This window comes from Columba livia, chromosome 5 (genome assembly GCF_036013475.1).
Source record: "Columba livia isolate bColLiv1 breed racing homer chromosome 5, bColLiv1.pat.W.v2, whole genome shotgun sequence".
Lineage (NCBI taxonomy): Eukaryota > Metazoa > Chordata > Aves > Columbiformes > Columbidae > Columba > Columba livia.
The window spans coordinates 19476886-19613458 of NC_088606.1; the positions used below are offsets into that span (position 1 = coordinate 19476886).

The window sequence follows — 136573 nt, forward strand, 5'->3', positions numbered from 1 at the left end:
AACAATGTTATATGTTTATTTAAAATATATATATATATATAAAAAATTATATGTCAGATTTTTGCATTAACTAAGTTTTTTTAAATTTGAATATAAACTTTGAGTACTTTATTTCAAAAAAAATTAAAAATACTTTCCTGGAGTGTTAAGTTTCAGAATTTAAGACTATATTTGTCAAATTTCAGTTTAAAATATGTAGCTAACTTTGTTTTCTGATAACGAATGTAAATATTTGTAAAAAGAAATTCTTTTGTATATTTTTGTGAAAATGTAGTTCCCCAAAAGATATGAAAGATTTAATAAAAAAGTGCATTTCTGTTACTGCTTAACACTTCTCATCATTGCGATGTGTCTTAACAGAGTTGAGGATTCTTCCCAAGGAAACGCAGGGAGGTACTTTCTGTCTCCCTGGTATAAATGGAAAAGAAATGGTTTCAGCTGTTTCAAGTGAAGTGGTATTTAATTTTGTAGGCTTTTAAAAAGCAGCACAGTATCATTAACTGTTTAATTTTTCTTGCTTATGAAGTGGTTTTGTTGCCTTGTCTTTGTTTTTCCCGTTTGAAAAAGTATCAGGGGTATGATGACGATTATGTGGAAGAAAATGCCCAAAAGACAAACCCTTTTCTCCCTTTTCTTTCCCCTGTGAGTAGATGAAGAGTTCCACGTCACACTTTGCAACCCCTCAGATCCGTTGTCTGCATTGTACCAACCATTCCCTGAACAAAAAATACTTCTGGTATGATCCAAAGACAGGAATAAGCTTTTTCTAAGACCTTTTCACAACACACCTCATCTTAAGCAAGAGGCTTTACCCAAACAGAACACAAAATATGCTTTGAAAGTTTTTAATGGAATTTAAAGTAAAACTCTTCTTACACAGACATTTTCTTCTTACAGTGTAAAAAAAATGTAAAATTGCTCAAACTTACAAACTTGGAAAATTAGAGACATTTCAAGTATGCAATCAACCTCATTTTATGAAAACAATGTATATTAAAAGTTCAAAATGCATTAATCTTTCCAACATCCTGTGTTCCCGGTGGTTAATCGTCCTTTCCGCTGCTGTCCAAAGGAGACAAAGTTCAGTCCCAAGTTGTCACATCATCATTCGCTGAGGAGAAAGAGAAAAACAATTCATGTATGATAACAATCCTACCAGTCTGCATAGATGATGTGAGAACTGATTTGTGTCCTGCCCCTCAACGACTAAGACCCTTGCAGATGAGATCATCTGGGATGAAAAGCTCACGTGATGTGACTACTTTTAAGAGAGGCCCATGGCCACAGCTTTCCAAAGTTTGCTGCTAGTTTATGAAATCACGGGTAGATGACAGGAAGGAGCTGTTCGGCCAGAAACTCTGTGGAAAAAACAGCTCAGACACAAAACAACAGTGGTAAAGAAGAGCTCATGTTGGATTTTCAGCTTTATTCAAGTAAAACTCAGTAAACACAACATGTCCCAGTCAGGATTCCGGTGACTCTGCCTGACCCCAGCTGCAGGACACCTGGTTTTCAGTGTGGCATCACAGCAGTTACTGTTTATACTACTGGAAACAAACAGCACAGAGTTCTCGATGCCCACCACAGGTATGTTTCTTCATATAATCTTTGTTGTTCATCACACGCGCATTACTCCTGTGAGTACAATTACACTGGTGATGTAAGTCACAATGTACCCCCAAACCTAACCAAGAAAAACAAGTGTCTCACCTGGTTTGCGTGCGAGTCCATTTCAAGGCGTGGCGTGGGGGTACAGCAATAGTCGGGTGGTAAAAAGCGCAGTCTGGCCTCGTACACTGGGTATTAAATCTGCAATGCTGAAAATGAAAGTGCGTCACAAGAGGCTACTGGAAGGCAGCTGAACTCCTGAATGAGTTCACCTAGAACGTGTTATGTGCAGATTCGCAGTGCTGTATGACAGACCTGACACGCGACTGAATCAACAGTCACTAGTGCAATCGGTTCAACCCAATGGCAGCAGGAAACCCTTTTTCAAAAGGATTAATTATGAGTTCAATGCACCAAAAGTGCCACTGAACTGGCAGCTGCAAGTCCCTCCTCCTCCTCTGCCCCAGCATCCCAGCTGGGCAGATTTTTGACAACTGCTGTGGCTCTTTGACTGTTCGAATCCCCCCAGAAGCATCTGGTAGAAAGACTATTTAAAAATACAATTTGCCAAATTCTTTAAGTCACTGCTTTTGTATATTCTTTTTCTGAGCCAAAGTTGAACTGTGAAAAGTAAAAAGTATGAAAGGCTAGTGCCATTTCCTGACCCAAAGTACCCTATTTCAAGTATCTAGAAAGGAAGGGAAGAGATAGGAGATAGCTCTTACTTTTGGGTGGTAAAATGGACATTCCATTTTCTTACAAGCAGGAAAAAACTTGCACAGCGGACTACTGGAGGGTACGGACAGTGTGGGAGCTGGTGCTAATAGTGGAAAAGAACAGAACAGCAAGTGAGCCTGGGTCAGAATACACGGCTTTTTAAATACAATTCCACACAAATATATCAATCCTTCTGCAATAAATTATGTTTTATGGCACACGAAAGTTCTGCAAGAAATGTGGGAACCGCATCACAATGCACCACGTGGATCTCACCCTGGGCGGAACAAGACTATCAGGTAATCATTAGTCTCGGTTCTTCACCATTTCGGGACAGAAGATACCACGGTCATGGCAATGCTTCCAACAAATTAAGCAGAGATTCTGATAGGTGGAGAAATTCGAATGTTAAATTTAGACAGCAGCAAGCCTCCTAAAGCTTAAGCTAACCAGACAGAAAAGCGCAGGCAGTGCACTTTCCAGGAATGCAGAGGAGCTGCTGGAAATGGCACAGGAGATAAGCACACTGTATTCTGCCTTCCGGCAAAGTATCAAAACTGCTTTGTACTCTAAGGGCTAAACCACTTCCAGAAGACCATGGCTTCAGTGGAGCAAAGGCCTCCGCCCTCTTCAAAGGCTCAGGAATGCCAACCCATAATGCAAACACAGCTACTGCGCTCACCCGGTAACCTCAGCCCCGACATTCATCTCGTCCTTACCTAAAGTTAACCCCTGCAGGGTTAGTAAAGAAAAAAATGTTCATACTGAAACCTCTGTTTTCTATTTATGTCACAAGCTCTTGGTACAACATGTATCCAATTTAAGAAACAAATCTGAGTCAAACTGCAGTGCTGGCCAATCCCTTCAGAAGAAGGGATACCTTGTCCAAGTCAATACTTTGGCCTTACATAGATTTCATATGGACTCTCACATAACAGCATCCAGGGACCTTTCTGGTGGCAGTTGTTGCAGTAACACTGGATTATTATTCTTCAGCTAGCATTAAGAGTTGAAAAAAAATTAAGTCAAATCAAGCAAAAAATTCTTTCTCCATCACTGTCAGTTTCTGCTTTCAAAAATACAGTTTTCTCCACAGCGCTTTCATTCAAAGCTCACAAAAACAAGAGAAGCTCACCTGGTTTAGGAGATGGATGGGGGCTTCGGCGACTGGCGTGAGTGTACGGACAGTCTGGCTTAGTGCACTTTGCATCGTATTTACAGTTTGGATGGATGAACAAGCATTTATCAGCAAACTTGCAGTTAGGAAAAACTCTGAGGGGAAAGAAATTGAGTCAGAAGCCCATACTCGGAGCAAAATCCCCACGGAGCTGTTGCTCACGAAAGCCAGAACTACAAGAGGCCTTGCCCAGGTGTGTTAGTTCCTCACAAAGCAGAGCGTGTGGGTGCAGGGCACCAGCTGTACTCCAACAGAGCTGCACTCATTGGCCCTGTGGACACTCCTTACGTGCAGTAACTGAACTATTAATACCTTACACTCAGTGGAGCTCAGTAGCAAGCTCCTCGATGCGAGCTAAGGCACATTGTTCTTAGCGTGCAGCACAGCGCAGCAAAGGCACTGCGAATTCACACCTCCACACGGAGGGGCATGGTTCTCTCGCTGATGAGAAAAGTGCTATTTTGAATTTAGTTATGCCAGATTCTAAAAGAAAATTCCAATGTCTGAGTAAATGAAGCTACACAATCTGGTAACACCTACCTCAAAGCAGAAACTGCCTTTCTGAACTGCTGCTGCTTGTGGATGAAAAGTGAAAGGTACAGTGCACATTCACGAGTCAGCCTTTGCTTTCAAATAAGAACAAAACCACTTCCTTACTATTTAATGGTATCCTAACATGTTCAAAAGCATTTTGACAGCTAGCAGAAGAGTGCCTGCTGTTTTAAGACGACATCAATTCCCCCATCTCTAAGCAACACAGACCCACCAGCCTGTACACTCAGCTAAGCTTCTTTCTGCATGAGCACACAGTTGTGACTCTGCTTACTCAACACATCCCTGTATTCTGACACGTGGTGGATGGGAGGGAAACAGAAGGGAAATTACAGTGTGATAATCTAGCTCTGATCCTACCCTCACAGACTTAACACCACCTTGGAATATTTACTAACACAGAAGGGAAATTTGTAGCACTGAAATAAAAATAAAGTCAAATGGACGAGCTTTGCACTACTCACTTGCAAGGCAGCGTGGGGTGATGGTATATGCACTCATCTCCATTTTTACAGGCAGGCCAGTATTTGCAGCGCTCGAGCACCTTCTCCTGTTTTTGCAGCACACTTAAATCTTCCATTTCCACTAGAAAGAAAAAAGAAAAAAATCAGGCTGGGGTCTCTATGATTCTATATACGATATGGCATACACAACACAGCATAATTGAAATCCAGGGTATTTCCCATTCTCTCTCTCCTTTTAACCCAATTCTTGATAAGCCCCTATCAATAAAAAAAAAGCTAAGACAGTAAACATTTATGAACAATCACATTATCTGAAGGAAATTTCCAAAACTACAAAGTGAAGGAAGTCAGAATATTGGACTGGCAGCTGCCTTTTGGTGAAAAAAGACCAAACTTGAACTGTTTACAAGGAAAATAAATGAATTTTCTTCACAAATCCAAACTGAGGTGTGAAAGTCAGACCAGATCTTGATCAGACAAGACAAAGATTCTTCTTTAGTTATGGCTGTTCTGCTAAGCCATGTGTTAATGATAGCTATGCTTCCTTTCTCTGAGCTACTTTTGGCTCTGGAAGATTATTTCAAGAGATAACGTAAAACAAACATTTTTACACTAATCAGGTACAATTTCTTACCATGGGAGCACACACCAGAAAATAACAACTTTACTGTGATTTGCTTGCACAGATGCCACAGCCACTTCAGTTACCTGAACCCCAACTCCAATCCAAAGAGTATTTTAAGGAATTCCAAGCTGAAACATTCAAGACCTGGGACTTTGACCTTCTCCACTTCAACATTATTTCTAAAACCTCATTCTGCAAATTCAAGCAATTCAGCTTCTAACTTCACCGCTGTTTAATTTTCCCAAATCTACATAAACCTTTGGCATGACAAAGCTTTCCAGGACTTCCAGATGTACCTCTCCAACCTAACCAGTGACACAGCTGCTCCAGCTTCACTCCATCCTCAGCTTCACTTGTGCCTTCTCCTCGCAACACACGGAAGCCAAGTAATGCTACCCTGGGGTAAAACCCCACGGCTTCTACAAACCACCTCCTCACTGATCTGACTCTGTGAACTTCAGTCACACCCCCGCTGCTCCTGGTTAAAGCAGCTGATCAGGTAAGAATCCCTCACAAAGATCCAACTGTATCAGCAACACTCTCCCAAATAGCTTTAGTCACGGGTATGAAAGAGACCATACCAGTAAAAGCAGAGATCTGCAAGGATAGTACTCGAATACATTTTACACTGGACTAGCAAAAATGTGTCAATGGATATGTAACATTCCTGTCTTCTTTAAAACTGCCTGATATTGCAAATCTAGAAAGAAACATGAATACCATCTGACATATTTTTTGAAGTTCAAGGCATGGCAAAACATTCATCGCAAAATCTCCTGTTCATCAGCAGCGGGACAAACGATAACAGGTCAACCAGAAGTGCGGATTCTCAAAATCAAGACAAACTACATTTTCGAAAGAACAAAACCCAAATCTTACCAATCCTGAGATGTATGGCGAATTACCTACGTGCCATATTGCTCTAGTTTCCCAAGACAAACACTTCTAAAGATATGGTCCCACTGAAGCACCACATTTCGTTTGCCTGAAGAATGTTCTAATTTGAAGAATAAACACCATCACTTTGATTTCTCAAACATGATAGATCCAAGAGTTCTATCCACAACCAAACCACCGCACTGATGTTAGATTTTGTTGGTAAGCACAATTACCATCGCAGCTCTCGAGGTGCCTGGCTACAACCTGCATCTGCTGTGCTCGAAGGCCTTTTAATCCTCTGCTGGCACACATATTTTGGGTAATTGGCTTGAATCCTTCCGTTATACACATATCTTCCTCTTCTTGATCAGAAAGGTATCCTGGGGGACTGGGCACACCATCCAGTGTCACGATGAACTTGGGACTAGCAGGTTTCTCTGGCTGTGCCAGCTGGTCTCTACCAAGAAAAGAAATGTAGTAAAATTAGTTTGACTTGAAAGGTTTGAGTAAAAGTGAGCTGCACTAATAACCAGAAGTAGTGCAAGCTAGCCTATGGAGAGTCATGCAGTAACAACCCTGCTGTTAACTACTAATTCTGTACTTGAGTTCTTAAGGAATGTGATTCTCAGGGTGAAATGGGTATAAAACTAAACGCAATTTAAGCAAAATTATTATTTAACTAAGATTTCAGAAAGCAGAACAGCTGTGACAAAAAAGAGAACTACTTTGCAGTTCCTTTTTCTTCTTCTTGCAAATCAAAGACATGTTCAAGCTACAGCTGAACCGGGGAATTATTTTGCATTTAGAACAATTTCTGGGAGTTTTCTTGCCCCTGCTTTTTTTCCTGTGCTATTCAATGTCAGTTCATTTTCCATGATTTCACAGCCCCTGACTGGACTGCCAAAGCACAAGTAGGACCGAACAATTCCATCTAAACCACAAACAAGCATTCTGACTAACAGTGCTAAAAGAAGAAACATTTTACCGTGTCTGTATTAGACGTCCTGAGAGCGCTCGTATTGCCTCTGTGGCCCTCTTTCCCAATTGCTGATTCTGCGGCACTATTTCCTCAGACAACCTGGGCTTCTTCAGAATAAATGACCTAGTATCTGAGTGGACCATAGATTCCGCATCATAGTAATCTGAATTGTCTGAAAAATGACAGAAAAAGAAAAATAAGTTTGTAGTACTTTTAAGTTTCAGCGTATTTTTTTATATCCATTTACTTGGCTGATAAGCTAATTTTATTTATTTTTTCTAATTTCTTGCTAGTAGCTTTGAGAAAACATTTTTACTTCCTTGCTAATTCCACGGAAGTGGATCAACAAGAGCCACAGGTCATATTAGGCCAGACCAGTAAACTTTGTTACTGCAACAGCTGTGCTGAAACAGCGTTGAAGAGGGTGCATACACCCCCAAAATCGCTCAGGCTTTGAACACCCACCGATGTAACACTTTTATTGCTTACCGATGTAGAAACTAGAAAACACTAGCAATCAGCACAATTAATTGAAAAGGAAATTATATGTTAACATTCACTGACCAAGTACTATTTGAAAATAAAACATCACAAGACTTAACCTTGAGTCGCTTGCAAGGTATCATCAATCATAGGATCAATCTGAAGCCGAGAAGAGATTTCCCTTTGGTCAGCTCCTAAAAAAACAGTAATTACAAAGATTTTACTACATGTCAAAACAAACCAGTAGATTTAAGAACTGAAGCACACTTTCTAATTACTTTAATTAAAAAAACAATACCACCACCACCACCACAACAAAACCCTCCACACTTCCAACAAGAACACCATTCTCATTGTTATGAACCCATTTCTCTTTGTTTCAGAAACAGCAGCAAGTTTTCTCCAGGCAGATGGCACAGCAAAGTGTAAGTATTGAAAGACTCCAGTCTTTCCCATCGCCATTGCTTGGTACAAACACGGTGTGCGGGTACAGCAATTTGTCAAGGCCAAGTTCTTCCTCCACATTTGTGTGGTGCCCGTTCAGAGAACACACACACAGGAAAGCAGCTACCTACAAGGGACCACTCGATGGTCTTCTTAAAAGATGTGACACAAATCAGAGTAGCGCTGTTCTACATTTGACATCTGGTTTGAAAAAAATTATTTTGCTTTCTATGGATTTCCTAAGCAAGCTGGCATTTCAATTTCAATGGCAAAAGAGCAAAAATATTCAGCAGAAATATGTTCTGCACATTAATTCAAAGACTGATAAAGTTTCTTCTTATGTACTTTACAGACATAATTTCAACTATTTTATGTTGGCAGAAAGATTCCAAATACATCTATATCACAAAAGAGGGATTGAAAATACAGAATTTTTTTAATAACTAATGTTTACCATTCCTTAGCAACGATGATGAGCTGATGTAACAAAGATCTTACACCAAATTTTAGTCAACAATCTAAATATCTAAATGCTTAGGAAGAGTAAACTAACTTCTTATAGAAGTGTTTTTCCACCCCCTTGCTCCTATTATTCTTGTTAACTAACACAGACATACATGCATATTTCTTTCTCTGTAACAAAACCATACTGAAAAGACACTTTGACTGCCTTTAAATGTTACGCCATTTTCCTTCAAGGGTTTCATAACAGAAGTAAAAGCAAAGGTTACTGTTCACACAGTTATCCTGGTATCAGTTGTTCTGTAACACCAAATATAGCACTCCAATATTTACACAAAAAACCCAACATTAGAATTATTTGTGTGGTTACAATATGTCAGAAAGAATCTTTTAATACTTCATATGCTGCAAAATTATTTCAAATGTAGACTATCTTAGCTCTCTCACATAAGCTGTGTGACAGAATTACTCCTAGAAGATAATAAGGAAAAAAAAAATGCAACAAATGGAGAAAAGAGAAGTTATTACAATATAAACGTGTGCATTTGCTTATGCAAAATTATTCTTCAGTGATATCCAGAATGTTATACCACCCTTCAGTTACTGATAAATTCCTCTGAGGTAATCTCTGTGTGTGTATATTAATAATACATGTATCTATCTTACAGGCATGCTTCAGAAAGCTGCTTGGTTTTCAGAGCACCTCCACGTGCAACTTTTGATGCTGACTTAAAAATGCAAAGCATTTATTTTCTCTGCTCAGCCTGTTGTAAAATGACATTCCCTGGAATAAATCTTTAAAGAATATTATCAGATGACCTTGAGTTCCTTCAACTGTCTGCTCCCTTGGCTCTTCTACTTGAAGCTGAGAAGTCAGAACAGGCAGTCTGTTTTGCACATGGATTACTTCTAACTGAGATCCTTCTGGGCTAACTCGAGTCCTCGGTGCAACCGGAACAGTCTGTTTCTGCGGAACTTTAAATCAAGAAACAATGGTAAGGTCAATCATTTACACACAACCCAATCACACAACAACATATATGGTGCTAAAATAACTTTCATAGATTCCTACACATACACAAAAAAAATCCCAAGCATCTGTATCCTCAAAAAGCATCTTTAGCTACCTGTAAAATTCTTAGTGTGAAAGCACATTTGTGCATGTGCATAGAGCACTCTATGAGCGGCATCTCAGAACATCTAGAGCATGAGAAGAATTAGAGTGACATTAGCAAAGTATTCATTCATCCACTTCTACGCTTAATTAATTAGGTCCTTTCTTACAGTATTGAAATAATTTTTCATTCCACCTTTCATATAAACAATCATGGATTATCAATGTACACATTTCATATAGCACCAGCTACCTTATGCTAAGGTGCCTGCAAATAGAATATAAAAGTCAACAGTAGAATCATAGAATCGTTTTGGTTGGAAAAGATCGTTAAGATCATTGAGTCCAACCACTAATTTAACACTGCCAAGTTCACCACTAAACCATGTCTCTAAGTGCCACATCTACACATCTTTTAAATGCCTCCAGGGATGGCAACTCCACCATTTCCCTGAGCACTCTGTTCCAGTGCTCAAGAACACTTCCAGTGCAGATGTTCCTAACATCCAACCTAAATCTCCCCTGGCTCAACTTGAGGCTGTTTCCTCTTGTCCTATCACTTGTTACTTCAGAAAAGAGACCGACATCCACTCCTCTACAACCTCCTTCCAGGCAGTTGTATCATGGAATCTGGGGGTAGCAGCATGACAGGGTGACTTCTTTACTTGGCTTCTGCTAAGAGCATCAGAACCAGTTGTGAAAAGCTAAGCTTATTCTTCACCTGGCGGAATATCACATCAGCACTCAACTTCTGACACATACAAATAAAAGGCAGCACTGAGTACTGGATTTGTCATTTAAGATATTACCGTTTTGTTTTACCTATGTATTTCAAATGAGCTTATTTCCTATTCCCCTCAAAATACTTTTAAAAATACAGGAAATATTACCTCTGAAGCAGAACTTGCATGATACTTCAGATGAAATTCACAAATCACTTTTGTATTAAACCACAAAATGGTGCTTTTTGGCCTCTCCACTGAAACATTCTCATGTTGGTAAGTCAAACTACAAGACCACTACTATTAAAAATCAACAGTTTAATTAATTTTAAAATTTTCTGGCTATGTCTTATTTCCTGCCATATTGCTGTGTACACAGGAAAGAGCTTCCTGTGTCACCTCAAAGTACTGTTCTCTGTGTTGCTGCTTTTTCCACCATAAACACTGCTTGCTGGATACTGGCATCAGAACTGAGGAGTTTCAGTGCTCCTACCTCTTCTCTTTACAAACTGCTCACTCTGCTTACAACCTGGAATGAAGACAAGCACTTAATGCTTGGGAGGCACTTAGGTTATTTGCTATTAACGAAGAAGTATGATTTTCTTTCAGAAGTTCATTTACTGTACAAAATATTCTTTGTAAGTAGTCAAACAATTCAATAGTTTACTAGAACTATTATTAGTTAATTTTTCTTCAATTCTAAGATTGGCAACAATCTTTATTAGTCATCTGTACAATTTATTTTGTTTTAAAGCCAGCTCACTCTACAACCCACTTCTAACATGCACAGACATCTCCTCCAATTCAAGAGCCTTTGAACACAGAAAACTCCATACACATCTCATGTCTTTAATCTACTTATCAGCACCTGTGCGACCCTGAAAATACAAGTAACAACAGAAAAACAGGGAAGAAGCTCACAATGACCATTTTGTACATGTGCTGATGTAGAAGGAAGGTATGTGTTTCTTAATAGTTAGTTTGCAGGTTTTGAGCGAGAGCAGGTGAGAGATTTTTAATAGGTTTCAATTTTGCTCCAGATGGCATAAAAGTCATGGTTTGGGTAGTCTAGTGAATGGCCCTTCCCTGGGACTTACTATCTTGATTAATGTATTTTAAATAACTCTTTCCTCATTTATGCTTTCATAATTCATCACTCAAGATTAACATAATGTTCACAGGACATAGAAAATCTCTTACATGTACCACTGACATGCCCTATTTAACATTCTGTTTTATCTCTAAGAACTATCTTTAGGTTGGATTTATAAAACAGGGCTTGGAAATACTATAGTTTGGCAGAAACAAAAATAACGCTAATTACCAGTGGAATAATTGGTTGTTTTTGTAACCGATTCCTGTGCTTCTGAGATTGCTTTCAGTATTAAATTCTTATTGGCCTGTTTTGAAGGCGGCAATGAAGGTCTAAGGGAGATAAAAAAAATTATGGTACATTAATTGCAACAGCACACATATCAATGTTAAACACAGGTATTTCAACAGGTAAACACAATTCATAATAAAATTCATAATACAGATAGAGATCATAATCTAAAATCACTTTATCCAGACTTGTTTTCAGCTTGTTAATCTATTCTCCGAGTGGCTGGGGATCCACAAAATGCTCTCAAAAATGGTTTCACCTCTCAGCTTAAGTTGCTGTAAAACCATGCAGCATCCGAAAGGTATTATACAAACCCTGCCATTCACCTCCTCCCACCTCTGCCCCTCACTTGCCTGTTGCTGCATTTGTGTTGGCACTAGGAATTATGCAGCTGCCCCAGGGAGAAAGATCCAGCTGAAAACTGACTCAATCAAAAAAATATTAGTTGAAAAAAAAGCTTTCTGTTTGTCTTTGAACATCAAAAATAAGGACGTTTAAATCAGATAAATATGCTGTGGCACTGAAGACAAATTCAATGAAGTGTATTAGCTTAACACTAATTTATACAAACCAGCACCGTAGGTCAATAGAACCATCTCTTGCAGCGGATGCACAGGTTACAAAATCAGAGTTAAAAAGACAGTATAAACAGACATCTCACCCACAGAGTTGTGAGATAGTACAAAAAAAAAAAAAATTAAAATGGTTTACTGAATTTTGTCTGTCAATTTTCAAAACTGCAAACAGGTTTCCCCAACTTACAATTGCAAAGTCCTTGTTCATTAAATTAATTCTGGAAACTACACAGAATCATTGAGATCTCAAGTACCTTCTTTCTGGCTTTGCAGGTACAGACACACTGCTGGAGATGCCTCCTGTTCGCAATCCATAGTCTTCCTCGTCCTCCTCATCTTCCCCATCATTACAGAACTTTTTCACTTTGACTACTGAGCTCACAACAGGCAACCGTCTCTTCCTGGAGCTTTCTTCCTACAACAAACAGAGCAGCCAAAACAATTCATTTAGCATAAAGCATGTATTAATAAGCCAGCAAAGAAAATATTGCAATTCAACCTAAAGCCAGAAGATGGAGAACTTCCATTCAAGCTGCCTGAGTCTAGGACTACTGTACTGTCTGCAGAAACAAGTGGCAGCAGTAGGGAATATGAAAATCAGACATATTTACACTCAAACATCTAATTAAAAATGTAACTGTAAATAACACCAAGAAACAGAGAAGAAAAATCTAAAGAACAGATCATTTATCCAATGTCTACAGATGAAGCAGAATTTGCCAAAGAAATTAATATTACCCTTCAAGATGTACCTGTTGAACGTCTCATAGAGAGAAGTCAAAGCAGTATGAATGACTTTCCCCTCTGTATCAACTCTAATTCCAGATTAGTGCAAGGGCAAATTTCTAGCAAGCTGACATATTCCAAAGGAAACAACTAGCTATACAGAGCCAGAATGGTCCAGTTCAGGCAGTGCAAGATCCCTGTTCTGACACAGCCACACACCACCACCACAGCACATGTGGTAGTGACCAATTTAAATGCCAGGCTACATGAAAGCACAGAAGCAAGCATGTGTCAATAATTCCTGTAGGAACCGTCACTGTGCACTGAACTACACACGAGCACAATGAGGCATCTGGATGCCAGGTTTGTACACAAGACCCTTGAAATGATCCTGTATCCTCCAAGGAGAAAGAAATATCCTAAGGGATGGACCTAGACTACACCGATACAGAGGCTTCATACAGCAAAAACAAAAACAAACCAATACCTAAGGAAATCAAAGAATCACTTAGGTTGGAATAGAACTTTAAGATCATCGAGACCACCTGTAAAACAAACACTGCCAAGTTCACCACTAAACCATGTCCCTAAGTGCCACATCTACATGTCATTTAAACACTTCCAGGGATGGTGACTCAACCACTTCCCCGGGCAGCCTGTTCCACTGCCTAACAACCCTTTTTGAATAAAATTCGTTGTCCTTTAGCAAAGACAGAGAACCATATGAGTGGTAACAAACAAAGATACAGTTGGAATACAAGGTATGTAAAATTTCCTCTTCATTACAAAATTAGCAGCCATAACAATCTTCATTTCTCTCACAAATGGCTCTTAAACTGATTCCTATGGATAGTCTTAAAACTATCAGCTAGGATTATCACCCTGCCTGGCTTAGTCTGGCCTCCAAAGTATGTAGGGCTGCAATCACCTTTTAGTTTGTCCTTGTACAACACCTATCCCAAAGGGTTCTTAAATGCCATGGTTCTAAAGAGTATAATAATCCTAACAAGCAACATATCTGGGCTTTAGGGACTAATGTATATCTACCATAGGTACGAATAAAGAGCATCCAAAAACCAGATTTACAGAACGGTGTAGAGCTGGAGATTTACATAGCACATACAAATCATGCTGTTGCAATGTTGCAAATTTAATATTTCTGATTCCTCACATGCATCATAACCATGTGCTAACCCATTCGTCCAACTCCATATAGCATGAAGAAGTACAAGCTAATTAAATCTGACATGCAGCAACCAGTCAAGTGATGACGTTACACTATGCAATCTCTTTTTAGCAGTGGATCTGAAGAATGAAATCCCAAATCTACTGGTATCAGTAACAGAAGGTCAAGATTTTACTGGAAGTGTACATAGCAATTTAGGTTCCTAGCAAGTCTAAAACACTGCAATAGTTTAGGTTGTACTAACCTCACTACCTGCTTTATCGGCACTAAGTTTGGAGGTGGGTCTGTAACTCTCTGCTAAGCTGCCAAATGCTTCTGGATTGCCCAGCTGGCCCGTTTCCAGAGACCTGCAGCTCTGTGTGTCTGACTGCCGGCTCCCCTGTAAGCTGCCCTGCTGTGACAGTCTGTGCACATGTGTATTGCCATCCCCACTCCGGCTCGCTGGCGGTCGGTAGATTTCAGCAGAAGGACGAGAAGAACCATAAGTTACAGTTACAATAGGTTTCTTCCGTGACAAAGGATTCTCCTGCACAAAGTTCAGGTCTTCATCAATTAGATCGTCTGGTTCAGGTTTAATGTCAATTACAGCTTCAGAAGGTGACAATTCCCTCAAAGGCTTGACTGTAGATGTTAAGCGGGATGCAGAACCATCTTCACAAGACTGCCTGATAAAATAAGAAATTGCCAACTGTTAAGTCATCTGCAAATAAAGCTCTGGAAAATGAGAACTGTCTTTTAAACAAAGCCAGCAGGAAAGAATCATTAAGGTACTGTTGTTCATACAAATCTAACACACTGATCGCTACTTTTAGTTTGCTTAATTCATCTAATCTCAACTGCTCCTTAAAGAAATTGAACTGAACTCATAATATGATGTTTTTATGCAACAAATTGTAGCAATACTTTATTCTTCAAAAGTACTTTGACCTTCCCAAGTACCTGTGCTCTTCAGAATGGCTACTACAGTCACACAACTACTAACGTCTGAATGTGTGTAAGTAACCAGAAGCTTTACCGTGAAGTAGCGTTCCTTTGCTCCTGTGAGCTGGTTGAAACTCTTGAGTCATTTCTTTCAGTCCGAGTGCTGGAAACTGCAAGGGGTGGCAGGATATCTTCACGCCTCTTCTCATCATTTGCACACGAACTGCTTTTGCTGGAAGGAAGGTTGCTCTCAAAGATATTAGATTCTGAAGATTTTACACTAGATGGTTCTGTGGAGACAAGTACCTTTCATTTTTACATCAAAGCACGGCAATACAGATTTTACAGTAAATGTAGCTAAGAAACTGCAAAAAAGACATCATGCAGATCTGAAAACACAACAAGCTGAAAGCTATTTCAGCTGAAAACATTAGCAAGAAACACCCAGAAATAAATTCTGGACTCAGAAATAAATTCTTTATCTGAAAATATAAAGCAATTTTTCTAAAGAGTCGGGACCCAAAAGACCATCTAAATTGAAAAATAATAAAACAGTCAGCTATTTTTTTAAACTCATTAGACATGCAACACTACACAGAAAAGATAACCTACTTTCATTCAAAACTAATTTTCTTACTTACCAGTAGTCACAGACCGCAGCTTATCCAAAACACCATGGAGCCTGAAACAGATGAGGGACAGGGAAGAAAGCAAAAGAGAAAAAGGAAAAAATAAAATAAATTTAACTTACATTCAGAATAATAATCTTCCAGAAACAAACTGCCTTTCCCCCCTATAACAAGCATCTCATTTATCCAAGACATTACTTCTCATCAACTGACATGTGTAACCTCAAAAGTGAGGCTTGATGTATCTTGCCTCCAGTGAGTCTTCACACACGCAGGCAGAGCATTCATCACACTGTTAACTTGAAAAAATACACAACTATGAAAGCAAGATAACTCCCTGGAATGAAATATCTGTTTGGATACTCTGAAACATGGACTCAACTGAAGATTTATACTGTAAGCCAAACTCAGTATTAGAAAATGCATGAGAAATATTATAATGGTTAAGGCTGTCATGCAGTCTAGCATAAATTAATTCACACTGTCCGGAGTTTAGAAAAGAGTTCATCCGTTGCTAGTTCATCCTGCTCACAATAATTCTGGGGCTCTACCTTTGTTTTGTAGAGCTGAGTGGTGGTAACAAATAAAAGCCTGAGAGGTGGGAATACATAAGCCTTTGGTATATGGAATTAGATCCAGTGCTCATCTGCCCTGATATAGTAATTCTCATGTACAACTGCAATCTGAAGCACTATTAGCACAAAAGCAAACAAGTTTGTCTTGTTTTTTTTTACATTTTTACATCTAGCTACAGTAAATAACACTCTTGTGCTCACAGTGGGTTTTGCAGGAATAATTTTTAGTCAACATATGGCCCTCACTTACCTGAGCATTCCGCACTTCATTCAAAAATCTGACTGGACCTTTGAGCAAACAAAGAATGTAAGCCCTCCAGTCCTTTGCTACTTAATTCTCACAGCAATAGCCTAATTGTTGACAGACCAAAAATAATTTACTTACTAGGGCTGCAAAGTAAAAGTTTTGATTAATGTAAATTGCACAATGGGAAGGTATGTAACTTCTTAAATTCTCAGGTTTCACTTACAGAAAACAGTCCTGACTGCCGCTAAGAAGCGTGACAAGTAGCTTACAAACATACCAGACAGTGAACCTGACAGTGTTGTTTCCAAGGAAAAGAGAAAGGTCTTCTGTCATCTGCTCCTGACTCTTCTTATTGGCCACCATAACCATAATATAATCAGGGAGCTCTTCATCTAATAGAAAAAGAAATATGTTGTTTTAAAGTGCAATAATCATAAAATGTATAGCAAACATCCTTAAACATGTCACCAGATTTTTTCTCCAGTTTTACTATAAAGACTCTGTCGGCAGAGGATTAGGTAAGTAAATTAACAAGATTTCCATTTCCTCTGAGGTCCAATACAAGTGTCAGTGAGGAATAAAAGACTGTCATCTTCACAAGAGCATAAGCTGAAGGTGAGTAAATAAAGCATTAAAAGGACAAGACAAACGACAGCAACTTGGCTGCCTATATCCTTTTACTTGAACAGTAACAATGACCTACAATTTTCATCGCTTCAAATGTGGCCAAATACAGCACATTATCCTTGTGAAATTTCCTCCAGTTACAAAGATCAAACAGATGAATATCCCTTTCTGATTTATGCATTAAATGAAAACTGTATTAACTTCCAGATTTTCCATATACAAAAACAATTAATACCAGGCCATTAAAAAAAAAATAAAAGGCAAACCACACAAACAGCAACCTCAAGAGTCTGATTCTCTAACTCCCTAACGCATGCAAGTTCATACACGGGGAGAAATCCATTCCTCCACTGACAGGGTACACCTGCTCATCAGAATGGACAGGAAGGTGCTCAGAATCTGACATTAATACATTAAGGGTTTGGGGAGTTTGGCATTTGGGTTTTCACTTTGGCCTAACTCTGACCTACTCTGAAGGACTGAATGGTGCATTTGTTGCTCGAGGGCATTGGGTATGCCTCCTGAGCACATACTTCAATTTAGTTTAATCAAACTCCTCGTGCTCTCCAATACCACTCCATGACACAAACATAACAATAGTATGTGAAGGTAGTTGGAAAATCCACTTCAAATTGCGAATATGAACCAAGGCATTAAGACAGCTTTACTAATTTCAATTAAGTTAAGCTCGTAGACAACATTAAAAAGAACTAAAAAAAAATGAAAACCCTTAAATAGGAATCAAAATACAAATACAATTAATTGCCTTTCTTCTGTGTCTCTGTATGTACCCTGTAAATAATTAATTGGTACCCTAGACTACAGAAATAACATTCACACACTGCACCTGCACTCCACTATCACTATTCAAGTGTTTCAACAAAACACATCTCTAGCCTAATCACTGTTTGTGTGTGTTTTGTTTATGGTTTTTGTTGATTTGTTTTTTTAAATTTATTCATTTGTTTTTTAATGTAAGCTGCACAAGATGGATGGATACCCAGATCCAGGAACTTAGAATGAACGTCATTCTTTGGCCATGCTACTTTCAAACCTGGTCACCTCCTCAGGTGGTTTACCATATGATAAAGAAGGTGGTACTTCAAATATAGATCAAAACATAAGTTAAAACCTGTAGCTGCACAATAAAAGAAGGAAAACAATTGTTTCTCTCAGTGACTGCGTTGGCTTATGCCAACTTAGATTGTATGCAAAACTACAGCCTTTTGAAAATATTGACAGTTGATGAACATTTAACTATTTTTGTTTTGCTTCATAGATACGAATTTTTCCTAAGTTCTAGACACCAAATAAGTTTCAACATGTCTTGTAGCAAAATACTTTTTGATAGAAAAGAACTAGTAATTACAGAATGAAACAAAAGCATGGTTCTTGCTCACAGAGGCTAGAATGAGGGAGAAACGACTTTTAACAGTCAACCAAAAGAAAAAAAAAAAAAAAGAGGCTTTGAAAAACATTACTTGAAAAGTTGTCCAAAATACTGTACTCGAGAAAATAAACCTGGAAAATGACATAATTTTTGAAATAATGGTTTAAAAACAAAAAAGAGGCCAAGGGAAGTCAGACTTGATGATAAAGAATACAAAGTTATTTAAAGAAGTTCAAAAGCTGACTGAGAAGAAAGTGCAGACGTTGTATACTGTTCTTGGGAACTGCCTTCTGAATACAGGAAACAGAAAGAAAACAGAGAAAGAAGAATCACCCATAGTTGGAATCAAAGATTACTACTATTCTATCAGCATCTTGGCATTACAGACAAGAAAGATATTTTTTTTTTAGAAACACAGGAAAAAGCAGACAAAGCATCAAGGAATGAGAAACTGAAACCTGGAATGATAGTAAAAAAGAAACAAAAAGTCACTGTAAAGGCAACTTTTGAAATGGTGAAAAAAGACAGCCTTACAATGAAAAAACTCTAAACACTGTTCCTTGGCACTTGCTGAGTTCAGAACATCAGCTCATAGGTTCACAGCTTCATGGAACATCAGCTCCCTTCTATGGAATCAATACATTCTGATTCGATAAATACAATGGCCTCCTTTAAATGGGAAATGAGTTCAAGGCTAAACTACAAACTTTGAACTTGGTCCTGCAACTCACGGGATCTCTGAGCTATGCTCTCCATTCCTTCCCTTCAACTGAAATCCAAGAAATACCACAGACAACAAGGTAGTTGCAGGACTGAGGTATCTGGCTTCCAACAGAACACTATATTGTTACCAACTTTTGCTGCTGTAAAAACAGCTGCTCTTAAGCGCGACATCCCTTTAATCCTGGATTTCGGGGGAAGAAAAAAAAAAGAAAAAGGAAAATAAAGAGGGGGGAAGAAAAAAAAAGAAAGAAAGCCATTTACACAGCTCATATCTCTTTCCTTGCAATCCAAAATAAAATCTCAGCCTGCCTCCAAGATTCTGTTACATATGTTTCACCAAGATTAACATAACTCTTAGTTTTCCTGTCAACTGTCAAACTCTTACATTTTGCAGATTTGTCCTACATAATGTTTCTGACATGGCCTTTTCACCTGCTAAAACAGCCTATCTCTGTGTTACAGTAATATCCTTTCTCCTAATTTTGACAAATGTCTCACCCCGAATTCAAAAGGCTATTGAAAACATGCCTAAGAAAGACTGACTCCATCTCAGAGTGGTCACAGGTAACCGCTGCTATATTTACATGTTTCTCCTTATGCTTCAAAGAAACTTCCTTAAATATTCACAGACACATCACTGTTTTTCTTTCAAATCCCTCGACATGTCCCCTTGAAAGGGGAGACTGTTAGCCTTCTTTGTTATTTCCTTTTAGTTCTTCAAACATCAATGTCCACATACTGCCTCCTCTTATGGTTTGACTATACATATTTTTGAGAAGTAAGTCTTCTTCTTTCATACTAGTCCAGCACTTCATATAATTCATCTCACGCTTAAGGCTTCTGTATGCAGTAACACAAGTAATAATAAGTAAATATGCTATTCCATTGACTATAACTTGTTTCCTAGCTAACAATGAACCTACAGAAGATTACTAAACATATGATAAAACTTACCAACATAAGCCCCCAGCTCCTGCAACTTTCCTTTTATAGCACCCTAAAAAATAATGAAATAGCATTTAAGGGATGGAGCAACAAAGTATTTCTAACTGCAAAACGGTGGGAAGCTTAGCAAAGTTTTTCTCATTAACTGTTTGAACATGTTGGTTTAACATGCTACTTTTCCTGTTCTCCACTGCTCATGATATAAACATTGTACTAGTGAGGGGCTGTAAGCAGAACAGCAAGTGTCAGGAATCTCACACTCTACCATATTTCCTATATACCGTACCACACTATACGTCCTGACGCTACCAGACAACCTCCAAGCCCCTGCTGAGACCACCTGGGCTCACAAAGTGCAAAGAAAACAAATCCTGGGTGCTTTGATAAAAGGTCATTCCCGGCTCAGCCAGAGAAAAAAAAAAAACTGCCAGGATTTTCAAACGGTGACTGCTGAGTAGGAGCAGCCCTGATAGTACGGGGGGCTCGGATCGGAGCCTCCGGCCAGAGCTGCTTCCCCTGCCGGGCAGCCCCCGGTCCCGGTCCCGGACCCGCGCCGCTCCTGGCCGCTGCGGGGCGCGGGCGGAGAGCCGGCCGGGCCGCTGCGGCACGGCAGGACCCTGGCTCCGCGTCCCACAGGAACGACTCTCCTGATCGTGTCCCTCCCGGGGAGCCCCGAGGCCGAAGGCCGCCCGCTGCCGGGAGCTCCTGCCAACCCCGGCCCGGCTGGGGGTTCGCCCGGCTCCCTCCCGCCGGGGGTAGCAGGCCGGGCGGTGCGGGGCCCGCCGCAACCCAGCACCCCGCGCCTGAGGGGAGGCCGGAGGGAGCCCGGCGCCTGGGCCATTGGCCAGGCCTGCCTCCCGCAAGCGGGCGGAGAGGGAGCGACCCGGCTGCTTCTCTCTCACCCGGATCTTGCGGCTGATCTCAGTGCCGATCTCCATGGCGGCGCCGAGCCGTGCCCGCTCCGCTCCACTCCCGCCGTAGGCCGCGCCGGCTCTGGAGCGCCGCCCCGGAGAGTGCGCGGCCTCCGCCTGCAGCGCCCCCTGCCGGGCCGCAGCGGTGCCTCCGCGCCAGCCCCGCCGCGGGGGTCCCAGAGCGGGGCGGCGGGAGTGAGGCGGAGCCGTGGGGAGCCGCGCCCCGGCAGAGCCCTGGGCAAGAGTGGAAAGGCACAAGGTGCCCCGTCTCACTCTGGCGCTCCTCGGCAGCCGCCGTCTTTTCCCCGCTTCTCTCCTTGCCCGGCAGCTGCCCCCGCCAGCTCCTCGGGGCGCGTCCCGCACTCCGGCTCCTTAACAAAATGCTCCGTGTGCCCAGTCGGCACCGGGCCGGAGGACGGCCTGGTGGGTCGCGGCGCCCCTGGAGCAATGGTCGGGACGAGAAGGGCCGCGCAGCCCCGGCCGGGAGGCCGGCGGGCAGGGCGGCCCGGCTGCCCGCGGCCGCTGTCACCGCCGGTCACCGCCAACCGCCGGGGCCCACGGCTGCGGCCCGGCCTGCGCTGCGAGCACCGGCACCCGCGGAACGTGCAAAAATAAATGTACCTTGTAGCACATCTCTAATAGTCGCGTGACAGTGGGTCTGCTCTTGATTAATCAAGTGTCACATTCAGCTCTTTTTTTTTTCTTAAGTTTCCTCTTTGTTCCTGTTTCTATAAAACTGGTTTATGAAGTCCTGCCACATGGTTTAGAAGTATGAATACCATAAGATTAACAAGGTTTAACATTAATGCTCTTCTTAAAAAGTACAAAAATGGAAGATTTAAATATCTGTTAAAACCAATACATTATGATACAGCAATACACAAGGTATCCAAGTAACTTTAAGTGTTGTACTATAGCTATACTATAAAAGTATTTTAGTATTGAATTTTAGTTCTGTGACCCCACGTTGAGACTGATAAGCCTTAAAACAAGATGCTCTTATTTTTTTCTAGGAGGTTGCAGCATCTACTAGTCATATCGCTACAAGGAGTCATTTGCAGAGGGAGGAACAACTATGTGGAGAAAACCCTACGGGGCAGATAACAGTAAGCAGAAAAGATGTCATGTATAAGGCATACCATTTGTCTTTTGCATCAATGTCCCAGCTTCACTGCTGAAGTGATTTAGTGAGTACTAACATTATAGGAAGCTCAGCCTACAGCTAAAGGGTCTTTTACAAGTAATGCTAGTGGGTAAAATAAACTCCAGGCGTTGTAGTTAACAGCTGTATTAATCTCTTTCTGCATCACTGCTCCTAATATAAACCAAACATCATACAGAGATAACCTAGACTCATTATTGCTAATGATCTGGGCTGTTTGCCTGACTATACTTGTAATATACTGGTGTTACAGTGAGATACAACTAGTAACAGATTAGTTTAATTACAGCATTGCATTTTAACCTTCAAGAGACATATTTTGCTCTCTTAAGATTTCAAATAAGTTGCATTACTTTATTATTGGAACAAGAAAAATAATTATCGAGGGGCAGAAATAGGATTTGAGTTTATTTCATAACTAACTAATGGATTTACTTTAGAAAGACATATGGTGTTTAAAAAGAAAATGTATCTTTTGTGAATAACAACAGGAGCTCATTGCTTCAAGTTCAGCACTGCATTACGTGTAGGAAAACTGCCTGTTTTCTTCTAATAGGAAAATTCTATAAACTTACTTAGTTATTTAGTAGAACATGGTTCAACATTTTACAGTGTCTTATAAGCAAAATTGAATCTTGAAACCATGAAATTTCAGGGTTCAAGCATGTAACAGACATACTGTATGCTTATTTTTCTAGCACCTTCCATTCTCTCCACTACCAAGAAGCAGGTAACGATGCATAAAGACCCAGCTCTCTCTTGCTTTTGCACTAATAAGAAATGGAATGGTGAAAAACCAGGGAGGCTTCAGACACAGAGGCAAAACACAGAAGTGATGAATAAAGTGAATTTGGCCAGAGAACAGCTTTAATAGTCACATGTAGAATCAGAGGTATTCTGACTTTTCTGTTCATGAAGTCACTATCTTGCATGGCTAGTGAGTAAATCAAGATATTTTTCCACATGACTTCTCCATTGTTTCAGCATCCTGGGAATGCCCCTTTAACTAGTAGTTTCTGGATTGTCCTGCCTGTGTTTTTATTAAAAATGGATAGCTCTCCAGTAGACTGAGCGGTACATCCATGCGTACCACTTGTGTGCCCGAAGGGTGATTGATTCTGCTTCCTATTTGGCTCACTTCCATCCTTCTGTCTTACCATTAGTCAGTGCAAAGACCTGGTGCTGGACATAGTTCCCAGAATCAGAACAAGGCGCACACTTGCATCAACCTTCACCCTGTTGGCTGAAATAGTCAACTGCAATCACGTATTTGGACCAGGATGGAAAAAAAAACACCAGCACCCTGTTCCAGAAGGGAAGATGTCGATAAGAACAAAGTAGCTTTATCCCTGTTCCACTATGGGCAGGCAGAATTCAACCTAATAGGCAAAACCTTTTTTTTTTTTTTGTATTTACAGAAAAATGGCTGTAACATTCAGCTGTAGGATATTAGTCTTTTCCTCCCATAATCTTCAATAAGAGAGTAAAGAGTACAGTAAAAGATGCAGGCATTTCTATCCATGCATGTCTTGAGTGTTGACCAGGGTTTAAAGAGGAAAAGCACAAGTACAGAATAGTGCCCTGGGGGGGGCAATCACTCTATGTCTTATTGATGTGATTTTATCAGAGTTCATCACATGTTCATGGACGCCGTTGTCTCTTTCTCCTTTTTATTAGAGTTGATAGTTGGAGCAAAGCAGGTAATGGAGAGCTGATGAGGCAAAAAATGAGACAGGGCAAAATGGAGAAAGTGCAGAAACCCACGAAGTTAGGATACAACAGAAAATAGAAAAAATAATTCAGGAATAAAAGTTTGATGAGCTTCAAAAGGAGAAAATGTGGGCTGCAGAGGAGCATATTGACAATGTCCAAGCTGTCTCTTTTAAGATGAGATGTTGTGTTTAAATGCAAAGAAAGAAAATGCAGCAAGGACTAACTATGGAAAATAAGAAAACTCTAATAAATGCAGTTACTTCTAGGCAGGGAATAAGGCAGGAAATGGGTGTGATCAAGATTTAGAATAGGAAATGTGACAGATAAGAGAATTGAGTCTTTGTTTCCAGTATGAATTGTCTAGGAATAGGAGGTGTTGCTGCTGTTACCCTGAATTTCCATGGCTTGAATTTGTCGTGTGTTGTATCAGTCCATTTTCTCTGGTAAGTAACTGTAGTTCTGGCCCTCAACAGATACCATTACAAAGAGTATTCATTTAGGTTAGTTCAAAGTTATTTTATTTTACTTTATATAAAATTCCCTTGGATTAGTTCTTTTTTTTTGCTTATGGACTGCTCATCGTAGCTATGGTGGATATACAGAGGGGAAAAAAAAGGGATATTCCACTGATCTGAGGAAAGACCATTGTGTCTAAGAAATAACTCGGAAGAGTTCAGCATAGTACGAAATTACCTACATATTTCACCTGAGATTAGTGATCTCCTGAGTAAAGTGCTATTTGCGTAGTAGATCTGCAGGTTAGACCTGCTCAGACAGTAGCATGTTTGTGTGCTTTACATTACTTAAACACTTTCTAAGTTTTGCCCTTATGAGTCAGTGTTCACACACTCACTTTACCTTGTTCCTCATCACTGACCCGTTTCAAGTTTGTATATACTTTAGCCTGGCTCACACAATGTGGAGAGCCATAAAATTCCAAATTGTGTATGATTTCTGATTTCACACACGTGCAAACACACACACACAGAGGTCTCCCTATGTTTGTGGGACTGGAGTGCAGCCCCTTATAGGATGTTTGCATTGGTTAAACACTAAATATTACTTAATTGATATGCATTTAATGCTGCTAAGACAATTGTTATTAAGGGCAAAATTTCTACTGACACCTTTAGGTAATTTAAGTCCCTACAAGGGCTGAAAGATGAGTCTTTAGTCTGTGTTTTCTTGTTTTGTGTATTACCAAGAGCTGAAAGTTTGCAAGGACTTTTGCTTTTAGCTGCAAACAAATGTATGTGCACAGGTCATTTAATATGACGCATACAGATTAAACCTTGAAAATGTTTCCAAGCTGCATGAAAATAAGACCGACAGAATTTTTGGTAAGAGGTTTGCCGTAATTGGAAGTGCTTAAAATATATGATCATATGATTCAAAAAAGCGAGGATTGCCTGCTATTTGTTGTAACCCCTATTTCTGTAACGCCCCTGTAGCCAGAGAAGCAGCTGTTCATTGCTGACATTCTCCCTGCCAGGCATTCCAACTCTCTGAGGTAATGGGCTACAAGCATACGGGCCTTCGCTTTAATTCTTTCAGCGTATCCTTCCGCATGGATAGAGCGAGGGGAACGCCTCCAGGAAAAGAAATTAAATGCACACACACAGAGGCACAGAGAGACGAGCGATTTGAAAATATTCCCAAGAACGCAATTTGCGCTCATGCAGCACAGCGTCACATGAAAGAGAAAGCTGCCTGAAGAGCTGGCTGGCACAGGTTTATTTGGTTGTAATATTTTCTTCCACCCCCAGCTCTTCACCCAGTGGAATGATATCCAGAGCAAGTTTTTTGAGACAGGAAGTGAGGAATGTTTTCACTATGAGTGATCTGAGAAGAAGGTGGGTTAGCCGAGATAGCAGCTGTTTCGGACAAGAGGAACACAGTAAGTCAGCTCCCGAGGAATACAGATGAGATGGCTCCGGGAGAAGAAGGCTTGGAGTGCTCTGGGGTGTTTTTGGCTACACATATGTGAAAGCAGACTCGGTGTCTTTGGATTGCTGCACAAGGTAAGGGGAAAACAGGAGGCACGGTGGAAAAATAGCGGGTGATCATCTCTGCTGTTTACCATAAGACTGGGGAGTTTCAAGCATTTACTTTTTGAAAAGTAAAGGCTGTAGAACTGTGCTTCTGGAGGTAGGGGAGGTTTGAGATGTGCACTTCTTGCTGCTCTTTCAGTCCAAGAGTCATGTCAAATATTAACTGGTGAAACAAGGGGAGAGTGGGGCTTTCTGTTTGGTTTTGTTTGGTGGTTGGTTTTTGTTTTGTTTTGTTTTGTTTTGTCTCCCCAAATATTTCTGAAATAAATATATATGTTTTAAGCATTTTAAATTACAGGAACCCTTTTTCAGCATCAGATATTGCAGTTTTATTTTGCATGCTGTCATTCATGCAGGCTATTTTAAAAAATCTTTCTAAAGAAAAATACTAATTGTTGATGGAGGAGTGGGAGGTGTAAGTAAAAAGATACTACAGTGCTCAATAATAATGTGTCAGTTATGACCAACTTGCTGGAATTCTAATATAACCTTTTTGAAACTACCTGTTTGGGTTGAAATATAAATGTACAAAGTTTGACCACTAAAGACATTTTTAGCTGTTGTGTGAAAATTCCAGGCTTGCTAAGTAAAGGCTTGTTATTGCAGAGGTCATCAATTGGATTTGTAACTCCTGGCTGTGTGTAGTTCCTTTTTGCTACAGTAGCTTTATAACAATACAGATGCATCCAAATTTGAAGTAATGCAGAAGGCAAACATGAGAGCACCTAACATTGCAGAATGCACAGCTGCTGGATAAAAACAGCACAGCTGTGTTTGCAGGGAGTACACATGGCTAGCAGTAGAAGTTACTGAATGATACCTCAGTGTGATTCATCAAACTTGCCTTTATTCTACAATATTTATTACATGTCAGGAGTATTTTTTTTAATTTGGTCTTTTGTGACATGGACTGGAAGTTAGTCACTTAAGTTTTCCTTGTTATAAATATGTTTCAGAAGTAATGGATATTAGCTCAGATATGTACTGAGTTAAAATTAAATCGTTGAGGTAAATGTTCAGTAAAACAATAAATGCAAGCAACAAATTATAACCTGAAGAGCATTCCTAGCACATTCTGAAAATTCCGCTCTAAACTTTCTCCTGCGCTTGCATTGCAACCTGTCTGCCCAGCAAAATAACTGAAAGTCTGAGATTGCCTAATGTCAGCATTAGATGGTTTGGAAATTTCATGTCAGGTCAGCCTCTGGTTAGTGACTTTTTCAATATTTTTTTTCCATGCCCATAGAATACTTTTCCAAGGGCCCGATGGTGGAATAAAAGTTTGAAGGTCTTTCATATTCAGTGGTACTACATGAAAATGGAGATTAAAATAGCACTGAACTTCTGGCTGCAGCTTTCAAAAAGATGAGGAAGTTGGTTTTTCTCATGGCCGCAGCACCAAAGAAAGCGCGTAACTGTGCACAGAGAATGTGTTGGAAAACAGGCCCCAGGGACATGAGCTGAGGTCAGTCAGTCAGAAGTTTCTCTGCCAGGAATAAACCCAGTGCGAGATTCTGCTGGCAGCAGGCAGGGAACTAAAAGCTTCTGTCTGTAGAGCATTCCTTGCGTGCTGCTCTGAGGAGGCAGGATTTGGAGGATCAAAGTGCAGAGTGAGTAATAAAGTGAGGAGTCCGCACGTATCCCTAAATTTTTCAGGGAAACCTGTTGCTATCAGTTGTCATTTATTCTGCAGCTGCACGCAGAAATAAATTATTTACTGTTTGGGACAGGTTTTTTTTTTTTAATGATTTTTAGGTGGTATCTGTTGAGGATGAGGATTGTGTAGGATGGTAGGACTGCCTCAGGATTGCTAGAAAGGTGCTCATGAAATATGCTTATGGTCATCCTTTGGAGAGGGGTTGCAGAGATGTCACTGAGGAGAAATGCCGAGCTGCCTCCTCTTTCCGGCTGTTTTAGGCCGGTACGTCGTTCTGCCTTTCGGTGCTGTGCTGCTTACAAGGGAATAGGGAGTCTGATACAAGATTTTCAACCTAAAGAGTTTGTGGTTGTGTTGAATAACATTAAATCTTTAGATATGTATCTAAATGTACAAGTAGTATGTGGCTATTTGTTTATAGCTCTGCCTTTGAGTATAAAAACAGGTGTGCTAGGAAGACTACTTCTTCTGATTCCCCCACCCCGAATAAATGAATATCCTCCTGTTATTCCTGTCTGATGATTTTAAGAGTCTTCAGAAATCAAATTATGCCTTTTAAAATGTGCTACTAATTCGTACCAGCCTAAAAAAAAAATAAAAAAGTATGTGGGTGTTTTCTTTTTCCTGTCAGGCGGTGCGGCGCTGCCACTAGAGGCCCCCAGGCCCAGCTCCCCACGCCGGCGGCCGCTGACAATGATGGGAAGAAGCCGAGCTGTCCCCTGGCGGCCCGGCCCTCAGGCCCGGCCCGGTGCGGCTGACTGCTCGGCGCGGGCAGGGCGGCTGCTGCGGCCCAGGGGCTGCTGTCCCGGCACAGCCCCACGCTAGTAGCGCTGCGGGGCGGGCCCGGAGGCGCTTGGCGGGGCCGGAGGACCCGTCGCCTCAGCCCCGCGGTAAGGGCGGTGGTTTTACCACCGTGTGCGAAGCGCTTTCCCTTCAGTGGCAGCCGCAGCGCCCGGCCTCGGTGGAGTGACTGCTCTCAACACGCGTACTTCTGCAGAAAAAAGAAACCCACTGTGTTTAAACACTGTTTCTATTTTGCATCTCCCGCTGAAAAGCAGCGCTAGTAAGAGAGACACTCGAAAGAGGAGAAAGGCAAAGCCTGTGTGTTGTGGAGTTGACAGGAGAGGAGGCGTCATGGTGTTTGCAGAAGGTGGGGAAATGGGTGGCTACCTTTAGGCTGGGATATATGTTAGTTTTTCATGAAAAAATTAGAAAATAAATGGTTTTCAGAGGTCACATACTCTCTTGGTGAGGCAAAGCGTAACCAGAAACATCATACAGCAGTTTAGCATAAAAATTAATGGTACAGCTAGCTGTAATTCAGGGAAAATAAAAGGAATTGGATTTTAATTGTCTGGTAGGAAATGGCTAAGGTGTGAGCTTTAGTGCCTCCCTTCCTGCCTTTCTTTTTTTTTTTTTTTCCCTTAATCATTTATGGGGCTTGATTTTGTGTTTAATCTAACAGATAGCAGCTGAGGCTGCATGCTGCTCTGAAAAACAAGGCAGATTGCTGGTTTTCCTCTAAGAAAATTGCTTTGTTCAGGATTAGAAATACCTAGGGCAACTCGGACTTTGTAGAGGTGTTTCATTTAAATACTGATTCAGTTCAAGATACTAATTTTAAGACATTGCAGCCATATTTGATTAAGACTCTTTACTCACTTGCGAGTATAAAAAAAAAAAAATTTGGTGTTGTCTGTGGAAAAACCAGAAACTCTGGTGCTTATTTCATTATTTGAATGCATAACAGTGCTGCATTTTGGAGAAGTAGACTGATTATTTAGATTTAGAAGAAATATACATGTTATTTTTCCCATGTTACCATTCCCCTTTCAGTAAAGAGTATTTCTGATTCTTGTATTTATTCTTTTTGCTGCTTACTAGGATTCCAGTGGATGCCCCTTCTGCCTGTCTCTTGGTGGAAAACCTGCTTGTCTTTAATGGATACTGCTGCTGCTGGTTGATCTCTGGAGACTTTACAGCTCCTTCCCTTTTGAGAAGAGACAACTTCTTGCTCCCTCTCAAGGTCCCGGTGGTGGTAGCTTCCTATCAGTAACCATCTGTGGGGGAAAAAGAAGATGCCTCTACCTTTTGGGTTAAAATTGAAACGAACTCGACGTTACACGGTATCCAGCAAGAGCTGCTTGGTGGCTCGTATCCAGCTGCTCAACAATGAGTTTGTGGAGTTCACGCTGTCGGTGGAAAGCACGGGCCAGGAGAGTCTGGAAGCTGTGGCTCAGAGGCTGGAATTGCGGGAGGTAAGTGAACTGCCGAGCAAAGGTGTGATTTTTGTTTCGTGCTACATGACCTGTGTGGTGAATCCTTACCATTTATTCAGTTTATTTATTGAAGGAGCTATCTTGTGTTCTTATTGTTTCTTCTTGATGGGGCCTTGGCTTGCTCCAAATTGCAAAACTGATGTTACAGAGCTAGGGAATGCCCAAGGGGGAGGACATGTGAGAAGCAGCAGTGAATAGAAGCTTACAGCTATGAACAAAGTGACTATTTTTTTAAACTTGACAATGCTGAAAATGCTGCTCAAAAAAACACATAAAGCAACAAAAAAAAATTTCTGCCTAGGCAACGTGGTTAAGAATTACTGCAAGACTTGTGACAACTTTTAGCTAAGGATACAAAAGAGGGTGTTATTTGTGTGCGTGTTTGTTTGTTTTTTGTTTATTTTTTTTTTTATGGATTAGTGCTGTGAAAAGAACCTAGAGCACAAAATATGATAAGTGTACCAGTGACCAACTATTTGTATTGCTTGTTCAAATACCACAAACATGTTTGCAGACACTGTCTTGGAGCAAGCATATAGTAATTTAGATCGAGTGCTGGCCTCATGAGGAAACATGATTTGCACTAGTTGAATCTGTATATATCTGTGTAACCTGTCTTTTTTTACCCAAAAAATTCCTACTTGCTATTCTGAAAGGTCCTTTTGCAACTGAAATTTACTCTTCTCCTGCACATTTAGCAATGATTCATACATCTCCTGTATTGAGTGAATTACTTCTGAAATGCTGAGCGGTGAAATGTTGTTCATAGAAATCTACATAGATTACCAATGTATGAACCAGTGTCAATTGTTTTATAATTTTGTTGAATGCAGGTGGATTTGATTGCAATAGTTGAATTGTCTTGGTCCTGTGTAACCTAACGTTTTCCACTAGAGTCTCAAAAGGTTCAGTTCATTTTGTAGTCATTAAACTGTGACAGCATTTTTGGGAGGCAGAAGAGAGAAAGCTTGTAATAAAAGTTCAGTGTTGCTAACATTTTTCTGAAAAAGATACTTTTGCTTTGTTATGTAGTCTGCCATATAATGGCGTTTTGAATATGGGATTCGAATGCAGGATAAAAACCCTAGATTAGGTAACCAAAATAAGAGTAATTGTGACAATAATTATCTAAGAATTTTGATTTTTTTTTTTTTTAAATGCTATGTTTTCATTGTCAAGCAATGGCAACTGCGTGTAACTTTGCTCAAATACTGAGCAAATAAATTTAGGACTCCGTCCTGCAAACATTTATTACCATACACAGCGTGCATTACTGCAGGATTTCTCAGTAGGAAATACTATATACAGTCAGGGTTTTTTCAGAAATATTTTTTGCTTGGAGAGTAATAAACAAATGAAATAGATGTGAATCCATTAATTTCTGAGTGTTTGTTTACTGTGGTTGTTTTCAATCCCAATATGCATTCTTTTAGATTGCCCAGATTTTCTTTTTTTGGGTGTGTTCAGTTCTTTTTTTTTTATCTTGCTCCTTCTAGCAAAGAGAGAATCTAACTACTTTTGTAGCCTTAGTATTTACTTAGAACACATCAGGTGTCATATATCTAGAATTCATTTATTATGTTATGAACAGAGTTTGTCAGTTTTATCTATCCACTTTCAGATGCCACTGCTAAGTCAACAGAAGGTAAAGTATTTAACTATATTTAGTTTGCAAAATGCAAAGGCTGTCTTCCTGAACAATGATTGTGAGCTTTTATTGAACTAGTCAAAGCACATTGGAGATTCAAGGGTTTTTTTTCTAGATATTCTTCATTATCTCTTTCTTTGTAGCTACTCCTAAAAATCTGGGTATTAAAAAAAAAAAAAAATAAGAAAGAAAGAGAAATATGGCAATTCCCTCAATTAAGAGTCATATATCAGACTGAGGGAGTTGACAGTACACTATTGAACTCTGAGCAGATTCCTTCAGTCATGCATTCTTGCATGGATTATTTTGGCAGGAAAATGTGTCGCAATAAAAAGGAATGGAAAGCAGGGATATAAATTACTTTCCAGAGCTTGCATTCAAAAAATGTTGTTCTGCCTTTAAATAGTCAGGTTTGCCAAGTGGATACTGGGTCATTCCTGAGTGCTGGCTTAGTACATAGATTTCAGAAAGAAAAATTGGCTCAGCACTTTGTTTAAATCTGCAAAAACAGTATTAGTAGTTGATACTATAAAATACTAAGTCCTTTCTATAAGATGTTGCATACTGTAAATGGACTAGGCATCCTTAAAGCATGACTGTGAATTTGAAGTGTCAAATGTGAAAGGGTGACTGTTTGCTTAATACTGAGGATTTAAGCAGTTAGGAAAATGGAGACATCCGTTTCGGATTAGTGTATATGGGCTACGCAGTTATGATGTGCGGTTCTCATGCACATTAGAAACAGTTAATTGCAGGAGGTATGAGGGGAATCTGTCTCTTCACACATTGAATAGTAAAATTCATAAATGTCTCTTTCTCTCTGGTGTAGTCTCCGGTTACTGAACTCGGGCAGTGAATTGAACAGCTTACTTTTAATGCTGTGCCGTCTTTTAAGATATTTGTTTTAACACATCCTTATGTGAACAAGTAGTCTTCAAATTATGCTTTGTGTGGCTGAACATTGGTCTTCTTTTGATTTTTTTCCAATTAGTACTTCTCAGTTTCCAAGTTGTATACTACTACAGACACAAAGTTAGGGTTTAGGAATTGTTCACAATTTTATTTTTTTACTCTATGGTAGACTTTACAGAAAAATGAAATTAATGCATTAAACTAAGATTAATATCTTCTGGTATTCCCAGAAAGTGACTCCTCAGCCATGGTTATGTTATCCAGCTCTCTCAAACTGAGAAATTGGGGAAAGAAGCCAAAGGGAACAAGGAACATAAGTCACTTACCCTTTGTAGTGCAGCCTGTCTTTTATCCTGAGAGAGAACTATAACCAAACTTGATTTATGCAAAAAGCTGTATTTGTTGCGGAAAACCGTTCTGGAATTACAAGTTTTGATGAACTGCTGAGAGCTCTGATTGTTAACTAGCTCCAGAAGTATCTGCAACACTGTTTATCTTGCATCTAGGGCATAAGTATACGAATTAAATACTTGGAAATATAGAAATGTCTTTTTGTAACAGTTGATACAGCTAGATATCGATAGGATGTTTGGCAGGAAATGTTACAACTGATTTACCTCTCTTGCTGAATCTTTTATTTCTGTTTTCTGATGTCACTTCTAAACCAGAATGAAGGGGCAAATTCTGCTGCTGTGTACAAGCGGAGTCTGACTTAGCTGCAGATAAAATATGTGGTAGAGATTTGGGCCCACGTACAAGAACTAATGGGAGGGAACCTCTGTGGAGAGTATGTGTTGTGCATATGCAAGTTCCTGTGTTTGTTTTGGACGTGACTAGGGAAAAAGGAACCAAGGTTATCCGGATCCTGAATAAGTTTGAAGTTCTGAAGCAGTGCCTGTGAAACTTTGCTCTGAATTCAAGTATCAGCTCTTGTTTGGAGAAAACACATAAAAATACTTTTATTTCAGTGTGGTGGTTTCTTAAATGTGTGGTTTGCATACATAAATAAAATAAGAGCAATTCCAACCATGTTCTTACATGTATATGTATCAGCAAACATATTGACTGGGAATTAAAAGTTGGGCCATGTCACTAACATAATTGTGTTTATGCCTTGTATCAAAGTCTGACAGCAATTTTAGCTGATGCTCGGAGAAATAAGAGGAGAAGCAGTGCTCATAGGTGAACTGCTATGGTTGCTTCTGTGAATGAAATCTTCCTTAAAATTAGGAAAAATTGTCATGGAGGAATGTATATAAAAATGATCAATTTAAAAGGTGCTACTTCATTGAAAAACAAACTTGACTCCATCTGAAACATATATAAACTATAAGTGTGCTGTAATTGTAAATTAGGAGCCAAGATAGATTGAAGGACAGAGCAGACAGCCAAAAATCAGTAATTGCCTCAGTGCATTTATTGTAGTTCTTCCTTTTTCCGAAGGAAAAAAGCTATACATTCAGGTATAGAATTAGCACCTAGTCTTATTGCATTGAGCACCACAAAATCAAGGTTTTTCCATTAAAGCAATAGTGGTAATTAGGAAGCCTTGCCCATGATTTCTTAAGCTTTTTTAATAACATTAGGTCAGAATTTGAATGTACCACCTGATTGTATTTTTTCACTGTCACAATGTCTTTGAATTGCTCTATAATTTTATACAAATTTTGACAGGTTTTCTTTACTTTTGAAGGAAATGCATTAGTTTATTGTTTAGCATTTTTAGACTACTTTGAAATTTTGCTTTTCCCCATTGTAAAGCAATCTGAATTTAAGTCTCATCACATTTCTTTTAGTGTCAACGCTCTGTAAGATGTGAGTCAAAAGCAGGTGAGTCCATCTTTCTCAGAGCCTTGGACAGTGGTGCAAAAAAGTAACATGATGTAAAAAACAAACAAACAAAAAGTATGATTCTGCATTTCTTGTGCACTTTAATTGATAACTGATGTGTTTCTGCGTGAGGTTAAAACATGTTTTGATGGGATATGTCTTCTGTGCACTGTAAAGGTATTGCTCTTTGGCTTGTAAATTAGCCAGTTTACCTTTATCTAATGTACCAATGAGTACAATTTGCCTTGCCTATTAGAGACTGTTTATTCAAAATATTTGAAGGGTGTAGAACATGGTGTATTCTGATTTGTGCAATGTTTTACGTTGAATACATTAGAATATGTCAGATTACTTTGCAAAATTTTGATTTTGTTTGTTTATTTCCTATCCCTGCTGTTTTGCTATAATCAATACTTGGCAATTGCTTTTTTAAATAGCATTTGTGAAACCCACATTGGAGTAGTTAGGAGAAAATAATTGTGTGTGGGGAATATTGGGAAAAAAGGTTTACATTAGGAAAGAACTAAGACTTCAGAGTGGCTTCTCTATATACATATCGCTACTCTGCTAAATACTCCTTTCTGCAGCTGCAGTTGAAGGTCTTGTCAGCACTAGAACAACAAAACTAGTCTAAGCAGAAGTAACCTGAAGTGAGTAGCTTCAAGGTGGGGAAAGGGAGGGATTTTTGTGAGGCAAGCCAGCGGTCCTCCTTTTTCTGCAAGAGACGGTGTGTAGAGGGGGCAGCTTCCCACTGGTACATGGCAAGACTCACAGGCTTCTGTTTCCACCACTTCCAGAAAGCTCTGGATCTTATACACCAGCCAGTCCAGGCTGCTCCAGATACTTTCTCCCCTAGAGAGCAGGAAGATTTGTGGAGGAGTTTGGCTGCTGTGATAAGAGTTCAGTTTCTGGAGAATTTTCAGGGCCTCTTGTCTCCTTCCGTAGTTCTTAACATTGGAGATAAAGCTTTCACTTGGTATCTGACAGCCGTGCGTAGTACAAGATTATTGACCCCATTCTCCTACATGCAGCTTGTTTAAGCTGTGATATCCTGATGGCAGAAGCTGTTTTGTATCCAAGCATACAATAAACCTAGACGCAGTGGAGCCCTTGGGCTAACTGGGATTTTGGAAGTCCATCTGCAGAGCTTATCCTTGTATAATGGGGAGGTGTTTTCAGCACTCTGTTCAGGAAAGCCTTATGGCTTGTTTTATTTGTATGTACCAGCGTAAAAAAGGAAAAGCCTGAAAATATATTTTGATTGCATTATTTTGTAAACCCTGTTTTTTTTTTCTTTTTTTTTTAAATTTCTTGCCTCACGTTTTCGGATGTTGGTCCCTCAGGTGACTGTGCCCTAGGGGCAGGTAGCAAACTGCTTTAATTAGAAGGCACGGTATTAACAACTAGAAAACAGTTCTCTTTTCAAGTCTATTTGTAACCTGTGAGATACTCTGTAAGATTTATAATATAGGATATGGAAATTAGCTGGGAAATACATAATTAAATACATAAGTTAAAAGTAAACTTTGAACACTGCTATGCCTCAAGAGAATGTGTGGTAAAGTCTATTTGTCCTCCCTTCCTCCATCTACTAAAAGTGGTTGGTTGGTTGACTTTGTTTTTCCTTTAGTCTGAGGTTTTCTGTAGAATATTAGGGGGTTTGTGTTGTGTTGGTTTTTTTTCTTTGTTTGATTGGTTCATGTGTGTTTGGTTTTTGTAAAGATGGCAGTACTAGTGCTTTCTCAAAATCCTGGGGAACATAACTTTTTCTTTATATTGGCAAAAAATGAAGGCACATTCGAGTTTGGGGATCATAATAGGTGCTGTTAAGCTCAAGTGAGAAGATAACACACATCTCGTATCTGGCATATGCATTTGCCATTTTTATTTCTTTTCTAGATAGTGTAAATTGTGACCTGAGATTCTATATTAAAATGTTTTTGTGTACTGCTAATCAGAACAACTGATATATGTGAGTTATATTCAGTTTAGAGCCAAGGTGGAATTACGTTAGAGATGAGGTTGATCCGTATTAAGGAAAACAAAATGAAGTGCAGCAATTAGTTGTAACTAACTAATATCAGGTGGTTGGTACAGGGAAGGAGGACTATCTCATAGATTCAATTTCAAATTATAAAACAGGTGAGCAAAGTATCCTCAATAGATGTAGAAACTGATCAGAATGTTAAGATTTTATGATCAGTTTTTAATGGGTTCGTAAAAGATAACACTTAAAAAAAAAAGTGTTATTTAATTTACCTCCAATAATTCCTCAGTAAGCTGTTTCTCTTTGTCAGCACCAATTCCGTAGCAATGTAGAATCAGATAGTAGTTTAAGTCAGAAGGGACCTCGGAGGGTTGCGTGATCCTGCCCTCTGCTCCAGAAGGCCGGTTTGGAGTGGGTGGCTCAGGGATCCCTGGGTGAGTTAAAGTGCCTCCAAGGATACGGATTTTACACCTTTTTTTGGCTACATGTTCCAGTGTCTGCCTAGTCGTCTTGTGAATTTTTTTCTGATCTAATTGGAATTTCCCACATTGCAGCTTGTGCCCAGTGCTTCTCATACTTGCAGTGAGCACTTCCAGGAAGAGTCTGGCTCAGTCTTCTCTAAACCCTGCTGTTAGGCAGCTGAAGCCCACAGTAAGATTTTACTTTAGTCTCTTCTTAGGACTGGTCAGCCCCACTTCTCTGACTCTCATCATATATCATGTCAAAAGACAGAATATAGTCACCCACGATAATGTAGTTTTGTGGCACTCATAGCTGAGGAAGCTCCTCAGCTTAGCTTAGGAAGCCTGGTTGACTTAATGGATGAAGTCACTCCCACCAACTTGTGAGCTGGAATGCTGTACTGGGCTTTTGGTACTTCTGTGTTCCTGATAACTTTTGAACATTCATGCAAAAATGCTTGCTATTCCTGCCCACAATGACAGGAAGCAGCTAGGTAGAAAGTAACTGTGCAGAAATCATATGTTCTTTTTATTTCTATTTGATTTTCTTCAAAAGGGTTTGGCCATTAATAAGTCACTAAAATAAATGAACCTTAAAGTAGCGTTAATCTTAACAGCTTAACATATTTTAAGAATTATATCACAACGTGCTTTTTAGAACTGGGTGTTGTCCTGAGCTACTAATAATAAAATGTTTTAGCAATGAATAAAATTGGATTCTATTTTAATCAGTGTGAATATTCTGGAGTGCATAGGCTTCTCTGAAAATTCACAGGATCAAATTCTGCCCTTGAAGTCAAGTGAAAGGTTTGCATACAAGTCAGAAGACAAGCTTTGGTTCACAGTGTTTTGCTTGGCTTTCCATTTTATTTTCAATAGTCCAGATTGGAGGAGCTTGAAAGGGAAAATACCGTGGCAGAAAAATCTTGTTTAAAGATATACTGGATTCCAGAGAGTATTTTAAAACATGGAAACATTTTTCTTAGTCTGTTGTGCCAGTAACTGCTCAGTTCTGTGCGTAGGCAAGGAAAAGTGGTCAGCCATTTAAAGAAACACACCAGTGCAAGTGATCATCATGTCTTAAAAATAGGCTATACAACTGGTTTGGACTTCAGGCTGTAGAACCAGATGTATATTACATCAGAGAGTTTGAAACAGTTGTGGTGTTAATACAAGTTTGTGCTCTTTCTCTCCATACATTTCTGTTGCACGTCTGTGCTGCTCTGAGGCTCAGATGAAAGTTATTCAGACAGTTGCTTAGAAATTTTTGCACACGTTTTTAGTTTGTTTCTAAAAGTTTTTCTGTGGTATCTTTTGTAGAAGGTTTTCAGCCTTTCTGGCGTGCTTCCATAGCTTTGGTTATTGTCTCTGCCCTGGCCGCTGCTCCCCCCAGCAGGTTGTGCTTCAGCATTTCAGATGGTGCCCAGCCTGGGGGCTGGGGGGCTAGCCCAGCACAGTGGGTTTGCTTTTCTGAGCTCTTCCTAGCAAGTGAGATCAAGTGGCTCATGGCATGTAGTTCAACTTTAACTGTTATTTTTGTTTTTTGGTCCTCTAGTTTACTTACCGTCCTGCATTATGTATACATTACATTTGTAACGCTTGGAAGTGACGGGGTGTCAGCATCACAGTCTGACTTTGGCTCCTGTCACTGTGCACGTGGTGGTAAAAAGTCTTGTCATGAAAGAGAAATACGCCTTTTTACAGGCATTCCCTTTATTCAGTTGGCTCAAAGGATTGAGGAGCAGTCATTTGATACATTTTGTCTTTTTCCATGTGTGTTGTTGCAGTGAACATGCAATTTCTTTCTTAATGGAGCTTGTGTGGTACTACTGTTGTAATTCTTAACATCTTATGGAATCTTAAGATAATGTCTTCTCAATATCCTCGTGGGCTAGTGGAGGTTACCACATGCTCTCTCTCATGGTTGGGGGATTGAAGCACAGAAATAAAAGCAAATGTTGCCTAAGGTAAAAGCAAACTGTGCCTGGACTTAGAAATTTAGAAAAAGGTGTTGTTTATAGTGTTTGTATTCAAAGCCATATTTTGTTTGGCCTTATGACTTCTTAAATTTGGTTCTTGGTTTTCAGAATTCAGAAGTGAAGAACACAGTGTCCACCTGTGAAAAATTTGGGCTTGAAGATTCAGTTTACAAGAGAACTGTGTGATGTGGGAACACAGTCTGTTTCTCTGTGGTGGTTTTTAAACTTTCCGAACTATGAAACTATTTTGCATATGTCAGCATTCTACCTTCCCTCCAGATATCTTCTGCTATACGAAAAACCTGCTTTTTTCTTCTATGAACAGTTTTAATGCAATTTAATTTTTGCATTACAGCCTACCTTTTGATCAAATAGGACCACCATTATCTTAGTTTGCAGAAAGGATCTCAGTTAAGGTTTAAATGGGCAGACTTTATCTTAACATTTTCTTTTATCTTCTGAATACTGATTTTGTGATTACATGGTAACAATAATTTTAGTTTGGAGGTTTATGATTATTTTTTTTTTTAACAATGGGAGAAAAGACCAACACCAAAAATCCACCAACAATCACTGAAAACCATGTTGATGCTAATTTAGAGAGGGGCAAAGAAATACATTTTGCCAGTATGCAACATCAAAGCAACATTATACCTTAGAATTGTCTCTAATTTCCCAGTTTTGCAAATTTCCTAGAGAAAATGCTTGTATGGCATAGAAGGTATTATTAATTTAATGTGCCCCAAGTTACTTGCTGTTCTGTGCTGATAGGGAGCATTGACTCCAGTGCTATCAGTGCAGTCTGAGGCGCAGCACACTGATGCGGGCTGTGGTCGTGACGTGTAGTCAGCCTGTCGGAGCCGTAAGGGAAGCCAGAATCCCATCAGGGTACACTCTTCATCCTCTTTAGAATACAAACTAAGAAGTATAGATGTGAATTTTCAGATGTATATACAGGTGAGTTTTCACAGAAAAGTACCAAAGTGGCCTTTCTCTACTACCAGATGTTGCTCGCCAGTGAATTTCAAATCTCTGCTCCAAAGCATTCAACTGCAGGAGCTTCTAAGAAAACAACTGTGAATACTTTGTTTGCTAGGCAGACAATTTTTCCAAATCTAATTCACAGAAATTAGTGAAAAAAATCATTATGATGAATAGTTCTTTCTTCTGTAAAACTTGATCCTTAGTGGTTTTATTTTGTGTAAGTTTAAAACATCTGAAAATATATAAAGAAAAGTGTTGGATTAAAGCTGTTGGTATTTCTACCATTTCTACATACAATAATATGTATGTAGCAAGGACTTGAAGAATTTCCATGTACATGTGTACAGAGGTAGTTTGTAACATTCCCTTATCTCCCTCCTCAATTAAAAACCATGCAATTATGATTTCTAGTTTGGGTATGATAATGACATGAATACTTTTTCACGCCACATCTGTTTGTTGGCCCAGAACTGAATAAGTCCTGCAGGAGTGGATTTTAATAAGTTTAAATGTAGTGGAGAAATTTAAGTTTGAACAATTGGCTCTGTGGTGTGGATTTAGAAATATACTGTCGAGTGACAGAAAAATATTCTGGTCCAAACTCTTTCGCAGAGGTGATCTAATCAACGTTATATTGTGTTGCTCAAGATGTATCCAGTGGCATTTTGACATTCTTGGGATGGACAACCCTCAGCCCCTTGGGGTGGTCTGTTCAGTGCACACTGGGGTTTGTATTTTGGCTTGGTCAGAAGTTGCCTGCTCAGGCAAGGTCGCTTGTGGCTGTACCGGCTCCTGTTCTTGCTGCTGGGATGAGCCATACGTGTACTTTAATGAGCTTGGCTTGGATTGCCCAGCTGTCCTGTGCTCTTTTGTCCCTCAGCATCCCCTGTGAACCTGCCTGCCCGTTGCCCAGAGAAGCCATACTTGGTGTTCCTGCTGCCCAGTGTCATTTTCTGTTTGCCTTCCCCACTTTCCTTAGTTTTCCTGTTGCACAGAAATGTGTGCGTGTTGCCACAACATGGACAGGGACTGTTTGCAAATCAAGAGTAGGTTTGGTAATGTTTTAGTTGAGGAACCTTATGTATGTGGATTGTTTTTCTGGAAGTAATGTCTGCTTTTGATATTAAAAGTTCTCTTCCATTCTCTAAGTTTTCAATAACCCATAACCTTAGTAAGTGTTTTAAAACCTTTATTTCTAAGTAGCAGGTCTTTCATACAATATGTTTTATCCAATATCGCAATATTAACTTTTTCTCATCATTTAAATGCCTCTTTTTCAGATTACATATTTCAGTCTGTGGTATTATAATAAGCAGAATCAGTGCAGATGGGTAGATTTGGACAAGCCTCTGAAAAAGCAGTTGGACAAATATGCCTTGGAGCCAACCGTGTACTTTGGAGTAGTGTTCTATGTGCCTACGGTTTCTCAGCTTCAGCAGGAAATTACCAGGTGAACTTCATACATATGCCTATGACTCTGCTTTCAGCATTCTGAAATGTATGGTTTATTTAGAATTGTCTGTTTTCCCCTCCTCCACTGCTACTTTAGGTAGAATTTATGTTCAAACTGTGTATTTCTTTTGCTTTTGAATATTTAAGATATGTGATAAACTAAGCAAACAACTAGCTTTTTGGTGATCTTGGGAATCTGTTCAAACCTGTTTTCAATAATAGGCATACTTGCATGGTCAAACTTTTGCTTGTTTTAGTACCTTCATGTTTGTCTCTTCTTTTGCTTTGAAGAACCATATATTGCTTTCAGGGACATCCATCCTTCACAAAGCACATGCAGATTTTGTTGAGCTATGCTTTCCTTTATTTTGCTTTCGTGACTTTCTGTACTTTCAGTACAATACATTGACAACTACAGGCTGTGCTTCAGCTTGTGATTTTCTGTGTATCACTGGGCAATGAAGATGGATGTGAATTGTGATGTGAATTAGGGGAACAACACACAAGGGGTGCTGACTGCAGGGGAAAAGTAAAATTGAGCACATATACTGGCTAGTTATTCCTATGGGCCTATACATTGGCTTCTAGTGTCTTAATCTGTATAGTTTTTCTGATTTAATTATTATTTTTAACAGGCAAATTAGTACAAAAACAGTAACTGGATTACAAACATGTATTTGTTACTTCAGAAATATGTGCTTGCATTAGTTAACACATTTAAGCTGGTAGTTTCAAGTTGGCTGTGCTTTGAGTATGGAGTTGAGCCACATAATTGCTCAGAGGTCCTTTGAGCTTCCTTTATTCTGTGGTTACATTAAATTGTCTTTATATACTTTGGTACTAAAATACGTTGCCAGACACCTTTCACATAAATTGTAGTGTGAAAGGTTGTCAGGGAAATGGGCCTCTTGGTGCAGTCACTGGTGCTGTAATGTGTTGCTCAATGCTTGGCAGCTTTAGTTTTTGGAATATGTATAATTTCTCTAAGATTATCTTCTTTCTGAAAACACTGAAGTTTGGGGCTTTTTAACAGCAATTTCACTGGCTTAAAAAGTCATTCTAGTGGTCCTTTTCCCATTTTCCCTTTTCTCTTTTCCCTTTTCCCGAACTTCTGTTCAGATTTTGTGCCAGTTGATGTAATAGGATGCATTAGAGTAAGATAAATGTCACGGTGTTGCACTGAATAGCTGAATTGCCTGAAAAACCTTTAATATTCTTCTCTGGTATTTATTTAAAGAATATGGTGTTTATGCTGGAGCTTTAACAGCAATGTTGCCGTGTGCTGCCACATAGAAGGCAGGAATTTATGTGACAACATTTACACTCAAGTTCTAGAAGATAGTACTTGCTTTGATGTATGATAGTGAGAGTCTGGATTAGTTTCAGAGATCTGTGGAATTTTTCATGCCTTTTCAATATAAATGAGATTGAGCATGTTTAAGCAAATTATATGTTTAATGTATACCACGAAATGGAAATGTCATAGACAAAGGAGATGGTACTTGCAGTATCATGAGGTAGTATGAAAATTCTTCATCTGTATGTTTACTTTTACTAGAAGTTCTATGGAAAGAGCTTATGTTCTACTGCTTGACTGGGGAGATTTATTTCCCCAAAGGCTTTAATATGTGGTGGCTCTTTCCTTTTTCTTTTTTTAAGGCCTGGGTTTAGTCCCAGCTGTCCAAATGGCATACTGCTTTTTTTGTAGTAGGATCCAGAAAGAGTCTAAAAAATATTTATAAAATGGCACTGTATTTAATTTCTTAGGACATTACATAGGAAGGGAAGAGAGCAGTCTTTTAGACTGATGAAAATTTGTGCAGAGTTCATCAGACCTTTCTAATCACTGAATGAGTTGCAGCACATTTCCATGTTCTGAGTAATAAAGCCTCACTTCACAAGAGTTAATGTGAAATATGAGGAAGTTAAGAAGCCTTTAAAACTAGGCTTATAGAAGACAAATATCCTTCTTTACAAAGTTTGTGTAATTATAATGGTATTTTTGAGTTTTGAGGTGGTTTGGGCTCAAGACAGGTTGTTCCATAGGTGACTGAAAGGGGCAGAAGAATGCAAGAAAATAGCGGTTCAGACTGCAGACAAATGGTACAGCCAGTAGTGGTTGCATATACAAGAGATGAACCAGGAAAAAGTCAGATTAAAGGAAAAGAAATGGTGTTTTGAAAGTGAGAACAAAATGTACTCAGAAGTCATAATGCAGAAATGAAGGTCACTATTGTGATTGAAGGGATGTGCAATGTTAGATCTGTTGCAAGAGAATGCAGCAATACAGCAGCAGTGTATTGAACACCGTAAAGAGGAGATAATAAAAATATTAAGGAAGAGATAAAAAAAATTAGAAGGGTATGGTAATAGGTAGAAATTGTGGATATTCTTTAAGAAGTAGTAGTAGTTGATTCTGAAGTGATACGTGAAAGCTGGGGGAGGAGTTAACAAAGACCATGAAATAATGGGTCTGAATGATGAGGAAGACTGCCCTGCTCACACACTGGGGAATGCAGGGAGGAATACGAAATGCCAGCATATTCATCTTCACTCTCTTTAAATTAAGAAGCCCCTGTTAGCTTTTTCTTTTTTTTTTCCCATGTAGGTATCAGTATTATTTGCAATTAAAGAAAGATATCTTGGAGGGCAACATTCCTTGCACACTGGAACAAGCAATACATCTGGCTGGTTTAGCTGTTCAGGGTAAGTAATGCAATTGTGCCAATTAGCTAATGTTTCATTAGAAACTTTGGTGACATATTTTTCTATCACATGTTTTCTTTTTATTGTTCAAAGATCCCATTCAGTAAGTTATGAAAGGCTTTCTCCTTAGAACTTCGTCACATATGCTGAGGAGGGGAACAGTCGGGTCAGTGGCCCTGAACTTGCTGGTATTTTGGTGCAGTCCTCAGAGATGTACCTGCGTATCTAAATGTATTTTCAGGAGTTGAGTTTGAGTTAGACATCGAAGTTCCTTTGCGGCAAAGGCTTTAGTCATCTGCTTACATTGACAGACCTTTCATCTGTTTCTGTTAATTAAGACTCTGTTTTCTGACACCATAAACAAGAGAGACATGTTTTAATGAATAAGCAAATTTGAATATACAGTGGTAGTTGTTTGTCCACTTTTTCTCCCAAATATCCGAACACCTAAAATTATTTCAAGTTATCATGCAAGTCTGTTAGCAATTCCTGTGTTCGGAAATCCCAGAGACCCATTTCTGTGATGCCCACATGAAAATGACTTCTTTGTTTTTTCTAGCTGGGATCAGATGGGGTAGAGTATACACCGGAGAACCACCAATCCTATGTCTGTCTGCACTGATCAGGCCTGGTGTTCCCTGCTAACATGCTTGTTTGAGCTTAAATCTCTAAAAGTTTTTAATGGCAACAGCTTTGTTTAGCATGTTTATAGATTGCTTCACAGGGAATGCCACTCTAGTATAGCTAACAGGAATTGTAAATCTGCCAAAAGCAAAGGGACTTAAAAATCATTAGCAGTAGATAAAACTTTTTTTTTAATTATATCTGTTGATAGCATCATGTTAAAGATGATGATTATGCTTTTCGAAAATGTGGTTACCAGTGAAGTAAGATGAATTATATTAGTGCCTTGTTTATATAACAGTGAATCTGTTTAATCCAAGCCAGGATTTAATGGTCTTCAACTGAAAAAATCGTGCTTTGTTATTTTTGTGTCTTTGGACAGTGTAAATTTCTCTCTGCTCTGTCAGTTGTTTATAGAAATCTTCCAATATAATCTTCTTTCCAGATGGAAAATATTTATCCTTTTAGCTTTCACATTCCGTTTTCAGTCTTGTGTAAGAGAGAAACTGTATGTGTTGATAACACAGTGAAAAAACAACTCAGAAAAAATGCAGGTTCTAAATTAATGTGCTCTGATGACTGAAGTAGCTTATACCAGGTAGGTTAGTTAATTTTAACTGGGAACAAACAGAAGCAGTTTTTTGCTGTTTTGAATGAACTGGTTTCAAGAATTATCTGCATTTGAAATAATTGCAATAGGCTAACTCCAAAAACTGCTTTCTCTCATGTGCTGTGGCGGTATAGTGTGTCACAAGCTCTCCCCTTTCATCATAAATAACTTGCATATTAATTGTCAATGCTTAATACAAATTTTGTTCCTAAATGTCTCTAAAATTATACTACTATGGACAAGAATATGTAAGTAATGTAAATAGGATCTGTACACTTGGGAATTGTGTTTATGTATTTGGGAGCAGCTGTTCTGTACAGACTGCTGTTCCACAGTTTCTCCTCTGAGACTGGTGCATAACTTGGCCAGTTCAGACCATTTCATTTCTCTTTGAAACTTTGGCCAGTTTTTACCTGGAAACAGAAAAAGAGGCAAATTCTTCGGGATGCTCTTTGTCATGATGCAAAATCAAAACTGTTATTAAAATCAAAACTTTCATTAAGTCCCTTTTGAGCATGCCCTTGAGTCCAGGGCGGTTTCTGGGTGCCCTTGCCGCGTGTGTGGGTGCAGGGAGCAGAAGGAGCTGATGCCCAGGCTGCTCCAGGTGCCCCAGGTGCTCTGAGCAGCACTTGAGCCCAGCTGCAGGTTCGAGCTGTCAGCCGGTGCTGGGCTGCACGTCATTCAGTGTCTGACAGGAGGGAGCAAAGAAGATGGAGCCAGACTTTTCACAAATTGCAACACAGGAAATTTCATCTGAACAAAATAGAACTTTTGTGCTGTACGAGTGGTGAGACACTGTTACAGGTTGACCAGAGAAACTGTAAAGTCTCCATCCTCTGTATTCCACACATGACTGGAGAAGGCTCTGAGACAATCGGCTGTAGCTGATTCTGCTTGGGGCTGGGGGGAGACACAGATGCCCCTTCCAACCTCCACCATTCTGTGATTAGCAAAACCAAACAAATAAAAACCCGAGGAACTTAGGAGCTGGGAGCCACACTCTGATTGTTTTATTATTTCTTCTCCTTCCCTGTCCACAAGGGGTGTTGCGATTTTTTCTGAGCAAGGTAAAAAGGTGGGATGTGTTTTTACTTTTCCTCTTCGTAAACACGGCTGGTTAGTTTGTTCCGTTGTTTTACTTTCATATAATAGTTAGACAGGATGGAGATTTGCTACTTGGAAATCTTGCTCCAGTTAACTGGGTATTGAATAATTTTGTTACAAGTGTGTTTGAATCCAAGGGTTTTTTTTTATTTTTTAGCTGATTTTGGAGACTATGATCAATATGAATCTCAGGAGTTTCTACAAAGATTTGCTTTGTTTCCAGTGGTAAGTACTTTCTTTAGACTGAGAAATTTAAATTCTTAAATAGATAAATTCATATTTAAATCTTTCTTTAGATTGGTAAATGCAAATAATTATTAAAGACTCCATGATCCAACTAGTTTACTCCTCCCTAGATTGTCAAAAGCAGTAAAGGTTTTATTTGAGACTGGAATGAGATGGGATACTTCATATTACACAGAAGCAAAGTTGTTGCAAGATTTTTTCGATTTTATTGTATATTGCACAGAAAAGAAGTTTGTGATTGGTATAGGAAAGTGAGTAAAATAACTTCAAAACAGTGTGCTTTTTGGTTTGTTTGTTTGTTTTGTTTTGTTTGTGCGTATTACAGCACCTGGGCTCCAAGACTAGAGTGGAGGGTTGATTTGTCTGTATAAAAAACTGTAACCATTGAATTTTGTAGAGTTTTTTGTATTTCATTCTATAAATGCTATCTTACATTAAGGGTTGGCTACAAGAAGAAAAAATATTGGAAGAAGCAACACAAAAAGTTGCCTTGCTACATCAGAAGTACAGGTAACATTTCTAAAACTCTTTATTGCTCAATTTTGATGTGGTTACTTCAGTAGCTCAGGAATTTGGGAATTTCAGGAAACAGTTGAACTAATTTCGCCTCCCATTTAAATGAGTTTTGCACTGATATATCTGCACTGAAGTTACAAGTTTTTGCTGAATGAAAGTGAGAAGAGAACAGAATGACAGTTACAATAAATGGCAGGATACTGCTTGAAAATTAAGAGTACAGGACACACCTAAATAGTGTGATTTCACCTATGTGATGTTTCTGAAACTTTTTTATATGAAGTTGTGGCCCCAGTAAGGATGTTTCTTGATAAACAACATTGGCAGATACTGAGGGCAGTAGAAATATGGAGACAGTCACTGTGCCAGAATGCTTATTGTCTTCAGTAAATGGCAGCCAAGGTGCAGTAGTCCAAGACAAAGGCAAGTTAAGTTCTCTCTCAGTTAATCAGTGAAAAATGTTTGTGAGTATGCCAGTAATACCCATTATTTTTATTGCTTGAAAACAACAGTTTGAAAGTTTCAAATCCGTTTATCTTTGAAATACTTTCATAACAGGATCGCATGGTGAAGGTTCAGCAAAGAAAGCTTAATCTTCGTGACATTAGGAAAAAGTAAAGAAACAGAGATTGATGATTGAAAAAAGTAATGAGAGACATAAGAATGAGCATGACAGGACTTTGCATATAGAGATAATGTCTTTTACGAGAGAAGTCATGTAGGTAGGGAAGCACAAGCTTTTAATCCCTGTGACACTGCTGCAAGTCTGAGAAAACTGTCTTTGCCAGTTGGTCTAACGAAAGAAACCCTTTTCCCTACAGATCTTGTCCCTCTCATGTTTTCAAGCTGTTACAGTTAAAACTTTGTCAGCATTTAGAAAATGAGCCTCACTTTCCTGAAATATGAAGCGTCAAAGTTCATATTGGTCCTAAACATGCACACTGCAATAGGAGAAATTCAGGTCTTGAACATGTGTGCCAGAATAATAATTCTGATAAACTGAGAAAATAGGGTGACAAAGGTGGATATGAAGAAGGATGTGATGACTGGCTGCCATTAGCAGAGATGATTATTTTAACTGGTCTTTGTTGCTGTTTATCCTGAGAGATGCCTGAGAGAAAGAAGTTACTAGAATCCAAGTATGAAGGCTGAGACAAATTTATCAGCCATTGATACTGATGAAAACAGCGTGATCTGATGGTTGTCTGGATGTCTTTGGTTGCTTTTCAAGCTTTGACAGTGTCAGTCAGAGTAAAACAAAGATGATTTTTTCTTATTGACAGTACTATGTGATCATTGTTTTCATTTGTAGAGGCCTTATTCCTCCTGATGCAGAAATGTTATATATGCAAGAAGTAGAGAGAATGGAGGGCTATGGTGAAGAGACCTATCCTGCAAAGGTAAACAGGGCTTTGATCTTTGTCTCAGTTCCTTTATTTCCCCTATGTAAAAAGGGTTCCTTCCTGCCAAAAATAAATAAAACCCCCAAACCACACCACCCTTTTTCTCCCCCAGAATTGTAAAAGTAATTGCTGCTTATATAACTTTGCTTTCAAAGACTTTTTTCTGTATGTGCATGATTTTTTGCAACTTTTTACAGGACAGCCAAGGAAGTGACATATTCATTGGAGCATGTCTTGATGGTATCTTTGTCAAACACAAAAATGGTCGTCCTCCCGTTGTATTTAGGTTAGTATTGTTCTTTCTTAAAATATCTTTGCGCACTTCACATTTTTTGTGTGTTCCTCACTAGCAGGAATGACTGTTAGGTATCTTGTATTTATTCTTTTGATAAGCCTGAACATACTTGTAGTAGTCATGCTACAGTGAATACCATGGGGATTTTTCAATGTATTGACTGCAAGATGAATCCTTTTTAAGCCAGATTAATTCTAAGTGGTGAGCATTTAATATACTGTTACAAAACATTTAGTGAGTCAAAAATGTAGCATTTCTCTGCACATAGAACATCTTCAGTCCTGAAATGGGCACATCAATTTACTTAGAAATATTCAATTGTAAAATTATCCATGAGTTCCTTTTGTATATTACATATAAAAGAAATAGAGGAGAGTCACATGCTAACATTTGTTTCGTTATTTTTGATTTATACATTGTTTTATTTAATGTTCTTATGGTTGAATTGTAGACATAGGTGTGTCTGCAACTCACCTAACAGTTAAAATTCAGTCTTCATGTGAAATGTCCAGGTTCCTACTGACTTCAAGAGGGGTTTCTCTGGCATCTTCAGACAGAATTGGGAATAAATTTCAAAAAATACAAATAAAGATTCTTTTTAAATTAATCTTAGTAATCTGTATTTATTGCTAGAGCAAGAAAGGCTTTATTCTTAGTGAACTTTAATCTTCTAGAATTGAATTTTGGCCTGAATATTAACAGAGTCTTGAAATTGTATGGTCCAACACCAACAGTTACTGAAACTTGTGGTGAATTTCTGGGCTTAGAGAAAGTAGCAACTGTGGTTCTTTCTGTTAGTGGTTTCGTTTAATAGGCTTTTTAAATTCAGTACCGTTAACTGTCCTTCACAAAAATCTCTATTTCTGCTGCTGACAGGAGAGCTGATGACAAATTCTTTTTAACTGTGTTGAGTGGTACAAGTGCCCCACTCTGCTTTCTTGCAGAATGAAGCAACAGCAGCTCTGCTGTCTGACTTTCTAAGCATGTAAGGGAGAGGAAAAAATCTTTGTGCATTTCACATAAGGCAAAATGTCCTTTTATCTGTTAGAGAGTTACTCCTTAAGATAGCGTGAGTGGCTTTATGCATGTTATTTTTTTGCTATATCATGCTTCCAGCTGTTTAAATACCAAAGTTCCTTTTTAAAATCAGAAATGTTTGGAAATATTTAATATTGAGGCCCAAAGAATTGTGGATGCAGTCTTGTAAACGTAAGGAAAAAGTTGCACATTGGAGGGCATCAGAAGGTATTCGTATTCCAAGTCCAGTATCCAGTTTCTGCTCTATTGCTTATTTGTTGCATGACTATGGGCAGTTCTACCAGGGATAGATACATCGTGGTCTTTGGGTGGCAAAAAGGATAGACAGATGAGCCATGCGTACAAATTACAAAGGCTGTGTAATGTTCATATTGGTTCAAGTAATTTCGTAACTGCATCCATAAATGCCAGTGAACCAAGACCTTAAATTTCAGGGATCTTTCTTCTACATCACACTGGTGACATTATTGCTTCTCTGCCTCATGCATATGATGGTGAAGTAGCTATAGGACATGCTATCAGCCACATCTATTTAATGAAAATGGAAGTAGCATAAATACTTTCAGAGAGAATCTTGTCTCTAGATCATGCTTTTTCCCTGTGTTTATGCACTGCAGAATAATCTTTTAATATATCAATGATATAGACTTTATTTATACTAACATAATACTAATGGATCAAGCTACATTTATATTTAACAGGAAACTGAATAAATATAAGGTATTATATTTCTTGCAATCTAACTTCTACTTTTTCTCATCTGTCAATATGCAGGAGAGTTCTAGAAAATATGTATAATCATGTCTTAATGGCTTTGTTTAGTGTAGATTCCCCCCACCCCAAAAGTGTGGTTTCCTTTCAAGCAGTCAGGACATTATAATTTACTGATAACTAAATTTGACTTTAAAAACTGAACAAATAAACAGAAAACAACAAAAAAATGCCCCACATATGACAGAATTTGAAGCGGAAGACAAGCAGGAAACTTATTACTGTACATATTGGGCATCCTGTAAAGAGTTAGTCATGTACATATTTCCTTTCAGCAGTTATTTAATGATGCTCTGCAACTTGTTCACATAGACTGATGAACTTCTTATTTATCCATATTCTTGGTGGTGGTTCTGTTCTTCAGTTGCATTTTCTGTGGTTTGAAGATCAGAGCTTGCCAGTCATGTTCTGTCCCTTCTGTCTGTAGGTGGCACGATATTGCCAACATGTCCCACAACAAATCCTTTTTCACATTAGAGCTGGCAAACAAAGAAGAGACGATCCAATTCCAAACTGTGAGTAGATCTTTTGTTTTTTCACTAATTAAATAAAAGCGCAAATTAAGACTATTAATTTAACACAAAGGATAAAATCTACTTTTTATATATTTAGCAACTTTGAACTGTATGAGTGAGTCAAAAGTAACAATACTGTCTCTGGCTGGCTTTCTACAGGAAGGCATTAAAAATCTGACTGGTTATGTGTAGTACATTGACAGGTTTGTTTGAGGTGGTCATAAAAACTTTCATCCATTCCAGTAAAATTTCTGGCATGTTTTTTTGACTTTTAAATCAGTGGTGTTTAAAGATAAATACTGTCTTAGAACTTTGCTGGAGTGGGCAATAGCATGCCATGAATAATTAATTTGATGTAGCATCTACCAGTTGCCTTTGACAAGAAGGCAGCTCTTGACAGTCTTGCAGTATTATATATATATGTATGTATATACATATATATATGTGTGTGTATCTATATATATATACACGTTGCAAATTGTGTTAGTATTATAGCTGATAAGAGTGTCTTCAACAAAAAGCTTCTACTTTCAACTTTCATCAATCTAATACAATTGTTAGGATAGAGTGCCTGTTCGGGCCCACAAAGTATAGTTTTAAGGCAAACAGGCAAACCTCGTGACAGTAACGAAATTAAATTAAGACAAAATCAGTCAATGCTAATTTAATATTAAAAATTTTAATGATTTGTCTGAAAACAAGTGATGGGTATATGTATTTGGCCTAATATGCAAATTTTGGTTTTATTTTTTGGCAGGAAGATATGGAAACAGCAAAATATGTGTGGAGGATGTGTGTGGCTAGACATAAATTTTACAGACTAAATAAATGCAGCCTGTAAGTAGAATACATCAGCGCAACTCTTGGTGCCCTTGAAGCTTCTGTGGGGAAGTGAAATCTTTTATAACCACTGTAATGTCTTCACTGTAATTTTTAGAAGGTAGTAATTAATGACTTGGGCCTTTTTTCTTAATCTTTCTTGAGAAAATATTTATGACTAGTTTCTCAAACACGTTCTGCCTTCTAACAGAGGAAAATATTAAGCATTGAAATCTTACCAAAAGTAATAGTGTTTAGCCCCTGCTGCTGGATCTCAGTGCTGTTGACAGACTTCGGTGGCTTTGGGGGCTCTATTGCCAGGATGTTTGTGAGCTGTTGGAATCACTGGGATTTTGGCCTGGGTTTGGGTGAACTGCTCTGAAAGGACACACTAGAGGCCTTTAAAAGAGAGGGAAGTGTATGTGAAGCACTCCTGAAATGTGCTGGATTGGCAGCTGAGAGGTATGTGGTCCTTTGGATATCCGTGGAATCCGTACAGCTCAAGTAGCACCAGTGCAAAGTAAATTTAATACAATTCATCAAATTAAATTTAAATGGGCTCTTCTCCAACTTGTAAATCAAAGGCTGGAATTTGAGTTATTCTACTGGTACAGCTTTCTTTTGATTAACTTACTTGAGCCAAAGAACAGAGAATTTGACCCACTGAATAGTCTGTCATAAAAAAGCATGTTTCCCAAGTATTCCATTCCTTTTCTCTGTACACAAGAAGATAGCTATGGAGGGGTTAGTCCAAAATTTGCTGAGGCCAGTGGAAAGACTGGAATATTTTGTAGCACCAATGACTTCTTAATGTGTTTAAAGAGTAAGATTAATTTCAGAGCAGACCTCATACCCCTAAGCTTGTAAACCAGGCTGTCTTTTGAGTGGGATAAGAAATATTGGTAGTAGCACTGCATTGGTGGGGCTTGTGCATTGCTGTCTGAATAATGTTCGATATGTAGTTCCATGTTGAATGCCAGTCTCTAGGATTACTTATTTTAACCCTTTCACCACAACATGGTTTTATTGATAGGAAAAGTCCTCAAAAAGCTTTTCTGATTATCTCTAAGATTCCCTGTCATCTGTTCCTGCCGCTGACAACTGTCTTATGCACACCTGTATTAAGTTCCAATTTTTTTTTTTTCTTTATCTGTACATACCTTGTCTTTAGAGACTCCCTGGACTCTCCACCTGAGGAGGGCTCTCAGAAATCTTCCCTCATTCTTTCCCTTCCACGCTTTCCAATCCTTTCTCGTCCTTCACTTCCCAAAGGGTGAGCTGAAAAATCATATTCTTTCTGAAATCTGGCAGTTTCTGCATTTGTGTTATTCAGCTGTCTTTTGACCTCTGTGGTGCTGCAAGATGCAGAATACAGGCACAGCGTGGGGTGGGGAAAAAGGAACTTAAGGTTTCTGAACCTTACATCCTGCAGGCAATCCAACAAATTATGAAAAATTGTTGCTGTTAGCTTGAATGTTAGAGCAAACAAATGGTCATGCAATAGAGTCACGCTTTCCAGTTCCTGTAACATGAGCAACATTACATTCTGTAAAATATCTGATGCCTGGTCTTGTAGAACAGGTAATTTAGAGTATGAGATTTTATATGGGGCTCAAATTTGGAACAAGTCCCCAGTTACTCCACTGCTTTTTCTACCCTGCTGCAGTGCTTCAGGGACATCTCCTTTTTATGCTGCATTGAAAGGAGGCAAAGAAATAACTGAGGTATTTTGATTCTGGTTTTGTTATTCTTCTCATACTGTCTGCGACGGTGGTTTATGCACAGAGCTCTTTCCTTTTGAGACTGTTGGGGGGGACTATGTAATGCAAGGCCTGGCTCCAAGAAATGTAGAGTGGTTTTAACTGAGCGCTTTCCAAAGTTTGAAATGAGTCTTGGTGTTGTTAAGAATCATTTGTCTCCATAAAATTTCTTCTGTAGACAAACCCAGCCCATTACAGTGAATCCTGTTAGAAGGCGGTCTTCCTCCAGGATGGCTATGGTAAGGACAGCATTTTTATGGATTTTAATTGACTTTGGTTCAGACACTAGTTTCCTTCAGTGAAATAAAATGAGCAGTGAAAAAGATGAGTATAGTATTGAGGAACTGTTTCTGTAGAAAAAGCTGGTATGTAATATCTGAAAAATGGAATTAAAATATTAATAATTGCATTGAAGAATATTTTAGTTTGATTGCTCTGTCTCTAAGAGACTCATCTAGGAGATTCTCCTAGATGTCAGATGGCAAGACAGACTCTTGAGTTGGGGGTGTGTGGTTCTGAGTTTTTCCTTTTTTTTTTTTTAATTATGTCTTGTATGACCTCACAGGAGGAGCTTACATTTCAGATTTAGAGAAATGGTTTAAGACTGAGACTTCATGTGTGTATATTATATATAGAATAGAAGATATAAGGTATTATGTATTATATATAAAAAATCTTCAAGACGTATTTTGAAAATAAAACATGAGTTTTTAACTAACAATAAGGTGCTTTATTTCTTAGCCCAAGCCTCAGCCTTTTATGATGCCTCCACCACCTCAGCTGCATTACAATGGTCATTATACGGAACCATATGCATCCTCCCAAGGTAAGTTCATTAAATCCAAGGCCACACTACACAACTTCAGAAGTTAAAAGCTATAATTCGCATTTATAGCTGCTTTAGCTAGAACTGAATGAATTCATTGAGCGAACATGGGACAGGTTTGTAATACGACAGTCATCTGAAGTGCCTGCTGCTACTCTAGGCGTAGAGGCTAATGTGAAATATGGGATATGAGCAAGTTAGTAAGGATAGCATATACAGCAGCTAGAGACTGTGGTCCCTTGTGTGAGTTTAAGCTGACTGGTCTGTTTTTTGGTTCATGAACCAAATTTGTACAGTATGGCATCCTGAGATCCTTGCAAAGAGATTCTTCCTTCTGAGATCCTTGCTGCAAAGAGTAACTGGGCCCTCAGACAATTCAGACAATTCAAAAATAAATTTAAAAAAATATTAAACCCAGGATGCAGGACGAGAGCAGTTTCTCTCAGAGTTCACTAGGCCACAAGGTGTTGGGGAATTCAAAGGCTAAGGAAGTCTGCAAGTTATTGGACTGGTATACATTTGTTTGCAAAAAAGGGAATAAAAACACCAAAACAAACCCTAATTAGAATTTTCAAGGGATGCACACTCCTAATCCAAGTGGTCAGTTTTGACACGGACATTCATGTCCTACAACTCAGCTGCTTAAAAAAAAATACTCTTAACAACTCACTGGTAATGGAATAAGCCCATTTTCTATCTAAATAGAGTTACACTAATATTCATGAAGGTACAGGTATTTAAATTCAGAATGTAGCTGGATTGTTTCCAATATAATGTTGGAATTATTGCTGGATGTTTGCTACTGCACATATCCTATTTTTGAACAATTTTTCACAAGCAAAATAATTTTTGATTGTCAGCAAATTCATTAACATATGTGTGGCAATTCTTCTGGTGAACCTGTAGAGTTCAGTCTTGGAAGGTATATAGAGCAATGACTGAATTGTTCTGTTCTGGACCTTGGCAGATTGTACATTCAGTTAAGTAATAGTTAAATTATTAAGTGTGTATTTACCCAGGACAGTGAATATATATTAATGTGCAAACAATATATGATGGTGGTTTAAACAGTCTCCAAAATTTCTGGAGAAAATCTGTTTTGTTTTCTTTTGTTTTTAAGGTCTTGTAGTACTATACCTACTTATGTTCTAAGGGTAGAAGAAGAGTGAGGAGGTTTTGTTTGGTTGTTGTGGGGTAATTTTAGGGTTTTGGTGCATTTTTTATTCATGGTGCTTTTTGTTTTTCTTGTTTTCTGTTTAAACTAATCTCATTAGATTAGTGCAAACCCTGGTGCAGACATTCTGTCTTTCAATTGGTGTGGTTTAAGATTGGTATGGGTTTTGTTTAACTTGAACTGAAACTTAGCAAACCTCTCCTAAACAGAAAAAAGCCATTCTTAGACAATGTTTTCCAATAGAAATTTGCATCATTTAAATGAACATAATAGGTAATTCTGCTATACATACCTTAGGTATCAACAAAACAAAAAAAATCTGATGGGTTTTTTTTTCTTTCACACTTAATACATAGCGAAGAATAACTGAGATTTTGAAAATCTCTGACATGAGTTAGCTACGTCTTAATTGAGGATATCTTTGTATGATGTCTTAGACATAAAGATTGTTGTTAAACTTTACTTTCAGATAACCTCTTTGTGAGCAATCATAATGGATACTACTGTCACTCTCAGACTAGCTTGGATAGAGCCCCTCATGACTACAGTGGTCGGATCCGCAATGGTAGTGTCTATAGCGCACACAGCACAAACTCCTTGAACAACCCACAACATTACTTGCAGCCGTCCCCCATGTCCTCTAACCCAAGCATTACTGGAAGTGATGTCCTCAGGACCGATTACATCCCATCACATAGACACAGTGCACTAATACCACCTTCTTATCGTCCCACACCAGACTATGAAACCGTGATGAGACAGCTCAACAGGGGGATGGTGCACACCAATAGGCAGAGTCACTCGATGAGAAACCTTAACATCAGCAATTCTTATGCTTACAGCAGGCCTGATGCCTTAGTGTACAGTCAGCCTGAAATACGAGAACATGCTCACTTTGCTTCTCCACAATCGAACCATTATCCATTCAACCTGAACTACAGTTTTCACAGCCAGTCCCCCTATCCCTACCCTGCTGAAAAGCGCCCAGTTGTCGGGGCAGTCAGTGTGCCTGAGCTGACAAACGTGCAGCTCCAGGCTCAGGACTATCCAGCACCAAATATAATGAAGACTCAGGTCTACCGACCACCTCCCCCATACCCCTACCCGAGACCTGCAAATAGTACTCCAGACCTTTCACGACATATCTACATTAGCAGCAGCAATCCAGACCTTATCACGAGGCGAGTGCACCATTCTGTCCAGACATTTCAGGAAGACAGCCTGCCCGTGGCACATTCTCTTCAGGAAGTCAGTGAACCTCTAACATCAGCACACCATGCTCAGCTGCAGAAAAGGAACAGTATTGAAATAGCAGGCTTGACTCCCAGCTTTGAAGGAATAAGAATTAAAGAGAGGACCATGTCAGCTTCTGCAGCAGATGTGGCTCTTCCAAGAGTTATCTCAGAAGGGTCACAGCCCAACATTCTGATAGAAAGAACAAAGCAAAAAGAAAATGAGGAAGAAGAAGCTGTGAACTGTGATCATAAGAAAACCCTCTCAGATGCTACTATGCTGATTCACAGTAGTGAGGAAGAAGAAGAATTTGAAGAAGAAAACAAGGCTTCTACAGGTCTTTCTTCACTCCCTGAAGATCAAACCCAACTGTCATCTGTTATGGGTGGTTATTCTCATGATTCAGTACTGAACTACCCTTATAGCTCTGTTGCTTCATCAGCTGGCCCTTTGCATATTCTTGAGCCTAAATTACATATTACTGAGACAGAAAAGAGAATGAAAGATATGAGTCCTGTTAATTTACTAGTAGAAAGCCAGGTACAGAGAAGAGGGGAAGGACTGCTTACTCCATCTATGTCAGAATCTGACCTTACAACATCAGGGAGATACAGAATAAGGAAAGATTCAGTAAAGAAGAGACCTGTGTCCGATCTTTTGTCTGGGAAGAAGAATATTGTGGAAGGCCTTCCCCCGCTAGGTGTAAGTGGATATTATTCCTCTTGTTTTGGGTTGTTTTGCTTTGTTCTGTACCAGCAGTTGTTTGGGGTTTTTTGTTTGAGATTTGTTTTGTTTTAATGAGTCTGAGATGCTTTTAAAACACGTGAATTAAAAGCTACCTTAAGCTTGGCCTTTATTTTTCTGTTTTGCCCTGGCTATCTTCGCTTAGCTATCTTTTGTCCCCTTCTTTGCCACGTCTGAGTTCTGTTTGTATAGTCCTCCCACACAAATCCAGCTGTGCAGCTTCCATCCGTCTGATACACCTATCACGGACAGCAACTGTAGAATGAGCTCATTTAAAGTCAGTTCTAGATCCTGAATTTTGCCCTACCTATCCTTATCTGGAACAGAAGCAACTGCTTCCATTTCAGTACAAGTTTTCTAATCTTCCTTTCACTGAAAAATTTGATGTAGCTGAATGTTTACTTTTTAAAATTCATTTGGTGTCTCGTTCTGACCTACAAGGGGGGACGTGATGCATTAGGCAATAAATTCTTTCCTTGTATTCTCTTCTTTCCTCCATCCCTTCATATTTTCATATCCTTTCCATTTTACCTTGCCTTAAAGCTATTTTTATCTCACTATTTCTTGCTTGTCCTGTGTCTTTCTCCTACTCCAATCTTAGGAAGCCATAAATAGTGAACAACTGCAAGTTTCACCTTATCTGTAATTCCCACCTCATAGAAACATCAAGGTCTGTATGGGACTGTACAATTTCACTGGCAGTCCTTACCACTCACTTTGTTTTAAACTTTTGTTCAGTTATATGTAGCCCATGGCATATTTCAGGTGCTGATGGAGGGAGACCATTCTTATTATTATTTTGGCTTTTAAAATTGGTTATTGTTAATTTTGCCAGACTGAGTTAGTGTTCTGCACAAGTTGGACTGCAGTGGAACTACCATCTAACTCCTACTGCTGTAGTAACTGTTATAGCTGATGCTATGAAAGCTAATCTAGAGTAAGCCATGTATTTAAATAGTTACTGCTCTCACAATTTTTTGTCTGTCAGACTTTCTGTACCTGGAGCTGAACACAATGAAGTGAACCTTCATCAGCATCAATTAATTTTATAATTGTGTATGTTTTTCTAAATCTCCTTCTTCCTGCTTATTATGTGGATATAGGGGAAAGAAGGTGATGCCTTTCTCCTTGTGTTCACATTTAGGTAGTCAGTATTTTGTTTTCCAAAAGATACATTTACAGACCCAGATGTGTCTGCCAAAATCATACCTTGCCTTTTCCTCCTGATAGCTATTTAAATGTTCAGGTCAACCTTTGAAATGAAATTGATATTAAAACTTTTTCACTGGAAGTGTTCAGTAAAATACTTTCTAGTTCAGTAATATTTAGGAGTGCTATTGCATAATAGAGAATATTACCTTTCTGTATTCAATATTGAGATAAATACCCTGGTAACAGAGCTGGTCCCTACCCATATTTGCACATTTTGCTTTCCAATGAACTCTTAGTGTTGTGTTTGTGTTTCTTTTGCTTTTAAATGTGGTCTCATCCTCTTAGCTTTGTTGTCGTACTCCTTACCGCCATTTAGCTTTTGAAAGGATTATCATTCAAGCAGCATATATGCTCATATTTTCAGTGTATTTTTGTTAACAGCCAAACTTAGCAACTGCAGGAATTATTAAGTTTTCTCTTACACTTTTTAAAAGAATCATCTGACTTTTTTCTTTCATAAAAATTCCCCTTTAGTATTTTTCTCAAATAATGAACGGTGACTTCAATAATTTAGATTCATGGCCTGGTTCAGGGCTCAGATCCGTCTGCAGTTCTGTGTTCGTATTTTGTATGTGCAGTTTGTTGCAAACCTATTCAAACATGTAACTATCCAGATATCTTAAGGTCATTGTTATGCCCACTTACAGGGACGAATAATGCCTGCACACTGAACAGTCCAGTAAGGAATCACTTGCATGTATTTCTAGGGTGGAAAGTGATTGCAGTTCTGTCCAAGAATGTTAATTGTTCAGAGTTGTCACGTCGCACCCTCAGTTGTGAGCTTTGTAGGGAACCATATTTGTAATTCTCGTGCAGTTTCATTAACCTGTCTGGAATGAAGACAGACTTGTGTGGTGTACTTGGAGGAATGTAGTCTCATACCATAATCTCTCACTGCAGTGCTTATCAAAGAAAAAAGGTCAGAGCTGTTTGCAGAAGGGGTCAAAAAAGTATCCTTTGCTTAACTGAACTCATCTGGTTTCTACTTTATAACTTCATCAGGTGTTTAGGTATGTTTACAAGTTTTAGCTCTTCTTTTGCAGGGTATGAAAAAGAACAAAAATGATGCAAAAAAAATAGGGCCTCTAAAGCTAGCTGCCCTGAATGGACTAACTTTGACTAGAATGCCTCTACCGGATGAGAGGAAGGAAGAACCAACAAGAGCAACAAATGATGAACGGGTATGTTGAAGTTTTTTAGTGCTTGATTTCTCTTTCCCACTAGTGATTTTTCAAAATGAAATGTATATGAATGGTGCTTTGTGTTGACTTTAAAATGCTTCAGATACAAAGCAATTCAAATGCTGAGAATAGAAACAAAATGAAGAATGAGACTTCTGATTGATATTTCATTTCTAGAAGTACTGGGTGTAACTCAGATTTGTCTTTAAGATTTAAGATGACAGTGATTCAAATTATAGTTTACCCTTTGAACCTATAGGAGGCAAATTAACTGGTATCTACTAATACATTTTTTGTGCCAAGTCCTTCTGTCTTCTCTCTTAATTTGTGGATTTTGCAGACTTAAAACATAAGAAAATAAAAATTATGAGTGTGAGATTGAACTTCGTTGTAATTATTAGTAGTTCATACAATTTTTACAATAAATTTTGTAGTTAAATTGCATCCCCAGGGCACAACTTGTGCAGATTGTATTCATCTGTTTCCCCCAGGTGATTCCTGACAATATAGGTGGAACTTGTGTGATCTGCAGAAATTTTAAATTCAATAAAAGATCTCAGATCATTGAGAGGACATCAGGTTCTAGAATTTGAGGTTCGTTCTTTGAGAAATATATTATTCCATCTGCATGTATCAGGGTTACCAGCATTAGTAAGTAGACTTCAGGGAGCCTTATGTACCTTTGCATTGGTATAGGGTGGTGAAATACAGTCAATATCCAGCCTGTGAAGGGCTGTGTAGAACAGTGCTGTCATCACACATCTGACCAGGCAACAGCTCCATACACCAAGATCTACACTGATTATTGTACGTTCTGCACCTACCGGTCTCTTTGAAATACTGTTCTGAGTGTGGTTGGGCATCCTCAGTTGCAGAATCCCTCTGGCTCAGTTTATTGACAGTCACTGGGCAGGGATTAGAACCTGGAAGAACACTCCTGCTCTCACCAGCCATGGTTATAAGGAACAGGCCAAGAAAATTAATTGCAAATTACACACTAGAAATACAGTCTTGGAGTTTGAAGGCTTGGAATGAGATCCATAGGAGGGAGATTGGACCGTTCATTTTCAACACAGGCGAAGTTCTTTTTGACCTTTATATATCCTCCTTAAAAATGCTAAGGGACAGACATGAACATTTTGTTATTAAATAGAATTCTACATTTAGTATCTGTGTTGGTAATTTCCTCTTGCTTATAGCCATAATCTCTTCCTGGATTGACCTTTATTGAATTCAGCCGTATTATTACTATTATTATTACTATTATTATTACTATTATTATTACTATTATTATTACTATTATTATTACTATTATTATTCTTATTCAGCTACCCTGTTTTCCCAAAAATAAGCCCTAGCATGACTTCTCAGGATTTTTGATGATGCTCAAGATATAAGCCCTACTCAAAAAATAAGCCCTAGTTACAGTTAAAAAAAAGTAAATTTAAATAGTGTCCAGGCAGCTATACATGTAAAAAAAGCAATGAGTTTTGGAGCAAAAATTAATATAAGGCCCTGTGTTATTTTTGGGGAAACGGGGTAGCTCTGCCCAAAGTGTTGAGGTAAAAGAAGAACCCATGAAGTTAAGTTATGAAAAAGGCATGTCACTACGCTTTCTCTTCAGGCGGTTGTGTAGAGGCAGAATATGTATCATGAAATGGGAATAATTCCTAAAGAAGTTGAGAAGAGGCAATGCAAAGCAGACATGTGACATGAAAGAAAGTCCAGACTGCAGATATTTTAGAAGATGACTTTAAAATTTATTCAATGCCTGTTTCATTGCTCAACTTCATGTTATTATCAGTTTAAATGAAGGACTTTAGCCAAAAGATAACATAGGAGTTTGTACAGTTGATGTAATGATGTGCAAATTGTGTATGATTGAGGTTCCTCTGCAACATTTGGCATTACTGTTATTTGATACAAGATACTTTTCTGATCTGATACCACAGAGCAGTTGCTGTGAGAGGCTGCAGACATGTGACATAGATGAAATATTCTGGCTGAAATCTTACATGTTATTCCTCTAATTATTGTTGGCAAAGAGATTGTGGAATTCCAGAAGTGTCTTATGATTTGGAAAGAACTTGGTTTCGAAAGAAGAAAGGGGGGGAAGGGGACAGAGCAGCTTATTGAATAAAACAGCTTTGATTATATTAGTAGAAAAAACCCTGGGTTTATACCTCAGTTGCACCAAAAACTTCTAAGAAGACTTTGCTGCTGTATTTCAGCTCAGTATTTTCAGCCTAAGAAAATGTGGAATATTGATAGTGAATGATTAGCTCATTGATTGAGGCCGGTGTTTTGCTTTATGTTTTTGAGGTTTTCCCTGTACAAATGACAAAGTCAACTCCTCCCCACCCCCATTACAAAGCTAAAGGAGACCTTTCCAAACGATATAATCTAATGTGCTATAACGAGGAGGAGGATTAACTGTGTATTTTTTGTTCAAAGGTATTTCAGGTGGTTTGTAGTATAGCATAGCTACCTGGTTTGGCCAAATATTTCTTTGCGCAACTGGGTTGTCTTTATAGACACTCCGAGGTAATTTTACTTTCACCGGTGGTATCCGCAATCTTTGTGACCTAATGAAACATAGCAGGCTTCTTAGTTTCCACCTCAAAAAGATTCGTGCCAGTTAGAGTTGCTTCTAATTTATTCTGGTATGTTTGTAAAAATATTAATACCTGGAAAAGCATTGAAAAAGTATATAGAAGAGGAAAATGCATACATTTTATCCTTCATGAATTCTCTGTTAAAATAGACTCATCTTAGAATGTGACTTGTTATGGTTACCTGTGTTCTGTCTTTCAGTGTAAAGTTCTGGAACAACGATTAGAGCAGGGCATGGTGTTTACTGAATATGAGCGCATTCAGAAAAAAAGACTTATAGATGGTGAGTGCTCAATAGCTCGGCTTCCTGAAAATGCTGAAAGAAACCGATTCCAGGACGTCCTTCCTTATGATGACACCAGAGTAGAGCTAGTCCCAACCAAAGAAAATAACACAGGGTACATCAATGCATCTCATATCAAGGTGAGAAAAATACTGTTGGAGAAATATTTTCCAGGTCTGTGGTAAGGAAAAATGTATTTGGCTATCAATATTGATGTGATCGGATGAGTGGAAATCCCTCCATTTCTCTTCCCCTCCTTCTGCAGAGGTTTCTTTGGGGAAAGGTGGGACCTGTTTATTCTCATTACCAGGAATAATGGAGGATAAATTATTGCAGAGGTCTTCTGCATTCTGTTTCTATGTTCATCTGCTCTCTCTGTGGATTGGTGCTAACAGAAGGCATGTCCATTCTTTCCAGAGTTAAGAAGGCAAACACTTATATCAAACTGGGATCTTTTGCAATGATTATGATATTTTTGAACTGCAGTAACAATCCTTTTTATATCTTCCTCTTCTGTGCTCTCAGAATAGACCTACAACAGCTAGTTCCCAGCTTAAGCTTTTTTGGATGGTCAGAGGAACAGATGGACCCATGCTCTTTCATAGTCTTCAGTTTCCCCTTTCCACAACCGTAGCTCTTTAAACTGTGTTTAAAAAGTGAAGAAGCTACAGGGTGACCTCAGGAACCTTCCAGGCAGTTTGCTCATTTTCAGTGCATTTTACCTACCTAAAGTGCAACTACAATTGGCTTCGTTGCTTTCTCTAAAAGGAGTTGAGATCTTAGTAGCAGTTGTAGTTGTGTTGCTGTCTGTTTTTTTTTAATGTTTGTTCATTGATGTGGTAGCATAGCTTTTATACTTCAAGTCATTCACAAATGTTGAGTAACTCTTCTGACCATTCTCAAACAAGATAATATTTTTTGAGGAAACATCTAATTCCGACTCTTTAGTGCATATATAGCACCAGAGTATGAAAGCTTCTCTAAACCTGAGTAGGCTAGAATACCTTAAATTCACAAGAGAAGAATACAGTTTTATCTACTTACTTTTACATTACACTTATGATGTAAAATACATTTGTTTAGCTCTGTGCCTATATAATGTAGCATTGTGTCTTTCCTGCATCTAATGTGCCATGGTGCAGCTGAAAAATGGAAGGCAGACGTAACTCACAGTGGGCTCCTACTTCTGTAGTGTTGCTGTCTTTTTTTTAAGTTTGTGCACCTGAAGAATTGGGGAAAGGGAAATTTCAATAATTACTAATCTAATGTCTTCCTTTTTGCAGATCTCTGTTGGTGGCATAGAATGGGATTACATTGCTACGCAGGGCCCTTTGCAGAATACGTGTCAGGACTTCTGGCAGATGATCTGGGAACAAGGGATTGCCATCATAGCTATGGTGACAGCCGAGGAAGTGAGTATAAACTGAGTCAGGTTTCTCCCAGAAATTCTGCAGTGATTTTGTTATGATCTGTAAGAGGAAAGGGATCTTGGCTCCAACAAGAAGACCAATTAAAGATAGATTTCTAGTAACCCCCTTGCCCTTCTGTCTTGCCTTCCTTGGCAGAAAGATGTAAATTTGCAAACTCTTTCTGCAAGACGGCTGGTTTACTCAGTGAAAAACTATAGTAGTACTTAATAGAGGAGAGATGCAGTTGTTACAGGATCATTACTTGTGTGAGTGTTTGCATGTTTCTTGTTAAGCAAGCTTTTTACTTTTAAGGAAAGCGGGCGAGAAAAAAGCTTCAGGTACTGGCCGCGTCTTGGTTCAAGACACAACACTGTGACATATGGAAGATTTAAGATTACCACACGATTCCGAACTGACTCAGGCTGCTATGCAACTACGGGTTTGAAGATTAAACATCTTCTCACAGGGCAGGAGAGAACAGTTTGGCATCTGCAGTATACTGACTGGCCAGAACATGGCTGTCCAGAGGATTTAAAGGGATTTCTCTGTAAGTTATAGTTAACATTTTTTTTTGATACCTCCTAAAATGGCTGCTTTAACTGAATGAGCTTTTCATCAGTATACCAAGGATTCAGCTGTAAAAGGTTTGTTCACACCAGCAAGAGATACTGAATTTTATTTTTGGCATGGATATAACTGCCAGTTTGATGAAGTGATTGTTTATGTCTAAAGTCAAATGTATAATTTACTAAAAGGTCATACAGATTAAAACATAATTGCATCACATACTACACATTCGAGTGTGTTCCAGCAGTTGCAAGATGGCCATGAGCCACATTTAGTGGGGAGCAGGGAAATAAGGCAAGGAAAGCCTTACAGAAGTTGGGTGATTGCATTGCTTTGGTTGGGATATGACTTGTGATTTGTACAGTGTGTCATTTTTCTGTGGGATGTAATTTGTTAAATGACTGCTTTTCTGTAGCATATAGCATTATTTAGAATAATAGCATGGCTTATGGGGCTTCATCTCCTGAATTTATTCTTCTTATGTTGTTGAACTTAATAGCATACTTAGAAGAGATACAGTCAGTGCGGCGCCATACGAATAGCACTGCGGATCCGAAAAACCCGAATCCTCCTGTACTGGTACATTGCAGCGCAGGTGTAGGACGGACAGGAGTGGTCATACTGTCAGAGATCATGATCGCTTGCTTGGAACATAATGAGGTGATCTCTTCTTTCTCATGCTTTAAATGATGTTGGGTAGTGGAAGAGTAAATAATCTGCATAATAAATATTTTATGGCTGGTCATCTGAGCTTTCCCAAGATATGGCTTTTGGAAAAGCCCGTACGACTATGGTTCAAAGAGCTGTCGGCAATTCGACAGAAGTTAATAATCTTCCAGAGCTGCCTACTTACACACTGGGTACTGGGTTGCTTATTTGGATGTTGAATAACTGAGTGGAACAAGGCATGTCCGAGACTACTGAGCTTATTTCAGGATTTCGCCCTGACTTTACCGCTTCTAGTTCATGGCATAGTTTTAATGGATAATATTCAAGAACATGCTTTGTAGCCAGTCTTTATGCTTGTTATTAAATATTTTGTTCCTAGGTGTAGTAGTATTTGCAGCACGTCTCAGCAGAGGGCAAAGCAGTAGTTTAATAGAATACAACCTGGTCTTATGAGCTTTTAGCCAGAAGTGAGCAGTTGTAAAGTGTTTATTAATAATATAATATGCCAGCTGAGACTCCACAAACTGATTGGTTTATTCTGCATCCCTGTCCTAATGCTGCGACAGACTTCTGCAGCCATTAGATTTGTGAAGACCATTACACCATGAGACGGGCAAGTTTAACATTCCACATATTTCACAGATGAGGAAGTTGAGGTGGGCGCGATCAGTGGGGTAGTGCAGTCCGTGTGGGCAGTGAGTTGTCAGAGCTGAACTCAGAGCAGCTGATTCTGCCCTTAGATCACTGGTACTGCTTTGAACCTCCTGCTGTGAAAGTGCAAACCAGTCTGCTTGCTCCCCAGTCACTAGTAATGGTTTGCTTTCTTCCTCCAGATGCTGGACATCCCACGAGTGCTGGACATGTTGAGGCAGCAGAGAATGATGATGGTGCAGACTCTTTCGCAGTACACGTTCGTCTATGGAGTTCTCATTCAGTTTCTCAAAAGTTCTAGACTTATATAATCCCGCCACTTCCTACAGGAAACTGCAGTGGTTTACAGAAAGAAAATTACAGTTGTCCAGGCAGACCTGCTCTCACTGACATTTTCTTTATGTGATGAATCACACAGTTACCTTTTTAGGGCTGGAATCTGACTGTTAAATGAGAGTCAGTCTAACAGTCCCTGCAAAGCAGGATCTCTGCTGGACTAAATTCTTCCTGTATTCAGCTGCAGTCATATTAGGGAATGATTTTACTCGTACCGGTCTGTAGTACTTGCATACTTCTTTAGGGTGGTCTTATTCTGGGCAAAATAAGTATCTTATGAAATGGAAGTACATGGCACAATTTTATTTGCATTATGTTTTAAAACATAATTTTTAACTGTGTGCAAGCTGAAATCTGTAAGATGCACATAGGGTGAGAAACCTGCTCCTTGGGAACGTCAAGGTCTTATGCAGTTTCATTCTGCTTTCAATTTTATATTTAGAACAATACATCTATATTTTTTAAAACGAACTTTTGGTTTCCTCTAGCTTACTCAGTGAATTAGCAGCTCTTAGATACTCTTAGATATTTTAAGCTGTTGCTTTAAGGACAGTTATTTTTATATTCAGCATTTTTTAATTAACCTCCTCCCTCCCCTGCCCCCCCCCCCTACCCCCCAACAACACCACAACCTAAAACTTTTTTAACAGCATAATATTTTCAGAGGCGACGACTGACAATGTTTGAACTCACTTTTCAAAAAAATTTAGCAGAAAGTACTAGGGGAAGCTATTGGTAGTTAGTTGTAGTGCCGTGGAATAGTACTGACAGGTGAAAGATGATGTTACTTGGTGATAAGTTCCATTTGAGCAGAGGCATGTTTACCTATTGGTTTGTCGGCAAGGAGCCAGGGAAAAATATTCTAATTATCTACAAGGTTATTGGAAACAAATGGATGAAAGTATGTATTCAGTATTATTCATATATTTAGAGGACAGTTTGATTTTACTGGCTGAAATCAAAGTGGATGCAAATGTTTTAAGCACTTTTTTTCTCTGTTATTTATGTAGTTAAACATAGAAACTATAATCATGCATTGTTTCATATGGTAATTTACCTTTACTAACCCGTTATTTTAGGAAGAACCTTTAAAGTTGATGAAGTGAGAGAGCCAAAATTGGAGTAAGAAGGTGCATAGTGGTGAAGTGGAAATGATTGTATGAAACATAATGTAGGAGGTGTGGTGGCTATGACTGCTGGTTTACACAGTGCAAAGATGACCATTAAAAATGTTGATCTTTCCAGTCAAGAAAGCCTTTAAAGTTTCTGTAGAATCCTCCAGATTATTTTGTTGGTGCTAGAACAGGTTTTGCTAATGCTGTGCAGCGTTGCAATGAAGAACATCCACAGAAGCCGTTTGGGAACACCTGCAGAATGTAAGAGCTCTTAGAGGTGACACTGGAGTATTTTAGAAGCTGTGAAGGTGGCTGAGTCAATGGCTGTGGTGTGGATCTGAAGATAAGTAGTTTCCATTTTGTCCCATGGGTCTGGTTTAATGAGGGTATCCCTAAATAATCCTCTCTGTGGTTTTCACATGTGGTTTTACCTGCTTCTTCAAGTGTTCCGAGCTGCTGAATTGAAACTCCCTATTCAAAAGTGAGCTGTCAGTTTGTCAGTTTGTTTAATTTCAAAAAACCCCTATGGCAGAGCAGTCTGCAGGAACATTAATGTGTCCATTTCCCTTTCGCTTAGCAAAATGAAATGAGACTGAAAGCCATTTTTATCACTGGCGAAATTATGTTATTTTTCTGAGCCGTAACAAGGGTTTGGAAACGATTATGAATAATTAAAACCCCTTCAAAATAATAAGTGTCTCCCAAAACGTTGATTTAGAATTATAAGTAGGTTGCCTCAATTGCCCCTACAATAAGCTACTTCTACAAAGCAAAACACACGGTCCAAATGGCATTGTGCTGATATGTCATTCTATACAAAATATATTACCTTAAAGGACAATACAGTGATGTAGTGCATTTGGTCTGCTTTCAGGCAGTCCGAACTGTTCTACTCTCAGTAAGATTAGAATGAATATTTCAGAAGAGGGAAAAGAATGTTCTTTTCCTAACTATAAAATGCCCAGGAAGCATTAACTGCCAAATGTGAAACCGAAAGTCCAGAGGAAACCAGTGACTGAAGACTGATTTTTATATATAAATCTTTCAAACAAACCAATTAGACATATCTCTGTTAACAGAAGTATTGAAAGAAACAAACATACTTAGCTATTTGTATCATGCTGTATTTTTAAAAAATTGCTGCTTTTTGCCACAGTTCACTTCTATCTTCAGAAATATTTTTGAATGAAAAGGTATGCTCTAAAATGTAGCTTGTGCCATTTCCATTTCTGAAGTTTGGACTGTGATTTTCGTACTCTGATACATGCAGCTTTTAATGACATCATATGCAACCATAACTTCAAGCAAAAATTTGTAGCTGTTCAGTAGTTACTGGGACAGAACATCAGCTGTGAGGCATTAAAAGGAGCAGTTAAAGCAAGCAATTGAATCAAAAATTTATGGGTTTATCTGAGATGGGCGAGGAAATGTCTCTCTTTTGGCTTTCTTTTCTGTTTTGCTGAAAGAACTTGTGTTCACTTTCAGAAGTGATTGCTCTCTAACCTAGGAGTCACAGTCTTGATTTATTTTTCTAAGTGTAACACTGCTACCTCCTCCACTTCAGCTTTAGTACTGTCCATCAGCAATCTGGTTTTGCATTAATAAACTTGACCTTAACCAACTTTATATGAGTTTTCCAACTGAAGATAGCAGGATTGCTTTTGCATGGAAGCAAAAAATAAGGAATTTCTGTTATAAAGATACCAAATGAAAATAAACTTCACAACCTCCTGGAACAAAATTAATTTTAAAAATCATTAAGAGTTTCAGCTAACTTTTAAAAGAAAACTCAGTTTTTAGCACTTTGTTCTGAGCCTTGCAAAGGGATGCTTTTACATGGAGTTGTGCTGGGTGCTTCATGAAGTGTTGGACGTTGTAAGAACAGCTGCTGTCCATATCCAGTCACAATGTGAATTGGAGGTGGATTTATTTGTCAGAAGCTTAAAATTCCACTATAAGCCTGTCCATTTTGTCAAATGGGCTTCTGTTTTTATGGGGATGAAACCAGATTATTATGCAAGATTTGAGCTGACTTTGTTTAGTAAGAAAAGTTGTATGAAGATGTTCTTGCAGTAAATGGCAAAGATGATGCTGATCTCTAGGGATGTCAGAGCTCTCAGGGATAAATAAAGGTGCTATATACTGTTGAGAGTCAGATTTGACTGTCCTTTGTGGGTTAGGTGGAAAATGCTTTTTAGGATCAAATTCTATGAAGAGTTGGGAGAAGTACTCACAAACTGTAGTAAGAGCTTCTGCGCACTCGATTTCTTCCATGGTTGCTATGATGAGAGATTTTTTGGCCAGTGAATCTTTGTAGTCTTGGGCTGGCAGCTCTTTAAGAACATCGGTCAGAGCCGTCATCATTGCAAAGGTGTCACTGGCTCAGCAAGTCGCTTCTCGCCCCGTTCCACGAGGGAGAAGCTCCATGGTGCACCAGGAGTTTTGCGTGACTTTCCCACAGCCTGCCCAGCAGGACTCGCCGTTCTTTGCTGTCCCCCGTGAAGAGCAGAAGTTTGATGCTGTAGTGTTGCTCTCACTGTGACACCTTTTGAATGGTAAAAAATGCAAGTGCAGGGTGATGTGGGTTATATCTAGAAATATACTTAATTCAAAGCAGGTGAGCAAGGCAGAGTTCCTGTTATTTCTGTGGATGAAAAGCTGCTTGAAGTTATCAGCAAAATTTAGGACAAAAAGTAAGATAAATGTGTACTAAAATGGAAAAAACTTTTGGCATATTGAGAAACGTATTTTTGGCTTCTCTTGTAATCCTGTGTATCTTTTTTGAAGTGGATGACATTTGGAGCAATTATCTCCAAAAGCAGCTTCTTAAATTTAATAAGTAAGACCACCTGATGCTGCCGCTACATCTTTCTTGTTGGAGCAGCTGTTGAAGTTGAGTGGCTCATAGATTTCAATGCCTCTGGACCAAAACTGGTAACTGCAGGGTAGTTTATCATACAAGCTAGCTGTGTAATGAGACCTCAGTAGCATTGCTAAAACTCTGGACTTAAAAAGTAGTGAACTCATTACTGTGTTTCAATTGTTAATTCAAATTATTAATTTAAAAGAAGCAACACTGCAATTGCCAAGAACTCTGTGCTTTAGAGTTTAGGCTTTGGGTTGTTCTTTTTTTCGAATACTCAAAGTCTTGCAAAGCCTGAGTCCAGTCCTGCAAGATGCAAAATTCCTGCATTTCTTCCTGCTACTGTAGGAATTAAAATGGGCTTATTGCCAGTGAAAGTTTGAGCCCTTAAAGCGTGAATACTCATGTCTGCTTTAAATTTAAATACAGATTACAAGAATTAACCAAAAGAATGCAGCAGGAATGTGCATACATGGAACTACAGCATTCAAAGGAAAAGTGGCTAAGATAGTATGGAAGAAATTATCTTGTGAAAGTACAAAATGGAGGAAATAGCGAGGACTTGAGGAATGGCTGAAAGCATTTGGAGGCGGATTTGGAACATTTTGTGTCCACAGTAGAGCTGCTAGAAGGGCTTGATTCATGTGGTATGTTTTCCATGGCATGGCAGGGTAAGCGCAGACATAGGCATAGGTGTTATTTTTACTGGCTTTTTTAAATGTGATTTTTGAAACTCCAAATATATTTTTCAGAGCCTCTGTTATTTTTACACATCTTCCTTTCCAAGTGTATTTAATGCAATCTGTCAACTCAGTTTCTGTTTACTTATTAAAGGTCACATTTTTCAAACCATGGCCTCTGGTTTTACACTTGCAAACTGCAGAGGGAATAGTCATCCGTGCAGTTTTGCAGCGATAACTGCTAATGGACGCAGGTCAGATGATTTGAAGGTCTAAATACTTTATGAACATGACTGCAGCCAGGTGTTTACTGTAGGTACAAACTGCACCACGATAAGGCTGGGCGGAGAATTAGGCCCTTGAAATGTGGAATTTAACATGTGCTTAGAAATCGTCGTAATGCAGCGTTTGCAATACAGTGATATTACAGCTCAGAGGATCTCTAATGCTGGGCTAAGATAAGAGAGGAAAATCTTAAGCTTTTAACAGCTGTTGCAAAGATGTCTCTAATAAAAAAAAGAAATCTTAATAAGACCCTGTTGGGGACCAGCTAACTTGGTGCATTCTTTTGGCATCACACGTGTTACTTTAAGGTCTACAGGGACTGGAAAAAGGAGGATTTGTTAACATCAATGAGCATTTAAAAAATCAGTTGCTAAATGGACTTTAGTTGTATTCTTTGCTGTTTTCCAGCTGATGCTGCGTTTGGTGGTGAAGAATAACCTCCGGTGTATTTGTTCCTTAAAAGTCCATTCTTCAGCTCTAATTAGGGAACAAAGATGGGAATCAAATGCAAAGAAGCTGATGAATAGAGCTTAGGACAGATCCAGGTTGTGGTGAGTTAGAGAGCAAGTCTGTGGATACTGTAACATTATTTTGATTCAAAAATGTGGCAATCAAAACTACCAAATTACTATATTTATGAGTTTCAGAAGGTGCCTAACCTTTATAAAGGGAATTTAAATGCTGTTTTTCCATTTGGAAATATTTGGGTAAAATTAGGAGACTTGTAAAATACTTTAAAGACTTTGCAGATGCCGTTAATTTTTAGAATGGTAGGAAACTTGACAGGGAAAAAACATGTAAAATCCCCCAGTCTGTCACCTTGCTAATCCTGGATTTTGACAGACAAGGTATATATGTTCTTTACAAAGATAATTTCTTAAATTGCTTTGAAATATCCAATATATCTGTCCTCTTTATGGCTAATCTGGGGGGACCTGGATGGAAATTTGAAAAGCTTGACCTGTCAAATCGCTAACTATGGATGTTCCTGCACGTTGCTGAAATCTCTTCATTCAGTTAAAGCAAATGGGGGTGTGAAGTCCTTTCAGCAGTTTTGTAGGACTTAATGTCAGAGGAATGCAGGGTCTGGCTCCGTTTTCTTCCGTTTTTATTTAAGCCAGTATGTAAGGATTTAAAGGGGACTTTGTTTAAACAGTAGCAAAAATAAAGTATTATTTTCTAGTACTAAGCTATTGGTAAACATGTCTATTTTTGCTGTCTTGCCACCAATACTGTAAAAATGTATAATCAAACCAGCTTTAATTCTTGTAAAACTGAAATTGGTTTGTAAAACAATGTACAAATTGTGTTTCATAGACAGAAAAGCTTGTTTTACTGAATGTAATATATGTTAAATGAATATATTATAGTCTATTTTTGCCATGGAAATAAATATTTGAAGCAACTGTGAGTTTTTATTGTTCCATTGTTAAAAGAAAAATCGGTGAACTTCATTTTAATGTGTAGTTCTAGCTTGGGACTTGGCCTTCTGTACACAAAGGTGTGAGCCCTCTTCTCAAGTGCTTCAAGTACTGTCCTGCATCTCAGTACAAAGATAAAAGTTGTGCTGTCAAATACCAATAGCTGTCATCTTTGTGGCAGGAAAGTCTTGCGCCTGCTACCGCTACCCTACAATTACTGGTTATAATGTTTTGCATTTTCTAGAGCTATTTTTAGTATTGAACATTCCATTTCCCTGCAACCTTTATGTGGAGGAGGGATTAAAAAAAAATAAAAAATTAAAGGTGAAAAGCCCTGTCCAAAAGTATGTGAGAAAGTATACAGTTGATTGTGTATTTAGTGTCATTGCAGCTGCTACCGATAACTAACAGTGAAGATTTTCTTCATTTTGTAATTGACATTTAGTCAAGAAGAGAGGTGGTGCAAAATCCTTGCTGTATTAACACCAGGTGTAGCACAAGACCGCATAATGTCATGATAAATGAATTGCATGTTGGACATTGCAATTTCACACTGGACAATTACATTTCCCCTGTCTTTGATAAATGCCTAATGTGCTGGCCACTTAACTATATCAGAAACAACCAGATTTTTATTTAAAATTTGTCTTCCAGGTATGCTCAATTTGATAGCATTAATTAAGGTAAGGTAGTAACATGCCAGCTAGCTATGTAGCTGTGTGAGCAGTTCTCAGATCCCGGGGAATGTTCTGTGGAATGGTCAGTGTAAGCAAAACTCTCTTATTTGCCATGGATTCAAAATCAGAGGAGGAAAGTGTGACTAGTCGGCGTGGTAGGCATGTGGTAAAAACACCCAGCAGTTCTGCTCAGACTTGATATCTATACTGGGTTTAGACCAGAGGCCAAGGTCTCTACAGCAACCTAAATTTCCCCTAAATGCCAGTTGCTCTAAACTGTAGCTGTTATTTTCCAGCCACTGTAAACCCCCAGCAGAGCCTTCTGCTGGCTGGCAGGGACGCGTCTCAGCTCCTGGGTGTCCCGCAGCAGCTTTCCTGGGCAGGAGCTCCAGGACCTGGCACAAGAGACCCTGCAGGGAACTGAGGAGAGAGGTTCCTCACCCAGTGCCTGGACGAGGGAAGCTGAAGTAGCTCTCACTCAGCCGTTGGGCTGGTTTAAATCTGGAATGGCTGGGATAGGTGAAGGTAACATGAAACTCAGCAATGCTAGGTACCCAGCTGAAAGCTTTACATGTGACACTTGCTCTGTTTGATGGAGTTTTTTCACACCCATTCATTTTCCCTGAGGGGTCAATGACAGCATATCAACATGTGTTCTTTTTCTCCACTATTTTTATGAGCATCCCCTGGAAGGCTGGACTCTGCATGAAGACAAAAGCTGCCAAGTACCACAGAAATGTTGCCAGTTTATCTCCCGCGGCCCAGGAACTACTTGTGGGTGATCACGATCTGTGACTATGATGGGAACGTCACGTACACAGGTACTGACAGGAGAATGGGGGTGTGGGAGAGCTGGAGTTGAGTGAGGACTGAAAAGAGAATGCTCCTCAGCTCTGGACTAAGCAGATTATTTTGTGTCATCGTATTGACTGAGCATTGGCACAGTCTGACTCTCGGGCAAGTTGAACCTTCTGTTGTCAGCACTTGTGTTTGAGCGATGGCATTTCTGTCGCTCCACGGAACATCATGTTCAGTGAAATAGTGGTTTTGGTACTCAAAGGCTGGTTCTGTTGTTATTACAATTGGTTTAAACTAGCCTTATTGTTTGAAAAAATCCCCAAGCGTAAGCAGGAAAAGGGTGAGCCTGGAACTATTTTACCACAAAGCTTCTTTAACTTTCAGAGGTGCACAGGGTTGAAGACTGTTGAAATGTTTGAGTTCGTGGCATTTTTGGGAGTCTTTCTGAAGAAAGGACTTCAGGGCACATCCACGTTCTTGGGGTCTCTGCTAGCCAAAGGGCACAACATAGACGCGGTAACTCTGTCCCCTTTCTGATCAATCACTGCATCTCCGAAAGTGATCTCCATGACAATCTTTCCGACAGACTTCTATGTTTAAATGAAACATCTGCCATCCTCAACGTACCAAACCAGTATTATTTGCTGTTGTGCTTATTCTATGGATGTAAGGTATGTGCTGTAATAAACAAAACAAACAGAAAAGACTTGGAGGGCTTACAGATGAGGTTTCTTAACCTAAGGTACTTATTTCAGAATATTATTATTATCATTAGCCATTTCTAAAATGGCAATTGTGTGCCTTACATAAATTTAGAAGGACATCAAATCCTTCCATGAACAGACCCCGAATTATCATACCCAGATACGAACTAGGAATTTACACTGGTGTTAAGTACCAATGGAGAAAGCCCCTGTCAAGCCTGGCTAATACTGATAATCAGTGATTCGAAGGAACTGCATACTTGGTGTGTGCATGTGTGTATCTGATTTCTTCTGTCTGCATGCTCTGCTGTTCATGACGGGCTGAAGCTGAAAATATCTTTGCATTGACGAAGTCTTTAGCAAAAGACCTCAGGAAATTAGAAGACAGTTTGGTTTTAAGTTAATAATATGGAAGATATTATTTTAGCAGATTTATGAGAATTTATTGAGTTTCCTGCACCGTAACAGTAGCAAAATCAATGAATTTGTTCTGAAGTGACTGTCTCTGAGCCTCTAGAAATAGCAAATGCTTACTCTGTATTTAAAAAATTTGGACTGTCTCCTGAAGACCAGGAGCTGTAGGTCTCTGTCACTTTAAATGCTATCAGGCACCAAAAGTTCCAAAAGTTTTCTTCTCTCTGTGAATTTGGGGGAGCAATTTAATGTGAAACTACTAATCTTATGGAATTGTACTGCCTCAGATTTCCTTTTTAAGCCATCCTTTCACTGGCACACTAAAAATATGACATTATTTTTATTTTCTGATTCTAGTACTCCCAAAAGCTTTCTTGCAGAGGTACACCAGCTATGATAATCGGTAACTCTGATAAGGTTTTCCTTGGTGGTGGCTTCTGGTTTGAAACAGTGAAGTATATAGACAAGAATCAAGTCTGTCAAAACGGAGGGTTATGATGCAGCTCCTGACAAGCTCCTGACAGCAGCTCCAGCAGCAGTGAGCTCACATGCGACAGGCCTGCTGGTCCCACTGGCTGTGCCCAGTTATCCCCCTGGGACGCTGGGCCCAGGGACTTGCTCCTTCCAGGTGATTCTGTCTGCCTCTGTCCTGCTGGGTGGCTCTTGCAGCATTGCCTGAAAATGATCCTGCCACCTTCTGCAGGTGTGCTGTGTCCCTTGCCAGAGCACCTGGGCTCCTGTAGCAACACCCTGTCCAAATGGGGGCATCTGGTTCATCCTTTGTAAGGAGAGCAGAAACTGCACTATGTTAGCAGTCGGGATCAGCAATTAGGAAAGAGCAGGAAAGTGCAGTTGTTCAGAAAAAAAAAATACATAATAATAAAAAAAGTAGATGATTGAGGAAGGATTTTACTTCTTTCCATGTTCTTCTTAGGCTTTACAGGGCAGAAGGTTCCTCAGCCTCTTCAATCAGAAGAGCAATAGGAACCCAAATGACAGGTAATTAGATGCAGTAGCTTTGGTGCACTGTGAAAAAAAGCAATCTACCTAAGATAAGGAGCATTGCTGAGTGTTTGCTTTCTGCAGTCAGAGCAAAATTTATCCTCAGTGCCATGTGTTAGGAATGCTGGCAAGGTGATTTTAGCACTTTCAGTGCATTTGTGCCATCCAGCTGGAAATAAAATGTTCTATTTCAGTCTGTTTTGAGGACAGAAGGTCAGCCTTATCCCTCTGCACAATGCTGGTGGTTAAATGATGACAAATAAGCAGAACTGAGGCTAATTTACATTCTCTGTTGAAAGAAACTGGAAATACTGCACTAATACTACAGACGGAATTGTCTTGTTACCTGTGAAGCCAACTTGAGCCGTGAGCTGGCCTGTCCCATCACTCTCCTGCCCCATTGCGTCACTGCTGGAGCGCGCCTGAGGCTGCAGCATGGGTGCTTTGCGGCAGGGGTGGGCTCGCACCCCTCAGTTGCTTCTTCAGGTGAAGGGAGGGACAATAGGGAACTGGTCATGGAGATGTGCCCAAGAACCCTTTGGGGAGATCTGGTTGCATCCTGAAGTGAAATGAACAAGGCTCCCAGAAGTTACAACACTGAGGAACAGCCATAGGGAAAGCAGACGCTATTGAAAGCTTTGCAAGGGCCTTTGACAGACCTACGTTTGAGCTGAAAGGCCTTGCATAAGGCTTAAGACTTTCAAGGTGGCAGGGGAAGACCCATCATGTGAACTTTTGTTCCTAGGAAAAGGAAAACCGAGATGAGAGCTCGAGGAGCTCATCTGTCTTCCTTTCACAGTCCACTGTTATCCGAGATGGTTGTGTGCAGTGTTCGGGAAGCCACCTCCCAAACCTAAGCTATCTGTATCATCTCTGGTCTTGCCTGTGTCAAATGCCAGGAAAAATCAGGGTGCCAAATGCCTCTGAACTGAATTTCTGGTTGGAGATGCTACTCCTTGCAGGTCCTGTGAGGAATTCTTAGGCTGACAGCAGAGCTGATGGCCTTTGACACATTTCTTCGCTTCTTATTTGGCATGTGAGACTGCTTCTGGGTGAGAGGAACAGCTGGGAAGAGCTGGGGTCACCTCCTAGTTGTGTTACTCATCTCCTGGGTTGGGGCTCTGGCTGCTGGTAGATGTGAGGCATGCCGCATTCCTTGCACAGATACTGTAATGGGAGTCCTACGGGCGTGCTGGATTCTTGGGATAATTGCAGAGAGCTCTGCACCTCGTGCTACAGATCACGCTGCCTGTCCTCTGTGAGAATGGGACAGCAGAGCTCTGTGGCCTGCCAGGCTGAGGCTGTGTCTGAGTTTCTCAAGTTTCAGATGTGTCCCTGCTCCATTTATGTTGCCTTCACTTGCCCTTCTCAAGGTCTAATTTCATTCCCCCAATGTGGTAGAGCTGGAAGGATCGTGTGGGTGGCTGTGTGCTGAAGCCTGCGATCTACGGGAGCAACCAGGACAGAGCAGCAGCCCGTGCCTGGTGGGGATGGGTGTTCAGCACCTCGGGCGTTCCTCCAGCCCGAAACACAGGGCTGGTTTGAGAGCCCACACCCTTTGCAGGCCAGCCTCACAGCTCAAAATTGGAGTGCAATTGTAACTTCAGTGTGCTGTCTGCTGGGTGTCGGGCGCACCCCCGGCCCTTTGCTCTCTGCTGGAGTTACCTCAGTGGGGCAGCTAGAGGAATCTGTTCCTTTGGGAGGCCTGAAGACAGAGCCCAGCTGCTCTGGAGGCTTTCTACAGAGAACAGGAAGTCCTGTGCATGGTAGACACAACTTTGTTAATTCTGGTTCCCTTCACATGATTTAACTCTTTTTGTTGCTACTCATGGATTGCCTGACATCCTCCTAGGTTTTCACTCAGATGGCTGAGGAGATGAGCTATGGGTGCTCTACGGCTCAACAGATGAATCATCATGCCAGTGATAACTGCTGGTTCTTCTTTCCCTTCCCAGCCATGCTTTATCCCTGTGACATGCTCATCTTCCGCTGGCCCACGACCCGCTTACAGGCTTTGAAACTGGATCCCTTGACTGGTGTGACCCATGCGGGTGCAATGGCTGGTGTGGTGGATTAATTTACTACTCACCTGTTTGCGTATCGCTTGCTTTGCTACTTGGAATAGAAACTGAAGATGGTGGTTTCTGAATGAAGCAGATTTCACTATTGATAAAGGAAAAAGGAAGATTGGACTGCTGGTGAGTATCTGGTTTGGTTGTCTTGGAAGGTGAGAAATTGTTTTTATTTAAGTCACTGGTTGCTGGTCTGTGCCCTGTAGTCTGCGTACGAACCAGATGTTGGCTCCTGAGCCACGGGAACAGCAGTGAACTGCCCAAGAAGTGCCTGAGGGAAAGGTTTGGTGGCTCTGGAGACATCCTGTGTCTGCAGGGTCCTGCGCTTGCCTATCAGCCTGTGCTCCTGCCTTGGGTGGTCAAAAACTGAAGTGGGATGCTGGAGCTTCCCATAGCTCCCTGAAGCACACTCTCAGCTACGATTTTGTGGGTTTTCCCTTTTCCATTAATTTTTATGTCCCAAATACTCAAATACAAATGCTACAATACAAAGGTGGAAAAATTGAAGGAGCTCTAAAATATGTTTGAAGATCAATGTTAACAAGTGCCATCTAAAGTTCTATTCTGCACCTGTGTTCTACTTCATAATAGGTCTCATCATTTTTTTAAAGATTGAATAAATAACACTTTCCCTTTCCTTTCTTCCTACGTTCCCTTTAAAATTAATTTTCTATTGTTATTTCTCCTCCCCCCGGGCTGTGTCCCGGTACCGCTACTTTTCACTGGTGCTCAGGCACAGAGGAAGAGCAGCAGTGCAGTGGTGATACTGGGATGTCTCGCTGGTTGGGAGCTGTGCCTCCACTGCAGTGAAAAAGACCCCATTAACTGCTACAAATGAAACTTCTGGACCTAATTTTTATTTATGTTAAAGCTCCAGCACTCTTGTTCATATACGTTGCACAGATCATTGCTAAGGAAGAAGTGTCCTTTTCTTCCCCACTGTCCAATGAAGCCATTTCTACTTGCATTATGAAACTTTATCAGGTGAGTTAGATCATTCTACAACTACTGTTGCATAGCTATAAATGATGTAAAAAGGTACAGAAATGCAGAAAAACAGGACCCCGGAGTCATTCTGGAGCTAAACCTAAATGAAAAATTTGTAGGTGTCTTAGACATGGGAGCTGATCAGGAATAAAATGGTTACTTGGGTTTTACTGGCAAGCTCCTGTTTTCTGGTCAACCTGAAGACATTTAAGCACCTTTTCTTTCATCACATGAATCTTTACTTCAAATGACCAAAAACTCCACTTTTCTTTGTAAATAAGCAGAATCCTACCTCACAAGAGCAGTGATGATAGAACTGTACGGTTTAAAGAGACCAGTTTGCTATAGAGCGAAGGAAAATATAGTGGGCTTTTGTCTATTAGAAGTAAAAATTAATATTATTCTTCATCTGTTCATTGCCCACATAAATCTAGGCAGAAATAAGCCTTTACATGGCAGATCACAGCTGCTGACCGCTCCAGCTGCTAAGATGCTGGAGTGTGCAATTAGCTGGTTCTTTACCAGAAATTCCACTCTGGATCCAAGAAATGTGCACAGTTATGGTTTAGGCAGACAAAAGCTTTCTTTGTGAAATGTCTGTTTTAAGGAATGTATTTACTCTTTTAAGTTCTATCTACCCAGAAAAAAAATGTCATTGATGGTCAGACAGCTCATCAACAGGAAATATGGTCAAGGAACTGGTTTTGTTTATTTTCATGTTACTCATACTACAGGAAATGACTGTCATTATTTGCACCCGTGAGGTCATGTCATGACCACTTTCACTGCCGTGCTGTTCTATTTTTTTTTTTAATTTGTGGAGTTAAAATATGAAATTCTTATTAATCTTTAATCAAACTCATGTTGACCACAAGACGAAGTGTGCTGAGTGATCTTTCTTTTAATGATGTGCAAGTTACAAAGTGTAGTGATGGGGCAAGAGGGAGGAAAAAGCCTCCTAAATTCCACTGTTGACCAAGGCTGGAGAATGCAGAATGTAGGGCCCCCAAAGCAGGTGAAGTCCTGGCTGAGGAGTGGAGAAGCTTTGTACTTGGACATGTCTAACCACACTCTAGTTTTCTAACCAGTCCCTCCATGTTAAAATTGTTTATACGATAAAAGCAATAGTTCCCTCGGTGCATCCTGTGGCGTGAGGAGCAGAGAGGGCGTTTCTTTGGGGGTGGGAGAAGGGCTTTGCTCACGTGTGATCAGGGACAATCCATCCCTACACTGTGCTGCATCAGTCCGGTGTCTGTGTCTCTTTTTGGCAAGACAAACTCTGATGGAGTGAGTGAAAATCACCCTGTTCTCTGCCCTACTTTTCAGCCAGCCAGAGCACTCAAGCTGCAGTCCAGATTTACAAGATCACCAGCTGTGTGTGACAGATGACAGGCTCGAGCCCATCTGCAAAGCTGCGTGTACACGGTTAAAACAAACCCCAGTGTGCTGTTGTTGTCAAGAGGTGTAATTTGTTATTGTGGCCAAGGCAGCCAGGAAAGTGCCTTTTGCTTTTTTTGGGGGGGAAATTATGTTCTGTTCTACACTGCAATGATGATGACTGTGCGAGAAATGTTGGTTTTGTTTGACTGGTTTCTCTAGAGATTTTGGGAGATTTCTCATCCCCACACCCCCTCCCCCCAAAAGAAGTTTATGGACAAGTGAAGCAGAAGTCTATGTCTACTGGAGCTACTTAACAGCTGCGATCAGTCATCCAGCTTCTAGAATCAATAGTCTTTGGTAGACATGAGCCACAGGGGAGCAGGTGGTGGCAGCTCAGCGTATGAGCTGCCACCACTTGGGTTTGTCCTTGGGGGAAGCAGATTAAGACTGACCCCAGGAGGTGTTTGGAGACAGGCTTTAGCCAGTTCCTAAGGCTTCTTATAGTTCCTCACCTACAGCAAGACAAGATATCTTCCCGGCATTCCACAGTAACGTGAATCAAGAAGGACAGGGAACTGCTGGAGGGAGTCCAGCACAGGGCAACAAAGATGATGAAGGGAGTGGAGCATCTCCCGTGTGAGGAAAGGCTGAGGGAGCTGGGGCTCTTTAGCTTGGAGGAGACTGAGGGGTGACCTCATTAATGTTTATAAATATATAAAGGGGGAGTGTCAGGAGGATGGAGCCAGGCTCTTCTCAGTGACAACCAATGGTAAGACAAGGGGTGATGGGTTCATACTGGAACACAAGAGGTTACACTTAAATATGAGAAGAAACTTCTTCTCAGTGAGGGTGACAGACACTGGAACAGGCTGCCCAGGGGGGTTGTGGAGTCTCCTACTCCAGAGACATTCAAAGCCCGCCTGGACACGTTCCTATGTAACCTCATCTGGGTGTTCCTGCTCCGGCAGGGGGATTGGACTGGATGATCTCTTGAGGTCCCTTCCAATCGCTGACATTGTGTGATTCTGTGAATGCCAGGTAACAACTGTTCTCCAATTAGACAGAGGACTTCAGGGTGATTTTGTGCAATGCGGGCACCAACCTCAATTTAAACTTCAATCATGAAATAGACTACCTTTTCTCCATTTGCTGTACGAGACACCTGATGTGTTTCTTCTGCTAGATAGTCCTAGTTGCCAATCAGTAACCAACCCAATCTTTTTCCAAAGCCAAAGCTCAAAGCTATGCCAAGGTTGTCATAAATGCAGGAAACCGAACCACGTATTCTAGTGTTGTGCAGTTTGAACATCATTATAGTCTTCGTGTTCCCGAAGAATCAGCTGAATCACAGACAACCAGGATCAAACAGCTCAAGAGCTGTGTATAAAACCAAATAAACGAGAGCTGCCATATGTAGTAGCTGGAGATAAATGTCCTTTTCAGGACAGGTTTTTTAAGAGGAAAAATGTGGATTATAAAAACTTCAGGTTTTCATGGCATTTAACATCAAACAAGAGACTGAACACTAAGAGAGGAAAAAAAATAGTGCCCTCTTCCAGGATGGACAGAGTTCCATCTCTGATGTGGATAAGCCAAATTCTTGCAGACTACAAAAATCCTGGATCTTTCTAGCAGTACCACAACTGCACTAGCAATGTGTCGCCAATGAACTTATTTATTATAAATAAAAAACAATAAATATTTTATAACTTACTATTACAACTTTCTGAAAATATACATCTATTTTAATATGCTCAAAAGTGAGTTCTGAGTTATACAATTATAGCCAAAAATATACAAAATTTTTTGATAATTGAAACTTTACCCTTTACAGTTGACATTACTGCGGAGATTAATTAATGCTCAATTAATAGTACCCTACTAGAGAGACTTTTTTAGCAGTGTTTAAACAGAAATAAACTGAAACAAATAATTTACTACTATTTAACAAACGGCAGTTCTCCACACAAATAGCTCCATCCCTATTTATCAGCTAAATTTTGGCTATTATGAGTCATCATGTGAGATCTGAAGGGCCTCTGCAAAGTTTTCCTCCAGATCATCAAGTTCCCTGTTGGCTTCCAAATCACCGTCACAAGTAATCACGTTTAAAGTTGCCTCACATGAGGGTGAAGCATCTGGGTCTTCTTCAGATTTCACAACAGTGTGCAATTCTGTCCCAGCATCTATCATTTCAGCAGCATCTTCTGAAAAGTCACCCTTGCTTTGTGTCTCCTTTGAACTTACCCCACATACTGGTGATTCACATTCATTTGGTTCCTTTAACAGTAAGTCCACAGTCTCAAAGAATTCTTCGCTTCTTGTAGCTTTTCTTTGCCTCCGACTGTCACTGGTAAACTCGAGCTCTTCCATCGCATCAAACTCCTGCAGATCCAGCGAGTCGCAGGCTTCCCAGTCCACACAGCTTTGCTCTGGGCCACTGTAGCCAAGATCTGCTTTCAGCACATCCAGCAAGTGCCGCATTTTGCTCTGGGGGGTGAAGGGAGAAAGAGGTGACGCTTCTCCAGCCCCACAGCCCCGCCTGCCCAGAACTCACGGCTTAGTTCTGACATAAGAGAGGCTGCTTACGATCACCTGAGTAAATGATACAGCAAGTTTCACCAAACTCACTTGCTATTGTAATGTTTTTTTGTTGACTGTGCCCATGACTCATGGATTGCAGTAGATCAGGAGTCTGCAAGTCTCATTTACAGTGAGAAATGCTCCCCACTGAGCACTCTGGTTGGCTGCACTCGCAAATATATCAGTGCATTTCCACCCTACTTTGGAAACATCGCTGATAGGGAAAATATTATAGGGGCAGCACCTACCTCATCCAAACGGTTCTTATTTTCTTGTATATGACACTCAAACAGTTGTTCCAGAACTCTACAAAGGAACAATTAAAAGATTTAACAGGGAAAAAAAGAAATCTTTTAACCAATCTACATAAATTAACAACTTTAGGGTTTTTTTCTATTTCTTAGCTGAGCGGGACCTCTCAGATTGTTTTAGTTACGCTGTGTCACAAAGAGGCCGGTGTCCTGCCGGCCATGTGCTCAGTGGGCAGAGCTGGCATTGGGCAGCAGATGGTGACCATGGGACGATTTGTAGAAACCAACCATCTCTCAGGTGCACCATAGTGGCTGATATACACAAGTGGAAATAAAGGGAAAGAATTAAATCCAGCTCCAGAAAAAAATTCAGAGACAAGGCCTCAGTCCCAAGAGCTCTTTTCCATTCCTTAAGCTGGATGAGGAAAAAACTTGCTGCACAGAGGAAGTGTTCTGTGACAGCTACAGTATATGGTCACTAGCCCAGACCTTCAGAAGGTCAAGTGAACTTAATCTAGCTTATATGAGAAATTATTAAAAAAACAAGTACAAGCAGGGTTTTAATGCAAGACCCCATTCTTGTAGAAAATAACCAGAGGAAGACTGCTCGTGAAATTTCTCATTTCTGGCCTTGACATGAAAAAAAAAGAAAAAAAAGTGACTGCACAGAATAGAAAAAGAGCTGGAAACATTATCAGCACAGAGGAAGACCAGTGCATTATGCTGGAATTCGACTGTCTTGAAGATTGAGTTACAGAAATGGATTAAAATTCTGTATCAGAAATACTGCAGTTTTTGTTTTGTTTTGCTATAAATGAAGATTTCTTTATCAGAATGAACTTGTATGGAAAACAGTTTGGGACTATTACTGAAATACTTGAATTGAATCAGAAGTTATTGTTTAATTATTGAAAAAAAATCTGATTTAGCAACTGGTGAACCTTTATCTGAAACAGTATGTAATCCAGACAACCCATGTTGAAGATTGAGTTAATGCTGGAACAGGAACAAGGGCAGAAGGGAGACGGAGGATCTGTTGTATAAAAGGTCAGTAACTTGGTTTATTTAGCAGAACAGATATTGCAGTGTAAAATGATTACGTCTTAGCATCGCTCCACCCAGGCTTCCAGGTCAGTTTCTAAGAGAGGCTTTATCTCACGGTACATAGGAACAGATCAAAGCAGATGACCAACAGGTGTTTCCTAGTTCTCCTTTCTTACATAAAGCGAAAAGAGAAAAGGAAGTAAAACAAAAGCAAGAGCTATCTGTGTATCTATATATTCTTAAAGGCAAAGCAATTATTACCAAACACTATTTCCCTTTCTCACAGAGTTCACATGCTTCTGACACAGCATTACCAATTTGAAACCAACTGTAACCTACCTGTTTGAAAATAGCCCAAGGGTAAGAATTTCATTTGTTACATCTTCAATGAAAGCTAAATATAAAAGCTCTTCTTCTCTGCGGGGAGAAAAGAAAACCCAGTGATACATGTTATAAAATAGAGACACATATTATGCAATACAGTAGGTCCAATTACCTTTATGGGAAATGTCATTAAAAAGATTGTATAGTTCTTGGCTGCAGCTGCTATTTTTCCAAAAGGTAATTCCGTCATGACCAACTAAGCCTTTCCTTCAATTTGAATAATAATAAAACCCCCCGTGTAACATGTCAGACTGTTAGAAAGGTCGCCATGGTGCTTTGTGTTTATGTGAACTTTTTGTTGTGGTATAAATTAGCACAGAGATCCTGAGTGAGGAAATCAGCACATCCTGGAAAGCGTTCAGAACCTGCCTGGCACTCAAGAAGACTGAGTGCTGACTGGGAAGAAAGTGTAAAATTGCAGTTTGATGCTCTGAGTAAAGGCTTCCAAAGGAGCTTCTAGACAATCTGACGGCAGCTGAAAACTGCTAGTCCTCAATGGAAGTTCAGAAAAATAAATGTGGTTATTTGACAGCCTTTACTCCTTTCAAACATCAACTTTCTGATGTACAAAATCCCTTGTTAGTGTGAGATGTGGCTTTCGGCTCTTTGAACAAATTTCTCTCTGTTTTAATACCTCTTAAAGCCTTTTTGATGCCAATTTCTCTAAATGTGAGACTCTCCAAGAGTTTGGAAAGTTTGGAGTTCTGCTTGGAAAAAAGCAAGAAAAAAACCCCTCAGATAAAAGATTCCAGTGCTATTTCTCTTTCATAGCATCTTTTTAAGTATCCCAAAGTATCCAGTCATCCAAAGTATCCCAAAATATCCAATCCAATCACATCATCCTCCAGTCCTAATAAACGGAAAATAAAAAATGGGATACATCTTGCATGGCTTTCATTATGTAAAATTTGTCATCCAGCCTGAAGATTGTAATTTTGGTTCCCTCTATAGTCAAGAAAGGTATCTATAGCTGATACCTATATATTACATCCTTAAAGTTAGGCAAGAACAAGCCTGTCCTAAAGCCCAAAGAATTAAATGACTTTCCCAAGGTCCCACAATAAAGCATTGGCAGTGTTTCTGAATATAACACAAACCTCTTCTAATTCTCCTCAAATTTCAGAGCAGAAGCGTGGTAAGAATGCTCTTCAACTTGATACATTGTCTTGCCAACAATTGCTTCAGAGATCACAGACCAAAAAAGAACTGGAAATGTTTCAAGTATAGCCACTGGACAAGAAGAAAAGTCTATCTTTCTTCCAAAGTTATACTGAATTTTCTTCATTTTTAGAGTCACGTAGAAATTTTTATCGAACAATTCACAGCCATGTCAATTCTACTGGAAATTGTGAACACCAGTTTATTCTCAGTCCATATTTACTGTTTCAAATTCAGTTTTGAGGATGAGTTTCTAGTTTAACGTTGCAAACTATCAGAAAAGTGGTCTAAGCATACTTACTCATAATCTATAGTCCTCCTTGCTGAAGGCGGCTGAGAACACAACGATGTCTCTCTAATGAGAAGAAAATCAGAGGATAGGGAAGAGAGCAACATTCCAAAAACCCTTTCCACTACCTTGCATCTCACTTGGAAAAAAACCCACCAGAACATCCCTAAACTCTGCCCCAGCAGCAAAATCCACTGCTTACATTGAAGCCTCAAAGACTGTGGTTCAAGAGTATTACAACACCTGGGCAGATGCAGCGCTCTCACACCTCAGAAGGCCTCAGTGTTCTTCAGACGCCGTACAGACCTCTCCACCTGCCATAAGTGCTTTTTTTTTTACTCAGAGTAACATTTTCTCCTCAGTTAAAAATGCCTTCGTATGAAAAGGCCAGAGAGCAAATCAGGTCAACAATGAGGAGAATCAGCTGGGAGCCCTTGGGTTCTGGCCTGATTTCCAGCCCTGTTCTTGTGTTGTAGACAATATTCTGAATCTCAGTGTTGCATTTTCAGAAAAAGATGTGGGGAATGCCTCTGGTCTGCAATTCTTGCAGATCATGGATTCAAAAGGCTGGATGTCTCGAGACCTCTTTCCCTGAAAGGAAATAACAATTGGAATACCAATCCAGTATTTAGTTCTAGTATGGTATGAGAAATGTATAGTCTGTAAGCTCAGATGTATGCTTGGATGTACAGAACTAACAGCTGTATTAACGTGTCATCGCTCTCACCCCTGACAAAAATATTCATATATTTCAGAACTCTCTTTCTTAACTGGCTTCCCAGTGGAACTTTATCATAAGTAATTAATGAATTTTGAAGTTGGGAAATGACGTTGATCTAAAAAGCCCAAACAAACAAGAGTCTTGTGAGAAGAGACTTATAAGTAGTGAAGACTTATGGCCTAAGAAGCAGATGTATAGAAAGCAAGAAGGAATGTTTCATATATTCATTCCTGCTGTAAATCAGGCACCTTAGGAAGGAGTATGGAAAAGCAGCTGTGCCTCTCACAGGCTCATCCACAGTGTATCTTCTATCTTCAGCCTACAACACAGAGATAAGACATTTATTATCAGTGCAAATACACAGCATATTTTGTCCTTAAAATGAACCTAATAACTACCTGTGATGTAGTAGACCTAAAAAATTTATGTCTTCGAGACACGTAGCAGGAAAGGGTCATCAGCTTTGACATCCAAAATTTTAGTCAGGGGCAACAGGAGCTGTGGAACATTCCTCCTCTGACAAGAGTGTCAAAGATTGAATCTCTAAAAGCCAGAGGGAATTGGTGTCACCAGCAAGAGTAAAATTTGGTATGCAAAACCAGGAACCAGCACTCTTAAGTCACATGTCTTGAGCTGCTTGCACAAAACTGATGGAAGGTGAAGTCCCTGACTACCTGCATTTTAAATGACAATGCTCTGAAAGGGCCACTGTAAAGCTACCTGACTCACTGCTGGCACTTTCACAACAGCCAAATAAAAAGTCAGAGATGAAAGTTTTGAAATGAAATCAGTTTTTCTTCAATGGAACTGGAATGAAACCTTCTGAATAAATCATTTAACCTTTTCTTAATGAGGTCAGCTGCAGATCCATATTAATTCAGGAGACCTCTCTCCTATTTTCAGTAAAGCTAGAAATACCCATTGTCTCTCACCACTCTCTAATGACTAAAGCATAATTATTTGCCTTATTAAGCAAGAGAGATGAAGAATCTGACCCTGTAGCCTTTTTTCAGGAACAAAGTCCACAGGTATTCAATACTTCACTTATGTTTTACAGGGTGAGTTGTTTAAGGACTTGTCTGTATAGCAGCTACAAGATAAAGCACAAAGTAAGATCCTAACTTCTGTTCAAACTCTTCCAGGCAATTATTAGTACAAAGATTTCAGCTCTTATGCCTGCTTCCCTCCACCTCCCAAGGATGCTTGTATTTTACTTAATCTTTAAAATTTAATAATCTTAAACCACCCCACCCTAAGGCAATTTCTGAAAGACAAAGCAACCAAAAAAAATAAGTTCAACTGTCAGAAATACTTTGCAATTCAAATCAAAATGATGGATGTAAACATTTCTGAGACTATGACAAAAAATACTGAGAGATAGTAGAGTTTGAAGTCGTTTTCATTAAACCATTCCTGATACATTCAGCAAGACAGAGAGTAAGCAGTATCAAGGAAAACTTCAGCACTTGCTGGTTTGGGTGCTTCCTCAGAGGAAGAGACACCTCGGTTTCAATTTTTCTGTTAAGGGCTTTTTGGAATATGTTAGCCAATATAAAAATGAAGAAAAAAAAAAATCCTTGAAAAAGAGAGAGCTGCTGCTGAAAAGTAATGCACCAATTATCTATGTCTTTCACAGATATTTAAGTGATAGTGCACTTATAAAAAAAGTTGGGAAAAAAAAATTCTAATATCCTAAGATCTCTCCACATGCCAAAGTAATCTTTCTTATTGTTTCCACTCATTCTTCAGAAACTCTCTCTCCTCTACAAAACCAATTCATTTCATGACAATAAAGAAAATGAACCTTAAATCAGCTGTATGCTACTGTGGCAGAGATGAAGTATATACTCCAAAATGACAGTGAAGGATGTGCTAAGAGTAGCAGATGATTGATAGATGATGACTGTATTACCTTCAAGGTGATCTTCTGTTGTTCAGTCACAGCTTTTATCTCAGGTGCTTTGTCTGCAGATGGAAAGCTAAAAAATTTAGACAGGTATTAGATTTCCAAGAAGGCTACTTTGGAAATATGCAGGATGAAAATACCAGTGCCACTGTGGAAACTTCCAATCAATCTGAACAAGACCTAGTACTAAAATGTCTTGGACAGTTTAGAAAATTTCTACCAGTCTTCCATTCACATAATAAAACTAAGTTATAGTTCATTTTGAAGGCTGAAAATAGTCATAGAGAGGTGATCCAAATCCATTATTTGGTTGTATATTCAAAGGGGAATACGAATCTATTCAAAATACAGAATGGAGATGATCCTCTACCTTAAAAGTACACCAGGAAAATATATGATCCACCACCAGAAAATCCATGGTTGCAATACAGAACCAAAGCTATCCTATCATAATTCCTGTCTTATGAAATACCCACTTTGTTCTAGGACAAAACCAGAGTTAGACATGCAGGCACTGAGGCACTTTTCTCACAAATGAGAAAAGATTTCTCATGATGAGCTAATATCAGTAAAAACAAAACTGAATCAAAACTGTTTAATTTGCTTAGAAGGAGTTCAATGCAAGAGAAGGACAGTAATTCTGTATATTTCATGTAGGGTATATCTGAAGACATTTAAATTAAAATTATAAAAAGACAATGAAGAGCTGTATTTGAGAATTGAAAAAGGAAAACAAACCTTTGCATGATGTATTAATTAATGAATGGGAAAGTATGATACTACCGAGGGAACAGTAGGGAACTACCTGCATGCTTATAGAGATTAATTATTTAGAAGACAGAAAGCACAACTATACACTAGAGAGAGCAAAGAAATAAGAGAGGGAGCGACTATCCCCAGCACATGTGAGATCTCACAGTTTGGATTTAGTGGCACTTTGTATCCAATCTGTTTAGATGAAACCAGTCTCCCAAGAGAGATGATGACAAAATGTGCCACTGAAAAATCACATTCTATTCTAGCTTATGCCTGGGCAGATCTAGAATAATTTCAGAATTACTCTGATTTTATACAAATGTAAATGAGAGCGAAACATGTTGCTTTTATGAAGATGCTGTTATGATGACATCTAAATTCCACAGTTTGAAAATAAAGCTTTAATCTCCGTACCTGATCATATCAGTCTGTGTTTGAGCTTCCACACGCTGCTTGTAGGGATTTTTCTTTTTCTTTCGAGCAGGAGTGTAATACCTGTATTCTGACAGGGAGGATTTAGCATCTGATATTAAGGTGCGTGGAGTAAAAGGTTTTCGGCTATGAGTAAAAAATTCAGTGTGCCTGTCTAGAAGATCCCCACTGTGTACTTTGGAGTTGCTTCCGTGACATCTCTGGGATTGACTAATGCTCACAAAACTATCAGTGGAACCACTGGATGAAAATCCAGAACGTTTTCTTGGTGTACTTGATGTACTGACACTTGAGTTGGATGCGTTAGATGCATTCCGAGAACCTTTTCTGGTGTATTTTATTGGACTGGAGTGAAGCAAGCCATGCTCCCCATAAGGAGACAGTGCTCTCGATAGGTACTGTGCCCGCTGAGCACGGTGGAAGAGATCGTCTTTGTCTTCTGCTTCCATGAAACTCTAGAAAAAAATAAAACAAGATTCGATTGCTTTGCAAGTCACGAGTTTTGCTCAAGGTGGCACTTCCAGCTGTTACTGTTACCAACCTGGAGGTATTTTCTATGTAAAAACTTTCCATTTTGTAAAATCAAACTTATTTCAGAGCAGCCCTAGTGCTAAAATGTTTCAAAACCTAGTAATTGGAAATAAAAGAGTAATAAGAAAATGGTTTACTTCAGTGGCAAAACATTGGTGCTTTGTCACGGAATATTGATGGATGTATCAAACCAGGAGTTTCAATCATTTTAGTCCAGAGGCTCAACACATTTTTAAAAGTCACAGAATCATTGCATTGAAGCCAATTACTTTAGCTGGGTATGCTCTGTTCATACCACCTGGGCAAGGTAAAGGAGAAATTCTCTGTAATTATCCTACTGGCTAGTTCATAGTATGTTCTCTTCAAGCGTGGAGTTGTTTCCTCTCTCTCCAAACCCTATTAGCGTTGAAGTGTATCACACACCGGCTATCTTTATATTCTCTAAGGGGCATTGCCCACTGATTCAACTTAGATCAACATGGAAAATACTGTAATGTGGTTTGGGACACAGAATAAGAAAACTGTAACTAACAGTTTATTCCCTGTATGACCTTTTTCTTCCTGCAGGTGGGAGATGCACATGTCTGGTAGGGCTGTACAAACACAGGATGATACCTTGTGTAATGGCATCTTGCTCCATGAGAAATGTCCTAATTGCTTTGACAATACAAACAATCCTAATGTTCTCCAGCAGACACAGTCGGGTTTCTATCCTCTTCTCCTTTGGGTTTCTGAACCCAGCAGGTACATAGGCAGCTGTGGAACTTTGCCTCTAACACCACAGAAAGCCAATAGTGCAAGTAGTTAGCTTACTGCAGTTAAACAGGACAGATAACAACGTGCTGAGTTTATGAACAGATATACTAGATTACAGGTGATGGTAGAGAAATGGTATTTAAAAATGTACTTCAGTTCTCATAAGCAAACTTATATTTAACGTTACTTTAAGAGGATGCAGTTAAAAGGCTACTAGTTAGACAAAAAACTAAGAGACAAATCAGTGGTACGTGGTTGTGTGGCTAAGGTAAGATGTAGGCAGTGTGTGGTTCAGACTAAAATTATGGTCAGCTAACTCATGCCTCACAAAGTCTATTTTATATGCATGTTGAAGTCCAGGTGTGTCAAATTTACTTAGTAAGAACACCTAGCTACAGTTTACAGTAACCATCTATTTGGTATAGGATCTAACCAATAAACCTCACTGATGTGGAGGACAACCAAAACAAATGGGAAACCTTAGAGCAAAAGCTCCTCTATGCAGCTCTTCCTTTTCATTAGAGATCTGTAACATTATTTTTAAGTCTTGAGTCAAAGTCAGGTAAATGAAGCAATGCAACAAATATTAAGAGTGGTTAATACAGAGGAAGACAACTAGAATGAATTCTTTGGAAAGACCATGCTATTTTTTCTGCTTTCTGAAAAAAAAAAAAAAACAAACCCAAAACCAAAAACAACCAACCATCCAAAAAACACCAAAAAACCCCAACCACTTAAAAATTCAACATTACTCCTGAACTATATTATGACATTGTGACAAAGACAAGATAGAAACACAACTAAATCTAAGTGACATTTTAAGGTTTTTTTTTGAGAAAGAACAATTCAATAGAAAGAAATTTTATTTCTGGTCTAGAGAGAATTTTGAAAAGTTTGCAAGTTCAAAGCATAAATACATGGACAGGGTACGTGCACTAGTGAACACGCTTTACAATGTGTCTGAAAAGATAGGAAGCATCTTAGCAAGACAGCTGTTGTATATTCTTTTCCTATCTGGGGTACAGCCATCCACTGAATGTTCTGTCAGTCAACGCAAGGTTTGTACAACGTTCTACGATCTCTAAGGACAGCAATATTGCAGATTTAAAAGATTAAACCAGAAGCCTAAAAGCAACCATAGTTTTGTAAAAACGAATTTATTTCATCCACATGTATAGCGATTTATGCAATTCACTTCTGTTACACAGAATGGTGTGATGGAGAAGAGGTGACTCACACAGTGTGTACACCTCCCAGAGACGCTGCCTGCACCGAGGTCCTGCAGCACCGAGGGACACAAGCTGAGGACAGTGTCATTCTGGAAAATCTCACTGCCACACTGTGGAATCAGTACAATACAAGGCAAAAATAACAAAGTAAAACGGCATCTGAGAAAACCCAATTAAAAATCAAGGGCTAACAAACCCAAATTAATTCAGTTCATTTTTAACTAACTACTCAGACTTTTTAAAACAATAATTTTAGTGTTCCTGTTTACTGGAGGAAACACCTAAGAAGAAAATTCAATATCTGAGGCCAAATAGGGACCAGACTTTTAACAAACTTGAAGTTTAGGTTCAGATAGGCTAACACAGATTAACTTGTTGATGTAGCTCCACCATCTGAACAAATAACAGGAAGATAAAGAGAGACCTGTGCAGGTCACAAAGCTCTGCAGTGAAAAAGGGGAGAAAGAAAGGGATTTATATATATGTTCCTTTCATCTCTTTATTATGCTTTTATCAAACCAGAAAAAAAACTATTAAGTAGACACATGACTGAAGTCACTGAAGGAACAGCTGCCTTATGGAAAGCCTGAGAAAGAGCAGATCCAGTATGATATGACTCAAACAAATGCTGCGATAGGCATTTGTTTATGACATAATGCCTGAACTGCCAGCTGAAAACATCCAGATTCACCAAGCTGCCCATCTTGATCTTTTAATTTATCCCCGTGGAAATTATTTTGAGAAGCTGAAGCATGGATTCAGTGGATTTCCAGTGGCGCTTCATTGCCTAAGCACAACATAAATCTGGAGAAAATCCTCAAGAACACTTTAGCTTTTTTAAAATAATCAGATGATTAAGATGTGAATTGAAGGCTGGATGTTGGATTTTCCCTACCACTCACAGTGGACTGAATGCTAACAAAAGCAGCAAAATCAGCTGTGAAAGAAAGTACCTGTGGGAATTCCGCAAGATTATTAATACTTGTGAGACTTTAGGATTCTCCAACTGGGGAAGGTGGGGTAGGAAATTTAAAAAACAAACAAAAACCAAACAACCAACCAACAACAAAAAAAACCCAAACCAAGCCAAAAAAGCCCAAACCAAACAAAAAAAAACCCAAACCAACAGACTTGGAAATCCTTGTACATTTGCAGATAGTTTACCATCAGTGTTAAGTCACAGAACACACTGCTATTACACCATATATTTCCTTCACAACGATTCCACACAAAATTTTTCTCTCAAATCAGTAAGACCTACCTATAGTATGCCAGTACCTCACAACATTTATAGTTGCTGATTCCTCATGCAAAGAGGGTTTTTTTTCTGTTAGCTAAGCCAAAATAAGCCCTTCTTGATGGTGTCTCATGTGAGTCCACTTTATTTTACTACTACAGCATAATTAAATGCTGAACTGATAACATGTAGTAACAATGGCAAAAAAAATGCCTGTGTTAGCAAGCCATGTAACAAGGCTTACCAGTGTGATTGTTTGCATATAAAGTAGTTGCAGTGGTAGCTCAGCACTAGAGAAAACAGACAAGACTGGAAAGTTTCAGAATCTACCTACATAGCTGTTTTGAAAAGCTAATTCCATACCCTTCAGTATGTATTATAAACAGCTTAATTCTTCTTGTATACTTTTTACTCTCATGGTTTACAACAATTCATGGAGCTGCAATATAAATCAGATTGTAGAAGCATTTGTGAACATACTATGACTGCTTCTCTGCAATATACAAAATAATAAGTAAAAAAATACTCAGTGATACTAGCCGATTACACAAGTACACTTCATGAAAAACGCATGTTCTGTTCATTGGAATCTGTTGAATTGATCCCAGAACAAGACAAACGTGCAGCGTAAACACCACAATATCCTAAATTTAAGAATTCCTTATTTATGAGTAAGCTTAGGGCAGTTCTTTTTTTCTCCTAAAATGAATATCATAAGTAGAACTGACCACGTAGTTAACATAGTGTCTAGATAGAAGAACTGCAAACCAAAGCTGTATTTGTATCAGTCTTCAGACGTATCCATTCAAGTACTGAGGAAGAAGAACGTCTTTGGAAGCCCTTATCCTAAGATAAACCTTTACTGCCCAAACAGGTGGGCAGTTCAGCCTTCGGATACACAAAAAAACAATATTAGGAACATGGAACTACATTGATGACTTCAAAAAATACTTGAAGGAGTGTCAGAGAATGCTGTTTGTCTTCCATTTGTCACTAAGCTTTCAGAAAATTATTTGTACACCTGTGTTGGTATAGGCAACAAACTGCAAGCAGGTATGTTCATGTCCTTCTCTGACCTGTATGTATAAAAACATCAGATGCTCAGCTGGGGGGAAAAAAAAAAAAAATCAAAAAGACCAAAACATGCCTACAAATATGCAGTAATACACTGATTGGAAGACTTTTAGCTCTATCCTTCATACAGTTAAAAAAAAACCTATTCCACAGAGGTACCATGGCTTTGGACATTAGCACCATCATGAGCTGTCAAGAGTCTTGACACCTACCTTTTTTACCAATATAGTCTATTCATTCAACCAACTGTAATTTGTTTTGAAACATATAAATTTACTCACTGATATATTTCAGCAATAATAACCCCCTTGAAAAAGTTTCATAAATTACATATTTATGCTTCAATTTTGTTAGTCAAAAACTGTGGTAAATGGAATATTATAATACTTGCACTAAGCTTGTATGGAGAGGACTCCTGAATGTTCATGTTCTCTGTGTAAGAGAAAATTCAGTAAAAACAGATCAAAGCATAAGGCTGTCATCTGATGTGCAAGAGAAGCAACATAAAGAATCTCAAATTCTAAGTTACTCTTACTTTCTAAAAGAAGTTTAGTTTCTCAACTCAAAAGCCACTGAGGTACCAGCTGCCTTATAAAATACAAGCTTCGAAAAGAAAACTTGTTAAATCTATTTTTACATAAGAGGTCCAAAGGCACTTCTCACTGGGGTCACTGAAGTTACACCAAGATGAACTTAAGTCTTGAAATTAACTTCTTCTTGTATGAAAAGGTCTTCCAATAGAATAGCCATCTACCGTCATAAAATGAAATCATAGAGACATTTTATGAACTGCACTGGCAAGATACAGAAGCTCCAATTTCGTAATAAAGGAGTGTCTGATTCTTTTAACTTGAGACAGCCACTTTAACCTTGTTGTAACCGGGCTGAGCACCTGCTCTGTGCTGCTTACGCAAAGGTCTCCTGTAGTAAGCGACAAGCTGCCCTCATAACCCCCTTGTATCTCACCTGTTCATTTCAATACATATTTTGATAATTAGTTAAAAATTGAGAAAAGCAAGAGAAAATTCACAAATGCGTGAAGAAATAAGACCTGTACAAATATAATCAGTTTGCAACTGGCATTAATGATAGCCATTTTTCTCATTCAAAACTCTGTTCCTGTTACATTCTTTGCTTTTGTGTGTGTGACAGTCAGTTGTATAATGTGGTACATTCCTACTTTCATCAAATACTGTGATGTTATTCATACAGGGTACTCCTGAATGTGCATTTGCAAATGTACTAATTCAAACAACCAGCATGAGAGGTGATTGTCTCTATGAACCCTGAAAGGAAATCTGTACTGAACATTCCTGATGAAAACATCTTTCTTTGATGCTCAGACAGTTGTTCTGCTTTCCTCAGTCACATCTCTCATTCTGACAGAACTAATTCAAGCACAATACATCTTCAGACTGTTAATATAACAGTATAATAAATCTTTAAATATAAAGCACTTGAGTAGGCAACTCCCATAGCTACACATGTATGCTGCATACAAAATTAACAAGAGACTAGAAACAGTTAATGGTGTTTCCTAATCTCTGTTTCACATGCACAAGCAGATCATCATAACTGTCATTCCTAAGAAATCAAAAAGGTCTCAAGAATCAGGCTGAAATGGATCTTGAAATGTCAAGATAATGACAACTATACTTAAAATGGTTGAAAGAGAAAATGTACACTTCTGTGGAGCAGCCTTCCCCCAACTGACTTGTGGCATTAATTTCTTTAAAAAATTTCTTTAGCAGCCAGAAATGCCTATTAACAGGATTATCTGCACATGGGATAAGACATACCAAGCCTTGCTCAAATCAGAGATTTTACTCAATGCCAGCTCAATTCGGACCTTTTAGCTTCAGTGATAAATCATATTGATCTTCATGCAGTTTGACCCACTGAATGACTCAGATGAAGTTTTAAAAACCCAAATCAGCTTTGTACAAAAAAATAAAAATGAAAAATCTAGGGATTTCACTAGGATATAGCTTTCCACCACTGGCAGCAGTTGGAAAGACTACGTGGTAGTGGCATTCTGTGCACAGACATCATGGTATTTTCCATGCTGTGTCAAACAGCCTTTTCTATTGTGAGAAAACTTAAAATAATTCAATAAAGAAGGAGTATATATGAGTAATTTCCCAACAGATAAACCAGTGGATACCCAAAATGTGCTGCTTAACCATCCTCAATCTAAGTAAGTCTCTAAATACTCACTCAAAATTGACATATTCACAGCGACACACAAGTTCGCCCCCCTTTCAGTGTCCATGTCTATAGTTTATCATCCTGTTTTGATTAACTTTCACACACGGTGTCAACCATCATTATTACTCTACATGGAAAGAGAGGAGCAGAAGAGAAGTACAGCTGCCCCAGGACATCTTATGCCTTCCCTGCCCCCTTACTTGACTGTGAGAGATAAACGACCATCCTTGAAGTAATTTATTTCCTAGAGATCCTATCCAAAGACTGCCCTGTTGTGCCATTTGCAAATGAGCCTGCTCCTTTGCTTCTCACTAGGTCTTCTGCTAAAAGCAGAGAAACGTGTGACGCATCATAAACATCTACCACATCTTAACCAACAGATGGAATCCTTTTAGCTCTGTGATCAAAATACTCTTTGATTAAAATAATTTATTATTTTAAAAAGACAGTAATAACATCTAGGTAGCCACAACACAAATAACGTTCTCAGTTCATTATATATCAAAGAAAATTCTTACATTACGGTAACTTTACATTTGTAACTAGATATAACAGGGAAAGAATTCACTGTTCTTGTGCATCTAAACTGTTGTACATAGTAGTCAAAAAGCAGCCCTATAATGTTCAAGACACATTATAGGTATTCAGTTTTATAGTTGGCTCAGTGTATACTAAAACACACTGACTAAATCACAGAAGCTTTAAGAATGCATAACTTGTACTATATAATTTAGAAGAATTATTTATGCTTTTTTTTTTCACAACCTCATTTGAAAACAGTTCCTGTGCTCTCCTGCAGCATTAAATAATAATAAATGCAGGTATGTGAAAAACTAAAATGATGAAATAAAGGCAGTAGACTTACCAGAATGCATAAAAAGTGAAAGCTAACGAATGAAATCTTTTGAAAAGAGAAAGTCAGGTGCATACATCAAAGCCGGTTAGAATGTCTTTAGCCTATAATCTAATCTGACATTGACCCTGTCAGAGTTACAAGTGTTATTATATTTTTATATTCATATATATGTGTGTATGTTACTCTTAAACTGATACACATTTTGCAAGAGCCACATTTTATTAAGCAAGAAATCATGCCTTTTCAAAGTAACTCCTTTAACTTTTGTATTCTTACATTTAAATGTAACAGTGTCAAAGACAGCAGAATTGTACTTGTCTTTTATTCTTACATTCCTCCTGTAATGTTGTAAGATGCTTATTAAGCACAGGACCACACGCTACTCTTGCCATTCCCTCCTTGGAGACCTGGAGTGTTCCAGGGCTGACTGCCTCAAATTTGTGCTGAATCTTATCCCAACCCAGGAATATCCTAATTCAACAAAACAGTTTTTGGAGCTGTTCCACAAATAGATGATGTATAATCAGCTTTTTCCCAATGGCAACAGTGACAGAAACAATATGTGTGGCAAAAATCCTCTATGTTATCATATGCTTTAATAGGTGTCCTTAGAATTTGTTTTCCAGCTGTCTCCTGTTGATACATCCTGATGGCTAGAGAAACACAATTAGAATGACAAACTCATCCTCACAATGCATTAGACAACATCTAATCACTGAAGTAGAAGAATACTCCTTTAGTATATGAACAAGCATAGGAAATCAATGTATATTTTGGCAAATGAAGTAAAATTTAAATAGGGTTTCATTTTTAGCATGAAAATATGACAGCCCAATTACTTCTACTGCCTACCCTTACACCAGAAGGCTCACTCACAGATTTTCACTTGTTTTTAACTCACTGGTGCTCTTGTTTATTCTACAGTGAAACATATTTTCTAAGGCCAGCAGCCAATAATTTGATTACAAAGTGTCAAACAGTATTTCAGTGAAGATTACACTTTGCATTTGTAAAGTCAAAACACCAAAAACAACCTAAACCAAACAAAAACACCAAGCAACCCCCAAAATCAAACTAGAGGCAAAGAAGTATATATCCAAAGATTACTTAATGAGTGATTAAACATTGATTTGGCAAGTCTCCCAACATCACTTTCTAAAATAACACTTTTCAGCTGATAACTAGAAATTCGGATTCAGACAGTTTGTTGAATTATACCCCGAGGCTGGCACACACAAAGAAAGCTGCAGTTTCTGTTACCATGATACAGACCAAGCTTTCAAGACAAGTGCTGGTGGGAAAGCACCTCTAAGTAATTAGAGGAATTGGGACAGATATTTTAGAAAGACCTTGTTTTGCAAAAGATTAAAACAAAGGAAAAAATTGTCAGTGTCTTATAATGCTACACTAAAGACCACAAGTGTATCCTTTCATTTTAAAACTGAGAATTTATGCAGTAATTAGAGATAGATTTTAGAGCACACTTTACTTGGTTTCGTGAAAAAATAATTTAAGGAATTTCTCCTGTCCCCAGTTTGCAGAAAATATCATGGAGGATCAAACATGGTATTATTAAAAAATAAAATTTGGATTTTAAATATGACATTTCCTTCATTTTCCTATGCATGCCTGCACCTTCATCCGTAACTAAGAGCCATGTACTGAGTTTTAAAGCATTAGTTCCCTGCATTGCAATAAGGTCACACTCAGACTGCCTCCTGCAAAAACCAGTCACATAAACTAGTGGCGAGTTTTCTGTACTACTTGGAAATGTTCTCCAGCTCTAGAGATATTTAAACAACATACAAAGCATTTGCTGTTAAAATCAGAGTTAAAACATCATTGTTTTAAATTGCAATTGCTCCCTTACAGTGATGAACAAGAGAATATAATTTATTAGGCTATTTATTTATTTACTACTTGGAAAGATACACTACATATCTGGATGAAATGCCAGCCATAATAAGTGAACCTGTGTATAAAGCACTTACTTTGATAGTTTAAGTATTATTTACACTTTCAATAACTGCAACTTGAGCATGTAGTATACTATTGGATATGAAATGTATTTCCAAAGTAGGATGTCCATGATACAGAAAAAAAATACAAGATTCCTGGTACTTCTGCTAGGAAAGTTAGTGGTAACTAGAGTTCTGCCTTAGGAAATGGTAGAGAGGACATGGGAATTTCAGCTGAGATGAATGCAAGAGAATTCATGGGTAACTAGAGCTTGGATTTACCACAATCACTCTCCATCTGGATTGCAGCAGCTTTGTCAGAGGGTTGCAATGTGCATTTGGGGTTGGGCATGTGCCAGGAAGACCCTTGGCTATTTTTTGCTGCATGAAACACACCTGCTCTCCCTCTAGAGCTGCTGCATGGCAGTGATCAGCTGTTATTATGGGAGGCAAGTAGACTATCATATCTACTAAACCAAATTTAAATATCTACCTTTCCAAAAGGGGATGGCAGCAGCCTTCCACTCTCTCTTGAGCTGGATCGCGGGACAGTTTTACCCACGCTCATTTCCTCTTCACACCTGGCTATCTTCTTTTTCAGTTTCTCTCTTCTTTGCTGGTCGGCAACTTAGGAAAGAGACAAAGTTTGTCAGATCCAAACTGTAATATTATTCTTTTTTTGTCTTAAGTGGTTTGAAAACGTCATAGGGGTTTCCAGTTGCTCAGCAGACCACTGAGATATGTTCCATGTCTACCACACAGCAATTATAAAAATTTACCTCTCTTCTTATAACAAAAATATCAAAGAGTATGCTGGTTGCTGAAGCTGTATCATAGCTGAAGTTGTACCTCAGCTTCCCTGAAGTATTTTCACCTCGCAAACAAATACACCACTGTGCTGGAATTCCAAGATCAGCATTACTAACAGAGCACTCTGCTCCAAAAGCCCACAAGTTTGCTTTCATTTTTTTTACTTTCTTTGACTATATTCTTATCCAGTACTTCAGGAAAAAAAAATGTTTCCTGTTAATAAATTTGATAGATAAGAAATACATGATCACACCGTGCAATAATAGTGAGTGGTCTCCCAAGTACAGAAATCCATAGCAAAATAAGCATGTTCATGTCAAGAATATTAAAAACGAAGGCAAACACTGTGTAAGGGCTGCTGTCAGATCAAGGGGGTAAATTGCTGTCAGTTTACATTGGTCTGCAGTCCCAGACCTTGTTCAAGTGTCCATGCAGCACAGAAGATGAGTTACATATCTGTGCCATCAGATAAAGAGAGAAGCCCAAAAGATGGGTAAATTTTCTGCGTTTGAGTTTTCTATCAGTCACCTACATTTGGTATCTTGCATAATACAGCCCAAAGTTTTTGTACATGGTGAGCACCAAAGTGCCACAGATGGAGTCAACAAGTTCAAAAATCCAAATGAGACTGATTAAAAACACAAGTAACTTCCTTCCCAAATGGGAGAGAAGAGGATTTATAAGCAAGCACACTTTTGAAGTCTGTATATACACAACAAAACCTGTTTTAACTCTTGACTACATTTCTCATTCACTTAACACAGACCCAAGTGTACAAATGGTTTGATACAGACACACAGACAGAAAGGCCTCTGTGGATTTCTTCTTTGGTTTCATAATGTATTTATATCATACTCTGGTAGACCTCAATCTTCACACATATTACTATACCTAACTCATGAAAATGTAAATAACTTTGTGGATTAGTGTAGTACATTCTTCTAGACAGCTGACAACTGAAGCAATCTGAGGACATCTAATCAAACTTTAAAATATATGCATCTGTGTACATTAACCTTACAACTACATATTTCTCTAGGAATTATTTAAGTACGTGTATTCATTTTGTTAAGTGCTTTAGCCCCCTTTTAAACTAGAAATTATTCTTTCCGATGCAAAATCCTTGCTCTCGTTCCTTAGGGAAATTCCTCTTTCTCTTTCTTTCAATTCTGACAATTGATACATAAAATACAAAGTAATTTATTTTATGGCTGATGATTTATTCAGTATATTCCATTAGAGAACTCAGAATATGAAATTGCTTTTATTCCTGGAAAAACATTAGCTGAAGTTAAGATACGCTACATTTCTACAACTCTGAATTAAAAATAGGCCTTTAACGGAAAAAATATGCTGTACTATTAAATAATTAAAACTCAATATTGTTCTTCCTACACTGATTTATTATTATATGGCTATTCTAAATCACTATTATTTCTAATTGTGTTTGTCTTAAAAGCTAAAGATGAGCATGCAAAAATTAGCTACAGATAAGAAGTTTTATATGTTTGAGGTAAATAATTACGCTGGGCCAACAGTGTGTGTCTGTATGTGCACATGCATGGAAGCCGAGGAAACTCAAGTCTTGCCTATAGCTCAGGTAAAACAGTGATGGCTGAAATTAGTGTTGAATAAATATCTAGGAAAACAATGAACGAATGAGAGTACTACAAGCAAAAATGCAAATCATACAGAAATATGGGTTTCTTATTTTGTAACCGCAAGTAGATGCCTTATTTCCTTATGCTCAAGTATTTAGGTGAAAACTGGGTTTGTCTAAGACAAGACAGGCATAAACACTTCTCTGCATGTTCTACCTGCATACTATGGCTTAATGTGAGCTTCCAGCCAAAGTGCAAAGCAATGTGAATATTAACACAAAATTGAGTTCTCACGTTGTCCTTATACTGCTTTTTACAGGATAAAGTCTGAGATTTAATATACATGGACAGACTCTGCCTTTACTAGCAAAATTCAAAGCTATAAAAGCCAGGTACTACAAATTTCCCCCAGGACCGCACGCTATGACTCTTCTCAGCCAAAGCAAGGCTTGTGCCCATGCATAAAGCCAGAGCAGTAAGCGAGCCAGGACACTGAGACTGTCTTTGGTTGTCAGAATGACCCACTGGGGCTACTGTCACCTGTGTGGGCAACGTAAAGTCTTTGCCTCACACCAGTTACATAGTGAGCTTTGCTCACCTGATCCACCACGTGTGTTCCAGAAACTATGAAGTCACCCATGTACTAAAAGGCAGAGCAGACATATGCAAAACAGAATGGCAGAAAATCGCAGCAGCAACACATCATGTTGCCAAATCAGGAATTTTCAGGCCAGGTCTGCTGTAAAAGCCAGGAACTGTGAAACTAGCAAATCCAGAGACAGAGAAATCCTTCTGGAACAGAGTTAATGTAGATGTAAACAGGGGTAAGTTAGCATAGCCCTGAGGAGCCACCAAGCAACACAGACAAGGGCACTGCCACAAGAACAGGCATGCCACCGACCTACCTCCCCTCGCTTCACACGTCCTTTCCCCAAGCAGGGACTGGAGAATCCAGTGTTTCTGTTTGGCTTTAGCCAGACAGAAAATGGCATCTTACAAATGGCCCGAACAAGTAATATTACAACTGATGGGTGTTAAAGATACTTAAGGCTGCAGTACATAACCACTTGCCCTGCAGCTGTAAATATCTCAAACGCAGGAAGAATGAGATGAGCATTCAGGAAAAAATGTGCAGTTTTAAAACAGAGATTTATCTGTTAACTGGAAAGGTTGCTCACTGTTCGAGATATCTTCTGCTTCAAATCAATCACAGATACAGCTTCTTTCATTTTCAGTGAGGTTAAACTAAATGTGACAGGAGTGCCCTTGGCACACTGTCATAAACTAGCAGGAAGCTAATATCAACTGTATTTGTTAACAGAGACTTAATGATTTCACTGCAAGTAGCTTTTACTGTACACTGGCTCCAGAAACACATCACATTTGTAGAGTCAAATATGGGAAAAGTTCAAGAGAGTAAGTACATTCTGACAAATAGAAAAAGAAAACTACTAGGTTATTTTCTCTCTTTAAAAAGGGAAAAACTAAATGTTTAGGAAGGAACAAAAAAATAAAAAATAAATCCAAATAACGAGTCCCTTTTAAAGCCTTATTAGAGACTTCGAGATTAATTAAACCTCATTAACTGCTGTGCTCAAAATCACGAAGACTTATAGTAAAGAGAAAATGTATCAGAATATAAACAAAGTAGTAATTTTTGTGTATCAGACAAATTCAGAGTCTGTGAAACTGAATCTGTTGTCTTAATTTTGCCATCAATGAGAGGAAGCAAAAGACCCATTAAGAGCTACCTATAAAATGCTGATCAGTCTGCCACAGAAGTAACCCTTATGCCTAGACAAATACCATTTTCGCAATGAGTACACAACACTTCCAAACTAGAGATCACATTGATATATTTCCCTGTTAGAATACTCCCTCTATAGGCTTGCTCCTTTTTCCCTTAAGCCTAAGCTGCAGTAGTATTAATATTTCTAGACACATGCTTGGAGTTATAAAACCAATGTCATAAACCTGGAAGAAACAAAATAATCATACATACCGCACTCCTAAGTGGCCTGAAAGCTCTGTGTTCACAAGGACAGTATGATTTGGAATGGCAGTGGTTGTCCTTTGCCCTGAATTTCCAATCTCTAAATTTATCATGTCACATCACAATGCAATTGGCAGTTAACTTTCAAGTTACTTCATTTTTGTTGTAAATAATCCATGGCAGACAATGAAATACTAAGTTAGATTTAAATTGAGATCAGCTTGCAGAACAATGTATCTCAAAAGAATTGTTCAACACTGAGCTTTCCTCCATTGTGTTTTTCTATCAGCTATTTTTGCAGTAACACACTTTGATTATTATTTCCCTTATGAATTCTCTTAGAGAAACAATGCAAACATCAACCTTATTTCTGCTGAGCTTGAAGTGCCTGCAGTGACTATAATTAAAATGTTCAGCACATCAGCTGGTGATGTTAATTCTGTAAGCAAGCTCTTCCTTCTGTAAGAATTTTTCCTATCGGCTTTGCACAAATCCCCAGTACACCGTGATTTAAGGACCTGGGGTGAGACCTCATCAAATGCAAACTCAACTTTGCCATTGGATGAGAAGTTGGGGTTTCTCATAAATCTAAATCTGTATTTCTTGACACAGAAATTCTAATTTTCATAATCGTAAGAGACAATTCTGTAGTCCTTCTTCACATCTATTATCAGTAGCACTGTTTCATCAAATAAGGGAGGAATCACCATGAAAAAAGGTGCCAAAGGATTTATTAAGGGCTTGATACTACAGCCTTGCTTGTATCAAACAGAAAGTAGTGTTTGTATCAGGGTATGTACTTCAGAAATGTGAAACCGCTTGGCAAATCTACTAATGGCAGAATGCGGGTAGTAATTTCCATTGCTAAAGCTTGGAAAGAAAGTCTAACGGTGAGACATGAACCCTTCAGAGGAATTCCAGGAGAGGCTAGAAGCACAGGATTATCCCAAATCCACCCACCTCTGATCCTCATCCCACAGACATCTCGCAGATACTTCTGTCAGCCATATGAAGAACGCGGCAGCCCGTGCACAACCTACTATACAGAAATGGTGAAACGCTGCACCAAGGCTGAGGAAAACTTCCGAATCTACTCAGGTGAACCCCCATTTGTGCACCCTAGAGAGAGGTCCAGCTGACTCCTAGGTGGGCTTGAACAGTGGATTTTGTCTCAGGGTACCACTGGGGCAGCCCCCAAGGACAATTTAGACATATTGGACTGAGCTAATGCTGAGAATAAGTGGAAAGCATAATTTTATCCCTGTTCTCGGGTATCCTACAGCTATTTTGTGATCCTAAGTAACAGTAGAAAATGGTATAAAAACAATAATCCCCGCAATGGACAGATGGTAAAACTGGGTAAATTCAGTTAAAAATCATAGACATTTTCAATAATAATGATGACTAACTAGTGAAACAACTATAAAAGGAAATTACATTTTCTGTGTTTGATCTGTAAAGGTCAAGACTGCAGGTGTTTCTTGCTTATGTGCTCTACTTACCATATTCAGTACTGTTGAGTTCCATACTAGCACAACTGGATGAAATTTTTGGTCTGCTTAACCCATGATGTCAGACTAGATGATCTAATGCGTTTTGCTACCACAAACTGTGAAAAATTTATTTATGATGTACTGAATACATATCTAAAATACCTCTTGTAAAAAAAGAAATAAAACCTTTCTGTAGAAAAAACTTTAAAGTAAATAACTTCTGTAAAAAGAAAGAAAAATTGCTACAGTTAAAAGTACAAGCTTCTAAAGATTTTTTTTAGACAGTGGGTTTTCCTGCTCTTCAAAAATTCAGACTTGATAAATATACTAGAGTATCTTTCCAAAGTCATAGGTGAACTCTGAAAACATACATTATTTTATTATTAGTTGCATATGTAGGGACCAGACTCAACAGAAAAGATTCAAAGGCGGGGAGATCTTTTGAAAGCTTCCTGTAAAACAGCAACAACGAGATAGGTCAGAGAGTTTTTCATAAATCTCTGATTTTCATGGCATAAAGAGTAGACAGATATGATGTAAAATATGTATGTGATCACATACAAAAATTAAATTTCAACACAGAATAAAATAAGAATATACATTTATTTATATTTTTACTTTAACATAACCCTCAAGAGCCCTACAAGTCTGAATTATTATCTGCCCCAATCCCTCACTCCCCCCAAGTATTTAGGTTCCATGAGTGCTAGAACAGACTTCTGGTGGGTAACATCTCAGAATACTTTCCTCCCTGCTTCTTCTTCCCCCCTCTTCCCCCAGTATTAAAGAGATCTGCATTCCCAAGCACACTAATCACTGAGATCAGGCTGTACTATCAATATGCCCTGTGGAAAAACCTCTAAACACATGGGTTGAAAAGTTAGTACTGTTAGAAACCAGGCATGTGTAGCAGCAGCTGTCTTACTTGGCATAGCTTTTATCAAGTTTTCTGGCACAAATTTCACAACCACAGACTTCTGATGGCCACTGGTATCAATCAACATGCTTGGACTAATTCTGAACATAGAAGTTTCACATTTCAAGAAGTTTCACATTTTAACAACTATTTTAAGTCAATAAGGTTGATCTAATACCCAAGAGCATGCTCACTGCGAGCCCAGTGCCGTGGCAGCTCGCCCGCTGCGCTGCCAGCTGAGATACCAGGAAAAGAACAGTGGAAACTAAATCCACTTTAAGGACAGAACACATTCAGTTGGGCAGGGAGAATGCCAACTACAGTATCATGTTTAATTCTTGAACACTAATGACTGATTCATGGCAACAACCCCAAAGGGAAACACTCACCTGCTATTTTAGCGGTACATGAAGCACATTTTCAGGGGATGTTTTTAACGCTGTCTGCAGGAACTCTATTTGGTAACTCTATGCTGTTAATAAATCTTAGCATTTCAAACTGAAAATTCTCTTTTTGAAGAGAAACTCTTTGGAAATAGAGAGGGAACGGAAACCTTATTTGGTGTGCAATAAGTAATAAGACAAGGAAAACAAAAATAAAAAAGTATAAATATGCTTCAGTTGGGGCAGTAACATGCACAGAACTACCGGGAGAATAAAACTGTAAACCCCTGAATCTCAGTGACACTATAGAGGTTCCAAAGATATTCAGTCATATTGATGTTGCAACTGTGCCTGGATAATTTATGTATTACTATAAAGAAAAAAAAATAAGTTTCAAAATATTCTAAAATCCTTTTCTCTTACTTGCTTCTTCAGTACTTTTTCAATACTCTCAAAGCCTGAACTACTGGCTGTCATCTCCACATGTTTCATAAAGACAGAGGAAGAAAAACTATTATCTGGTGGATTGCCAGAGACACCGCAAATGATACCTTGCACTGAGCTTAACACCTGAACACGTAACACTTGGTTGCGCTATTATTACAGAACAGAAATCTGTAGTTCTTGATGAATAATATATAGAATACTAGGAAAAAAACCCCAACCACTCTAATTTTAGGTATGAAATAAAGTAAAACAATTTTCAATTTAATCCTAAACATCTAGAGTTCATAAAAATAGTGCAGATACTGGGCAAGGGATGCCTGAGTAGTCTTAACCTTAAATGCCTTGAAGGCAGCGAGACCAATAATGGAGAATTTGAAAGTAGATGGGCCCCAAGGAATTATCCCTTTGCTAACTCTACTCAAATTTCAGCCTGTGTGGCAGTTTCTCACTTGTTTATAAAGTGATCTCAGTCAGGTGACAAAACATACGAAGAAAACAAGTTGGAAAAAAAAAAAAAATCATTGACATGCACATATTAAGTACCAATACTCAAAGATTTTTCTTAGGATAATCTTAAGTATCTGGTACAAACGCATACATGAAAATCCTGGATCTACTGAAGTTCAGATACTTTTGAGGGTGATCATCATGAAACAATTTCAGCTATGGCATCTAAACCCCTTATTACTCCACCATTCAAAACTTGTCTTTTAAAACTGGAATTACCAGGATAAATGCTTTCAAGTAACTTCAGTTGTAATCCTGACGATGTTTGAATTGGACATCTGGACAAAATCTTTTAGCTACACAGATACTGCAACATCAGAACAGGATACTCAGGCTGCAGAATCTCCATCCCTGGAGGTTTCCAAGACTTGGCTGACTGATCTGGTGTTGGCACAAGTCCTATCTTGAGTAGCAAGCTCAAGGAGGACTAAATGACATTTGAAGGTCCCTTACAACCAACATTTTTGTGATTACATGAAAGCAGGTACGTGACAGAAGTTGAGTTTCTGAAACATTAGGAGAAACGATAATACATACAGACTGAGCTGTTGAAGATAAATCACTAGACAGGAAATCTATGAACCTGTCTCTCTCACCTCTATTGAGTAGAATGACCCTCTTCTGAAACGCTAACCAGAACCGGCAACCAAGCTCTGCAATTTCCAGCCTTATGCCTGGGGCAAGTGCTGAACTTCAGTAAAATCAGATGTTGAGACATTTCTCTCAGTCTCGCAGAAAGAAAAAGAAAAAAATGGGAATCTCCTACTGCAAAAAAAAAGGTTTTGTAGCATTTTATACAGACAATTTAAGATTAAAATGTATTTGGGAACATTTTTCAGTATCACAAATTAAAAACACTAGGTTGAGGAATGTTCTAATGAAAAAATTGTGTTTACATGTTTGCTTTATTAATTTGCTTTCTATCTTTCACTCGGCACTCTTTCATTTTTATTAGAGAACATCAAACACCTCACAAAATAAAATCTGAATACAGGCAGAGACACAACACTGTCTTGAAAAGTCACTTTCAGAGAAAAACAACAACAGAACAACAAACAAAATATTTACTGCTTTGTTAAACAGATTTTTTAAAAACTGGAACCTCGTTGTCACTTTATAATTGCTCAGCTATGATGCTCAGCTTCACTTTATGAGCTAGCTCTATTTTAGGAATATAATAAATTTCAACTAAGTAACAATTTGGATTCTCAAGTCTTAGGCTACAATAACAGTAGGTAAATTGATGGTTTTTTGTCTTTAAATCAAAAGCTTTATTTTTTTTCCCCTTAGCTTTAAGGTTTTTTCCTTTGTGAAGAGGAAACATCATCTAGGGCTGTGCTGGTTGTATGCACGTTCTAACAAGATAAAACACACCAGCAGCTTTTTCCAGTCCAGTCTGAAAATAGGTGAAAGAGCAATTTAGCGAGGATTTAGTGTACTAATTTTATCCATCAGATGGGTAAAAACAGAAGTGACAACAAAGGTGAAATGTTTCCGTCACAGCCTGTACAGGAGATTAGTGTTCTGTCTGTGACCAGGACAGAGTTACATAGTCAGACACCACTCTAGGTTAAGATGAACTCAAAGAGAAACATATTGCACAAAGCCTTGCTATCTGAAATGGAAACTACCTCACTACCAAGCACACCTGCTAGTGTCATAACAATTATCTGTTCAGGTTATGGCACTGCTGCTGTCTCCCCAAATGAACACATTATTCAGGGAAAGTCATTCTGGTGTGAAATACACAAGCTATCAGCTCAGAATATTTTATCTGTAAAAACAGCAGACTAAAATAAATGGGCATTTGTTGGTGTTGAGAAAGACCCGATACCTGAGAAGGTATGGCTAATTAGGGAGCTTAAGAAAGATTCTAGCAGATGCAGAAAGGAAACCTACAGGAGAGTTTTATTACACAAACACATAGGTGAAACTTTTCTTCTTACACCAACCCTGTATTTTCATGCTTGTTTCAAAGCAAATCTTGGTAGAGCTGAAGCATGAGAAGGACGATTTTTTTTTCAGATGACAATGCAGAACAGGTGATCTGAAATTCCTACTGCAACCTGCAGAACCCCGATATTCCAGCAATAATATTGTTATTTGTGCTGCACCTTTTGAAAGCAGAAGGAAAGCCCACATACAGCACCTTTGATCTGGGTGCAGCTTGTTGCTTAATTCAGTCTCAACCCATTACGCAGAAGTACTGAAAAATTTCTAATAAAGTTGTGTCTTTCTACCAAAAGGATGACTGATTTCCTGCATAACCTCTAGTTACTCTGATCATTTTACAAGGCAGTATCACTCTGGCTTGACGGGATTTGAGAATAACCACAAAGCATTCCATCCTCAGAAGATTTATCTTTCCATCGGAAAAGATTATTTTATTTTTTTGCAGTACCTCAGCGGTTTTAACTCAATATTGAATTAGAGAAAAAACCAAAACTTTCTCTGATTGCATTAAAGACATAAATATACCTTTGTTATTTTAACAAACAGCTGCTATTCATCCCCTTTGACTAATACACTTCACTTAGTATTCCATAAATCAGTGGTTTGAAAGCATTGCACTTCAGCTAACACTACGAAGAAAGGCTACAGTACTGGTATCTTTAAAGAGTGTTAAGAAATGAGACAACTCCCAGAAAAAGTAACTGCAGTTTAATCCAGGCTATGGGGCTGTGTGCCTGTGGCTGGCTCTGTTCTCTGTGAAATGGAACAAGAAATTTCAGTCCCGGTGCCCACACTCTCAAAATTCCTCTTGACCTTGCACTGGTTAGCTCTCTTGAAAGTTCAAGCTCACATCATATCACAAGACAGGAAAGAGAAAATGCCAAAATTCTCCTTGCGTGCTCCATTAACTGTGTGGATAAAAAGGATCCTAAGCAAAATTAGTTGGGATCCTAAGCACAGCTAATCACTGACAGACTAGATCCATCTCCCTAGCAGTACATTCACTGCACATTCTTACAAATAGCTGGAGCAGTATACAAAAGGCTGAAGAAACAAGCAGATGCATTTATGCTTTATTAAGGGTTATATTCTGTTGTTACTCTTCTATTCCTCTAGTTCTTTTGTTATGTTACTTTACAGAAGCTTTTGCAAAGTTAATACATCACAAATACTTACGTTTGATGCTGGTCAACCTACTTTTGGGCACTGAACAGTCTACAGCTGCTGAAAATAAGAAAAAAAAAAAGTGAGTGATTCAGTATTTACTCAGTATTTGTGGTGGATAGAAAAAACAACAATAAAACAACACAGAAAAAAATATTAATTTAATTAAAACACAGCAATTTTTCTCTATTTTAAAATATGCTAGTTATTGTGTATTTAAAGTATTAGATTGATATTAACACAGAGAATTTTTGAGATGTAGAAGTAAAATATATACTTGAAGCAATAATCATTTAAATGAAATTTCTTACAAAAGGTTTCTATATATTTTGTGCAGATGGTATTTAACTGCGCACATGAAGATAATAAGTATGTTACACAGTAGACAGAGGACAGTATTTTTGTAAGGACGGACTGGCCAAAATCGAAGCCTCCATGTACCTCCCTTTAAAGCAGATATTAAGAAAAAGAGGGATGATGAAGAGAATCAGCAGAACCACCTCTAAAACCCTGTTTCTGAAAATACCTAGAAAAAGAGTGTACAGTGTTTTGGGAGGCATTCAAAAGACATTTGTAACTCATATCCTGCAAACTTTTATGCATTTAATTTAAATACTCAGGAACTCCAGCCAAACCCTAGCATTAATATCTCTAGGACTGAGATCCCCGAGATAAGTTTATGCCATGAAGAATGAAAATAGGCTGTGAACTGTAAACAACATTAACTATCTACAGATATTTCTTAACTCTCTGCATATTAACTTTTTAAACACAGTACTTCATTCTCCTTATATGACCTTTAAAAAATAACTCTGGCTGTGATACAGTTTGTTTTCAATCGTAGCACTGACAACGATGTATTGGCAGTTCATAGTGGAGTAAACACACATTTCTAAATCAGAAATATTTTTGACCAGGATCTCACCATAACTAAGAAAGAAACAAACATGTGGAAGTTCAATAGGCTTTTAAATTCCATATTTCATAATATTTGTCTTTTCATAGATATAAGTACCTCCGCACATTAAAACGTGTGCAACAAATCATATACATTTTGGTGCTCAGTAACAGATTAGTAACAGGATTTTCTCATTTGCAAACACACGGGTTAATTTTCAAAGTCCTTAAAACTACCCAGTGCCATTGATCAAAAGATGAACAAATAATAATGAACTTTTTTAAATAAAAAAAGACAAGACACAGTGGTCTGAGATGAACTGAAAATGTTCTGCATTCATTCCTAAAATAAATTCTGTACGTTTGATATTGTAGCTATCTCCACAATTTTAATTTCAACATATTAGTTCATAATTCATTATTCCAATAAAAGCTGAATGAAGAGAACACAGCATAAAGTACCCCAAAATTAAAGTAGCATATTTGGTGGCATTTAAGGAAAATGTTTTCATACAAAACTTCCCACTCCAATAACATAACAAACTTATACAGTAGCAGCCATATCTCCTTGGTGACATCAGTCTGAGTATGGAACAGGATGTAAACTACACTTCCTACAATACAATTAATTCCCCCTTGATATGAGTCTATTCTGAAAGAATGCGTTAAATCTGGGAATAGAAAGTTCATTCATATATGCACATTTTTACCTTTGGCTGAAAGGATTTTATTATAATGAAACACCATGTGATCTCTGATCAGGTACTGGCTGGTTAGACTTCGGGAGGAGTCAATGCAGAAAGCTGTTAAGATTGAAACATACTTAAACATCATAAAGGCAGGCACAGGAATACTAAATTTTTTAACAGTTATTAGCTGCAATTCAAAGCCACAAACTAAATTACTGTGTGCTTAACTTCTCTGCCCAATGGCAGTCATTTCTCTTTAGCCGCTACTATCCCATGAAATCATCATCTCCTTTATTTTTTCCCCACTGAGCCATCAGCTCAATCAATAGCTGCAGAAATGGCTGAAGTTGGCTTATGAAAACGCCACCATGGAAACTTCCTGTTTCTCCATTCCGTGCTCTTTTGAAAAAAGTGTCTGAGGTGGCAGTACGGCACAGAAACATATGAGCCCATGTAAACTGACTGTAAAGGAATACACTTAACCTCAAGGGTTCTTTAAAGCAGTAACCATACCTATATTCCAGCTAATAAAGAGGTGGCATCTATACCTATCTGGATATCTTCCTGTTTCTAGCTAGTAGTACAGTCAATGCAAAACTCACTCCTCAAAAGTATTTTCAGTAACACAGATTAAATGCAAGTACTATTAAAGTTCACCAATTGAGGTCAATGCAAAGGTTTTAATTATAAAAACATCTTTATCATAAAAATCAATGAATTAATGTAAAAGGAACCATGTCTGCCTTCTGATAAAAGCATGTGTTACTTACCATTACTCTTAGTACTCAAGTGTCCTTTAAATGGACTTGCTGGACCACATCTGGGAATACCAACAGCTGGGTGTTCACTCACTGTAACAAAGTATCAAAACAAAACATTAGAAAAAAGAAAACTCATATTTTGGCAAACAAGATAAAGCAGAGAATCTTTCACCAAAGAACTCATGAATTACTGCAGCGGAGCTTTTTCACAGAGGAAAAAAATTGTATTTAAACATTATACTATTACTGAAGTACAACACTGTAGTTAAGTAACTCAATCTAAACACCAAGATATGATGGCAGTGGTTCACAGAGTTAAAAACCAGAAGAAATCACTAGATTACTTCAGTCTGAACTTCACATTGCTCATTAAACTACACAGAAATATGGCCACAGTTTTGTACCTATGCTAACCCATGTTTCAAAGTTTTATTGATTGAATTCCATCATTACATCAAATGACTAATGTGAAAAATATTCTGTACATAGGCAGTGATTGTGGTCACTATTACACTAAAATGCAAGCTTAATAGATTGAAGGAATAATGTTTGTGTGAAAATCATTGTATCAATGAGGACACACTATTTCAAAAATCTGTTGTTAATCCAAGAGGAATTTGGTTTGGAATTCAGTCTTCTGGCAGTTCAATAGACTGGGAGCAGATGCTGACAAAACTTAACTAAAACATGAAGGAATGGGAATTAAAGGCTCCTCCTTGAAAATAAATGCTCTACTGTCAGGCTCACAACCACTGTCTGTTACACAACCTACGATTTAAAAATCTGTATCTGCATTAATTAAGAATCTGCACCATTTTTAGTGTAAATTTTAACAGGAGATATCCTATTACTACAAATGCTAGTGTAGATAAAGCATTCCTCTAAGGTTTCCAAAACACTGCTTAAAATGTAAAGTAAAACAAACAGGATTTCTTTAATGGAGTAAACATACCACGCTTACTTAACATCAATTATAAAACCATGCAGCCAATTTCTGCAAATTTTTTCTTTTATTAAGGTCCATATGGTCTTCCCATTCCCATCCCACTTCTCACCTGTCAGTTCAAGAGTCTGCAATTGCCACATAAGCATCTCCTTGCAACTGAAGGCACCACAGCTCTGGGGCAGTAACTCCTCTGCTCTACACTCACTGGCCCCCTCCAGCTTCCCACCCTACATCAGGTGGAAAAGCAAGCTGGGCCTGCCCAAGATGACAGGGAATCTCTTCTCAGTGTCCTTCAGCTGGGTCGACAAAGGCTGGCATAATTACAGACTGACTGGGGGGTGGGGGGGGGAAGAAGCTACACCACACATGTTAAAAGCCACTTAATTCTGCCTCTCATGGCTTCTTACATCCTGCATGCTCAGCATCTGGCTTTCCAGGTTTTCCTATTTCCCACTGCTGTGTGATGACTGTTGCAGTATTACTTCAATTATGTATGTAACTACTACATTCTGTAGCTCTGCTTCAAGTGCAACAGCGTGTTGCACAAGATGGTTAACATAGTGTCTGACTATTAATTCACAGCAAAATTCACAGCAAAATTAATTGCAGCAAAACAAATAGTTTCTTTAATAACGTTTTAACATAATTCCACCAAACGTCTTACAAAAATACCTTATAAATTTCAAGTGACTACGATCCATTTGGGAAGCAACAAAACATGTCTTGAGAGAATAAATAAAAATCATGAGCATATGTGGAAATTTTTTAAGTACTTTCTTGGGACTCTGTTGTGAAATTACACTAAATCTGGATCAATAAACTCAGTCCCCAGTCTTATGAAGCCCAACAATATCCAGGCAATTTTGAATTAGTGTGAGGATTTCACACTTAGAAAAGCCAGCCTTCATATAGCACAGGCTTCTGCAGCTTTACAGTATGAGAGGCAATGTCTGCAATAATAGTGCTCTCACTATTCTTTGCTGTGAAGTTGCCACATCAGCAGTAGGAACGCAACAAGGGGAAAAAGAAAAAAAAAAAGAGAACACTACTGCAGATTTTTTCAACCCTGTCCTGCAGTTGTTTTATCTTGATGCTGTTCTCTTTAAAGCTGAAGGTTCCTGCTTATCTGTATAAATCTCAAGTGGCTCATTTTAAATTTTCCTTGGGGTACAATTCTTCCTAACCTTGATTTGTGACTTATACATACATATGAGCAAACAATGCTAAATTATTTTTAAAATATTAAAATTCCAAACATACAGTAAGAATTTATTAGATATAGAATGACTGTCTCCATAAAGACTGTAAACCTGTGTGAATAATAGCTTTCTTTCTTGTTTAAGTATTATATTCTTCCACTGTACACTATTAGATACGAGTGGCATTCTCTGTCTAGCTGGATACCCACCCTGAAACCCACGACTTCCTGAAGTACAATGTTCACAGGGTTAGAGAATGCAAGTCTTTGGGAGGACTTGCACACTAGATTGTAGTATTTCAGTACATAAAAGTTTGTCCTAATGACTGAAAAAAAACCCACATACATGCCAGGAATCTAGATAATAGCAGACACCTGAGCATCAGAAAGTTTTCATCCACAGTTGCTCAAAATAACCTTAATATCCCAGTATTTTTGTATTTCAGAGCTAGGCTCTAATTCCAGAAGGACACACAGGAGATACTGTTACACTAACACAACACAACATTTAACTCATTTTTATGTGGCAGAATCATAAAAAATAAGTCTGGGCATTGTAAAAAAGCAGAGACATTGTTACTACTGCAGTTGATTCTTCTCAGGTAAACTAAAGTACTTTGCTCTGAGTTAAGGATGATCAGAGACGCTCAGAAACCTGTTGCTTTTACTGTCTTCAGCTGGAGATGTGTCTGTTGAGCACTACGGGAAAACCAGACAATTTTGAGATGTTCACTTGCTTTGCATCACCAGCAGATGGCACACGGATAAACGCCATGGGAAAAACGACTGTCGACTGGTTTTGTCCTTTACAATTCATCCCTACCGGGCTTGGGGGACCGTGGGATGGAAGAAAAAATAGTCAGCTTTCTTCCCCATCCATCCAGCATCACGATTTCATAGTCCAGAAAAACTGTCAGAAATGGTCAGAAGGGAGAAATTAAAATATTTCTGTCTCCTCTATTTTGATTATGGACACATGGACAGCACAGAAATCGCTCCCAGTCCATGCAGAAATCCGCAATTAGCACAAGTCACAAAGGCACTGGAAACACAGCACCATTCGCCTTTGTGCAGGTGTTTATGTCCCCAGTGCTATGTCCCCAAACCTCTGCTCCTCCTACATGCTGGAACTTCTGTGCCACCGAGGAAGTTTCCAGTCTCCCATCCAACCAGCTGGATTTGTAGCCCAACTCCTGCTAATTGCAGGTTAACACCTCCCTGCTCTGCTGCCACAGGTATCTCTGAACTCCTTTAGGAAACTCCTAGGCCATTACAATGTTGACCAGTTTTCCAGGAAGTGTAGGACCTTGAATAAAAGCGTTCCTGACTGCTCAGATTTTAGGATGCCCTTGAAATGCCAGGGTTGCAGCACCCTTAGTACCTGGACCTGTCAAAAACTTTCATGCTTTTAACAAATGACATTTTCTTGCTGTTTAGAGTATTTCCTGCTCAGGCAAAATTTTATGCTGAACAGTTTAATTTCTTTTTAATATCTAGTTCGATTCTTGGGGCTCTGTCCTGGAGAACTGTAGATTTTCTCATGGCTTCAACTAAAGAATGTAAGAGTCTTCAATTTAAAAATATTTCCATTAAGGGCAGAACTTGTGCAGAAGGCTTCCTATGGGTGTCCCACGGTTCTTGCTTCTACACTCTGTGACTCTCATGCCAAAGGGACTGAGACATTTATGTAGCCTGTTTGAGGCTCTCTCTCTGCAAACCACCTTTTTCACAAAACATGTTGAAAATTTATCACGGAAAAATGGTCAAAGACATATTTTTGGCAGAAATAACGCTTAGCACTATTGAAAATAGAAGAGGCAAAGAATAATAAGGAAACCTTTCTTTTCTTAGGATCCCAGGCTGTTTCACGTGGACATTCCATCAAATGTATAATTTCTACACTAAATTCAACTTACGATACCCTCCCTATATATTCAGTCTGAAACTCAAACCTGCTTTTTATAGTGTCAAATATTTACAATTAAGATGTACATTTGCTAATGTCAGAGGAGAAACTGGAGGATTTGCTATGTGGAGGATATCTGGTACATTTTAGTATTTCTACAAAACAACTGAAAGCGTTAACGTTCAAATGTTTCACAAGTATAATTTCAGGTTGTCTCTGACTCAAACGGGTATTTGTTTAGATTCATTCTGTTTTCAAAGTTATTTGCACAATAGCAGAAACTAAAATTGAAGGCTTAGATATGTGAAGGGAATTTCAAAGGTGGCAAGATTTCCATCAAATTACATAGTAACCAAATATAAACCTCACAAAAAGATGATAACTACAAAGCATAGTAATTAGAGCACCTGGATAGCTACAGGAGTGGTGGAAGCTTTATTCATAGAATCACAGAATAGTTTGGATTGGAAGGGACCTTCAAAGGTCATCTAGTCCAATCCCCCTGCAATGAGCAGGGACATCTTCAACTAGATCAGGATGCTCAGAGCCCTGTCCAGCCTGGATCTGAACGCCTCCAGGGATGGGGCATCTACCACCTCTGGGCAACCTGGGACAGTATTGGTGCAGGACTGGGAGCAGCATGAAAGTAGTACGCATTTTGCCTACTTTGCCTATTTTCTTAAAACCATGCATGAGAGCAAGAATTTTTTCAGAGAAAATATTTCTACTTATTTTGATGGTTCTTAAATAATACATTATTTGCGAATAGGAGTACTTGTCTGAACCAAACTTAGCAGAACTGATCCCAGTACTTGCAGTACTATAGCAGTCTTAGCAGTTAGGTTTCCTGACTAAAATGAACACTTTCCACTACTTACAATAAAAAACCTTCAGCCACAATTTAAAGGTCTACGTAAATATATTTCCAGAACTGGACTGCAAACTTTTCAAGATAATTTCATTTAAGAAATTATTTCCTGAGATTTAAAACTTGGAAACTGAAACATATAATGGACTCCTATCTTTCATATACTATACATGTACATATGTGATCTAAACATACGTTTCCTCATAGATGTAAGTGGACTATACATACTGAATATAAAATCAGGATTCTCATGCTGTGTGTGGTCCTAAAGAACAGAGAGCAAATAAATTAAATATTTCTAAAAATCAATTAAATCTTTCGGTTCCTTATTACTGCTTCTATTTGCTTGTTGTAAGCTTCCCTGTGTGTGACACTACACAATAAATAAGAAAAAAAAATTAAAAACCCTTTCTCTGGAATTCCTTCCAGCTGGTATATAGGGTAAGCAATAATTACATTATTCCAAATATATTTTTAAGTTATTTTGTTTAAATTATCTTTTCATTTAAAACTTATCCTATCTTTATTCCTAATTTTACAATCTTAAAAATGATGGAAATTGGTGGTTTCAATTTGTTACTTTGTTTCCCAGTTGTTAATGGATATGCAGAATTTATGGAAATTATTTTTCTACAAAGCCATTCAGATTTGGAATGTGAATAAATACTGAAAAGAAGCCCGGTCTTTCATTACACCATTCTCCTAAGAAGGATTTTAAACACAAATATTAGACTTACTATATTTATAACAAAACTGTACTTCAGGCATAGCAAATAAAAAATACTGAAAAAATCCAATCAGGCTACCCTTACCCACCAAGACCTGTTACTTAAAGGATAATCCACAAAAAAATACAGAGACCTTAGGTGGGATATTGGATACAGGCATCTAAATCCAGCACTAGAAGCCACAAAACCTCCACTTAACTGTGTGGAGATATACAAACACCGTGTTTTCCGATGAGCAGCTCATAGACTTTACCTTGGGCTCAAAGAGCCCCCAGCCCCAGGTGGATTTAGACCTCTGGTCTCCCCATCTGTCCCTGAGGAATATGCTCATCACCCCTCCAAGGCCCCAACCCTTTTGTGCACTGATTTTTGGTGGCTCCAGGACTCTTGCATTCCTGGCTGCACAGTGGCCTCTTCACAGAGGGAAATGTAGGAAACACCTCTGTCTCTCATGGACTAGAACTGCAGCATTTGCATGAGATTTGGCAATTTGATCTCCCTGATGCTGATAAGGTCACTCAACCCAAGCTGACAAATGCTTTGCCACTCCAGCCACTACTCTGATTTATGAAGTTTTGGTGTTGTTCCTTCTTCCACTTCCCACTGCCACCTCCTTTTTTTCTCGTCTTCTGCAATACCTCAATGCTCTAAACCAAAAATAGTGAGATACCTTTGTCCAAGTGGATAATTCTAGCAACTACATGTGAAAGGAGGTTTGTGCTGCGACTTTAATGTAAGTCATGGATGCTCTACCACTATCACCCTTATTCTACCAACTAGTTAAGTGATCTTTTCAGTGAGCTTCCTGTTACAAAGTCACTCTTCCAACTCTGCACACACTAACAGTACAGTACAGCACTAATGCTGTACACATCCTGAGGAACAGAAGTAGTTTAAATAACCCCTGTGAAATTCTAAATGACTTAAAAGTGGTGACAGAAAATCCTTCAAGCATCTAATCTAACACATCTGAAAAGGTCATATTTAAAGGAATGAAATTAGGACCTGAAATGTAGGTTTCTCTGGTTTTGGTACTATGAGAATTTTTAAATCAAAGCATCCATTAACTCTTTATGCTACGGAAATTGTTGTGCATATGAATACAACATAGAAGTGTACAGAGCAAACACCGCTATCTCAAAGTACATTAAGAGATTAACCTGGTTACAAAAATCCACACTGGATTTAAACTTTATTTCAATTAGAAACTATTTTTTATATTTTTAACTATTTTTCTTTTATATTAGCATGATTATATACTTAAAAAAAAAAGAAGAAGAAGAAGAAGAATAGGGTGCTCTATTAGTAGTACTGCTAATGAGGTCTCCTTTCCTACTGATGCAGCTTACATCTTCCTACCATACCCCCTGAACTTTTTGTTGCCTTTTCCATGGTCATTCTTTCCCTCACTCTGACCTCCCTTGCTTGCTCAGCTGTGGCTGCTGAGGTGGTATAGGTGTTATAATCTGTCGTCTAGTTTAAGCTTCTCTGATTGCTTGTTCTTGGCTGACTATTTCTTATCCTCTACATGAGTATCTGAAAATGCACAAAGACCAGAATGACTTTCACTTAAAAAATGTATGTTAATTGGCTGGATTTTCTCCTGCCCAGCCACTGACCTTTGTACCACTAAGACTCCTACTTCTTACTCACAGCTGGGTGAAATCAACTAAAAGATGCAGAACTGGAAAGAGGAAAAAGCTGGCAGAGAACAGTGACCCCCCACGGGCTCCTTCTTTAGCAGACCAAGTTAAAACGTGGCAAGTCTCCGCTGCTTTTCTGAAGCACCTGTGCAATCACAAGAGACCTTCAGTAATGACTTTAGATTTAGCTGGTTGCTGAATGCACTGTGTTCCACTTTATTTGGAAGTTACAGTGGGGCAAAATTGAGCACTTCATAGTCACAGCTGTATTTTTTCCAGTTCAGGCAAGCAAAACAAAAGTGTCATAGACCCATTTCTGGTTTCAATAGGAATAGAATAGAATTTCTTTGTTCAATAGGAACAAAGCTCACATAAGTTCTGAGAGTACATAGTCTTAGATGCGAAACTGGCTTTAACAGAATCATATTTAAAGTTTATTAAGAAGTGGCAGAATCCACCAGAGGAAAAAATATAGTTGTTATTTTATAAATTCTGTGATACAAAACTTAATGAATAAAGTCCCAAGAAGCTAGAATACCCCAAATTTGGAATAAAGTCACAAATGTTCCATCTGAATTTTGCACGGGATCATTTGTGCCAGAAGAAAAACATGATGAACGTGATACAATGTATCACTCCCTGACGTATGCACCATACATAATCTTCTAAACCACTAATTAGATGGGCGCTATTTATACCCTTACTACACTGGATTACACAAAAGCTCTTCTTTCCACCTACTCCCAGTGCCTAAGAGCTAGGTCTCTCAGTCCTTTACAACTAATAATCTAACAGTATTCTGCATAAATTAAAACCATTTAACCAAAATTATGCTTCAGTTTCAGAGTCCAACCTGCCTCTGATAAATTTAAGAAATCTCATAAAATAGTAGCATACAGTAGCCTTAAAATATGCTAATTGAGTTATATTTGACAAAATAATTCTTGACAAATGTTTGTTACAACTGTCCTAGCTACAAGCTTCGCATGAACAATAAGGGAAAATTTAGATGCGGGTTATTGCTCTATTCATATTCCAAAAGCAGAAACAAATGGCTGTGTCTGTCAGCAGCACCTTTTGTGACACAAATAGCAGGCAGAAGCAAATGAATCTAAGTTAGTCCCATTGCCATTTGCTTGGGCAGCACCTCTACAGTTCACAGTGGCACCAGCAGTTGCTGATTTTGCAGGTATAAGGGCTTGTGTTCCAGAAGTGACCATACTACTGGTAAATGGTACATGTATAACTATCAATACTCATATCACAGTTCAGAGATTGTTATTAGAATTTGTGCCTACAAGGAAGTCCCTCCCCATTCAAGTTGTGACTTCCACCCTCTCATATTTCTAACTGAAAAATACATTAGCAAAATTCTAATGCACAACCAGCCTCACCCAGAATGGAGAGCAGCGCAACCTTGAACCTCTGTGCTCCAGAGACGTTGTCGGATATAATCTAGAGCAAAACAGCTAGTAGGGTTAATGATGTGAATCCTGTTTACTTTAGCACATATTTCACTTGAAGCATGCAAGAAATCTTCGATGACATGGGACCAACCAGATACTTAAGTTCTATTACAAATTTAAATTATTTGCTGAACGGAGATGGGATTAGTCACATAGGGTGACTAAAACTCACTTAACAGACTCTTTGATTAATGGTCAAATCAAGGACAGGTTTAAGTGATTTGCTGAGCCAAGGTTTTAATTTAGTAAAAAGTTAAGGATGGAGATTAATATTTTGCAATTGCAGTTAAAATGTACTATTTTGTTTCAAATATAACTTCTAAACACTCTTCCTTCTTTGAAGATACAAATACGTTCTTTTCCAACTTCCCCCCCTTCTGAAAATTCAAATTAGTTTTACCAAATTAATGCTTGAACTTTAAAAAACTATTTGTTCAAGTGACAAATGAAGGAATACAAAGTAAAAAAAGCAGCTTGGAAGTAATTGCTGTGTGTTAGCACCCTTCCAGCTCCTGTCAGATCAGTGCAAGGATTTCCTGCAATGCAAGGAAAATCTAAATAAGATGGTGTTGCCTGTAATGATGCGAAGTATTTAATTTTGGTTTAGAATCTTTGAAGTCTGTGTAAACTGCCTAAACTTAAGAGCAGCCTCCATACAGCAATGATGATGACTTCCTCATCACTGTAACAGAAAAGTGACACAAATGCATGTCATTGATTAACAATAAGCATATGATTTCATTGCTGTTCAGTTATGTGCCAATCACTGGCTGTGGGAATTAAACAGCCCAATGCAGAAGACTGGATTTAAACAACAAAGCTGGTTTAGAGTTACAGTATTCAGATTATTTGAGGTCATACTATAAATCTGAGACTATATTAACTGACTCCTAAAATTACTACAGTAAATAACTTGAAGGTTTATACCTGGAATTAGGAAAAAACACAAAGGATTAATTCTTCAATATTTTTATCAGGGAAAAATCTCAACCTTATTTGAACTTTGAAAAGTCCTAAATGCAAATCCTATATAGTCCAACATTTAAAAAATATATATATAATAAAATATTTCTGCTCAGTATTCTCACTAGAAAAAAAAAGAAACTCTGATAGAAAATAAGTATAAAATTTTGGTGCGTTCTTTAAAATGACAAGGCCAGGTCTGAACAAGAAACTTTGCACAGAGTACACTACGACATGAAATAGGATGTCCCACTTCTGTATTAATGTTCTGGATAGACAATTTTCTACCAAAACCGCAAACATGATGAGTTCTGCCTCTGTCATAAACTGTCTGCAAGCTGTTCTGCCAAGTTGGCTCAGGCACACATTCCCAGGTTAGCTCACCTTAAGGAATTAGTATTCCTATCTGTGCTAATCCCTGTTGTCTGTATGGAGTCTTCCTGTGTGTCCATGAAACTAGACATGGGGCTGTTCATTCACACACTGCTGACTCTGTGATAACATCCTATGCAGACAACCAATTGCTTCCCATGTAAAGAGACATAACACTCATTCTTTCCTACTTTTAAATTATTTAAAAACAGGACCCATTCACATAAAGCTTGCTGCAACCTGAATGCAATTCAGACCTTACATCCTATTTATTCAAATTTTGCGGTCAACAATCAAGCATACTTTCTGATTGACCATAAAAATATTTTGACAATCAAAAATATGAGTAGCCAGAAAAAGGATAAATTTATCATAAAATGGCCTTGACACTATATAAGAGAGAATAAAAAATTAGATGCACAAGATACTAGCTTTTATTCTGAATTTCATATTCCCATGCAGTATTAGAATTCATGTTAAAACTCTACTTTGATATCAGACATCTTCCAGAGTGACATCCGTCACCATCTCCAAAGACTGGAACTGACACTGAGATGTAACATGAAAGCATAACGCTACCTCACAAGATCTGACCTTACGCAGCGATGTGTGATTTCACATTACAGCGCAGCACTGAATAATTCCCACCATTGTTTTACGTTATGTATGTCATCCAGTTCACATCTAAAAATATTTTAAGTATTTTCCAAGAGCCAGAGTTAGCTTGTGCAAACATTTTTACATGTTTATGCCTATTTTTATCATGAATGACAAATGGTCTTGAGATTATCCATACGAATAGAGCCCAATAGCAGCCCACGGCTGGGGAAGGCATCACTTTATAAGAGCTTCAAAGCTTTCAAGTCTTTTAGTTTTTCAACTAAACTTGCATTAAAATCACACCAAACCAAAAAACTTGCATCTACATCCAAATGCCATGTAAGTGATGTTCTACACACAGGGTAAAATCCACTATAATCCATGGATACCAGTTGTGGGGATGAAAAAAGTTGACTCCAAATGGCACAGAAATTTAGGCCTCAAAAACCAAGTGGCTGATACTGAAAGCCTGAAACATTCAGCACAGCAGCACCCGTTAAAACACACACACGTTTGTGATGATGGCTGTAAGCTGGACAAGGAAAGGCCACATTTCTAGGGGGATTATGACCTTCCAGGGGTTTTACATGTAACGCTCCACGGGCCCAGCAGCCAAGCCCCGTTCGCTGAGCCTGCACGTGGCTGTTTTCACGGCCGCACGGGTGCCCCATAGCACGGGCCCGGCTCCCCACGCGTGACAGACAGGGCGGCACAGCGAAGGGCAGCCGGCTGTGAAAAGAGCCAGTCCCGAAACGCCAGCGCCGGCCGCATGGCCCGGGCAGCCTCCGCCATGGCAGCGGGGAAGGGGGGGACACCGCCCGCCCCCAGCCCCAGGCGGAAGACGGGGAGAGGGGCCGCGCTCGGCACTCCCGGCCGGCAGGGCCGGGAGAGGCCGGACGCCAGCGCAACCCGCCCAAGCAGCTCCCGCCCCGCCGCCTCCCGCTCCCTTCCACCCGCTCAGCAGCGGAGCCACCACCGAGCCCCCCGCACCTCGGCTCCGCCTGCCGCCGCTCTCCATCCTCAGCCCCATGCTCCCGGCCGGGCCCGCAAGGGCGGCGCGAACCGGCGCTCCGCTCCGCGGCGGGCGGGGCGGGGCGGGGCGCTGGGCCTGGGCCGCCGCGGCCTCTCTCGGCCGCCCCACGCGTTGCCATGGCCACGGGAACGCGGCGCCGGGCGGCCAGGCCGCAGCCGCGTTCTCCGGGCCGCGCCCTGTAGGGGGGCGCTCCCCCAGCCCCAGCCCCGGGCTGGCGTGCGGAGGAGGCGCAGGGCGCTGCGGGGGCTCGCTCGCCCCTCGGGCTCGGCCCCCAGATGTCTCTTCAAGCGGTGCATTACAGCCCAGCGAAACTTTCGCCACGATAGTGAAAGGTGTCCTAAATATTTAAGCTTTTTTTCCTGTAACTTGGCAGGAAGTCGAAGAATAATGGATGCCAGGGAGTGACTTAAGGCGGCTCGCTCATATTTCAAAGAAGCAAATGACAAATCGAGAGCCTAGAGCGTTCCCAGTGTGTTATGCTGAGGAAATCCATTCTCAGTATCTTTCAAAATAAAGAGCAGCTTAGAAATGAAACACAAAAGTAAACTTTTGAAAAGCAGCATTTGATCCCATCACTGATAAATGCATTCATGCTGATGTGCTGGATTTTACCTTTTTGAGGAAGCTGTAGGCTTGTTTTTTTTTGTCAGGCAGGTTGCTATTTTCCTTATAGTGAAATCTCAGAGGATTTTTGAAGGAAAACCTTTTTGTGTGAAGCTTTTTCTCACTGATCAGCCAGGGTACTGCAGTCACCTCCATAGCCAGACACCTCAAACAAGGCTGTGTTGCGACATTCCCCTTCACCATCTAGAAATGATTGTTAATTATAGGCTAAATACAGTTTCTTAAGCGATTTGCTACCCTTCTTTAGATGCCAGGAAAAATAGTTTGCGTGTAGTTCAACATCACAGCAAAATCAAGGGGATGGTATGTTAGAACAATTTTTCTTTCCTATTTCTGCCTCATTCAAAGCTCACAGTAAATCACACAAACATTTCATGCTGCGTGAAACCTGTAGTTTATCTACCCCAATACTTTGTGTAGGCTCTACCAAGTGCTTCCCAAAACTTTCAGTAGTCAACTATTGCACATTAGCTGAAATGTCTTGCTAACCCCTAGCTGTTGGTGGTCAGCCTGTGATTTCCCTTATAATTTCAGATGTTCCCATTAGTTGTATGAAGTATTCTTTGGATGTGGCCTTAGTCCTTCTGCTCCATGTTGCAGTAATCATTTTTGGCAGTTCTGTAAAATCATTTGTACATGTAGTTGGTGTTAAGTATGTCTGGGAGAGGTCAGGAGAGGGAATATATGCCTTGGAAACCTGTCCATCCTGCATCCTGTGGTGATTGTCTGTCTTTCTGACTACCTTTTTTTATAAAGAACCTATTTCTATGGCGTTTCAACTACTGTCAACCATGATGCCATGAACACCTTACCTTTTGTCAAAACAAAATAATTTGATGGCATTTTGTAATTTTCTCTTATGTCTCTTGGATGTGAGAGCAATGTCATGGACAGTATCTGTTCTCACTCCTCTACACACAACTTGCAAATCCAGAAAGCCCCCAAATCAGTTTTGTGGTTTTTGTTTTGTTTGGCTTGGGTTTGGTGTGGCTTTTTTGGCCTTTTTTGTTTGTTTGGTGTTTTTGTTAGTTTGTTTGTTTCTTTTCCTCTAAAGCAGATTTTTGATTGCACCTGAAATTAGAGATTTGGGGAAAGGACTTCAGGAAATTAGTTATCATAGTTCTTGTATTTCAGGGTCTCCGGTTTATACTTTTTTGATATAATACAAATAGTTAAATCAGTATATTTTAGAGACAGAGATTTCAATAGTTTCCATTTCAGATACCTGAAAATACTAGAGAGAATGTAAGTGCATGAGAGTCTTACCTTTATGTGGTATTGTAACCATTAGCTGTAATAAGCTTTATTGACTGCAGAGATTATGCTACTGAAAACACTCCTCTCTTCTCTCTTTTTTCTTTCTTTTTTTTTTTTTAATGAGCTGCTCATAGTAATATTTTTATACTTTTAAAATACTTTTTTTTTGTTTCATTGTCCAAATTCTGAATTTCAAGTTCCTGAATTCTCAATGTGTGGTACCCAACATGCACTAAGTAAGTAGGCTGTTCTGTCCAACCCAAATGAAGTATTTCTCATAGTCTCCTCTCTATTCCGATAATTTTTTCCACCATGCAGATAATTAAAACACCCAAATATGAGTGCTTTTAGAAACATATCACAACTATTGCCCTTGTTTCTAGGCAACACTGGGAAAATGTGGTGATTTCTACTAGTTCTCTCTCAATCAGCAGCCACAGCATGCTGGAGGTGTCCTGGCTCTCAAATTTTTGACCTCCAACAGCAACACATACAAAAGCTGTATGTATTTCTAATTGGTCTGACTTGTGGTCCTTTGGCCTTTGGCTCCCTTTGGTCTGTGAGAGTGTATGTGTTTTAAGTGTAATTAAAAAGTAACCCAGATGTACAGCAATGTGCTAACACATTAAGTCATGTAACATGTACTAAATAAAAATAAGCCTTCACAAAAATGGAATAAGTCCTGGACTGTGATCCACCCAAACAAATACAGAAATAATTAACGCATATTGCTGCAGAGAGCCTACCATTGTTGAAGAAGCAATAATATGACAAACCCTCTACAATCTACCCTTTCCCAATTTCAAAAGAGGAAACACAGCACTGACTGTTGTTTTCTATCTCTTTCAGCAGGGCATTTCCCCCTTTTCCTTAGAACGCAGTACAGCAGAACAGGATTTTTAAATGCAACTACACTGGCTAGGAGTGAAAGCAGTGGGAATATGAGAGTCACATTGGCAAGTGTAGGTGGGCATCTGTCCCTACCCTGACACAGGCCTACAGACCTATTGCTGTCTTGCCTACTGCCTCTGCCATGGGTATCATCCAACGCAGGCACCTAACTGCTGTGGAAATGTTATTGTCTGTATGGCAATAGTAGTCAGAGATTTTTGTAGAGCTGGGGCTTCAGTGAGAAAGATGGTGCAGGAACAATTCAGAGGAGATGGTCCACGTCTTTAAAACTGCAGGTTTTAATACTCTGTAATTTAGAACGCAATAGAGGAGCTAATCTAAAGTAAGAGGGAATGCGATAAGAAAGATGAGGGGAACTATAGGAATATCTAATGACATAAGATTTCTATGAGCACAGTGTTAAACCATGCTATTTATCATCTTAGAAGAAAAAGTCTCCCCTGCAATACAAATAACTACTACCAAAAACCATTCAGGTTCAGGTGCAGACATACTCTGGTACAACTATTTTTTCTCTTCAGTTCTATAAAAAGTCTTATAAAGTGACTATCCCTGTGATACAAGAGTCTTTTAAATATGGCGAGGAAGAAACCTCTATAAATTGCATAAGATGTTATTCCCAGCTGTAATGTAAAACCTAGTAGCTGGAGTGACTCAAAATCTGCTTATATTTATTCTTATACTGTGTCATTTTCTGTTTATCTACTGTTCCCATGAAAGTTTGTAGACAAGGCTTGTATGTGAAAAACTGTCCTTTATTAGTTGACTGCTTAGAGCTGCTCTTTCCTCATTACTTTACTTGAACTATTAGGTATTAAAGAATAGAGACTGCAGTAACTAATGGATTAAGTGGAATTTTAAAGGGGAAAAACTACATAAATATCATAATTCAATTGTCTAGACCAGAAGAAATGCTTTATTTTCTAATAGATTTGCCTAGTGTGCCACATGGAAATGCTTAATCATAGTAATTAATGAGAAAAAGGATGAAACCAAATTTTTAATATTTCAGTTAATACCAGAAAACTAGGACTCTGATTAGATAAATATAAATGACACAATCCCATTAAATCCAGTGAATCTATTCCTTCTTAGGCCAAGATGGATCATCTATTATATGTCTACCCAGCCCATGGCAGGCAGACAAGGGAAGGTCAGTGTGACATTTTGTGTGGCACATCCACCTTCTGCACGGCTACCGCCGCATGCTCAGGCTTGCCTAGCAGTGTATTAATCCATGCGTGTGCTAGAACAAATAGGATCCTGTGTGCTGAAGAGCCTTCCTTTAACTTTGCCAAGGTCGAGAGGAGGAGTTCTTGTGGGCAGCTTTAGAATTGCCTACAAAAGACAATATAGATATATTGTGATTTTCCACAGCACTTTGATGTATCTGCATGAAAGTGAAATACAGTTTTACTAGAAACAGGCTGAAACTCCCAACTAGAAGAGTTTGTGGGGTTTATTTCCCTTTATAAAGGCACTGTAATGACATTGCTTGTGTGGTTTTGCATACTGGAAGATGAAGAATGCAGACTGAGGAAATCTCTTGCATGCTGTATTTCATAAGTAATAGCAATTTTGGTCATGTTGACCACTCATAACTATGTGTGAAGGAAAGAGATGGGGAAGAAAATGACAGGAATCAAAATGGAGGGTATGAAGTTAAACTGTTGCAATGAAGTCCTCTAAGAATAATTTTTCTGTTGAATCATTAATAGTAAAAAAAAATCTTAGGAAGAATTACCGTATTTTCTGTTATATGGCCTAGGCCTTCCCTTCAGCTAAAAGTTACATTCCGAGGAAAGCATCTGCTACTTACTAAATGTGTATGTTGGTGCTGACATCATAAAACTTCAGGAATATCCATGTTCAGATTTACAGAGAACCTGAATTTTACTGTTTTAAAATTTGGTATACAAGGTTGGGTTTTTTTCACCCTTTGCTGCAGACATGCATCAGAAAAGAAAGGGACTTCAGTTTGATGGATGTTTCACAGGCCCAAGCATCACAATACTCAGGGTCTGTTTATAGCTTTGTCAGTGACTTTTGTGACCTTATGTACACTGGTTCAGGTGCCTGAGTAGGCTGCAGTCTAAATCACCTTAATGTGATTCATGATTGATAGTAAAAATGGATAAAAAGTTAGTGCACTTGCTTGCATTTTTGGGGTGAGCCTTTTTGCACTGTGCTTATCATCAAAAGCAATGGAAATGACATCTGTCCTTTGTATAATAAATATCAAAACTGCAGATTACGTGATACGGATGAGACTTAAGCAGAGATATGTAAGACTTTTTCCCCTCCTAGTCCTGTTTTCCTTTAGTTCTGCATTGTATAACTGATTTGCTTACTCAGCATAAATTCAACCCTTCTCAGTATTGGCAATACCTTCCAATTTCTGCCATTTCTACATCCCATATATTATAAATATGTGCAATTACCTATTTTACAAAACATACTGTGAAAGTATCAAAAGTCTTCCAAGACTGGTCTTCCATGATCATTGCCAGTAATCTCTCTCCAATCCTTGTAGTTTATGTATCAAGAAAACCTGTTTTGTCTCCCTTTTAGCTAAGTGCATTTCAAGAAACTCTCAGGTTCTGTTTGGTTAATAAAACTTATTAGGTTTTGTTGCCTTTATGAATTACCTCCACATGCTCTTGGCTTCTACTTTCTTAAAAATACATCCTTGAAGAGTGTTGAGGTCAAACTAGCAGGCCTGTCACTACGTGAATAATTTTTCTCCTTTCTGGATTACAGATACTATGTTCACAATTTTCCAGTTATTTGGTGTCACCTTGAACTTGGTAACTTGGTTATGGCTAGTCATGTTCACCTCCATACAATTATCTTTTGCTTTTTTTTCCAGTTTTCTCAGAACTATGGAAGGATTTCTTGAGAAACTTCATTGTGTTGTGAAACTTCACAAGCTCACACTATCTGATAGGTAAGGACCAGTGTCCTCACCTTTGTCTGTAAAGGACCGACACAACTGGCACACCTGACAACCATGAGGCAACACGCTCTTCACCAAGTACCCAATCAAATATAAATTAATACCGTGAGTTAGAAAATATTGTCAGACTCTTTCCACCTCAGCAGAAGTTATGGGGAAGGAATTTCTGTTCAATTTACTGGAAGTGTAGTAAATGATTCTTAATGGTGTTTGTTAATCATATCTCTAAGTCTAGGGATTGTGGAGATAGCAATTTAAGACACGTTACTTGATTGATTAAACCCTAATGTAAGTTTTAAATAGCCTCAGTTTTTCCTGGTCTTAACAGTATTAGCCATTTTTTAGGTGGAATAAACTATCTGAGAAGGATTCTATGATTCTAAGGAAGACGACATGTAAAACAAAGCACTCGTGACTAAAACAAAAAGGAGGTGAAGGCAAGGCACCCCGTGAGACCATTGTCTTTAGATTTGCAGATATGGAGATATATTTTCCTTGTTGCTTTGGAAATGACTGAAGATAAATTGTTTCTTTTATTAGAAGTTGAGATAGTAGCAAAAATCTTCCATTTACAAAGTACCAATGGGGATGGGGTAGTTCAGACACATCAATTCTGCTCCTTTTTCTTTGTAAGAGAAAATGATTGCAAGTTCATTTGCTGAAAAGAGAGCTAGACTGCCTTTTTTGGCTACTGATAATTTTCTTTTCATTTGAAGATTTCAGTGGCCATTTCTTTTGGATCTCTGTAGGTTTTGAGGATTACATTACTGGTAACGAGCTTATGTTTGCTGTGTTGTGGCTGCTGCACTGTCACTGATCTGAAAACTTGTTTCTCCAAAATAATGAAATGTATAGCTACATTGGTTTACTTTTGTTGGTTCCCATGGCAGCCTCTCCAGCTCTAAAGATGCTATGGGCTGTCAGACTGTTGTGTATCCAATGTTTGCAACAGCTGGATTTCCTCCTACCACTATGTGTGAATCAGAAACAACTGCTAACAAAAGGAAGTTGACTGCCTTTTATTACTAACCCCTGATTAATGAATAATGAATGTCATGGTAGAGGATAAAGTAAGCCAAAAATAGATGTTTGTTTTAGTGACATCATTCCTAAATCCAAAACTGAAATATTATTCATTTTGGAAAATTTCATGACGAACAGCCGCAATCTTAGAGATTTTTCATGCACAAAGCACCTGTCCACTGTATCTCAAACCTGTTGTTTTGTAAACCCCACTTGTTTAAATATCCATCCCAAATCACAGTGGACCAGAAACAAACCAGGTCCTGTCTTCCATGAAGATGCCACACCTCTGAAGCAGAAAAAACATGAGATTCCTACAAGAAACAAAGAAACAATAGGATCTCAGCTTTTCTGTAGCTTACCTTGAGTATATGTCTTTACCTAGTTACGAAAGAAATAAAATGCTTTACAATATTGAAAAACGTGGAAAATGATGAAAAAAAGTTTCCTTTGTAAATAAAATTGCAATATATCTTCAATGAATGCATCTTTATTTTATTCAGATTTTGACCGCTGCTTTTCAAGACAGCAGAATAAAGATTGAAAAGACAAAGAGAATTTCAGGAGTGAGTTGATGTACAAGGTTTATGCAAAGATTTTTAGGGAATAAACTACTGGAATAAGAGGTATATTTTTACTGAGCGATATGAGAGTAACAGATATGTATAAGTCATGATTCTTATATTACTTCTTTAACAGCAATATTTTTCAGTATAGCAGGCTGGCTTCTTACATCCTAAAATTACAATTTTTTTCCTGATTAAGTGGCTGGGCTTTGGAAAATCTCATTTTCATTCTTCACTGTGTTCAGGACTCTCATGAAATTACATGAGATGCTAGACCATTCTATACACCAATTACCTCATCTGTAAATGGCCATAATAATATTTATTCTAAAAGGTTTCCGTGATTCACTTTTGCTAGTAGAGTGTTTTCAGATATCCAGCTGGAAGATTCTAAAGAAAATACAATTAGCTGTGTTATATTTCTCTTTGAAATATCAAGTACAGGCATTGGAAAAGGCAAGTTATTGATCTATCTAGCAAGGACATGTAATGGCAAACTTCCACACCTGTTTATATATTTAGCAGCAACTAATGGCAGTAGAGTCAAATTTCTGTCAACATTTTTATAACCATAGCTGCTCTGAGTTCCAACTTGACATTCAGAAAACTTGCACCATAGGTGTACACATTTGCACTACTTCTGAGTTCTGCGATGGAGTCCATTTTCATCACTGTCTGTGCAGACAGCTAATTATGATGGCGATCATTCATTCCATTGCCTTTTTTCACTCATTGCTCACCAACATTGTTCTGTGCTAAATTATTTTCTTCTTTCATCCCACTAGCGTGGTTATAATACTGTTGGATTGAGTGGTGTGTACTTAAAATGAGATCCACAAGGTACATAGGTGCCTAACTGCCATTTACTCATTCAGTGTTGCTTGCCTAAATACCTTCATGAACTTGTGCTACATTCATTTATAAGTATGGATCAGGACTAGTTGTTTCGGATCCATGAGTTCTTGAATGGTCAACTGGAGGTGATTTAATGATTTAAACTTTTTCTCGGAATGAACACTCAGCACTGTTTGAAAACTGTTTTTTTTTTCAATGTGTCTTCAAATGGGGATGGAAAATCACTTGTCAGTTTTGAAAGCTTTAGTTGACGGCCTCTGTAGCAAAAATAGTCACCAATCCCCGGATAAAAGAGGCTGGTTGTAGACACTCTGCAACAGTTAGCTTACAAAGTTAATGTATAATACATTTTTCCATTATTCAACATAAAAATATGTTATCTCAGTACACTTCCCAGCTCACATAACCTCTTTACTGCTTTTATATTCCCAGACTACATATAGTCCAGAAGCTTACTATAATTATATATGGCGACACATTTCTTTTTATGGGTAACAGAATGAAATGCATGTCACCTGTTGGTTTGTAGGCTGTAGCAGATCTGCTGACTGTAAGAAGCCACTGCCTATGGGTTGATTCACAGTGAGCTTCTCACTTTGCTGAGAGTATGTCATGTGTGAATAACACTGCAGTCTCTTGCCATGTTGCATCTAATCTGTTGTAATTCCACTATATCTGCTCCCACAAAATACTATGAAACAGTTAATGAAATGTAGAATATGATAATCAGGGTAGGTGTTGTAGAAGGTGATGCTATGTACTAGAATGGATTCAGTCTTTTTATTGCTTTCTTTTTTACCAACTCCACTAGATTCCACTCATGGCTTTGTATTTGTGTTTCTTGTTCATGACTATATATGTGTGTGTGTGTATAGTTGGTGTAGAAACTCAAATTGGGATGCACCTAGTGTTAGGCTACACGTCTTGACAAATGCAAGAATAGCTTTTTCCTTGCTGTTACATTAAGACATGCAGTTGTGAACTGTTTTCCTGATTGTTATTATAGTACCTGGCACACTGTTCCTATAATTAATGCTAATGTTTTATAATTTACACTGAGAACATAGCCCCCATTGTTACTACAACAGAATAATAATCTATTGTTTCGATTTTACTTGAAATAGAATCCTATTTCAAAGTCATTTTCCCCTGAGAGATCCAGCACTGGAGGTGTCACTGGTGTGCAGGTACAGAGACTCAGGCAGTTCAGCATGTTAGCCTTTCAAACAGTGGCTAAACTATTGGTTGCAAAAGTTACACATCTGTGTGGCTGAAAAGACACGTCCTGAGCTACAAAGTTGAGGGAAGGTGCAGGAGAATTCTCGTAGTCAAACTGAATAGGAAGCCTCATGTCATTCCTTATTCCACAGCTGCGTACTAATATTCCATATTTTGGGAACAGCTTCTTACTACACGAGCCATGTGAGAAATATGTTACCTAATTTAGAAAGTAGTAAGGCTCTTCTAAGTACTGTAACAACAATCATTAATGCAAGAGTTGTAGTCAGCCCTTTATATGCTCAGTATAGCTTCTTTCTTCCCCTGCAGTTCAGAGTAGAAAAGAAACAGGCATGACTAAAAGCTATAGGAGGACTGGTCACAGTGGATTGTGTCTGTGCAGATTGTTCCTCCCTACTTTAACTTTTCTATAGCTGCATTAATCCTCACATTTTATCGGCTGCTGAGATGATACCCTGCATTAAAAAACACTGACAGGAACAGCTGCAGTTAGGGCCATACTCGATTTTAAGAAATGATGAAAGTTCTCAGTAAAATAGGTTCTAAGACAATGCTGCTGAGGACAGCATTAAAGTCTTCGGTGTGTATGGCCCCTGACCCTGCCCCGTACCCTTTTTATGTCAAGGCCATCTATTCTTCACTCCTTAATTTGTATCACTGTGGTTGGGGTTTTCCTGTTCCCTTTTTACCTTTTTACTAGCATGGCTGCCTGTATTTCTGTCAATATGTTCCTGACGTTGAATGCCCTTCATCTGCTGCCCCTCGTTTTCCCTCTCGGCTGTTTTGTGTGCTGCTCTTCCCCTGAGCCTGCTGCTATGTTCCTTTCCAAAGTCTGCATTGTCACTGCATTGACACTGCATTGCCTTGGCAGGCCAAGCTCTCACATGGGCCAGGAAGCTTACGCACCAGGGAGGCTCAGACCCGGGTTCTCTTGCATCCCCTGTTTCTGGCCCAGGACCAGCCCCCCGGGTCCGCCCGGGCTCGGCTGCGGGGCGGCCGGGGAGCGGAACTGGCCAGGGTCCTGAACGGCGTCAGCAGCCTGGGCTGGCTTTGCCTCCGCCCTCCCTTAGCGGAGAGAATGTCAAAGAAAAATGGGTATCTCCGAAAGCTAGCCTCCAAATTTCCTGTTTAATATAGAGAAAAGTTATCAGCCTGCTAAGGTAAAGCATCATGTATCTATCTAGTAAAAAATCTTAAAAAAAATTACATGTGGGAAGAGAATAGTCCTGCTAGAAAATGAAATTGGCGGCTTGTTTTTATTAATCAGGTTTGCTATTTTTGTCAGATATCAGCTTTCAATCTTATGAGGATTCTTCAGGGACATCATGGAAAAAACTAAGAACCAGATTGTAATTCTCCCATGACTATGATTCAGGAGTGATTGTACTGAAGTCAAATTAAACTAATGTGAAAGACATGTAAGTGGGTTCAGACAGAGACTCAATACTATGCAGCTTGAGTTAATACTTTTTTACATGCCAGATCTTAACTGAAAAAAATGCTTCATTATCGTATTACACTAATACTGTGCATGTACTGTACTTTTTC

General features: G+C 38.9%; 3 protein-coding genes across 14 annotated transcripts; 1 reads left to right on the plus strand and 2 right to left on the minus strand.

Annotated features, from left to right (window-relative positions):
- Nucleotides 1–831: 831 nt before the first annotated feature.
- Nucleotides 832–21374, minus strand: ZC3H14 (zinc finger CCCH-type containing 14). Of its 6 annotated transcripts, XM_065063725.1 has the most exons (18): nucleotides 21057–21149; nucleotides 20164–20206; nucleotides 19218–19390; nucleotides 16747–16861; nucleotides 15660–15700; nucleotides 15113–15308; nucleotides 14342–14762; nucleotides 12440–12600; nucleotides 11551–11651; nucleotides 9210–9365; nucleotides 7604–7678; nucleotides 7008–7164; nucleotides 6256–6479; nucleotides 4519–4639; nucleotides 3461–3597; nucleotides 2334–2428; nucleotides 1711–1817; nucleotides 832–1111 (listed from the first exon to the last, which is right to left on the minus strand). In XM_065063725.1, the coding sequence occupies exons 3-18, from the start codon at nucleotides 19240–19242 to the stop codon at nucleotides 1105–1107; spliced, it is 2139 nt and encodes a 712-aa protein (XP_064919797.1). In that variant the 5' UTR covers nucleotides 19243–19390; nucleotides 20164–20206; nucleotides 21057–21149; the 3' UTR covers nucleotides 832–1104. The 6 variants fall into 6 exon arrangements, with proteins under 6 accessions (XP_064919797.1, XP_064919801.1, XP_064919795.1 ...); XM_065063729.1 differs by lacking the exon at nucleotides 19218–19390 and having other exon boundaries at nucleotides 7008–7173; nucleotides 21057–21374; XM_065063723.1 differs by lacking the exon at nucleotides 19218–19390 and having other exon boundaries at nucleotides 21057–21285.
- A 4025-nt stretch (nucleotides 21375–25399) lies between these two features.
- Nucleotides 25400–71666, plus strand: PTPN21 (protein tyrosine phosphatase non-receptor type 21). 2 transcript variants are annotated; one of them, XM_065063721.1, is made up of 20 exons: nucleotides 25484–25961; nucleotides 29533–29906; nucleotides 41009–41178; nucleotides 43789–43886; nucleotides 46382–46449; nucleotides 46910–46980; nucleotides 48299–48386; nucleotides 48587–48675; nucleotides 50921–51008; nucleotides 51766–51845; nucleotides 52999–53100; nucleotides 53766–53826; nucleotides 54329–54413; nucleotides 56057–57522; nucleotides 59820–59957; nucleotides 62772–62993; nucleotides 64137–64265; nucleotides 64575–64809; nucleotides 65329–65489; nucleotides 66332–68291. In XM_065063721.1, exons 2-20 carry the CDS (start codon nucleotides 29727–29729, stop codon nucleotides 66458–66460), a joined length of 3660 nt encoding a protein of 1219 aa, XP_064919793.1. In that variant the 5' UTR covers nucleotides 25484–25961; nucleotides 29533–29726; the 3' UTR covers nucleotides 66461–68291. The 2 variants fall into 2 exon arrangements, with proteins under 2 accessions (XP_064919794.1, XP_064919793.1); XM_065063722.1 differs by lacking the exon at nucleotides 52999–53100 and having other exon boundaries at nucleotides 25400–25961; nucleotides 66332–71666.
- Nucleotides 71667–82538: 10872 nt separating this feature from the next.
- Nucleotides 82539–125925, minus strand: SPATA7 (spermatogenesis associated 7). 6 transcript variants are annotated; one of them, XM_065063734.1, is made up of 12 exons: nucleotides 125551–125925; nucleotides 113880–113960; nucleotides 113131–113223; nucleotides 111536–111583; nucleotides 100750–100883; nucleotides 90390–90862; nucleotides 89226–89292; nucleotides 87562–87632; nucleotides 86605–86658; nucleotides 85101–85178; nucleotides 83715–83772; nucleotides 82539–83373 (listed from the first exon to the last, which is right to left on the minus strand). In XM_065063734.1, exons 1-12 carry the CDS (start codon nucleotides 125588–125590, stop codon nucleotides 82891–82893), a joined length of 1680 nt encoding a protein of 559 aa, XP_064919806.1. In that variant the 5' UTR covers nucleotides 125591–125925; the 3' UTR covers nucleotides 82539–82890. The 6 variants fall into 6 exon arrangements, with proteins under 6 accessions (XP_064919806.1, XP_064919803.1, XP_005506256.2 ...); XM_065063731.1 differs by having other exon boundaries at nucleotides 111536–111580; nucleotides 125551–125705; XM_005506199.3 differs by lacking the exon at nucleotides 125551–125925 and adding an exon at nucleotides 114926–115147.
- Between the last annotated feature and the right edge of the window lie 10648 nt (nucleotides 125926–136573).

Bases quoted from the DNA above. Each gene is read 5' to 3' on its own strand.
- ZC3H14 (XM_065063729.1), bottom strand. From the start codon at position 21,092: ATGGAGATCGGCACTGAGATCAGCCGCAAGATCCGG. The intron at 15,701-16,746 runs GTATGTTTGTAA...CATCTGTTTCAG, and splicing joins ACTGTCAGGTTCACTGTCTG to GCTCCATGGTGTTTTGGATA. The intron at 9,366-11,550 runs GTAATTAGCGTT...CTTGATTTAAAG, and splicing joins AACAACCAATTATTCCACTG to TTCCGCAGAAACAGACTGTT.
- PTPN21 (XM_065063721.1), top strand. From the start codon at position 29,727: ATGCCTCTACCTTTTGGGTTAAAATTGAAACGAACTCGACGTTACACG. The intron at 41,179-43,788 runs GTGAACTTCATA...TTTCCCATGTAG, and splicing joins CTTCAGCAGGAAATTACCAG to GTATCAGTATTATTTGCAAT. The intron at 65,490-66,331 runs GTGATCTCTTCT...TTCTTCCTCCAG, and splicing joins CTTGCTTGGAACATAATGAG to ATGCTGGACATCCCACGAGT.
- SPATA7 (XM_065063734.1), bottom strand. From the start codon at position 125,590: ATGGGGCTGAGGATGGAGAGCGGCGGCAGGCGGAGCCGAG. The intron at 111,584-113,130 runs GTAAAAATGTGC...TCTTATTTTCAG, and splicing joins TAAAATCCTTTCAGCCAAAG to CAGCTGTAGACTGTTCAGTG. The intron at 90,863-100,749 runs GTAGATATTTAA...ATTTTTTTCTAG, and splicing joins TGCCATCCCCTTTTGGAAAG to AGTTTCATGGAAGCAGAAGA.